This window comes from Dipodomys merriami, unplaced genomic scaffold (genome assembly GCF_024711535.1).
Source record: "Dipodomys merriami isolate MVZ:Mamm:240054 unplaced genomic scaffold, mDipMer1.0.p SCAF_8, whole genome shotgun sequence".
NCBI lineage: Eukaryota > Metazoa > Chordata > Mammalia > Rodentia > Heteromyidae > Dipodomys > Dipodomys merriami.
This window is the reverse complement of record NW_027206401.1, coordinates 9,104,766-9,236,218: the sequence shown is the minus strand read 5'-3', so window position 1 is coordinate 9,236,218 and position 131,453 is coordinate 9,104,766. Positions and strand designations below refer to the sequence as shown.

Genomic DNA, 131,453 nt, shown 5'->3' with positions numbered 1-131,453 from the left:
AAGATTCTATTTGTATAAATTCCCTAAGAGGGGAAGTTCAATTATATTAAGCAGACTCTTGTCCATATAGTACTTTCCTCCTTCACAATAGAAATGGTTACAGAATTGTTCTGGTTTCGTCTGTAGCTTTGAGCTGAATGTAACCTCCACAATCAAGGCTTCTACCCATTAGTCTCTGGCATGCATGCAGGGAAGGGAAGAAGGGTGGAATTCATCACTTCCCTTCAGTCAGGAATGACAAGAAGGCTGAGGTCCTGCAGAGAGGCGGCTTGACCAGAGATTCTGGGGCAGTGGCAGGGTCATGTCTTCATTTACAGTTGTCTGCCTAGCTGAAGACAATGTGGAAATGTCAGCTGTTACATGAAAAGTGTCTAAATACCTTAACCAATTTTGTGTACAAGTAGATGAAAATTCATCTTTCAAAATAGTATGAAATCCATAAATATAACAGCAATCACAGCTTGCTTCTAGAGTTTATTAAGAATTGCTCCCGCATCTACCTTTCAAAAATATTTCTCTGGAAATCCACATTTCACCACTATGCCCCTGCCAGAAAAACAAACAAATACATGAATTCTTTGTTAGGCTCGTGCACAAGGAAGAATGTTTACAAATCTACAACATTCTTTTCATTTTGATGACCTGGATGTTTCCTTTAAATATTTTAGTTTTGTGTGTTCACTATAATGGCTATCATAAAGGCTTCTTCTTACTAGAGAAAAAAAAAAAACACCTGTGTTCACTTGTAGTTGAGACTACGCTCTCATTTCATACATTTTTAAGCTTCTCATTTCCTACCTTATACACATTCCATGTAGAACAACATGGCCAAAATAATCTCCTATTCATCTACTTATGATCTCATATGTGGATCAAAATATTAACCAGTCTGTCAAACAGCAAGCCCATTCCTAAATTATTTTTGCATTATTCCTCTTTGACTATTTAAGATAGCTGAATGTAAATATATATGTATATAAATTTTTTCAGTGTATTACTCCTGATGTGCCAGAATCTACAAACATTTTGTGCTGTATTGTGATGTTTTGCATGTAAGATTGTATGTGTGTGTATATATATATGATTAATAAAGCAAGCTTAATAGTGATGCAAAGCTAATTTCACTTGTCTTTATTTCTCTCACCTAATAACTGATTGTAGATCAAGAGCCCGAGGATTATGAGGACTTTAATCCTGAAAAAGAACTTCAGTGCAATTAAAAGAAGTAGACTTTTTACCTTTGTGAGTTACATATAAATTTGCTACCCTTATCCCTGGACAACTATGACTTCTTAAGCTAGACTACCAAACAAACCAGGCAGAGGGGGGAAAAATCAGTGGCTATACACTACCCAGTTGAAAAATATGGATATCTGCATTCATGACTAGCCTACTTTTCAAAAGTAAACATGCTACTGACATTTTAAGCAATAAAATTGTAAGAAACAAAGGAGTTCAGTGGGGAGAGATTTAGATCAAACTCGAACAATTTTTTCTTAATGTGTCAGCAGTCTGAACATGAAAATACTTTATTATAAGAAAAGAATTCTTTCAAAGTAACTAGACAACTCCAGATTACTTACTAAATAGAGTTTAGTTAATATGGATGATTTGGGAAGAAAAAAAACCTGTGTGCTGATATGTGAAAAATGTACAGAGAATATTACCAAATGCAACTTCTTAATGCACACTCTTATTGCCATCTGCTGCTGCTCAAAACGTTTGAATGGTTTTTCTCTAATGATGTCGGGTCCCTTCTCACCACACCCAGGAGTCTTTTTTTTTTTTGTCGGTCATGGGGCTTGAACTCTGAGCCTGCATGCTGTTCCTCAGTTCTTCAGCTCAAGACAAGCACTCTACCACTTGAGCCACAGAGCCACTTTGGTTTTCTAGGGGTTTATTGGAGATAAGAGTCTCCCGGACTTTCCTGCCTGGGCTGGCTTTAAATCATGATCCTCAGATCTCAGCCTCCTGAGTAGCTAGGATTACAGGCATGAGCCACCGGCACCCAGCTAAGAGCCTTCCTTCTTGGAGTGACTATACCACTAATGTGCCTTCTGTCCTCTTCTATGCTATAGTTTATTGGCTTAGAAATTCTTTGTGAATCTTACAGACACAAAACCTTCAAGTATCTTTTCTCACTCTCAGAACTGACCTGGTGGGTGTTGATTGGAAAGTATATTTCTCCTTACTTTGATGTGACCTATACACACTCTCACCCAGGAACCCTATGTGGAGTGATCTTTTTCTGCTTTGTATGCCCCACAGCTCTCTAGACATTGCTTCCGATCCTATAGCGTTAGAGTCCGTCTGCACTCACTAGCACTATGAGACCTCCAATTTCTTTGTCTTCAAGATTGATTTCACTGTCCTTGGACCTTTGCATCTCCATGTAAATTTTGCCTTGCATTAGCTTATTAATTTCTGCAGGAAAGAAAGACCACAGGGGTAATGATTAAAATAAAATGGTGAATGAGGTAGGGGAGGAATGGCCAATAGTTTGGTTGACTTTAGGTGTATTAGCCAAACTCGGCATCCTCAAGGGAGGATGGATATATTTTTGGCCTCATGGTTTCAGAGATTTCAGTCCCTGAGACTTGAGCTGCAGTGACCCTGGGTTCTTGAGGAACTAAACTCGGAAATAGCTCCGGAGTGGCTCTGTGAAAGAACGGAACCCTTGTGACTCCCGCCAGGGAGAATCATGAAACGAACTCCTAATTCTTCACCCTAGAGCCTGTGCTGGCTGGGGTCTGGTCAATTTCTGAGCTGTCCTTGAGGCGTCCTCTGATTCATAGCTGGCTGTCATAAAAGCATGGGAGGCTGTGTCACATCAAAAATAAAACATGGTGGAGTTGGAAGCCCTGACACTTCCCTGAAGTCCCAGCTACTCAGGAGGCAGAGGTACAAGGAGAACACTTTGAGGCCAGCCCAAGTCAAAAGTTGGTGAAACCCCCAATTTTCTTTCTTTGTTTTTTTTTGTCAGTCGTGGGGCCTGAATTCTGGGCCTGGGCGCTGTCCCTCAGCTCTTCAGCAGAAGGCTAGCGCTCTACCATTTGAGCGACAGCCCCACTTCCGTATTTTTCTGCTTATGTGGTGCTGAGGAATCGAAGCCAGGGCCTCACGCATGTAAGGCAAGCACTCCACCACTGAGCCACCTTCCCAGCCCTGAAACCCCCAATTTTCAAAACACACAGGGGTGTGGTGGCACAGCCCTATGATCCCAGCCACTCAGGAAGCAGAGATAAGAAGATCATAGTCAGGCTAGCCAGGCAAAATTCCAGCATACTATCTGAGAAAAATGAGTGGAGGGGCGGGATCCGTCCAAGTGTATTACACGCCTGTATAGAAACGTCACAATGAAATTCCTTTGTGTGATTAATTGATATGAATAAAAATCAAATAATAATTTAAAACAAATAAAAAGACAACTAAAGGCCATGCTTCCACCGGTGGAGGTTATGAGTTCTACCCTCAGAATCACTGAAGAAGAAAAAAATCTTTCAGAGTATTTGATGTGCTTGTTCTTAGAAGCGAACAGAAGTGAATCTCATTCTGGTCATGCTTTAGGTTTCCCTGATTGTGTATAATAAAAAAAGTGCCAATGCTTGGGTCCTGCTCCGCTTGGGTCCAGGCGCTGTGTGTTCAGAGCCGAGCCTTGGCTGGAACAAGTAGCGCTGTTTATGGAGGACAGAGAGCCTTCTAGAAAGAGCGGGTCTTCTAGACTCCTGTCGCTGGTGTAAGAGTCCAGCGAGCACACAGAGATGGGAGGAGGAGGGGACATGTACCCAGTGGTGGAGAGATCAGGAGCAGGTTAGCTCTTCCCAAATAGTTTCCCATTGCAATTCGTCTCAAGCTCTTTGAGATGTGACCGTCTCCTGCTTATAAAATTTCTTCAGCATGCTGCACATGGCGATCCGGAGAAAGTACCTTAGAAGAGCTACAGTGTCACCAGCACGGGGCAGCCAGCTTTTGAGCAGCGCTCTGTTTGCAGCTCCATCCATACCCGAATCACTGACAAGTCAGGAAGACACCTCTGAACTGTGATCCATCCGTCGGATTCTCCTTCAGTAAAGAAACAGCGTTGCAATGTCTGGAGCTGGTCTAGCATTCGGTCATATGAGTGTGTGATCTAGCTAACGCACTTGCAGAAAAACCATCACAGTGAAAGACATTTCAGAACCCTGGCAAGGGTGACCCTAGCCTGCACGTCACTTGGTAGAAATTCCAACTGATGCCTTTCATCTGTTCCCCTGTTCACCAAAAGGGAGATAGGATCTGCAGGCCAAAATGGACAGAAGCAGGAATGGGGAGCCAGCTGTCGCAGTTTAAATTTCCGAGGGAAATCACACTCGAAGCAGTCTAAGCTGAAGGCAGCGGAGGAAGCCAGGGTGCAGGTTGCTGACGCTATGTTCCCTGCCCTGGAGATAAAACCAGCTCCTAGGCCCGGAACATTGATATGCAAGGCGCTCTCAGCCTATGAGTCAGTTTTCTTCTAGATGCAATTAGCAATTACCAGCTTTTATTCAGTGAATGGGAGTCAGGCAAACAGACAGACACTGACAGTCTGTCATTACTGCACAAAAGAACTGCAGCTTTTATCCTTCCCAGAGGAAGTTCGACTTTAAGAACTCCTCAACTTTCAAGCTCACACACTTCCCAGACCTATGATTTATTTCATCGCCAACCTTAAAAATAATATAAAGCTCATCCATTTCTATTTGAGGAGCGGGTGCAGGTGTGGCTTCTGAAGTCTCTTGTGCCACCCGCCTGAGAATGCAGGAGAAGACCGTGGAAGATTCGAGAATCTGATCGGCTCGAAGAGGGCACCAGCATCTGCTCCCTGCCCTTTGACCCCCTTCTCAGAGGTGGGAGCCCCTTCTGCAAAATGATTTACTTTGATGTTGCTAACTGTACAGATGCTTCCCTCCTGTGGTCAAACCAACTGGATAATGACTCATCACATGCTAGTTTATGCCAGCTTTAGACACTGGTAGAGGCAAGATTGAACCCATGGCCCAACACTCAGCCTCCACTCTCCAGTACTAAGAGTTTGTTCAAGCCAGAGGAATGAAGGCAAAGATATCCTTAACACGCCTTGGTGGTCTGTCTAGTGGTTAGGATTCAGTGCTCCCCAACTGGAATTAAATTCACTTCCAACATTCCTGGATACATGATTGGGGCCAAAGCATGTAACTACTCCGAGCTTTGGTTTTGTTTTCTCATTTAGAGGACAAGAGCTAATTCATGTAAACTAATGCGTCTAGAATGTGCACTCTTGCACACAGAACATCGGCACTCTACATGAGAAGACACTCATCCGATGGCAAGAACAAATATTGCCGTGAGTTGCCTTACACCCACTTGTGTCCAAAAGTCCAGTCCTTCCCAGACTTCTCTACTGAGTCCTTGCCTCTTAGAGTCCTTGATGGGGCTGGGGGGGGGGGGGGCGGGGGGGACACCAGTCAGTCTCGATCTGACATTATCCTGGGGCATCAACGACCATCCCAGCCCAGAGACCTTGCTGGTGGCCTGGCTTAGGACCAGATTTCACAGGAGGCTTGTGGGCAGACCCATGGCGCCCAAGGAATCATGAGATTTCTCATCACTCCCTAGGTTCTCGGGCACTTGAAAAGCACAGAACCTGCAAATCTCTTCCACTCTGGACCTGTAATCACTCCACCAATCTTTGACCCTCTCCAGAAACCTCTAGCCTTTGGATGTCTAAGCTCTGTTACTTCCCTCAATCTCAGCTGAGAGCCTCCAATGAAAAGAAATGGTCACACCTGTGCAAGACGAAAAAAGGAAAAAGGAGAGAAGATATATGTTGGCAATAGCAGAAATAGCATTATAATTATTATAACAACATCAAGAGTCATCAGTGCAGACCCCACAGACATTGAAAGGATGAGAAGTCCACATAACAAAATCACAAACTGCCGCAACTCACCCAATATGAAACAGATAAGGCAAATATCCCCTTAAGAAAACCAATTATCTTCATGCCCGAAAAAATACTATTAGAAAATTCTACTGCCTATTTAAAGATGAGTTAACACCAATTCCACACAATCTCTCCCAGAGAATAAGAGAAAACTACTTTCTATAATTTCTGTTACACTCATAACAAAACCAGCTAAAGATTAGCAAAAAGTAAGTTTACGGACCAGTAACCCTCATGGATATAGAAATGTACATTCTTAGCAAAATATTAACAAAAGGAATTCAGCTGTATGTGAAAAGCATTACTCCACAATGATGAACAGGAGCTTATTCCAGAAATGCAAAGTTTGTTTGCTATTCAAGACTAAACCAGGGCTGGGAAGGTGGCTCAGTGGTAGAGCGCTTGCCTTGCATGCCTGAGGCCCTGGGTTCGATTCCTCAGCACCACATAAGCAAAAAGAAAAAAGCTGGAAGTGGCGCTGTGGCTCAAGTGGTAGACCACTAGCTTTGAGCTGAAGAGCCAAGGGACAGTGCCCAGGCCCAGAGTTCAGGCCCCAGGGCCAGACCCTCCCCCCAAAAAATAAATAAATAAACCAAAAGCCATTGTGTCAGAGAAGAAAACATATTGACTCTATTAATCAACGCAAAAAAAATCCACTTGACAAAATGTAACTCCCATTCACCCTACACACGCTGACAAAGGACAAGTCAATTTGGTAACAGATATTCTTCAACTTGATAATAAACATCCACTGAAAAACAACACAAGTTGCTGAACAGCTGAATGTTTTTGCAAAGGCTGAGGATGAGGATGAGCGCAAGGAGTGGTACTCTACACAGCAAAATAAAAAGTCATACAGCTCAGAGAAGAAGAAAAAAAAAAAACCCTGATCCATTTTCAGATGACATGATTGTGTAGAAAATCCCAAGAAATCTTTATTTAAAAAATAAAAGAAACCCATTTTTGGACAAGAAAATCACAGGAGTCAAAATAAGCATGCACAAAAATCAACCATATTTATTTCTATATACTTGTAATGGACCTGGGGACATCAAAATTAAAAATGCAATACCATTTATAATCGCTGAAATATGAAATACTTACAGGTTAACCTAACAGACATGTACAGCACTCATTCGTGGTAAATTGAGGAATACCGGTGTGGGAGCTCAAGAGATCTACCTAAGTGGAAAGGAGTCATCTTCCTCCTGGTCCACACGTTCTGGGCTCTCCTTGGCCCCCACCACCACTCTCTCAGACCAAGACCCCCATCTCTGAGTCATCTGAGTCCCTGGTTATTGTGAACTTAGCAGCCAAGTTTCTATAATCCACTTTTTCTTTTCTTTTCTTTTCTTCTTTTGGTCATGGGGCTTGAACTCTGGGCCTGGGCGCTATCCCTCAGCTTTTCAGCTCAAGGTCAGTGCTCTACCACTTGAGCCACAGCCCCACTTCTGGTTTTCTGAGTGGCTTATTGGAGCTAAGAATCTCCCAGACTTTCCTGTCCAGGCTGGCTGAAAACTGTGATCCTTAGATCTCAGCCTCCTGAGTAGCTAGGATTACAGGTGTGAGCCACTAGAGCCTGGCTTCCACTTTTTCTTTTTTGGGGGAGGGAGGGGTTGTGAGGCCTGGCCTGGGCACTGTCCCTCAGCTCTTCAGCTCAAGGCTAGTGCTCTACCACTTGAGCCACTGCGCCACTTCCGGCTTTTTTTTTTTCTGCTTATGTGGTGCTGAGGAATCAAATCCAGGGCCTCATGCATGCAAGGCAAGTGCTCTACCACTGAGCCACCTTCCCAGACCTCCACTTTTTCTTAGTTATACTTTTATGATCTTTATGAAGTTGTACAAAGGGGTTACCATGACACCTTTGACTGGGCAGGTTGTTCTAGGCATGGGATTACCGAGTAATGCCACAGGGTTTGTAGGTTGAACTATTCAACACTTAAAACATGTTAGTCCTCCCGATGCAAATCCTGTTAGATTCACAGCAAGGATTTTTCTAAGATATAATACATAGACGAGATTATTCTAAATTTTACGCAAAAGGGCAAGGAATAAAAATAGCTAAGGCACTCTGAAAAAGAGGAAGAAAGTGGGAGGAAGCAATCTGCCCTATTTCAATACTTATTTATAATCAGACTGTGGTACAAAGGGACATAGATAGAGATCAAATGTACAGAACAGAGAACCAGAAATAGACAGACAAATAAACCAGACATACTTATGACAAAGGTTGAAATCAATTCAATGGAAGGAAATAATTTTCAACAAATAGTACTAAAGCATCCATAGATAAGAAGGAAAAAAGAACCTTGATTCATAAGATCTACAAACATCATACCAGAAAGAAAGCATATGGCATTTTCCTTGGTAAAATGGCCTAGTGATCAGGGAATATTTCAGTGGGCCTCTCTGCAAAGCACTGTCTTACTAGAGAGAAAGATATTGCCCTAATTTGGACATCTAAATAAAGAAGGTGGGAGAGGAGATTTCATACAGTCGACTCCAGTTACTCATCTGTGACGCTAAGGTAAACACTTCCATTCCCACCAGTTTTTCAGGTTGCAATGACACCTTTAATGCATAAGACATAAAATCAGTGCACCGGATGTGCTTTGTGAGCTGATATTTCATAGTAGATTAGGTCCTAAGTTAACATGACACATGAAGCAACAAAAGGCAATTTGCATTCTGGTTTCATTGTCAGAGCTTACAGACTATTGACCAGGAGAAATATATCACCTTCAATGTGCCATTCTTACTGGGCATATTGAACTTATCCTCCCATAACACAGGACCAAAAGGACTCCATATATGAAAGAGACACATGCAGCCGTGACAACAGTCTCAGGTCAGGCGACCTATAAAGAGCTAGGGAGAAGAAGCTTTGTTGAAATGGTGCATTGAACGGGGCTGAGAACATGATGGCCTGTAGCTTAACAGATCCTTGTGGGAAATCGCCTCTTCTTATGGCTGAGGTCTAGAGACTAATCATGGGATTGTAGACTCTCTCTTGAAGAAGCTGACTTCGGTTTTCTGCATGTCCTACTCTGAAAACTTTCTGGGAGATCCCAAGAATATCGTGTAATGTTTCTTGGCTCCCAGGTGTCTTATCTCTAGAAGATCATGAGCTCTTATCATTTCCCAAAAGCTGAATGGCCGGCACCCTTGCCATTCAAACCTTACCCGAGACAGCGATTCTCTGTCCACCACCTGACTTCTGACTCTCTAAGTGCTGCCCCTGGCCGCTAGTGTGCCAGAAGTCCTTCATCCCCCTTGCTGGGAGTTTCTCTTCGTTCGTGGTGTCTTCCTCTTGCATGCACAGCCTCCAGAGAACAGCCCCGGAAGCCTCCAATGAGGCTGGCCACCGCCTCACCCTCCTATTCCCATTGCCTTGATGGCATCTTGGGGGAGTACTACAACGCATCTTCAACTGGTGCGCTTCTGATTCTCCTTTGAGGAGTCTTTTGCCTACTTCTCTCAGCCTGTGGATCCCTCCTCCATAGCATCCCTTGTCAGTTCTCACATCTCTACTTTGTAGAATGTGAGCCCATGCTTTTTTGCCAGGCTCCAAAGGAGCGCCATCTTGGGAGCATTTTAGGTCTGTCTTTCAGGACTCCTGATAGGACATCCGTATCTGAAGCATGGTGTGGTGTGTTCTACCTAGCCTGGTATTCTGCTCATACTCCTTGGTCAACCTGTTCCTTCGGGATCTCCCTCCAGGGAGATCCTGGCTTCCTGTCAGCTGGCCAATTCCATTTTGCAAGTGTGTGCCAATGCTTCTCTCTTTCAGCCAAACTGCCACTTCCCCAGTTACATCATGCTGAGACTGACCTTATTAACCCTAGCGCTGAAGCTGACCATACTGGCAGGTTAGGCAGCAAGGAGAGCAAGTGAGGAAAGAAACTTGCAGGATATCATCACGGCCTCTGAAAAGTGCCATCAGGGAAACTTACAGGCCTAAGACAAAAAGGGTGGCTTTTTAAAAAGAAAGAAAGAAGGAAGGAAGGAAAGAGAGGGGAGAAAGAGAGAGAGAGAGAGAGAGAGAGAGAGAGAGAGAGAGAGAGAGAGAGAGAGAGAGATACTTGGTAGAGGCCAGATAAAGGAGAAAAAGAAGATGGAGCTCAGCTGGTAGGAGAAAAACTGGGAGAGAAGTAGGAAAAAATTCTTCATTTCTGTACATCACAGGGAGGCCTGGAAACAATCTACTCCTCTATTTGTATATTTTCTCTGTTCATTTTTCTTAAAAATATTGTAGGTGTTTTAATAAATGTATGTGTCATTGGTTGTATCTTTCATCAGAAACAATTCTTTTAAATTCTTTTAACGTCTCTCAATAAAATGAATGGGGTTAGCCCATAAGGATAAGAGGTACTAAGAGCTATAAATTAAATTTTGTGGACCACTGGGAAATTTTGAAAAAAATCCAAATATAATACTAAATAAATAAACCCAAATAAATCTAAATAAACCTGTAAGCCAAGAGACGCTGAAGACCACCGCTGCTGTTGCTGCCATTGATGCCCCCAACATAATTAGGTGTTTTATCTTCAATTAAGTTTCTGGAATCAATTATTCTCAAGATAGCCACCAGAGGGCGCAAGAACCCTTGTAGAAGATCAAAGTGCAGCCATTAAGCACCTCCCGGCTACAGAATTTTGTTTTATTTTGTTTTTCTTTAAGGAAGAAACTGTGCAAGGCAGACAATTGAACACCAGTAATATGTTTCCATTTTTTTCCCCACGTTACTGTACTACATACATTTTCATTTGTTTTTATTCCTTACAAGTCAATCACAAAACCATAAAGCAGGAGAAATGAACCATGCCTTTTTTTAAAAAATCAGTTTAGTTAGCCAAAAAGAGTCGACGACCACGACAATGAAGAACAAAAGCACAATGAGACTTAAGGTATTCGTTTCACATGTACATCTTGCCCCCAGACACCATGCAGTGTTACAAGTCAAATCCCTGTCATGCTCAGAGATTGCAATATGTGGTGCTTGCAAATGCTAGTTTTTATTATAGGGTGTTCAATATCTCCATGGTACATGCTTCCCTTTTGGGTTCAAGGTAAAGAAATGTCAATGCAGAGCAATGAAGTTCTGAAATATCAAGAGAAATGTGAACTTTTTTTTCAGGTTGAACTCTGTGATGCTTTCTGTGTGGTATTGTGGTCGTATGGGAAAGAGTTCAAGATGTCTGTAAGAGGCAAAGAAATCATTTCCTGTCTCAACACAGAAATGCTTGTGGCTGTTCGAGCTCTCATCCTAGGAGGTCTATTATAATCACTACCACTTCATGTGGTTTGCAAAATACCTAGTTTAAAGGGCTTTTCTTGTCAATTATGGGGGATAAAACCTTAGGCAAGTACTTGCTTCCTATTTCTAGGACTTGATTTCTCGTGTGGGTAAGTATACAAAAATATCACAAGGGAAAGACATTGGAAAATCTGTCATGTGACACATTCTGTTACACCAAAGAAGACAGACATCCTACAACTTTCCCTTGTCACAGCAGCTTTCAAGATAAAATGACATTTGGCTCTCACCTAACTGACTCACTAAAGCCGTTGGTGTCAGGAGAGCAAAATACAGTCACTCTTCCTTACCAAGAATCTGACTGAAATTTAAATATGGCTTTCATCGGCATAGCACCTCTCTGTAAAAAACTTACAAAATATTTTTCCTTTCAGTCAGTTTCAGGTCCATTATAGTTTGAGATTTGAACCCCCCCCCCCAGGAGACTGAGAAAGGAAGATCAGAGCACTGACCCTTAATCACTAACCTGAGTCTCTGATTTATGACTTGATGTGCTTCGGGAGTGGGGGGGGGGGGACGGGGGGGAGGAATGGGCACTTTCCATTTGTCTAAATCTGTCACCATTCATAGATGGTCATTCATCCGAAGGCTTCACAGTACTAACCAGTGGTACAATTTACAGAGGGAAAAAGACCAGGTCAGGTCTTAATTCCCAGAAAACCCAGAAGCTCCCTCCGATTTCCCATGGAAGGCTGAGCAGACAGCCACCAAGGCCAGCAGGGTCCTGGTCAGTCCTTTCCCTGGACACAGAGCGCAGCACCCAGCTTAGACCAACTGTCACCTCAGGACTGGGGCAGCGGGGATTCTGCCAAAAAAGAGGCAAGGCTGCAAGGGTCCGAGAGGCCTGAGGTTCCCCCTTAAACCCGGCTCTCTGAGGTGAGGCCTTGGCCAAAGTACTTGATAGAAGCCTCAGTGCTGACCCCGGTCACCCACCGTCATGGGGCAACGGGCAGGGTCAGGGCTGGGCTGCAAAGGACAAAGTGCTGTGCGTGCAAAGCGTGTGTGCATTCACCCTGAAATCTAACTCCAGTCGTAATCCTCGGGTGGAGTGTGTGAGTTAGGATTCTCTCCAGGACTTGGATTCTGAGCTTTGAGCCACTGCAGCCATTCCTCAAAGGGACAGAAGCACCTCAAATGCAAGAAAGATGTGGGATTCTGCGTTTGTTTTCAGGGCAGCAGGGGGCGGGTCTCCTAGGAGGCTCCCTCTGGGTCTACAGGCTTGGGCAGCCAGAGAGGTCGCTTCCACAAACCCAGAGTCCAAGGCCACAGTTGTGATGGCTGTAGCGAGTGCTGGAAGTCTGGAGGGACTGAAGCACAGTGATCCTCGGCTGCTTACTGAGCAGCCTGGCTCTGGGTCTTCACAGGACACCTTCCTCCAGTACAGGAGTCTCTCCTTTGACCCCAACATCCATTTCGGGGACACACATGACAGCACAATATCTATCGCTTTTCCCCACTTTTCTCAGACCAGAAAAGTGACTTGAGACCAAGACAGAAATCGCCAGGGCTCCTACGTGCCATCTGCTCTTCCTGTCACTTTCCTCCTTCCCCTTCTGCCCCTGAGCATGGCGACAGGTCAGCAATCCCTGCTTCCTAGCTCAATCCCTGCTTCCTAGCTCAATGAAAGCATTTATTTACAAAGGAGGAAAAAGGACCCAGTAGGTGTTTTTCACATTAAATTTGAATTGTAATGAGGGTGGTAAAAGGTCAATTAAATACGTATTAATAAAAAAAAAAAAAACAGGCCAAAGTAAATATACCAGTAAATTCCCGATGAAAAATGTTTGGAGCTCCTTCAACCTACCTTCTGGATTTTCTATTGTGTTCTTTCTTAACCCTTGTTTACAGAGACTGAAGACATTTTAGGCTGGAGAAAACACTCAGCCACTATTTCCGCTGCATGCACAGATGCAAACGGGGTGGTTATTTCCACATGAATGGCAAGCCACAACTGCAGAGTTATGACATAGTGAGGTGTGTCATGTCAACAACTTTCCTAGGGCAGGGAGGGCCCGTGGCCCTGGTGGGTCATGGTTCTTCTCATGATGAGAAAGCTTCATTGTGCTAAGCTATGAAGACAAACAGAGTTGGTTTTCTTTGAGCAAGCTTTAATAACAAACCCCAAACCCATACTCTTTAGCAAGGAGATTGTATTAAATTTTGTGTTTCATTTGGTCTAGAGTTTATGGATGTAAGTGTCGTAAAGCTTTAGGTTTAGTTAAGAGGCTGGCTTAGGATAGAAAAACTTAAGAGCAAGATCGGGAGAGATAGAGAGGGAGAAGAGGAAAGTGAGAGAGAAAAAGAGAAAGAGAGAGAAAGAGCAAGCAAGCGAGAGAGACGAAATGATCAACACATGCTCCATGTTTTCCCCACAGGATTTCCTGAGCATTCCTGACATCATATAGTGCAACATAATTCTCATACATCAATACTATGCTTATTTCTCTCAGGCAAAAAGTATATATACTTCCAGAATTTATATTACCAAACCAACCATATAATAGTATATCATCTCTGAGAACACTATAATTGGAACTTCTATAAATATATTTAAATAAGAAACATAGATTGCTATCCACATAACACACGGTGGAACACATAAACATACAAAAATAAAACAATCCTCTTTAACTCCTTTGTTGACGTTGTTTGGTTCATTTGTGTGCATCCCCTCTCCTCCCCCTTCCCCAGGTAGAAACAGCGATGAAGCCAGAATCATCTCTCCATGTTGATCCCAGGAAAACTGGGTATGAATTCATATCGTGTGACAGGCGCCAGAGCCCAAGACAACATCAGCCTGGTCTTCCTGGTTGGGCTGAGTGCCAGCTATTTGCAGAAGTTAGCCGGGAGTAGAGGCCTTCAACTATAATAAGATTCTTTGTTCTCGGTTGCTCTGAAGAAAAGCAACATTACTCACAGTCTTCCACCTGGGGAAAGGGGAAATATCAACATGACTCTTGAGTTGCGTCTACAGCATGCCCCGGCCTGAGCCTCCATAAAGAATTTCTCCACTGACAAAGGATCCATACTTTACTCACACAAGAGGTGAGACATTTCTAGTCCATGATGCAACATGTATCTTGTTCCAACTACTACTATGGAGAACATTCCTGCACCGGAAATGTCCCTTGGAGAACAGCACTGTCATCAGAGTGAGGGCCCACCAGCATGCTTCTTTTGGACCATGGTGTGTCTGTGAGTCATGATCACCCGCGACACCAGATCTCTTGTCCGTGGTAAGTTGTCATTTTCTCAAAAGCCAGGACAGAAGACACATTGCTCAGGGGCCATCAGGCGTCCCCCTCAATGTGAGCTCCGGGTAGAACACAGAAACCGGTCTAGTCAACTGACCACCAACAACCCAGTCTTGATCGTGGTGACATACTTGGGACAAGAAGCCCTGCTGTCTTCGGGGATGGTCTTCACCGAAGGGGCAGCTCCGAAGGGGGAGGGGGGGGCTGGTGAGGGACAGACTGGGTTTCATCTAGGAGGAAATGCAGCATCTTGTAGAGCTGTTTGCCGGACGAGGTAAGAGGTAAGAGGGGGAGAATCCTGGCTTCGTCTCAGATAGAATTTTCCACACAGGTGGAAGGCGGCTCCTGGAGCTCCTCAGAGGTGTTGTCCGAGGCGGACAGGGTCTGCTGCTGCTGATAGATGTCCTGGATCAGCAAGGTGTTCATCACCTTCCATTCTCTGTATTTCCTGGCTGTCAATTTGGGATCGTCCAGCAGCTGGTTAATCATGGCCAGATCGTGTTCTTTACACTGCCCACGTGGAAAAGAGAGAGGAGAGGGCCGTGAGTGTCTTCATTTGCATAACCCCACCGTTATCCACCCTGTCACAAACGCGCGCATACATACAGTCATTACGAAAGCATCGAAATGGTTCTGCACATTCGTACCCCGAGCCTAAGAGACGAGGTAGGCCATTCCTACACATGAGCTATTCGTCAGGAAGCCACATTCTATGCCCAAGAATTAGTGGAGAGCTGGCCAGAGAGTCAGCCTCTATGCTGTTCTTCCCGAATCTGCCCACTGTGCCACACCAAGGTGAACACAAAAGGCACACTCCTGCGGTAGAGAAGGGACCAAAGCCCCGCTGACACCCTAGTCCCTCCTCCACGGGAGACCTAGAGGCACGAGACTCACACAGACAGAAACGGAAACAATGCCTGTCTCTTCTCTTACGTCGGTTCCGGGTTACTTAGTGGTAGATAACTGTATAAAAGTCGCTGAATTCATCCACTATATGAGCACCACAATGGAGAATAACAGGGCCTAGGAACCCGTGAGCCTGGAAAGCCTTTGCTTCCACAGTCAGGTCACTGTTCTGTTGAGGTCTGGGTGTTTGGTCTGCTTGCTCTGTGGTGAGTCTGGGGCCATATTCTTTCTCTGACAAATGGATGAGGCTGTGCAGGCTCCTACATGTTGGCCTCCCAGAGTCGTAGCCTCTGGAGGATATCTTCTTCCCTGAGGGCCAGTATTTTCCCTTCCTCATGTGTCCATGTCTTTCCCATTGGTGCCTGGCAAACGCCTCTGGGCTGTTTTAACAGGAATGGCCACAGGTAGTCAGTTCAATCCCATGCTGCCGCCACCAGTCTCCCCCTGGCCTGAGCTGAGCTTGTATTCCTCATCATTGTCACTATTCCAGTATCCAGGGTGGCCCACACAGGGGGTCCAGGGACCCACAACAGTGCCTGGCCCCAGTGCAACTCAGGAATCAGCGGTTTGACGTTAAACACCATTTCACCACTATCAGCTCTCAGAAACAAGCAAGACAGCAAAACCCTCACATACACTGACAAACTTACACTGGATAAGCCCACCTCCTAACCAGCCCTGCACACACTGTGGGCTGGAAATTCGTGACATCTTTTCACCATCAAACGCGAGGGAAGTTCTTGTATTTGGAATATCTTGGTATAATTAAAAGATACTTTTCCTTTTTCCTTCTTGGCTTTCTTGTTGCAGCCTTCCAGTGTGCATCCCTGCCTTCTATTCACCAACTGGGACATCTGACTAACAAGAGCCGCTCATCATCTCTTTGTGCCCTCATCCTTTCAGATTGCTGACATTTTCCAGATTCCTGGAAAATGACTCCAGTTCTTATTGCAAAAGGACATGCACACAACAGAACTAAATAGCTAGACCGATCGAGGCTTTTCAGAATGTATAAATCTTCTGCTAATTTGGGACTATGTTACAAAGCATCCTGGCCTGCCCTTGGTAATGTTAGAATCTAACTGTGAACCAGGATACTTTTGTCCCAAAGAACCATTTCAGTGACGGGAGGCCCTGAAAATAGCTCCAGTACATCCTGTACGCCGTCCCTTCTTTCCATTGTGAAAGCATCTGCTAGTCTATTACCACAATGTATGCTTCCCGCCCCCTCCCCCCCATCCCCCGCCTGCCTCTCATGGTGTTCCTTGGCTGTGGTATCTACAGTTGGCAATCTAGACATTCTCTCCTGAATGCAGCACAGAGGAATAAATGAACCAGCTGAAAACTCAAGGTTTTATTTGTTTTACCACCTTTTATCACTGATTGATGATCTCTGTGTCTAATCAACACACTGAGCCAGAACAAGCCCGACACAAACAAAAGGCACATGGGCCTTGCCACCCAGGAGCTTTCCATTTGAGATTTTATATGGGTATGAAGGTCAAACCAAGGCTAACCGAGGAAAAACTGCCTCTGGTGCTTCTGTGGGGATGTTAGTGCTTCAGAAATGCCAGGGTCATCTCACCTGTACTGTATTTGTGTTCTCTGCCCTCCCCTCCACCCACCGATGATCACTGCGATTGGCAGAACCAACCTTTCTTTTCCTCGCGTGCACAGAGTCCAACCATACTCTGCAGTCATCTTACCTTTAACGTGCTATTCAGGGTGCGGATTTTGTGCAGTTTCTCATTTATGGATGGATTTTTGCAGCGTTTAACAAAGGACTTTCTCAACTCCTTTTTGGTGGAAGGTCGCCGGTCGCCAAGAGGAGATAGACTAGCCTGCTCTAATGACTTGTAGAGCTTCTCCATCTCATCGTCTTCACATGCTTTTGTTTCTTCTATTAGAAAGACACACGGTGTAACAACAAACAGAGTTAATATGAAGGAGAGAACACTAGATACCGTGATCCTAAAGGGCAGCCTTGCCCACAATACTATCTCAGACTTCTCATCTCCAGAAGCCATACCATTTTGTTGACAATAATATTCCCTTGTCTAACTCACCCACTGGTGATGGTACTTTACGTTGCTTTTACAGTTACGAAGAGGTAGTGCTGATCTATTAATGGGGTCACAACATAGATACAAAATAATAATGGAGACAAGTGATAATTAGAATCATAGGACAGAGAGAACTCAAAGCCACAAATACACAGCAACCTATGTCTTGAACCTGACTCAACGAAAAGGTAAAAAAGTCCTTCCAGATTGTTGAACCAAAATCAGTGCTGCCAGGAAACCCTCTCTGGTGAATCTTGTGCCATGAATAAAACATATTGTCAAAACTTCCCTTCTGTTTTTATGTAAACACTTTGCTGAATTATAATGTCACGCGAAAGACAACTGCATTATTGTTACTTATCTTACCAAACTGTAAAAAGCAAGAAAAAAAAGAAAGAAAAAAAACACAGATTGGCAGAGACCACTTGTCTCCTTCCCTTTGGAAACAGAAGCCAAGTTAATTATTCACACCTCCCTTATCTCCTGAAGCAAAATTAATGAATTCTGTCTGATAATAGAGTGTTTCCAATGCAATTGTTATCCTTCTTTTCAAATGCCTGCTTTCAGTGTGGACCTTGATCCACATTGACACAAATGGCATTTTACGGTCTATGTCTTCTCAACTCACCAGTGTTTGGTCAAAGACGATAACAAGTATTATTTTATGGAGGAGACAAAGGGAAGATTCTTGGAAACCAAGCAGGATGTGAGTTACAGATAAAAGCTCAGCTATCCTGTCGAGGCCCATGTGTTTTTGGACGGATGTACCTGCTTGAACGTTAACAAGCTTACCATCTCCTCAGGCACTTCTTACAATGCAGGCTCTGAGTCTGTCTGGAATGTCACTGATCTTACATTTTTGACAAGCTCCCAGATGAGGCTACAAATGCCAAATCATAGACCAGACTTCGGGGGCAACAGAGCTGAGCTAATCTTGGAGCAATTGTTCATGTAACTCCAACCTCAACGCATTGGAAGGGATAGGGACAGGGACCATGCCTGGCATGTGTAAGGTCTTGAGTTTAATCCCTAGTACTATATATAATTAATATGTATACGAATTCTATGTGTATATAATAAGATACATGTGTTAGCAAGATCTTTTTATGTGATATTAACAAATGAGGCAAAACAACACATTTAACTAATGGTTAGAAGTTCTCTCCTTTCCAAGAGTACGTCAAGTGAAGTTGGGACGCCCGCTCATCCTCCTACATACCCAGCCTATTGTCTGCTTCTGGCAGGCCAGGATCACGTCTGCAGGCCCAGCATTTGCCTGTCAAGAACACTGTATGCAGATTATCTCTTGAAATGCTGTATTTTCAACTTCGCCTCCCCCACTAGCTTATTTTTGGTCTTCCTTGTGATTTCTAGAATGTGACTGTTTACTTTCTATTTAGAACATAAAAGCTGGCTTCAGAAAACAGGAGAGAGGTTGGTATGCCAAATTTCATCTCAGGATTTTAAAAGAAACCTTTAGAGACTGGGGGGGGGGGGGGGTGGTGAGGAACAACCTATGTGATGTCCAAGAAGAGAACTCGAATCATGTGAAACATTTGGAAAGTCCTTGGTAGAGAAAACTATCTTGTCTTTGTGTTCTAAATATCAGAGGGGGAAAAGGATCATAGAAGGTACCTGTCACTGACAGAAGAAGGAACTGTACACTCATTTGAACATTCTGGACACCTTTTATGAGTTTATAAATGTGAATTTAACACCTGATGCATACAGATCAGAAGACTTTAACGCTCTTAATGATTTTGACAACTGCAACACAGCAAGACTTGAAATCACAAAGACTGACATTTGAATTAGTCAACTGAGAACAAATCCCAAGAATTCAGTTAATAGTAAGAGCATCACTGACCAGTATAAAGTTTTGAGGGAGCATTTCTCTATTCCCCTACATCAAGAAGAGATAACTATCCTGCACTGAGCTTTTTACCAGATGGCAGGCATTGTGTTCCTTGTAATGCCAACATTATCTCAGTATCTTTCAATGATCCTATGAGAACAGATCATTAACCCTGCTATAAAAGAGGGTTTAACACATAGATTCAAGATCTTGACCAAAGTCAGGCACCCATGGCTCACACCTAGCTACTTGGGAGGCTGAGATCTGAGGATCATGGTTCAAAGCCACTCCAGACAGGAATGTCTATGAAACTCTCATCTCCAATAAAACACTCAGAAAACTGGAAGTGGCATTCTGGCTCAATTGGTAGAGCACTAGCCTTGAGCTGAAGAGCCACAGCACGTAGGCCCATGGTTTAGACCCACAACTGACCAAAACAAACAAACAAAAAACACAAAATCTTGACCAAAGTTATAATGAAACACAAACCTCAGTTAGGATCCCAAAGCTAATTTTCTTAAATATTACGATATACTCTGAATGTATCCGAGGCAGTTTCTTTTCATAAACCTCAGTAAAGATAATATACTTCAAATCAGACAATCTATAGTCACTGGCTGGACCAGAGTCCAGGACTCAGATCCCTGAACACATTACTCTGCCTCTAATGAAGTTAACACACATTCAGAGCCTCAGCTGCAAACGTACCCAATCTCTGTTCCTCACAGAGGGGAATCTCTGTGTTTCCCACAGGGCACTAAATCCCAGGCCTGGAAATTCAAAAGCTATATAGCAACCAACGGAGATCAGGCCATCAGATTTGAACAAGACAGCTGGAAATAATGAATAATGAATCCATTCTAATCAGGAGCAGGAGAATCATGAATACCACATGTGTTCATATTCACACACAACAAAAATATGAGTGCTTAGGAAATGAGAAGCCAAAGGAGAGAGAGCACTAGTTGTAAAATAGGGGACTGGGAAGGCATAGTAGGCAAAAGGAATCCTATAAGAAACCCAATATGTTACAAGGAAGTCATAGAGAATGCTCAAGTGTACAGGATATTTCCTTGGTTCTTGTGATTCTTAGAGAGAAAAAGAAATTGACACTTTGATTGCCTTCACTTTTCTCTACTTGTCTTATATTCTCTGCTGGAATATTGTACCCATCTTCCCTTGTGTGTTTAATCTTTCTGTTATTAAGACAGTCATTAGCAGAAATACTCTTCTATAACATTATTGCTTTCATTGATCAGAAGATCAAATCAGTCTGTCCAGTGATTTTTAATATTCTTCTTTTTATGTCCGGTGATGATATAATCTTAGGCCGTGCCACTGTGCAATCATATGATAAGAGCTTTATGTTCTTGGAACAAATATTCCATTTATTTTAAAAGAATTATTCTTCCAAATATATATCTAGAATTGAGTGCAATATTTAAAGAAGACAAAATTTCTGTCTGAAGCTGGACACTGGTGGCTCACACCTATAATCCTAGCTTTTCAGGAGGCTGAGATCTGAGGATCATGGTTCAGAGCCAGCCTAAGCAAGAAAGTCTATGAGACTCTTATCTCCAATTATCTACCAGAAAATCAGAAGTGGGACTGTGGCTCAAAGTGGTAGAGCAAAAGAGCTCAGGGACAGCACTCAGGCCCTTGAGTTCAAGCCCCATGACCAACAACAACAACAAAAATTTCTCTGCTCACATCTCAATGAAACAATAACAGTAACAAAACAAAACAAAAACCTGAAAGGTAGACACAGAAAATACAAGGTTTTTAAAAAATGAGGAGATGTGAATTTAATGGAAATGAACAGGAAGAAGAGATAAAAACCAACTACACTGAGGAATGCAAATCTAATACACTATAGATAAATATAGCGGCTATGGACTCATAAGCTGGGAATTCCACCAACCCTGTACATCCAGGATGGGGAAAAGTGAGCAAAAAGATACAAATGAAGATTCAAAAGGAAGAAAAGGGTGGTGTGTATAGCATATCAAGTGTAGATCAGCGAAGCAATAAGAAAGAAGTTACTCTAACTCAATTTTACAAGCAGAAAGCAATGACTTAAAAGCAGACAAACCCCCTAATCGTATTAAGATGAAGTTCTCTTTTCTTGTGTCTGTGACTGCAATATAGTATGATCCATGATTACATATGTAGCATTACCTAAATATGTGGATTTCGGTATTCACAGGTACAATGCTTTAAAAACAGTATCTCTGAAATGGAGCCTTGTGTGTACACTTGTAATCCCAGCACTCAGGAGGCTGAGGCAAGAGGATCATGAATTCCAGGTCAGCCAGGGACACATGAACAATCATTGTTTGAAAGGAAAAAAAATAGTCTTTCTTGACAAATTAATCTACACATTCAAGGAACTTTTACTTAAGTCCAAATGTGGGATGATAAATAAAACTTGAAGAGCAAACTAAAAAATTAACTGAAACAGTACAAAGAAGAGCAGTATTCTCTGGAAAATGAAAACATACTATAAAAGTAGAATCTGATGACTGTACGGACAAAGCAATAAAAAAAACAGCGGATAAATAAAAAGGCTGAAGTAACAGATCATGCATATGTAGAAACTTCCATATTATAAAGATGACAATACAAATGGAGGGGAATGAGTCTGTGAAACAAGAAATTGAACATTCACTTCAAATCAATTACATACTTGTAATTATTAACAAAAAAGCCATTAATTTTTAATATTTATTTGTAATTTAATATTTAATTAATTTTGATTTTTATTTAATATTTAGAATGCATTAATAGAAAATATGAGTGAATATTATAAACAGATGTCTTCCTAGCCTGGTATCAGTGGCTCATGCCTGTAATTCTAGCTACTCACAAGGCTGAGATCTGAAGATTATGGTCCAGAGCTAGCCCAGGCAGGAAAGCAAAAGCCAAAAAGCTAGAAGTGAAGCTGTGACTCTAGTGGTACAGTGCCAAATGTGAGTGAAAAAATGCAGGGGTATATATACATACACATATACATGTAGCATATATACATATATAGTGCACACAGTGTATCTCTGTACAGCTATATATTTCATATTTTCCTATTTTTAGTTGAATGAGCAAAAGTTAAAGCCTGGTCTTGATATGAAAATAGAAGCATTGTAACTCTTGATGAGAGAACACTGATACAATTTCTTTTTTTTCTAGTTTTTGTTTTCTTTGTACTTTTATAGAGCTATAATTGACAAAATTATATGATTCTTAAAGTATACAGAACCATGAACACACATATGTACATATATGTTGTGTGTATATGTATAGTGAGATGATTACCAGAATCAACTTAATCCACACATACAGCCTAGTGACATTTTTTAAATAACTTGTTTTGTGATCGCCACACATAAACAAATTTTAAGTATGCTGTTAAGTGCTGCTAACTATAGTCACCATGTTGTACATTAGTTTCCCTAAACTCATTCAACTTATAACTGAGGCTGAAAACAAACTTTCTGTGTATCTCAACATTTTAAGTGTTATAGTCTAAGCAAGATGATGTCATCAAAACTACCTCAAAAGAAATAATAGCACTAATGCATAATGTGATACATATAAGAAAGTTCTGTAGTATTCTTTATAATGGTGACAAATTAACATCTTAAATTCCTATCAACTGAAGAATAGCTGGCAAGACTGAATTGGTAAAAGCACTATAACACAGAAAACTGTGCTATTATAAAAACAGTAGTGAGACAGATCTGTTTGTACTAACAAGGAAGGTTTTTATGAGGGGAAAATCAAACTATAAATAACTATGCATAATGTTTGTATTTAATATAAAACCTTGCCAGGCATCAGTGGCTCACACCAGCAGGAAAGTCCATGAGATTCTTATCTCCAATAAACTATTCAAAAAAGCCAGAAGTAGCACTGTGACTCAAGTGGTGGAGCAAAGCTCAGAGCCAGTGCCCAGGTCCAGAGTTCAAGTCCCACGACCAGCAAAATAAATAAATAAATAAAACCTTGAGTATTGTATCTATATATCTGTATTAGTACATAGAAAAATAGACTCAGATCTGGCAGCACATATTTATAACATCAGCTCTTAGAAGGTAGATGCAGGAAAATCTTGAGTTTGAGATATACTTGGGTTGCAAAACAAGACATTGCCTTAAACAGAGAATAAAGAGATTGAAAAGCTCAAAATATCAAAGAAATAAATACCGTTGAAAGCATTTCTCACATAGTAGAGAAAATGGAAGATAATTTTAGTGCTGGAAGACAAGATAAACACTATAGACAAACCAGGAGAGGACAAAAAGAATTTGGTACCCTGGGTACCAATTTATCTGAATTAGTAAAGGGAAGGGGAAACAACAAAATGGTGAGACAAAGGACAAAGGGGGACCCAATGCAACAGTGATACTCTCAAGAGAATATGTTGGAAATGATCTGTACAACTTGGGAAGGAGGGAGGAGGAAGGAGGAGAGGGAAAATGGGAGAACAATGAGGGAAGGGGTAACAAGTTGACAAGAAATGTACTCACTACCTTACCTACATTACTGTAACCCCTTTGTACAACAATAAAAGAAAAGAAAGTATGATGTAAGAACTCTAGGAATCCATTTTTAAAGACCAAACCTATGAATCACAGGCATAGGAGAAGTACTAGCCTAAGGCATGGGAAATATATTTAACCAAAGAATAACAGAGTTCTAAAAATCTTTAAAAAGAGATGTTTATCCAAGTTCAGGAAGTCTTTAGAACTGCAGAACCCCACACTCCCAAAAAAGGAAATAAAAGAATAGAGACCCCTCCCACGGTATATAATAATTAAGGCATTAGGGACAAGAACAAGAATACTGAAAGACAGCTGCAAGAGAGATGTGCCAAGTCAACTGTAACTCAAGTCCATCACAACAAGAGTAGATCTCTCCACGAAAACCAAAATCAAGAAGATTATGGAATTATATATTTAAGTATCAGCAGAACACAACGATTATCTAGATTACGCCATCCAGTATCGCTATCATTCATAACTAAGGACCAACAAAATATTCCCATGATAAACAACAACTAAAGCATGATCTCTGTTCTTGAAGTGCTGTGTTGAAAGCTAGGACAGAATCCCTAGAGTTCGGGAAGTCTGAAACTCTCAGTGTAGAAAAGAAAAAGGATGCAATTAACACCCTTTTGTGGTTTTTTTAATAGCTTATACTACAGGAAGAAATGTCTAAGACGTTTAAAAGGATATTTAAATTCAGTATAAAATTCTAGCAACCACAATTTTAATTGTATACTAACTGAAAAATATTTCTCTCCTTGTCTAAATAAAAGAAAGGCTATAATACATGCTGTCTGCTTGTCTCGGGACTCAGTTATTAACCTTTAAGAATCTTCCCTGGGATAAATGCGTGTTCCTCCAGCAAATGCCTCTGGTGACTAGGACTTAAATCTTCTCAAATTTTAACTCCTACCTTGGATCTTATTGAAAACTTCAATCCCTGATTGAAAAAGACCCTGAAAAATGGTTCACACCCAAGAATCTTAGGGCTTTTTAATTACATTGACAATTAAGTGAATTATTATTTTTAGAAGTCACAAAAATGAAAAGCTACCTTCTTCTCCAACACACAATGACACATTAAAAAAGAAAAAAAAAAAGCTCAATGTGCAACTTGATTACTCAACAGCAACTCATCACAAACCCAGGCAACAATTGGGTTGCTGTTTCCATGGAGACAACTTTATGTGGTTCATCTCTTTTGGGAATTTAACCAAATCCCTGGCAGCAGGGGAAAATCATCACCAGAAATCTGTAACATATGGCAGCTGCCAACAAATCAGTGAGGAGGGAAAAGTCGTTTCATTTTCCCTTCATCTCTGTCCAGGGAAATACCTTCACTCCAAGCTGTCTGAAGACACATGCAGAATTTGCTGGTCACTCCACATGTAACTCAAACTTAAGTAATATCAGGTTTCCTCGTTCTTAGACTGAGAGAGACTGGTCCCCAGCCAGGCTTTCAGCCCATTTAGTTCCTGAACCACGTTTATACACAGCCAACAACTGCAGGCATCTTCTCATGACTCTCACATTAATCCTAAAGGATAAATCTCAGCCTCCAGGGTGTTCTCTCAGGACAGAATGTAAATGGAACTTCAGTATCTCTGAGGCTTTTGGAGCTTTGCTTATCAAGGAAGGTGTGGCTATATCTTTGTGCCCATGGAAACCTTTTTTACCTCTATTTCTAGTCTGATTATGAATATGAGTTCTTAATAGGAAAATAATGGATGTCACACTTTTATTATTTTATTAAGTTCAAATAATCCTATGTCTGAAGAGATCTTCTAAGCATTAAGCTAGAAGGAATCTAGATCAAGATGCCTGGATTCTCTCTTTGGTAAATCTTCCCAAGAACAAAAACTTGCAATGTGTAATCAGCGTTTGAGGAAAGCAGTCATTTCCATATGAACAAACAACTCTGAGGATGGAGATGTGTGAACTTTTCAAGGAGCTTACTCTATCTGAACAGCTCAGAATGTTTCTTAACATTTCTCAAGCAGAACCTGAACCTGAATCTACACCTTTTCACTTGTACCACTGACCAGTTTCCTACTCTCAAGGAACCACAGCTGACTCCACTACTCTGCACCAAAGCACCTCACAAACACAAAGCCAGCCCAGATCTATCTAGTCAGTCTTCACAGTCCAATTTCCATTCCTTTATTTTCTTCAGTGATGTTGTCTCCTTTTGCTTTTCTATCCTACTCTACCACTATCCCCTTCTAGAAATGACTTCCTCCACTGAAGTTTTTTCTGATGTACAATAGAAAGTAGTACTAGATTGGGGGTATAGAACAAAAGTGGTCAGGCAGGTAACTCAAGTACCTTAGGGAATAATGACAGCTGGGGTGACCTGGAGAAGATATTACCAACCTGATTGCTCTAATTCATGCTCACATACTTGGAGGCACTACACACACACACACACACACACACACACACACACACACACACACACACACACACGTACATACACACTGCATACTCACAGTGAGAGAGAGAGACAGAGACAAATCAATCTGCAGTTGTAACCCTTGACCCTCTGATTTTAAGCGAGGTGAGCATATCCATTTATGTCATTAGAGAACCCTGGATAGTTATTACAGCAATGCCACACAGCCACTTTCTATCGATAGTACAGTAAGAAAACACAACCCAAGTTCATTATTCTCTCACTGATCTGCACCTTACATCAGATAAGCCTATTTTACCCACAAATGAAGACTCAACATTCAGAAAAGGCACATGACCGCATAATACTACAAGGAGGCTAGACCTGAACAAAAGAAAAGGAATAACTATCATATATTTTTAAATTCACATGATTAATTTCTGCATACCCTTACTCCTTTGTTTTTTGTTAAGACTTAAAATGTTTTCCAAAAAGAGAAACTGCGCTTTCTTTTGGGTTTTGTTGGTTGGCTGGCTGTTTTGCTTTCTCCTTTGGTGTGGTTTTGCCCATGGTAGATGAGAACTGTCACTCCCTATCTTCCATCTCTCTCCTTCACACTTGAGATATAAACTATTTAAGGTTCCTACTTAAGATATATAACCTTCTCCTTGGTGAAAGATTAGCTGGAGCTCTACCACTTGAACCACTCCTCCTGCCCTTTGTTAATATATTGGCACAGATATGAAATTCTTGAGTGAATTGGAAACTGGCTACCTTAAATAATCCGGACCATTTAACAACTTAAAGATCAATGATCTATAACTCACTAAATAACGTCTTACTTATCTGGAAGAGGGGGTGAAGAACTTGTCCAAACAAAATCCAGGAGAAATTTACCTAAGATGAGGGTCTACAAAATAAATATTTGCAAAATAAATATTTTTTAAAAATTATGCTTGTACAAGACGCTATGTTGAAAATGAACTTTACAATTTACAACCTAAAGGGGTTGGCATGCCATGTAGATCCATCCTTCCACTGATCACACAGGTGAACTCAGGAGCCAATGGCCAGGACTAATACCATCTCTGAGTATCTAGGAGGGTGGTTGTTCTCAACATATTTAGAGCCATCAAAGAGAAATTATGAATCTTAGACTATAGATTTAATCACCATATGTTGCAGAGAAAAGGACATGATGAAGAAAAAGAGTTCATCTTTTTCTCGAATTGATGGAGAAGTATCATTAACGATCAAATGTCTTATGGCCCTAGAGCATTTGGTAAGTCACATTCAACAGCCAGCAATTATTGACCCGGCATATATCTTTGTCACAGGCAAGTTCTACAAAAGCAACCCCAGGCCCAGTCCCAAGAGCTGTTTAACGATTGAGTCACCATTGATGAGTTGAAACATTCTGGTTACAGACTCACATAATAAACCTACCAATATTCAATCTACAGACAAGTAGATACATTTTTGGTTTACCTCTATCTGTCATCCTTGATCCAGTAGATTTGTCCGGGATGGTCAGATGGTCTTGATTGCTACTCAATGAAGATGTGTCATCACTAGACAAAGAGTTCAAAAACCCACTTTCTGAGACAATCGAGCTGTTTTCGGAGGCCCTGTGACTGTGTGCCTCTGAGGTCCGCGCCGGCTCATGGACCTGCACAGCAAACATCTGGGGCTGCCCCACATCTTCGGCCGCAGGTGAGCTGTTAACGATGTCAAGCCAGGACTGCCTTTCTTTAGATGCCAAGGAAGAAAAGCTGCTGGGTGTCTTTATTTTACTCTCCAAAGAGGAACAGCTAGAGGCCGCACCCAGCTTGGGTGAGGATGAAGATGCTTGCCGGGCAGTCTGTGTTCCACAAACAAAACAAAACAAAAGAGAATACAAGAAAATGGTGATTAAGCCATCCCTCTCCTCTGCTCCTGTCTAACAAGAGCCCCTCAGTGTTGCTTCAAGAGGAGAGCAAGCAGGAATAGACGTTTACAAAGATGAAGGTGTAATGTTTATTTTGGTACGACAACTCCCAGGTGTCATTCTCTGGAGAAGATTTGTGTAACTTTGAATTCACCATTCTAAGTTCTGAAAAGTCTCCACATCACAATTTACCATACTCTTCAATCCTCTCTAGATATTTAAAAGGCTTTTTTGAGGCATTCTTTAGAATTTTTTTTTGTCTGTCATGGGGCCTGAACTCTGGGCCTGGGCACTGTACCTCAGTTCTTCAGTTTAAGGCTAGCGCTCTACCACTTGAGCCATAGTGCCACTTCTGGCTTTTTCTGCTTATATGGTGCTGAGGAATTGAACCTAGGTCCTCATGCATGCAAGGCAAGCACTCTACCACTGAGCTACCTTCCCAGCCCTTCTTTAGAATATTAAGATGTGCCTTGAGCAAACAAAATAAAGTGTAACATATCAATGAATTCATACTGATAGAACAAAAACCTTTTATAAACATGATAAGGAAGGAAGAAAAGCAGGAAGGAAGGAAGGAAGGAAGGAAGGAAGGAAGGAAGGAAGGAAGGAAGGAAGGAAGGAAGGAAGGAAGGAAGGAAGGAAGGAAGGAAGGGAGGGAGGGAGGGAGGGAGGGAGGGAGGGAGGTAGAGAAATAGAGAGAAAGAGAAAAGGGAAAAGAGAGAGGAGGGGGCTGAAGTGTGGCTCGCTGGTAGAACATCTGTCTACCATCCAAGTAGACCCTGGATTTGAGTCCTAGCGCTACCAGAAAATAAGTAAATAAAAAGGGAAAGAGAAAAAGTCAAAGCTGGAGCCAGACAGGAAGCAAAATCCTATTAAGTTAGTGGAGATCTGTGAGGTGAGCAAAACACCCACATTTTAACTACATATTTCTCAGCACTGGCCAAGGTCACCTCATAATACTCAAGCTAAGTGAGATGTCAACCCTAATTCTCTCTTTGATCATTTTAAAACTTGGACAAAAATCTCACAACAAAATACCTTTATAGCCTCTTAATTCATTAGAGGGAAAACCAAGAGCTGCAGCACCGTCAAAGGAACAGGTACAACACGGGGCCCTGACTTCAGGCCCTAAGGCACACTCCACAGGAAAAAGGCCACTCCTGGCAACACAGTGACAGGGAAACCACAAATACCGTGTCACTAGGAACTCTCTTGGAACAGACTCCATTTACTCTGAGATTTTACCCTTGCTATGCTGGGTTTTTTGTTTGTTTGGTTTTTGGTTTGGGGTTTGTTTTTTTGGTTTTTGTGGTTTTCTTTTGTTTGGGTTTTTTTTTCGGTTTGGTTTGGGTTTTTTCGCTAGTCCTGGGGCTTGAACTCAGAGCCTGGGCACTATCCCTGAGCTTCTTTGTACTCACAGCTAGCTTTCTGCCACTTGAACCATCGTGCCACTTGTGGCTATTTCTGAGTAGAGTCTCATGGACTTTTCTGCCTGGGCTGTCTTTAAACCCCAATCCTCAGATCTCAGCTTCCTGAATAGCTAGGATTACAGGCATAAAGCACTGGTGCCTAGTTCCTTGCTTCATTTTGACTCTGAAACAGATGTCTTTGTTAAAAAAAAATGGGGGAAGGGGCAGAGGGTGGTACTATACATAACGTTTGTCATTAGGAAGTTTCCGATTTTAATAGCCAAAGAAAGAGAGCAGTTCTCATGGGCCACCTAGAGAGTCTAGCCTGACTTCATAGCAATAAATAAACAACAACAAAGACAAAAAGATAGCAACTCTATGCCATTCTTCCATTTTTAATCTTATTTGAGCAATAGAATTAAGTATCTAGACTCCAGTGTGCTCTGATTGCCCTCCATCTCCCGCAGCAGAAGGCAAAGAACGTCATGCTTCTGTTCCATGACAGCACTATTATCCCATTACCATCTAGCTGTCACGCTCTCTCCTCAGTTTCAAGCAGGCAAAGCTCGGAGGAAGTGGCAGAATGGCACTAACGAGAGAGACCGAAGTGCAAACTTCCAACACCTGAGAGCCACTGCAACTAACTCAGAACAGTCAACTCTTCTACAAATCAGTGTAGTCCTATGAATCTTGTAGGTCTGAAGCTCTGACTTGTATTGGGGGGAAAACGGTAAATAATTAACCATTGTGTGTCCATTAGACTATGTGGGCAAAATAATCCATACATCTACTTAAGTATTGTGACATTAAAATGACTACTTGAGATATAAACTATTTAAGGTTCCTACTTAAGATATATAACCTTCTCCTTGGTGAAAGATTAGCTGGAGCTCTACCACTTGAACCACTCCTCCTGCCCTTTGTTAATATATTGGCACAGATATGAAATTCTTGAGTGAATTGGAAACTGGCTACCTTAAATAATCCGGACCATTTAACAACTTAAAGATCAATGATCTATAACTCACTAAATAACGTCTTACTTATCTGGAAGAGGGGGTGAAGAACTTGTCCAAACAAAATCCAGGAGAAATTTACCTAAGATGAGGGTCTACAAAATAAATATTTGCAAAATAAATATTATAAAAAAAAAACATGTATGCTTGTACAAGATGCTATGTTGAAAATGAACTTTACAATTTAGGTGGGGGGGAGTGTAGTTGTGGAGATGAGAGAGAAGGGATGGTAGGGGAAAAACAAAGGAGGAAGTAACCATGCTTGATAAGAAATGCACTCATTACCTTGCTCATGTGATTGTAACCCCTTTGTACAGCATTTTCACAATAAAAAACTTATTTAAAAACAAAAAACAAAACACATCTATGCTGGCTTAGTCCTGACACCTTGTCCTATTATGGCTTTTGGGGTAAAATTAAGCTTCAATGTGACCCACTTCCTGTTTTAAAAAAGAGACAGAGCCTGAGCTTTCCCCATTGCTCCTTCTGTTTTTGCTTTAATTGGATTAGAGCAAAACAGGAGAAAGGTTCAGTGCTCAGTGATTACATTGTTTCCTCAAGATTTTCTAAATCTCAGAATTGTACTTAAAGTCAGGTGCCAGTGGCTCACACCTGTAATCCCAGCTACTCAGGAGGCTGAGATTTGAGGCTCATGATTTGAAGCCAGCTGGGACAGGAAGGTCCATGAGTCGCTTAACTCCAATTAATCACCAGAAAACTAGAAGTAGCAGTGTGGCTCAAAGTGGTAGAGCAGTAGCCTTGAGTGAAAAAGCTCAGGGACAGCACCCATCCCTGAGTTCAAGCCCCATGACTGACAAAAAAGAAAAAAAGAATTGCACTTAAAGGCTAAAAAAACCCAGCTATATTGAGTGAGAATCAGAACTTTCCATGAAGTGTTATTCAATTAAAAAAATTTTTTTACCACGCACCAGGTAATATTTGTAGATTAGATTTTAAAGTGAGAAAAGAAGAGTGAGCAACAAAATAAAAAGAATGGAGCTGCAAGGAAGAAGAGAGTCTTAGAGGAAGGAAAAAGAAATTCAGAAAAACTGTATTTGTTAAGAGGATTTTCATTGCTTAAGAGATTAACAATGCAAAAATCAAAATGAACCAGGTCGTCATTCTACAAGGTTCAATAATGGTATGGGAACATGCCTTATAGAAAGTACAGTGTTAAAGCATGATTGATTGGGTCTGAGTTTTTATAGCTGCTAATCATCAATGCCAAGCACAGAACTCAGCTGTCCATGTAATATACTCATAAACCTCCCCAGCAAATGAAATAAAGGTAGAGATGATCAACAGTCTTGGTTCTCCACTCTCTGTCTGCTTTAACTAATATGAGTCTAACTTTCATGGTCAGAACTATGCCTTCTATGCAGGCAGCCTGCTCTAATAGCTCTTTCTATCAGGGTCTCCCTTCCATCCAGGTAGCTACACTTGGTGCTCTTAGTCTTCTATCCCAACAGGTGGAACATCATTTTATTTGTCAGCTTCTATTGTGATTGCTGATTGACTTAAATTTTTTTGTGAGTTACTTGAGAACAGGCTGTTTTTAGAGTCATTTTTACACTTCCATTTTTGCCTCTGTGCCTGACACACAGTTGGTAATGAACTGCTGCCAGCAAAGAATGGAACAGAAAGCCAGTTATGTGGACAAAAGTGCCTCAGAGTACTTAAATATCTTCTTGAGGAGCTCTCAGAAGTCATCCATAAAACTGTTAAATGTTTTTTATCTTAATTCCAGCATCAATTAGGTTACAGTCCCACAAATGTTCACACAATCTTTTTTTATGCCCTTTCTAGTTATCCAGCAACAGCTGAAAAGTTCTTTGATGGGATTTTTTTTCAGTTGTAGGCTTGAACTCTGGGCCTGGGCGCTGTCCCTGAGCTCTTCAGCTCAAGGCTAGCACCCCACTTGAGCTACATCACCACTCCCCGTTTTCTAGTGGTTTATTGGAGATAAGAGTCTCACAGACTTTCCTGCCCAGGCTGGCTTTGAACTGTGATCCTTGGAGCTCAGCCTCTTGAGTGACTAGGATTACAGGCATGAGCGACGGGTTTCACACAATCTTAAACAGAATGATTTTTATCTAATTAGAGGAATGATGATTTTATGTGGTATGCTTCATTTAGAAATATTTGAGTTTGAAATATTTTATTTTTATTGCAAAAAAACCCCACCTCCTAGACATTTTAAAGGATCTTAATTTTAACTCAGAGATTGCATGATGAAATGAAGACATTAAACTTGATTTTCAAATTCTCTCTATAAGAGATTTTTGTTTATTGGAGACACTTAATTCAAATGGTTATTAGTTCTTAACGCCTTTTTTCTTTGCATTGTTTCAAACTACGAGTTTGCCCCTGGTGAAAAATAGTTTAAAATAACACCCAAAGCCTGTAATTAAGAAGTGATTCAGACGATAAATCCTAAACATTCATGGAAGAACACAAAGAAAGAAAAGAAAGAAAGAAAGGAAGGGAGGGAGGGAGGGAGGGAGGGAGGGAGGGAGGGAGGGAGGGAGGGAAGGACAGAGGGAGGGAGGGAGGGAGGGAGGAAGGAAGGAAGGAAGGAAGGAAGGAAGGAAGGAAGGAAGGAAGGAAGGAAGGAAGGAAGGGAAAGGCAAATAAATTATTTAGCAAAAGAGAAATATTTTAGAACTCTGTATCATAAGACTAAACAAGAAGAAAAGGAAGGAACATACACAGACTTTCTTTCCTTCTATTGTCATATTAATAATAGCAAACCAGTCCATTGCTTTTTCCCACTCCGAGGCAATGTACCTGTATCTCTCCCCTCGGCTCTCTCCCCTAGGCCTCTATAGCAGACTCCTTCTGTCGCTGACTTTGTACTTGACCTTGGGTGGTGCACGGACAGCAGAGCCATGCATCACTCCATGCTCTTGAATCCAAGTGATGTTGGAGATGTCCCCTTACCTCCCAGTCCTGCACCTCCTTCATTGTGAATCCCCTTGGCCCAGGCATCCTCCAGTCGACACCAAGAATATATCTCAAGTATAAAACAGGTGGTAATATTTCTCTGCCTCACGTCCTCTACTAAGTGCCCATCAGAAGCAGAACACTCTCCATTAGTGCTGAGAATGTCTGCCTCAAGCCCTGTCTACCCCTGGAAGTACAATGACTCCCTCATTGTACTTCTATCTGCTCAGCCACCTTGGCCTTCTCTCTCTGCCCCTGAAGGGCTATGATTCCTTCTTCACAGGCCTTCCCCGTGGGTTCTCTTAACTGTCTCCTTCCTGCCCACTTTTACCTCAAATCAAATAGTCTCCCCTAACAGGAATAAACAAAGTAATATCCCCTCCACTCTCTTCTTCACAGTACTTCTCAGTGTTGGCAATCATTTGTTTGAATTATCAATGTATTGTCCCTCTTCAACTCAGAACCTAAACAATGGGACACCCTAGCCCATCTTACCATTCCCATATCTTCAACAGCGCCTGCTAACCAACAACTGCACAAAATAGGTAGCAGCTGTCTGATCAACAGGCAGGAGCCAAGTATGGAACCTAAAAGAACATTCCTTGGTGTGGTTTGGTTTGGTCTTACTATGTCGCTCAAGCTGGTCTCCAACTGAAGATCTTTCTGCCTCATCCTCCAGAGTGCTGGAATTACAAGTATGCAACATCATGTGCAGCATAAGAGAATATTCTTACTATATCTTAAGCAACTTGCAAACGTTACTTACAGCAGAAGATTTACTTCTTTGGAATGTGGCTTCCTCATTTCTCAGACTAATCCAGGATTTGTTTGGAAGTGAACTGCCATCATCATTTGTAAAGCTATAGGAAAGCACTTTACAAGTATAAAGTATTGTCTTTCCAATTCCCATATGGAAATATTTCTAGGGTTAGAGACTTGTGCATAGTATGGCAAAGATTGCTATAATCATCCACTCATCCATCTTTCAATGTGGCTAATGTTCATTTTATTGCAAAAGTGTGTAATAAATATTGTGAATAAGCAAAAATAAATGTATTGGCTCCTGCTTCTGATTTTAAAGATTTAATAATTAAATTGGATTCATGAAAATCTAAAATACAATGCAGTTTATGATAACAACATGAAGAATGCATAAAAACCAACTATTACAGAAAAATGCAGTTCTGAAGAAAACAGAATTGAGGAAGCCAAGAAGCTTATGTGAAGGAAACCACACCCCAGAAGCTGACTTGCATGATACTTAGAAGATGGACTTGGGGCCAAGGGTTGGGGGCAAATGCGCCGGCAGGCTGAGAAATTTTCTCATTGCAGGTGCAGGAGGCGGAAAGAGTGGAAAAGCTCTTGGGGAAGTGCAGAGAGTTCCGGGGCTGATGGCTAAGAAGGACTGGTAACGAGATTGTCACAGCTGTGCAAACAAAATCTCAATGGCCTGAAATACCAAGTCACAGAGCGGAATTCATAGGAGAAGCAATGAGGACTCACTGAAAGGTTTGGGGCAGTGAATCTGTATATGAGAACTGTGTTTTAGGAAGATCAACTTGGAGGTGGTTTTTAAGAGGAAAAGGAGATCAGAGACAGGGAAACAACTACTACAAACAACAGGGAAACTACTACTACTAACTCAGACAAGAGTCACAATAACCGGGCCTCAACCATGGCAGCAGGGACAGTAGGCAGGAAGAGGGGCTGGACAGCTCTCAGGTTCCATGACTACATGAAGGCAGGGTGAGCACAGGCTGCAAAGGCATAGCCCTGAAACAGAAGGCCAACACACACAGGTGCATTTTATTTGGGTTTGTTTGTTTGTTTGTTTTTGTTTTTGCTCTTTTTTCAGTCATAGGGCTTTAACTCTGGGCTTGGGCACTGTCCTTGCACTCTTCAGCTCAAGGCAAGTGCTCTACCGCTTGAGCCACAGTGCCACTTCTGGTTTTCTAGTGGTTTATTGGAGATAAGAGTCTCATGGACTTTCCTGCCCCAGTTGGCTTTGAACCGTGATCCTCAGATCTCAGCCGCTTAAGTAGCTAGGATTACAGGCGTGAGCCACCGGTGCCCGGCAACAGGTGTATTTTAGGAAAGTCTTAAAATCAATCCCATATTCAACCCTAGAGTTTAGGATGATTTTTGCATCCAATGCAGAAAGGGTGAATTTTCCTTTCATCTCTTTTATTGCATATGTGTGTGTTTATGTATATATATGCAAGAAAACTCTGTGTGTGTATGTGTATATATATATATATATATATATATATATATATATATATATAATTTCCTGTTGATTTTCCACTCAATTACTCATTTGGAGACATTTCTATCACTTTGTATAGTATGGATTTTAAATTATTAAGTGACCTTTGATATACACAGTTATTCAAGATACATCATGTTAAAATTAAATCTGGATTTCTAAAATTAATTATATCCTCTTCTGCTTTTAATCTTCAATTTCCTCTTCAGTTACTGGCTAGGGAGCCTGTTTGCAGGGTTTATTTTTACTTATTGCTTCTTTCTAAATGAATTATACTTCTGAAAGTCATGGAAGTATGAACACTGCTAAGATATTCTTCATGAGAGCACAAAATCAACAGACAAACTTCAGTAGCTTTCCTATATTCTAACAACAAACAGGCTAAGAGAAGTCAGGAAAACAATCTCATTCATAATAGCCTGATAATAATTTAAATGCCTAGAAAGTAGAAGATTAAGGAAGAGAAAGACTTCTGCAATGAAAACTATAAAACCTTGAAGAATGAAATTTAAAATACACAAGAAGATGATCCATGAAAAATGGCTACCCAAAGAAAAGCAAGTTACAGATCTGATGCAATCTCCATCAAAATTCTAATGTCATTCTTCATAGAAATATAAAACTCTATCCTAAAATTCATAAGGAAGCAGAAAAGACCCCAATAAGCCAAAGCAATCCTGAGCAAAAAGAGTGACACATGAAATAGCATAGTATTTTATTTCAAATTATACTAGAGGGTCCATGGTCACAAGGACAGTATGGTGTAGGCCCCAAATCAGACAAAATAGACCAATGGAACACGATAGAAGACCAGAAAGAAACCCATCCAGCTACACTCATCTGATTATTGACAAAGGTACCAAAACCATACTTGGTATAAAGACAACTTCTTTAAACTAACACTTTTGGGCTTAACTAGATATCTACATGCAGGAGATTGAAACCAGGAACCTATTTTTTCTACCTTTACAAAACACAATTTTGAATGGATCTAGTACCTTAATAAAACTTCTGAAATTTGAAACTTCTGCAGGAAAGCAGGAATACCACATGAAGTTTTCAGTTTTACTTTCCAAAGGATTCCAATCGCTCAGGAAGTCAGAGCAAGAACTGACAAATCGAGCCAGTGCCTGTAATCCTAGCTCCTCAGGAGGCTGAGAACTGAGGATCTCAGTCTGAAATCAGCTGAGGCAAGAGAGTCCATGAGACTATCTCCTGTTAATCACCAAAGAGCTAGACATGGAGCTGTGGAAGACCACTAGCTGTGAACTAGTTCAGGGACAGTGTGCCCAGGCCCTGAATTCAAACCTCAACACAGGCACAAAAGGAGGAGGAGGAGGAGGAGGTGGGAGAGGAGGAGTGGGAGGAGGAGAGGGGGAGGAGGAGGGGGGAGGAGGAGGAGGAAGGGGGGAGGAGGAGGAGGAAGAGGAGAAGGAGGGGGAAGAGAAGAGGGGCAGGAGGAGGAGGAGGTGGAAGAGGAGGAGGGGGGAGGAGGAGAGGGAGGAGGAGGGGGAGGAGGAGGGGGAGAGGAGGAGGAGGAGGCGGAAGAGGAGGAAGGGGGAGGAGGAGAAGGAGGAGGAGGGGGAGGAGGAGGGGGAGAGGAGGAGAAGGGGGAGGAGGAGGAGAAGGAGGAGAACTGGCAAATGGGATTACATTAAAGTAAAAAAAAATGTTTTCACATCAAAGGAAACAATTCTCAAAATAAAGAATTCTCAAAATAAAAAGCCTACAGAAGAGGAGAAACTCTTTGCCAACTATTCATTAGATAACAAGTTTATATCCAGAATCATGCACTGGGTAAAGGTACTAAGATTTATTTTTTAACTTCATTTATTAAATAAAAATCCTGAATGTTATTTTACCAAGTACTTTAGACGTCTGTTTTTCTGCAAAGAGAGAAAACAAAAACAAAATCTGCCCACAAATATGTGAACAGAAAGAACATATTCTGTTGCTAAGGAATTTTTTTTTAAAAAACCTATTCAACATTTATTTGACTGTTTTCCAACATATTGCTTAAGAAAAATGCTAGCTCTAGTAGCCTGTCCAAAAACTGATCAACTTAGAAAATTTTAAACATTTGACTAATAACTCAGTTTAAACTCGAGGTTTTTTATTTATTTTGATTTTTCTTAGGTACTGAGGTTTTTTGGCTTTTTGTTTGTCTGTTTGTTTGTCAGTCGTGGGGCCTGAACTGTGGGCTTGGGCACTGTCCCTCAGTTCTCCACCTCAAAGCTAGCATTCTACCACCTGAACCACAGCACCACTTCCTTTTTCTGCTTATGTGATGCTGAGGAATCAAACCCAGGCCCTCCTGTATGCAAGGCAAGCACTCTACCACTGAGTCACCTTCCCAGCCCCAGGTACTAGGGTTTCAATTAGGGGTCTCGTGTTGCTATCACTTGAGCCATGTCTCCAGTCCTTTATTGTTTTATATATTATTTGATAGGGTATTGTGTATATTCCCAGGGCTGACCTGGACAAAGATCCTCCTATTTACACATCCTGTGTAGCTGGGATAACAAGCATGTGCCATAACCAGTTTATTATCGATTGAGATGTGATCTGGCAAGCTTTTTGCACAGGCTGATCTTGAACCATAATCCTCTTGGTCTCTACCTCCCAAGTAGCTAAGAGGACAGGCAAGAGTCATTGTGTCCAGCCAAATCATAGGTCTTATAGATACCCATCCCTTCTGCATGTTGGTATTCAAACTATTATCCTTGAGCTTTGGGTATCTGGATAAGCAAGTGCCCTGGTACAATGGAATGAATAATTACTATAAAGCCAGACCACAGAGATTCTTGCCTCAAGTGTTTGGTTTACTAAATGTCTGACTGTGCTGTTCAACCTTCCCAAACTTGGTTCCTCAATCATGAACATAGTATCTTCTCTATGATCTTAAGATAGGGAACATTTTTAAACCAGAAAAAAAAAAGATACTAACTAGCTCTGGAGGTATTTATAACCTGTTTGGTGAGGTGGGGTGTGGGGGGGGGGGGAACAGGAATGGGTTTTTTTTTCGTTGGTTGCTGACCCCACAGATTAACTAAAACCAGGAGGAAAGCTTAGCATAACTGTCTCGGTTTTATGTGTTTCTATTCTAAGCCATTCTCTCCATAGCCACTCTACAATGACCTTGGATTCAGGGAAGGACATTCTGATGCATAGTATCTTTATGAAAAGAGATGGAAACCACTCCTACAGAACAGTAGAGCCTTCTGAGGACAGGTTACCTACCAGCCAGTGAGGACTTGCTTATTCTGACCAGAAATGACAGACTTAGCAACTTCTCTAGAACTCTTCTAAAAGACTAAAATAATGATCAACCAAGACTATTAAATCATCATGACTACCTCTCACCTTTCACTTCCTCATATTTATATCACAAAGATGGCTAAAGGGGTACTGAAGTGTTGTCTCCCTCGGATGCCATGTAAAAAGTCTTCCTTCTTGGCCCTTTATTGTGCTTTTTTATCTGCCATAGAGAAGTTAACTGGCCAGACCTGCTGGGTGGAACTTGTGGACTTTGAGCCTGGGGTCAACTGGTTTCAGAGCCCCACAGAAGCAATGGATAAAACTGACACGTTCAAATCAAGAATATAGGCTTACAAGAAGAAATTGTGAAATGATTTTTTTAAAAATAAGAAGTGATATTTGCTTGTATTTAGCTAGCAGTTATATATTATCCTTGGGTATCGAATAATAAATTAAGAAATCTTATTAATCAGAAAAAAGGAGAAGAAAAACAAGAGGCCACAGGTATAAATGTACTTTCAATAAAGAGACAATACAAGTAGCTAATGAACCTGTAAAGATGTTTAGCCTTATTAGTAGTTAGTAAAATGCAAATTAAGTAATACAACTTCTCAAGGTTATTTGAAGATTAAATGATGACACCTTTAAAGCATTTGTGTAAATTCTAGTACATGATAATCCACAAATCTGGCTGAGATTATAGCTCAGAGGTAGAGTGCATGTTTACAGTGTGTACTCGGCATGACGGGACAAGTTCAATACCGCCACCAAAAAAATAAGTAGCTAAGTTAAGCAAAATCTATAACTATAGGCCAGGCATGGTGGAGGTGTTATTCAGGAGGTTGAAGAAGAAAGATCCCAAGTTCAAGTCAGCCTGGACTCTATATAGAGAGCTCAGGCCAACCTAGAACAACAAAAACAAAAAACATCTAAGTCCACATTGTCAGTGATAACTTACTCACCCTTTGTAGAGTTTTTAAGAAAAAAAGGAAATCATAATACCCAGTAATAACCTAAACTACTAAAGCTTAGAATGAAATTTAGATTTATCCCTAGTGAATAAAAAAATCATCCCCACTTATAACATTAATGAATTAATCCCACTCCTGGCTTCCCATCTTTCTGACTTTTCTTTTTATGCTATATTTGTCCCTTTCACCTACTCTAGGAAATTTACAGAATACACAGCCAGGCAAAGAAGTTTAAACCTTTCTGAAGCCAGATGCCGGGAGCTACTGGGAATCATCCTAAGAACACTGAGGTCCAGAGGAGCACAGTTAGAAGCCAGCCCTGGCAGAAAATCCCAAGACTCCATCTAAAAAATAACCAGAAAAAAACTGGACTGGAGGCATGGCTCAAATAGAGAGATGACTAGCCAAGGGAGCAAGTCAAGCAAGCCGAGGCCCTGAGTTCAAGTCTCAATCTTGACAAAATTCTAACTTTGAAGTCCTCTCTGAGAACAGGTAGGGTCTAAATTAACACTGGCCTACCATTTAGAATCCTTTTGCATTTCCATGAATCCTCTAAGCAGGATCCATGACTAGGTCAGGCGCCAGATCCTGAACCTTTACCACGGTTCCATGTGGAGGAGGGACAAAATCAGCACCTCAGGAACGGCAGCTGCTCTTAGACAGGTCCCCAAAGAGCAATTTAGAGTCGTCTTAAAAATAACTTAGATTAATTTGAAATTTCATCAATTGAGGCAGTCCCTGTCTAATTGGAAAGAATGAGCTTGACTCATGTGATCACCGACCAGTAGACTGCGCGTGTCCGTACATACCACAGGCGATGAGGTCTGGGAAGCATAAGGAGGTGGGGGTGTCTCCCCAGCTAGTTCAGACTCTTCCTGCTCACTCTCACTATAGCATTCTACAGCAAAAAGAAAAAAAGGGAAAAAGGAAAGAAAAAAGAAAAGAAAAAGAAAATGCTTAGCATGTTAACACTTGCAGTTATCCCATAATTTATGAGCGAAGGTTTTTCTCCATCTGGATTTCTTCCTGCAATTTTCCTGCAATTTCAACCCAATTTCCACAACACCAATCTAGTGAATCTGGTACAAAGGAATTAAATAGCAGGGAGATACAAGTAGCCTCAGTATGCAGGAAGAGGACCTATTGCAGCTGAGGGACAGTGAAATGATTCCTCAGAGAGGGAAGGCATGTGCTCAGGGGTGAAGAAAATCAGTAGTGATTGGGTACAAACTACAATGAGCTGAGAAAGTGGCATCTGCCTGTAACTAAACAATTCGTGGTGTATCAAAAAAAAAAGTAAGGAGTGCTAAGCCGAGCCAGGTATTTGGGGGGCCCCTGAGAACTGACAGAAGCAGCAGCAGAAGGGTTTGGGACCGTGCATGGAAGATCATCAAAACCAGGAGAGCTTTTTGTTTGTTTGTTTGGTGCTCCCCCTCCCCCCAATCTACACCCATTGGGCAGTTATTTTAAAGAAAAGAAGGCCAAGAAGATGACTAGGAAACTAATTTCACCCTATTACATTCCCTTGTTTGAAATCCACTTGTCACATTTCAATTTTAAATTTAAGACTATATGGTTTTGTTATTAAAAGATGTGACTCCTTTCTTCTAATCCCCAAGTCTTCTGTGGTCCGAGTTTATCAACAGTGGCTCTGCTATGCAGCCCCAGCTACAGCCTTGCTGGTCTCCACATTGAGCAATCGCATCACTGGGTAGAAGGAGAATGCTGTAGCTTTTGAACACTGAAAGCCACAGATGGCACTAAAAATACAGTGTGTGTCCCCATGTGACCTTCAGATTCCTCATGCAACTTCAGGGAAATTAGTTTCAGCACACCTGGCAGAAATGTTAAAAACTATCAGAGAGGAAATAGGGGGATGAAAATCATCTGACTTGCTCATGACAAGTTCATGCCTATGTAAGTAAGTAGAGTAATGAAACATTTGCAGTGGCATTTGTTTGAGATATCAGTGAAGCCCCGGCTTCTCATGTGTGGGTGAAGTGCAAAAATCCCTCAGGGCTGGCACAGGAGGCCCCGTTTCATGTGGATAAATCTGTATGACTATGCCTGTCTCTATATTTCAAATCATTTAAAATGCCAAATCCTGTTTCATCAAGATCCGACTACACATAGACTTTAATTTTTTCGCCTTTCTAAAAAAATTATTCATGTTAAATTTTCAGAAATATGAAATAAAACAAACCTTCATCCTTTGTAGTTGTTTCTTGATGGGTTACAGCTAGTCCAAGCTTACTTAACCACCTAAGATTTAAATAGAAAGTAGATGTTTGACCATCAAGATTGGACCCCATGTCAGACTTGGTCTTGAAGTTAAGTCTTAATTCCACTGTTCATATAAATATTTCCATGCATAGTATAAGTTCTGGGACTCTGGCCTTATAGTACTTGGCTACTATCTTTACTTGAGGTATGCTTTGGAAGATAAACGAGGAAGGCCATTGTGCTATCTAACTTAACTGGAAAGCTAAATTAAATATCCTATATATATGAACAACCATCTTCTTACGCGATCATGCATCAGGAACTTGTTGAAACCATTAAAACATTTATCATTGAATTTAATCACTTGACCATTAAAAATATGTATACATCATTCTTAATAATGTTGATGTATTTCAGAGACCATCCATTTTTGCACCAGAAAGATTCTTATCACTCAGCAGAAGATCTACAGCTAGAGTTTAACAGAGGTTTCTAAATTGGGGAAATTTTTAATTCCTTAAAAATATGTATGGTAAAAAATTGACAAGGTTCTCTTCTCTACTGATTTATCATTTCATTGATAATTGATTCCAATTAAACACCAAACCAAAAATAGAATTAGGTATATCTTAAGAAACTCAAACTCGGCTTGTAATTTCAAACCACTGTAGTTTCGTCTCAAGTTTTTCATCAGAAACACATCTGAAAACAATTTTTTTCAAAGGTATGAAACAAAATGTGTCTCTCTCATAGATTCCTACTTATATAATCTTGTTCTGAAAGGAAAAATGTTGCTTTGAGGCAGTCAATATCTAGGAGAACTGTTTCCTACTTATTTCTAGTTTTTTTTTATATTTTTAAATACTCCATATTGTGTATTCATTCTTTCCTTTAAAAAATAGAGCAGTCAGTAATTGCCTAAGTCAACAAATACAGACTTACCATTTATCAATTCATTTAAAGTTTTCATTTCTCTTAGTTGTGCAATGCACCATGAATTATTTATTTAGCAGGTATAAACATAAACATTCTACATTTCCAAATTTATAGTTGTAAACCATTTAGAAATTCTTACCCAAGTTTCAGCTAACCATGATTTTGCTGTGCTCATTTTTGAGAGGAAAAAATATAATAAATTTGCTCTTAAATTAGAAAACTCCACACACAAAAAAGAAGATGACATCTTTTAAAAAGTTGCCTTCAGCACCACAATAGGCCTGAGTTCTCTAATTGCCACTTAAGACTAGACCAGTCCCAGGGCTCAGATCATGCCATAGCAACCAGGAAATGCTCATCTCAGCCAACAGAATAGCAGAACAAAGGAACAACAACAAACAAAAAAATATATATATCACAGGGTTGGGAAGGTGGCTCAGTGGTAGAGGGCTTGCCTCATGTGCATGAGGTTCTAGGTTCAATTCCTCAACACCACATAAGCAGAAAAGGCCAGACGTGGCACTGGCTCAAGTGGTAGAGTGCTCGCCTTGAGCTGAAGAGCTGAGGGCAGTGTTCAAGTCCAGAGTTCAGGCTCCAAGACCATCAAAAAAAAATCACAGTACTTTGGAGAATGTTCATCTAAGCACAGGAAAAATTTCTGCCAATCAGTAGATTTGGCAAAGATTGTCAGAGATTAAAAATATCATTGATTTCTAAGGAGAAAATTGCTGAGTTAACCATAGCCGATTTTGAGCAGGGATTTAGATATTATTCAAAATTTAAATTCCATTCTCTTTGCCCAATAGCTATTCTACAAAAAGACATTTAGGGGCACACAAATTTGGGGAAGTGCTGTTAATGGGAAATGGATACATATAGTATCACGTGGATTCCATCAATGCCATATTAAAAGGAAGCTAATAAAATGATGAAGGGAGAAGTAATGACTTGAAAACTTCTAATACACTGGTTATTGAAAGGCACAAATTTAGAGCAATACAGTTAGCCTACCCTAGTGTGCTGTACAATGATGCATCTGTGTGTACAATTATCTATCTGTATATCTGCATACAGAAAAGCATCAGGGGAAAGACATACAACTTACTCTCAGAAGTGGTTAGCCCCACAGGGAGAAGTTGAATTAGTTGGAAAGGGCTTGGGCAGTCTCTCACTTTTTCTTTTATAGTATCTCATTTTTATAAGAATGTTTTGTGCTTTCCTTAACTGAAACACTTAAAAGTACATTTTTAAAACGTGACCAGGCAAAACAATAAATTCTATCACTCCCGTTTAAGAATATCATTTTAGTAGTGTTTGGCTTACACTTGATGCCATACTTGCATGAGCTCCCATTTGAAAAAGTATTTAAAAGCGAAAGAGGCAAGTTTAAAAGCAAGGACAAAAAATGCATATATTTTTGAATTGAGGGTACCGGCAGCTCTAAGATCCTTTCTAGAGACATGAAAACATGGCAAAGTAAAGAGTTTTGACAAAAAAAGAAAAACTGCTTCAACCCTTACCCCAAACCCAGTTGCATGTTCTTGTCACCATTAGCTCCTTGCTGTAATAAAGCAGTACCTGTCTAGACTCCCATTTGACCATTCTCTTTCTAGAACTCACCTCTTAGAGCCCCTCAACAGCTGAGAACTTTTTTCGGTCTCCTGGCAGTACATAAACTTGTATTGGTGGCTAAGTAGATAGATGCACACAAGGCTGATATTTACATAAGGGGAATGACAGATGTTTGCTGGGAGTTTGTTGTATATTCATGTAATGTGAATGTGTGTGTTGGAGATGCACAAGTATTAGGAAACGGATGTAGAAAACAAGACTGTTCTTCCCACAAACACTGTCTGAGGAAAGGCAGAAATTCCCAGCTCTGCTTAGAAACCAACTCTTTCGTCGCCCTTATTACTCATCCTGTGCTTGTAAATTGAGGATCCCTGCAGAACACCAAAGCTTCCACTCATCGTCCATGGGGGAAATGTCACCATCCAGAAAGGCAGTTACCCAAGGAGATGGATGTCCAAAAAGAACCACGTCCTTACCCTTTAACTCCTGCATCTCACCAAGTCCCTCCCCATCCACCACATACTGGCCTACCCAGGCTCATCATAAGAGAGAAAGGCATTTCAGTGTTATTGTGAAACAAATCTCCACATCTAATCTGGGTACTCTGGTCAGAGAAAGACTTCTGCCTATGGCTACTGGGGGGAAAAGTCTTCAGGATAATAAAATGGGAACTGGCTTAAGCTCCAGCATTACTTCTTCATATCAGATTTTGAACCACTGGCACAATAAAATTCAGTAACAGTAATACTAATAGAAAAAAATAGTGAAATATTCAAGCACTACATGATGGGCCATTTATCCATGAAGAGCCAGATAAGCAATTTTAAAATGATGCTTGAAATAGCGATTCAAGGCCAGCCAGTGAGTCTGCTTACCTAACTGAGTTTATGTAGAGATTTAAACAGTCATTAATAGAGCCGTAAGTATAAGCAAAGTCATTAAGGTCCCTAAGAAGGTCTACAAAAAAATTTAATGTTAGGAAGCGTTTTTGTAAGACCTCACTACAATAAATAATGTTAAGAATTTAAATGATGCTTCAAAATGTTAACACATTGCATGTAGCCTTTTTTGAAGAAAACAAAATGGATGCTTAAAATCATTTCTCTGTGAAACAGGAATCCAGGCACTTTAAGTCCAAAACCTAATCTATGTCTTGATTTCAAGTTGGAAAAAGAAACACCCACAGAATTTCAAGTAAATTACCAACTCTTTAGAACATAGATAATACGTTCTTGACCTTGATAATTGTGACAAATACTGATTTAAATCTAATAAGGTGGAGTCTAAGTCATAGCTACAGCTAATACCCATACAACACCATCTGTTGTTACATAAGAACCTGCCAGTGTGGAGAATATAGCACCTGAAGATAAACAGGCTGAACGTGGCAGGTTAGGGTGGTTATATCAGGCAGCTACGTAACTCCCATGTGAGACTCAGAGAGGAAACCCATCAGAAATACACTGAATTCAGACAGCCAGGAAAGGAGCTCACAATTTCTTGGTTGAAAAATGTATCTGACTACACAGGAGAACATTTTCACTCCAATGGGATTGCTTCATTGGAAGAGGAGGGACAATGGGCAGCACTGTCTCTCTGTCCTGAAAGGCCCTAAAGAACCAGGTGGACTTCATTTGTGTCTGAGTGGCACCACAGGCTGTAAGGACCTGTGGGCGGGGCCTCTCCACACACCACTTAGCACCAAGGCTGGGAATGTGGCTTAGTGGTAGAGTGCTTGCCTAGCATGCATGAAGCCCTGGGTTCAATTCCTCAGTACCACCTACACAGAAAAAGCTGAAAACGGTGCTGTGGCTCAAGTGGTAGAGTGCTAGCCTTGAGCAAAAAGAAGCTCAGGGACAGTGCCTAGGCCCTGAGTTCAAGCCCCAGGACTGGCAAAAAAAAAAAAAATCAGTTAGCAGTAAAAGATGGAGCAAGATGGTTGATGCGGGCTGAAGTTTTGTCTTCTTGTGACAGATCTATGCCGTTTCCTTTCTCGGCCATATTTCTCTTCTGATAAATATTCCTATCACTTTCACTTATAAAAAATCGTGTTATGAAGTTGTAAAAATCCTACCCTTTTGTGTATCTGTTCTTAACGTTTATGTCAGATGTTTGAAAAGACCAACGGAGGAAAAGCTAAACTCAGAACTAGGACAAAAGCAGCTTCTCTCTTTGCAGGAGTAAATGAGGCTTATTTAGAAGACTCCATTGTCTATTCCTTGCATTGCACAGCTAACCCAGTTTCCCAACTTCCTGTGAGGTATTCTACCCTCCTCTGTAGGGACATGGTAGAGGCAGACGAGAGGTGCTGTGGAAGAGGGTTGAAAGGTTAGGTGAAATGCTCCTACCCATATGGGGCTTCTCAGGGAAGAGGAAGCTGTGTGTGTGTGCGTGTGTGTGTGTGTGTGTGTGTGTGTGTGTGTGTGTGTATGTGTGTGTGTATGTGGGTGGGTGCTTGCATGTGATAAAAGGCAGCTTCTATTTTCTTTAATTTCCTAAAGCAAGAAGACAAAGAAAAATGATGAAGGGCAAATAAGCGGAGGAAATGAATTATTGTGTCCAAATAAATAAGGCACATCTCAACGTAGTCTGCCTTGATGGAGGAGTATTGTGTAGGTGGATGGGTGGATGCGTGAATGTTTACCGCCATCACCCAGCATCTGCTGCAGTGGCACACACAGGAGAGATTCCATAAATGACATATTTTAACCAGTTGTGTGAAGGGAAAAAGAGACACTGGGAATTCTAGCTAGTGCCCCCCGGATGATACAAATCACATACAGCGGCTCTCAAAAGAACAGCCGTTGTGATGTGCCTTAGTCTGCCCCAGAGGGGAAGCAGGAAGGGAGAGACGCTAGGGATGTAAGTTGCAAGTGGAATTGGCTCTAAGCAAGAGCATTTTACACGTGTTCTGAATGGCAATCACACACACAGCTAAGCCCTGCACATGGGAGCTGAAAAATCACAATGCTTGTAAACTATCAGTTCCACAAGACTTTCAAATCTTTCTCCTTGTGACACCAATTCACAAGGAAATTTTTTCTTATAAGGAATTCTGTCTACTTCTTATTCCACTTAGTGGTTTCCTTCAGAAGAATACCAGAGGAGAAAGGAAGAACTCTTGTCTTTTCTTGCCTGGACTGGCCTCAAACCTTGATCCCCCCACTTTAAGCCTCCTGAGTAGCAGGGATTATAGATAAGCTCAGAAGGGTCTTCTGAAATACAACAGTCAAACGTGTACATCCGATTACTCAGCTGTACGCAGATGTGAAATGTAAATGGCCTCCCACAATTTATAGTAGCGATGAGCAAAAATAAGTCTTTAGACTTTAAGGGACAGAAGATCTCTTCTTTCTTTCTCTCTCTCTCACTCCCTTTTTCTTTTTTCTTTTTGACTTGAGTGTGATTATCTTATTGCTAGAACTTGAAGTAGGAGTGTAATGAGCGTCGGGATACTACCCCTGGAGCAGAGGATGACGTCACTGTTGGCTGTGTTTTGACTATAACTACAGATATTGTGGTCATTCCACCACTGCTAGGTCCATTTTTTTTTCAATGCTGTTCAGGTGGAACCAGAAGATCCTTGAGACCAAAAAATGAAGTGAAGAACTGAACCTAACTCAAGAGGCTCAGAAGAGGACCATTGCAAACACTGTGAGGAAACAGAACAAACACAAAGGTACCAATGCCCATAGGGTGATCTCAGTCTTCTTCTGGAGTGGTTGCTCCAGAAAGGAATCTCTAAAGTGGCAGAAATAAAGCAGATAGTAATTTAACAGGAACTGGCTTAAAATTCCCATGCCCAACCAAAGTAAATTTGCTCTCAGCAATATTGCATTTGACATTTTCCTCTACTTACACGTTCATTTCCTGTAAATTCTCAGCTGCAAAATAAAAGGTCTTGATCTGAGGATGATTGATCTTAAATGCACTACAAGGAGAAAGGCAAGAAAACACAAGAGTTAAAGTTTGTCACCAACAGTGGGCCTGAAAGTGTATCAGTCAAATATCGACACTGCAAGCTTATCTGCTTTCTTTATACACTTACAAGAATAACTATCACATTAAATATCTACTGCTTGGTTTTGATTGTCTGGTTTTTATTGACCCCCTTACCTAAAGGTCAATCTAGCACATCAAGACAGTCATAGCTATTCAATAGCTTCCACTAAAACGTATCAGCACAATTGCTTTACTACAAAGATACAATCATCTAAAACAGCATCATGAAGACGCCATTTCAAAATACTCAGACCAGTTCCACCAAGCAAAGTAATCAAGTTCATTAACAGAACCTTATTTATGGGAAAGCAATGAGGCACAGTACTTCTATACGGCAACAACTTATCAGAAGCCATATCTAAGGCACTCCATTTGGGTAAAGAAAATCTAAAGTGGATTTTTGTTTAAAGGAAAAATACAAAGCATTAAAAAATACCAGACACAGAAAGTGTTTCCACTTTGCCATTTACACTGGAAGTCCTGCAAGTCAAAACCACAAGAACCAACCCAAGCCAGGCTGTATACTAGAGGGGCAAAGAATTAAAGCTAATACCAGCTTAACTGTTCTTACTGGAAAACAATTCACTAGTAACAATAAGGAAGTATCCTTTTCTGAGAAAGCTGGTTAAAGCTATTAAGGGTGGAAGAAAGACTAAGAAAAAGGTGACAGAGGGCACGAATACAAAACACAGCACAACGGACTCCTGGGAAGAGCTGTTGGCAGCTCTGGAGCTGTTGGAGATCTGGGGTGTGGAGCGCAGCACCAGCCCTCTACTGGGCTCTGGGGCTGGGCACAGATGTTCCTGGGTTTTTTCTCCATAGATAGAACAATTAGCTGGAGTCTTCTAGTTCTCAAGTCTTTGGGGCTTAAACTCTATCTTAGTCCCAAACTTAAGACTTAGAGAATTCATTCCCAAGAAAGCTGTTGACAGTACCGTGATGAGCTAGGAGGAACTGGTCTCTTCTCACACAGCTGTGTCTGGTGAGTCCATTTAAAGACTGGTTCTCTTTATCGTGTCAAAACCTTTCCATGCGGACCCCCCCCTTCCCCACCCCCGCACCATTCTGGGCAGGAGCACTGTCCTTTGCTCCATCCCCGACACAGTCATCGGGATTGGAAAGCTGCACCACAGAATGGCATTCCAGGAAATTCAAAACTAAACGCATGTATGAGTGTGTAATGTTGCCACCCTGCAACACTCAAAGCTCTCCAGCAGTGAGCATTTTCTCTGCTCCATTCCAGGTGGCCACATCCCGGGATAAACCTGACAGATGAATAGGAACCAGACTCAGGGTTCTGGGAAAGGTAAGAGACAACTTACTGTTTCTTCTTGCACTCGGATGCTCTTTCCACACAGAAATCAGACAGACTGACGAATCCATCCGCTCTCTCTGCCTGAAACACACACAGACCGCAGACAGGAATAAATGGACAACCTGTGACCAACTTATTGAGATCAATTACACACGATCATGATAGAGGTCACCTCACACACTTTGCTGGGTCAGCCCTGACTAATGCCTCGTTGATGAGAAAGGTTAATATTCTCCTCGTAAGTCACCAAATCTTTTCCGGGGAATGATGTGACACGGCTCAGGGAAAGTCACCCTGTGGCAGGCTCTGGCCCCCTCTCCATCTCAGTCTCCTGGAAACCCCACAAAGCCGACCCATCGGAGTCCTGACTCCTGCTAAGCTCAGCTGGGGGGTAGGCCACACGCTGCTAGCCACAAGCATAGACCTTCAAAGCTTCACAAGCATTCTTGCTATAGTGGACCGGACCCCGACTTTAGGGCCAGCAGGTCTTCCTTCCTATCTTGGGTCTACCTTCTGCCCTTTCTTTTCTTAATTATTAATTTATTTTATTCTTATGTCAAAAGTGACTTACAGAGGGATTACAAGTACAGGAATCAGGTAATGAGTACATCTCTTTGCATAGTGTCTTCTGTGTCCTCATTCTCTCCCAGTCCCTCCCTCCCATTTCCACCCATGAGTTGTACAGTTCACTTTCATCCGTGTCCAGTGAGCTCCACTGCTGAACTTTTTCACCCTTTTCCCCTTGAGTTTGGTGCCCTCCCCCACACTCTCCCTAAGATATACACTTGAGTGCACTGTACAACAAGAAGACAGAATCAAAAAAAGGTTAAGAGAGATAGGTTGTGTCTATATCTTGGAGTTTATTTTGATACATATTAATTTATATAAATATGAAGACGCATGTAGGCATTGCACTTTTTTATTTCTTTCCTAAGACTATCCTCCTGTGGTCTCAGTATCCAGAATCCTGTATAATTTATCCTATCCTGGTGTCTTTCTTCTCGTGGTTTATGTGACTTAAACGAGCCCAAATAAACAAAACCCTTAATAGATATTCAATAAAAACTCTCTCTTTGTCCAAGTCTGTAGGCGGTTTGAGGAATTATACCACAGAACCACATCTTATAAAAATTTTAGCTCCATAGTTTATTCCTATAGAGGAAAGACTTGGGCAGAAAAAAATGACAGTTAAGAATATAGAGTGAATGTTTCTTTAGATCACCCAAAATTCCATAAGGAATGCAAACATGAACCTGTTAATGTACTGTTTATGATATAGTTCATGGGATCTAGAAAGAAGCTAGAATGTCATTCATGGAGCTCAAATCTCTTTCCAGCCACACATGTCCCTGAGAAATAGAATCCAAAAGAGGTAACATAAAGGAGTCATTGATTCTCAGGAGAAGATAAAAGTTGATTTTGAAAATACGGTCATCATTTTACATGCAAAATAGCTGTTAAGTGAGTGCCAGTGGGTGCTACCAGTTCATTTCATCACCATCACATGCTCTCATTGCCAAGCTACAGAGTAACTGGCTTTCTTTTCTTCAAAAACATTAACTGTGGGCTGGAAAGGTGGCTCAGCAGTAGAGTGCTTGCCTCGCATGCATGAGGCTCTGGGTTCAATTCCTCAGTACCACATAAGCAGAAAAAGCTGGAAGTGGCACTGTGGCTCAAGTGGTAGAGCACTAGCCTTGAGCTGAAGAGGTGAGGACAGCACCCAAGCCCAGGGTTCAGGCCCCACGACCAACAAAACAACAACAACAACAAACCATCTTCAGCCCTCTATGTGGTGCAGTCTATCCAATTCTTCATCTGTAGGCCTTATTCTTAGAAGAATCTATCCCAGTTGGTGCTTCTCTCCTTAAAAATCCACATACACCTGTATATATACTGTTTTCTTATTTCTTGCTGGGATAATTAACTAATACATAGTAACTTCCTCATCAATCCTCTCTCAGACAGCACATAAACTATTGAAATAATATAAATGCATAAGTCAACATTTTTATTGTAAAGGTGATGTACAGATTTGTACAGATACATAAGTAAGGAAACAAGTACAATTCTTGTCAAATATCATCCATTTTTGAGCTAATATACAATATTTCCTGTGGATATTTCCATTTGTGATATATTTAGCTTTAGGAGCTGTTGGGTTCCACCTCTAGAGGTGTTCCCAGGGGAATGGAAAAAAGATAATCAAATACATGTATGCATATGCAGTGGCCACGCCAACAGTACACCTTACAGCCAAATATGCAGCCATAATATGGAACAAGAAAACTGTGGTAAACCCACCCAATGGAATATTATTCAGTCTTTAACTACCTATTAGTTAAATGAATAAATAATAAATAAAGTGTCTCTACTAGGTGCTGAACCTTAAAAACATTCAGTAAATGAAATCAGACATAAAAGGTTTAATGTTATGTAATTCTATTTATATGAAGCATACAGACTAGGAAATTCCTAAAGACAGAACACAGAGTTTCCATGCACGGGGAAAATGAGAATTAGACAATGACTGCTCAAAGGGTCTGGGCTTTCCTTTTGGGATGACAAAAATATACTGGAAATAAAACTAACTTATATATGTACAAGCAAACACATAAGGGATTATATGCAGGTGCACACAAATATATTAACTCAAGTTTGGTATTTGTAGGGCAGAATTCAGATGGTGTAATTCCTTAGAAAACTAACTTATAGTCCAATACAATGAATACCAGGAAATAGGCACTTGAAGTATGGAGAGGCCACCCACAGGAAGGGGTAGAGGAATAAAGAGAAATGACAGAGAGAATGCAGTCATGATATTTAATGCATATCCTATGAAATTAAGAACATTGAGGGAGGGTGAGGGGTGGGAGAGATGGGAGAGAATGAGGAGAGGGTCACATTGCTCAAGAGGCAGTGTACTTATAAAACGGTGTGCTGTAGGGTAACTCCCTTGTGCAACTACTTAAAATAATAAACATTAACTTTAAAAAATATACTAGAAACAGAGGGCGTGGCTGCACAACACTGTGGCTATACTGAATTGCCATTGAATTGTTTGTTTTATACGGTTTATCTAGGGTTAAATGATTTCAATCTCAATCAAAATAAAATCAGCGTGGTACAAAAATCTCATAACTTACTAAGAAAGGAAGTTGCTGGGCACAGTGGCTCACGCCTCTAATCCTAGCTACTCAGGAGGCTGAGATGTGAGGCTTGTGGTTCAAAGCCAGCCTGGGAAGCAAAGGCTTTGAGACTCTATATCTCTAATAAACTACTGAGAAAAAGCCAGAAGTGGTGTTGTGGCTTAAGTGGTAGGGTGCTAGCCTTGAGCACAGAAAAGCTCAGGGACAGAGCCTAGGCCCTGAGTTCAAGGCTCAGGACCAGAAAAACAAAAATATCACTTATACTCACCATTTGTTTCTACCTCCTCCTCTATTCACTTCTCTGCCCACTCTGGGAGATCAACCAAAGACACCATGAGTCCCAGTGACTCCCATCTGCCCTCTCTGCCTTTCCTTGCTTGAACTCTAGGAAGAGAGTGACCTCCTAGCTTGGCTTTTCCAAGTGCTGCTCCCTATTCCCCTCCCTCATGCATCTCATCCTGCCTGTTTCTTAAACAGGTTCCCTGGCTTGCCCAGCTGTGCACATTTCATGGCAGGACTCTGATGGGTGACCAGACACTCCTGTGCCATGGCTTCATGCAGCATTGCTGTACACATGCAATTGGGGTTCAGCCCTGGACCTCCAGACTTCTGATGGCCTCCTTTACCTATTCACCTGGGTCATTCCTGGCTTCTCTCAAGAGTCATCATCCAAACCTGAACTCACAACTCTATTCCGTGCCATGCCTGTTCCTCATTCTCCTGTGTTCTCTGCATCCGTGGCAATATCTCTTTCTACCCAGAGGCCAAGAAAAGGAGAGACAGGAGTCACCCCTGACTCTTTTAGCCCCGCTATAGTTTGGTTATTCTTTACCCTCACCAAGACTCATGATGAGGTGTAGTGTCCAATGTGGCAGTATGGAAATCTTTGAAAGGAAAGTAGGTCATTAAGAGAAAGTGGTGTCATTCTTATGAGCGACTCTCTTCCCTCAGGACTGGACAGTTGGTGCTGAGACTGGGCTGTTACAAAGCAAAGGTGCCCTCGGTGCTTGGCCCTTTTCTCACATAACCAACACCCTTCCAGTTCTTGCCATTGAACTGAGCAGCACGCGGAGCTACAGGTGTCATGTTCCGGACCTCCAGAATTCTGAGCTCAAAAAGCATCCTTGTTCCCTATAATAATTAAGGTTCTGGTATTTTGTTATAAACAAGCTCCTTATCAGAATGCATGCAATTAAATGCACTCATCATCGTCTTATTGGTCATGGATTCTTAATTCATATATTACCTCTCACCACCTTCACAGCACCACTTTTTCTTGAGTTGCTGCAAATTGCTGCAAATGGCTGTTTTCCTTTTCTAAAAAATTCCCTCTATCTATCCAAATCATAGGCACAGTATAAACGTTTACATCATGAGCCTTTTGAATGCCACTTCTCTAATTAAGAACTCTGTATAATTCCTAAATGCTCTTGGATAAAAAGCTAAGGGCCTTACCAGTAAGATCTTATGATAAAATCCAAATTCAACAATGTCATCCTAGCCCTCTACTTTACTGAAAATAAACAGAAAAAAAAATAAAACAAAGACAAAAATAATATTCCTATGGAACTGAAAAAGAATTGATACCCAAATTTGTGTCTTGATGAATCTCTAAACAATTTGTTTTCAGGGTAAGAAGCCCATTTCAAGTGACAATGACACAAAAAACAATCCAATATTGAAAACATATATTACCTATTACAGATACTTTTACTACCATTTGCATCTGTGTCCATATGAATCTGTGTTAAAGGCAAATTTTAACTCTGTATTGAGAAAGATTCCTTTCCATAACTGAAACGGCTGATATTCCTTCACAAAGCATCTCAAATACATCTGAAGGAAGCAACTTCAGCATTTACCCAGCAAGTCCTCCCTTAAAGCTGAGGCGTATTTTTCATTATTCAGAAGACATTCAAGCTGTACTCAGAGTCACAGACAATTGTGTCAAAAACGGTCCTTGCTTATTTGATTTGCAAAAAAAAAAGCCTCGAAAATGACACTGACAGTGGGCAAATCCTGAGGAAATGACAGCTTCCTTCTCCTCCTCCTCCTTCGTTCCCTCCTCCTCCGCCTTTTGGATCCCTTGCTGCTTGTTCCATCAACTAAAATAACTTCTTCTAATGATGCCTGTCCCCTTCCAGGACTCCTAACAGTCAAGAATGTTGCTCGACACTTATGCATTGGTAGCTGAAAGCTTCCCTCTGAATCCTGATGTCAGGAAAGTTCTTGCTGTCCTGCCAGGGGCATCAAATTAGCCTTTTGCTATTGTGTAAATTCACCCCCAAACCTCATCTTACTGAAGCACATACTATTCCCTCTACGGAGGACGTTGTGTGATCAGATGAGGATTTCTCAGCTCTTCCTCCTCCCAAGCCGGCCCACAGACTCTCTCCAGAATCTCATTTCCTTCATCCCAGTGAAGCATCATATGTAGGGACTGTCATTCGGCCATACTAATATCCTTTAAATATAGCTCCTAGTCACCTGCCGGAATTTACACACTTGTGTATTTTATTAATATTGACAGCATCCTCTTTGCAACAGGCACTGTTCGAGACACGTGTGATCATCCTTAAACAAACCAGAGATTTTTGCCCTGTGGAGAAAAGAGACAAGGACTGCAACATGAAAACACATAGAACCTAGAAGATAGATGGTAACAGTGGGGGAAAGTGGAGGTGATTCCTTGTAGAGCTGTAGATTTCCCTCTGTTCCCTGGGTGACTGTACCTCTCAGAGCTCATCCACTTATACAAATATCCAGGATTCAAAGGAGCTGAGAACCTCCTCTGAAACACTGTCATTGTTTTTAGCATGTGTTGGTCCTTTGCTTATTTCTGTTATTAAATATTATCCTATTATACATGCAGATCATCACAATTGCCAGTCGATGGACATTTAAGTTGTTCCCAGCAGCTATGAATAACTCTGAATAATGCTGCCAATCTTTGCGTGAGCATGAGCTTTCGTTTCTCTGGGGTAGACACCCGGGAGTGGAATTGTTGGGTCATACAGCAATTATATGTTTATGTGTTATAGAAACTATTGGATTCTTTTCCAAAATGGCTCCTGCATCTCATGGGAACACCCCTTCGTTGACAGAGGGAAGGGAACAAGGGGCTACCAGGCAGTCATTCATAAACCGCATGCCTTTATTTCAGATGTGCTGACTTCTCTCCATGGGCTACACTACCCAGCACATCTGACTAAGAAAAGCTGTATGATACACAATACTGAGGCTGTTTTTAAAATCATGAGATGCAGGGAAAGATTAGGAAATTAAAACATGTGAATGAAATCCTCCTTGCCTGACTATTTGTGAAAGTTGGAAAGAAAGGTATCAGATCTTTGACAGTCCTACATATGACTAAAGATAATTGGCTCCATTTCACATACAATTAGGTCCATGCTTTTAATATTTAAAAGTAACTAGACCAGGACATCAGATTTTAATATTTAAATGCAAACATAAGCTGCCATGATATAGTTTGGCTTTTTGATGCACGTGTCTTGAAAAATAGACCAAGTTCCTGCTTTCTGGTAGTAGGGCTGGAACTCAGTGCCCTACACTTTTGCTCACAGATGGCATTCTATCACTTAAGTCACACCTACAGTCTAGCTTTTTGCTGGTTAATTGGAGATGAAGTCTCATACTTTTCTTTTCCCTGACTGCTTTCAAACTGCGATCCCACAGGTCTTAGCTTACTGAGTAGCTAAGATTGAGGGTGGATGTCAGTGGTGCCTGCAAAGACTTACTTTATTAAAGAATCTGCATATGTCAGAAAAAAGAAGGACCTACAGGAAGACATACAATAACAGTGATACACATTCTAAAGATTACATATGCAGGACCATATCTAAAAAATAAAATACAATGAACTGTAATAGAGGACATGGATCTGCATTTCATGGTGATAAAGACAATTCCATTGTCTGTTTTTAAACAAAACATTTCCTCAATTCTATGAAATCTAATGTTTTATACTTCAATAATTCTGAAATCAAAGGCCCCTTCCAATTTATTTTCATTGCAGTGTTTCCCCCTCCAATCTGTTGCTAAATAAATTTTAGGTCTGAAGTGGAATCTTAAATGTGAAGAAAGTAATTTGAGTAAACTAAATATTTCTTTGTAACATACTTCAGTGTTTATAAGTGAATATGAATTAATATTCCTGGAATCACTTAAAGCAAAGTGAAGTGAAGTTACCCAAGAAATATCAGAATCAGCAGAAGCATAAAACTACCCATTTCTCTAAATAAAATTCCCACACACTGGAAACAAAGTAAACTCTAAGCACAGACACCCATTCTTGTAGCATCATGGACAGTTGTAACTAAATTTTTATAGTATACATGAATGCATGACCACTAGAAAAACATCTGAATTCCATTTTCTAAAATGTAAAATAAGAGTAAACTGATATTGAAGAAGAGAAAGATAAAACCCACTGTTACATCTATTTCCCACACAGTGCTAGTGGTCAGACAATATGAAATCCAGTGGAAGGAAAGTGGGAAGGAACTAGCAGAATATATTTACCTTCCACCCAGAATCTATGCTTAATATATCTTTGAGAAAGTATGCAATGACATGTTTGACAGCATTATTTGTACCTATGAAAGATTTTAAGCAATGTCTATGCCTACCATCAAGAAATAGTTGACTAACCCAGAAATGTACACAAAAATCCTCAGAAAGTAGTGTGTATACATACAGACTAGAGTAAGAGAAGAAGTAGAATATGCATCAGATGTGAAACACATGAAGAAGGGAGGGAGAGAAAAAAAGAGTAAAGGAGGGAGTGCGGAAGGAAGGAAGAAAGGAAGGAAGGAGGGAGGGAGGGAGGGAGGAAAAAAGGGAAGCAGGGAGGAAGGGAGGGAAGGAAGGAAGAGAAAAAGGTGAGGGAGGGAGCAAGGGAATGAGGGAGGAACAAGGGAGGAAGGAAGGGAGAGAAAAGAGAGAGAGAAAACAAAAGAAAAGGAAGAAGATTAAAAAAATAGTGAAAAAATAAATCCAAAACAAATTGAAAAAGAGAGATGAAAGTAAAACGTCTGTGACTATAACTTGTCACCAAGTTTTGATTTGGAAATTGGATACCCGACTGACATTTTTTAATTTTAAAAAAATCCCCCAAATTGAAAGGAAATGTAAACAAATGAAGAAGATTTAAGGTAAATTTGGTGACACACCGTTCAAACAACAGTGACCCTGTGGGACTTGAGGGCACAGAATTTTGATCACTAAGAACTTCCAGTTGTGACATCGCTATCATTTTGGCCTCTCTCCTTCTCTTTCTAGAATAAAGTCCAGCACATTGCCCTGTTCAGATAAGCAACTCTGAGAAAGGAAATAGGAAGACTGGCACACCAGTCTTCTCCATGCAGGAAGGATTATATGGTCCTCAGACAGCAGACTGAGCTCACTAGTACTAGGCTGCTACAAGTACTACAGAATACAAGAAAAAGTCCTTTAGGTTCATTTGGATTCTTTTCTTCTGGATATTAGAAACAGGCCTGGCCGAATGAAGGTCTGATTGCAATCCTTTGAAGACATGGAGTACTGTTGAACATCCTCAGATAAATGTTAAATTGTATCGAGTGCTCCTCATAAACCAGTAAGGCACTATTCACAGCTTTTAGAGAAAAAAAATAATCCTGTACTGAGTATTAGAACTCCAAATTAATGTAGTTGTAAAATAGCAAGATTGAAAATTCTTAGTAGAATGACAGAAATCAAACTAGGACCCAGCAGTTAGTTAAGCAGCTCTCGACAGAAGAAGAAAAACACATCAAAACCAAGAGCTGAAGTGGCAGAATAGGAGCAGCTTTAAGTCTATGCATGGCATGGAAGAAAGAACCTTAGATCTGAGATTTGAGTATCTCATCGCAGGCCACTGGCTGTGTGATCTCGGGCAGAACAAGGAATCTCTCTGAGCAAATGTCTCACGGTGAGAAGGCAAGTATATAAGATAACCAGATTCTTTGGGTTAAACAGAATCAGCAAGCCATAGAAAACTTAAGAAATGGCTGCCATTAATAACTAGAAAATAAGACATAAGAAGAAAAAGGATGACTTAGGAAAAGGTCCTGGAAAATATGCTTTTAACTCAATCTGCTGCTAGAGTGCTTTGAACAGTTGTTTCTGTGTCTCAGCTCTCTCAAGCCATCTGAACACTGAATTACCAGTTATAAAAAAAGTCAAAATTAGTTGCAGTAAAACAATGCATGCAAGCTTATTTAGTTCTTCATACATTCTTTGGGTGTGTTTTATTATTTTTTTTAAATGTGGCATTTGAGTTTTCTCACTTTATCCTAAGAATATCATTAGATATCAACCCCATGATACTTTATTCTGTTGAATGTCAGAAATCAATATTCTGCATAGAAAACATTTGGTAAATGTTTGGCTAATAAACAAAAAGGCATCATTTCCTATAGAACAGTAGAGATTATTGGCATTAACTATAACAAATGGACCCAAAGTGCTAATGCTGATCATTTCAGTTGTTCTGAGGATATTGAGGGAGAAAGAGAAGATCTCAGAAGCAAGCAGATCACGGGTCAGACCCTGCCAGAGACCCAGCAGGACCCCTGAGCCTTTGCCACCCAGGGCATCCTGGGTAGACTTGCCTTGGCAAGCAGCTGCATTTTGGGGGAAGAGCATCTCTGGCTCGAATCTGTGCCCCAGGGTGAGCTTTTCACTAATGCCAGCTGTGGTTTGAGGGATAATACTCCAGCCCCCTTGCCCCTTGATATAAAACTCCAGGTTATGTGTTTTCACAAGCATAGCCAAGCTTCCATTATCCACCATCACCATCGCTCAAATCTTCATTCCTTTTCCAAGAACAGTTGGTCTTCTCTACTCATAGGTACCACATGCATAAGTAAACACATCAGAGATTAAGAATATTTAAGGGCTGGGGCTGGGAAGGTGGCTCAGTGGTAGAGCGCTTGCCTTGCATGCCTGAGGCCCTGGGTTCGATTCCTCAGCACCACATAAGCAAAAAGAAAAAAGCCGGAAGTGGCGCTGTGGCTCAAGTGGTAGAGCGCTAGCCTTGAGCTGAAGAGCTGAGGGACAGTGCCCAGGCCCAGAGTTCAGGCCCCACGACCGGACCCCCCCCCAAAAAAAGAATATTTAAGGGAAACCCCTATATCTTCACTGAACATGCACAAACCTTTGTTCTTATCATTATCCCCTAAAAGATACGGAGCAATGACTATTTTCAAATCATTTGCATTGCATGAGGTATTATAAGTCATCAAGAGAACACACAGGATACTTGTAGATTGTCTGCCAATACGATACTTGTTTGAGCGTGAGCAGTCAAAGATTTGGGTACCCACGGGGTACCCTAAAACCAATCCTCCCCTCACACCGTGGGACAACTCTATTTCCTGTATCACTTCCCCAAAATCTCCTTGCACGTAAATCACCTTGGAAGGATCTACTTGTGAGGAACTTCAGTCAAAATGCTCTCCCCTCAAAGGGAAAAGATGCTGTTAGCTAGGGCAATCATAAACAGCACAAGTCGGGGCTGGGAAGGTGGCTCAGTGGTAGAGCGCTTGGCTTGCATGCATGAGGCCCTGGGTTCGATTCCTCAGCACCACATAAGCAGAAAAAGCTGGAAGTGGTGCTGTGGCTCAAGTGGTAGAGTGCTCGCCTTGCACTGAAGAGCTGGGGGACAGCGCCCAGGCCCAGAGTTCAGGCCCCACAACCAACCAAAAAAAAAAAACAAAAAACACTTGGGACAGAAGCCTCACAATTTAAAAGACTGTGGGTGGCTGTTCTCTGTCATATAAAAAAAGCAGCCCTGTGTCTTTACATAGATAATCTGCCTCAAACCAGCCTCATCTCCCACTGTTCTAGAAGCTTCTAATCCCAAGGTACTTGATGCCCATCTACAAAGGTTATTGGTCTCTAGAGCCACATAGTTTAAATGAAAGGGAAGAAAGCAACAAATAGGAAGGGAGCATTTTGAAGAAATTAAAAGAAATCTGGCTAAATCACATTATTACAAAATAAGTTTTATCTCTTGCTATGTAATAAATTGCATGTACCAACCAAGCAAGAATGAGGGAAGAATATATAAAAGAATGCTAGCTAGGAAAACTTTAAATAATATGTTGTCTTTCTATATTAGAGATTAAAGAGTAATAAAAATATCAATAAAATATCAAGGTCAGTTGTTTTCAACCACAGTTAGTATTATCACATAATCTTACTTTCACATTTAATCTTCCAATACTTAAGGGGCTTTAAAATCCCCTTGAAATCTTTTTCATGAGTTTCTCAAACATTATTAAAATATTACACAAGAGCAAAGACAAATCTCAACAGCAAATATGACTGGAAAATATGGAATAGGTATTTCTCCAGAGAGGATATTCGAATGTCCAGTGTACGGAAGGAAAAAGTGTAATCTTGCTCAGTAGTCTCTAAGGGAAACACAAACCCAAACCAATATGGGATACCACCAGGATGGCTACTCTCAAAATAAAGCAAACAACTAGAACACAAAAAGCAAACCAACAGTATTTGTACATGAGCATGTGAGGAAATCAGAACACTTGTCTATGAATATAAAGCAAAGTAGCTACTAGGAAAAAGAGTATGCTATTTCCTCCAAATGTTAAAAATAGACTCATTGTATGATTCTATCATTTCACTTCTGAGTATATTATTCCCAGGTCTCTCCTATTTGTATTGCAGATTCATAGTCACGATAGCCAAGAGATAAAAGGCTTTCAAACACTGATGCCCATTGAGAGTTATAGACAAATGGCAGGATGGGAATATAATGGAACACCACTTGGTCTTGAAAGAGGAAGGATAAAGACTTCATAATCATGCTTACATGAGAGATCTAAAATAATCAACCTCTCACGGAAACAGAGTAGAATAATGGATGTCAGAGAGGGGTGGGGAGGGGAGAGGCATGATTGTTTAAGTGGACAGAGTTTCAGTTTTGCAAGATGAGAAGTATTCTGGAGATGGACATTAGAGACGGTTGCAAAACAATATGAAGGTCCTTACACCCAGTTAACAGTACCCTTAAGAGGGTCTAAGAGGGTAAACTACATTCTGTGCGTTTCATCCCATCTTTAAACAATCGTCGTGGTTGTTTTGATTTACATCTGACACTCCAGCAGTCAGTAAAGGGTGAGAATTGTGCCACAGCTGAGTTGTGTGAGATTTGGCTGGCACCATCTCTCTCCCAGGTGACAGCCATCTGTCCGTGCATGATTGTGTCCGGCTGAGGAGGAAGCAGAAGCCAAGGTGGGTGGTTTGCTTAGGCTATCAGGTGACCCTGGCATCAAGCTTGACCCTGACTTCCTGATTCTTCTACCTAGTGTGTATTCAAAATACTGTTTCAAATGTGTTGCCCTAAATTCAGACCCCTTAAGTATATCTACTTGCTTTAAAAAAAAAAAAAAAAAGAAATCACTGCGTATTTTCCTTTAGAAATGTTTTGAAACATGCCATCTGGGGGACTGAACACAGCCACAAGATGAAGGATGCAATCCTCAGCTAGCGTGGCTGTGGAAGCCGCCGGCTCTCACGTTGGAAAGAGTGCACTCCAGAGGGATGCTCCATCGCCAAATAAAGACTTCTCAGGAAAATCCTCAGGTCGAAAGCAAAGTTCAACTCATCTCCTGGGCCTCTTCTCCTTCTATTGCTTGGGGAAAAAATGTGTGTACACACTCATCACTAACAGCTGTACTCTCTGACCTTTTCCTCCAGGGCAGGAAGCACTGTGCTGAAGAATACCTACTGTCTTTCTGTCCGCTCCCTGTTGCGTGGCTTCAGATCATCCATTGCCTGAGGTCAGAAGGCATCTTTTCAGCATCCCCCGTGCAGAACAGGCTGTGGCCTGCAAATCCTTCGCACTGTTCTTCTGCATCTTAGAAATCACAAGCTTCACATAAGCACATTGCTTTCTAAAACACACATAAAACTGATCTTTGTATATATGCCTTTGATATTTTAGTGTCATTTCTATCATCATTTGATATTCTCAAAGTAGCTCAACATGATGTAGAGATAGTGTGTGTGGTCCAAGTTTCCTTGTAAGATGCAGAGAGAGTTATGTCAGTGATCTTCGTGTCAACAAATATTATATGCATAACATAATATATTATATAATATATAAATAATATGTAATATATATAAAACTTCATATTTAACTTTGTGTATTCCATTTTATGTTAGTCCTTCTAAAGAATTTTAGAGTAGGAGGCATTCTGATTTGTAAATTGGATTCACAAATGAAGTCACCATCTTGAGGTCAACTGATGACTTGTAGCTACTGAAAAACATACTCTGCTTTTCCCCATGTAGACAAATTCCTGGCTGGCAAAAGTTTGCCAATTTCATCTGAATTTTCTTCACTGAAGAACCATTTTTAAACCTGGGAATTATACTTAAGAGGTGATGTTTTTGCTAAGAAAATTAATAAGGAGATCACATGAATTCGAATCTAATATTTCTCATTTTTAAGAGAACATTGTCAGGGAGAAAATGAGATACTAAGTAATGCTTAGATTGGATGACTTACATAATAATTGATAATTAAACTAGTGTAAAAACTAAGTTATTTCCTCCAAAAATATGGTGTTGACTCTATACTACTTCTATGGTCTAGAAACACAGTTTAAGTCAAACAGGAAAAGACTACGTCATCAGGTGCTAACATTGTGTTTGATGAAATTTTAAAAAGTATTTTTTCCAATCTATAGCAAATTCACTCAGACATTTTCACAAAACTTATGCAAATAAACACTGATAAAATTGCAGAAAACTAAATGCCTCTTTCCTAGGAAAAATTAACTCATGCTTTATTTTTCTTAAGCTGAAAAAAAGACATCCTATTTCACTGAAACATCTACGACAGTCATCTTACAAATAGAGAAAGTGTGGTTCTTAAATAACCGTTATTTATAAGGGTTAATGTCACACAATCCAAAACTGATTCTTTTTTATCTAGACTTATCAAACTGATTCCAAGAAGGAGAAAAAAAAAAGGCCTTTTCAAGTCCAAGACCCCTCTGGAATTCACATGACGTAAACAGGAAGCTAGCCATTGAAGAGGATCTGTATCTTCACAACTACCTGAATGTGCAGACATGTTGGGTCATTCAGACAATCAGAGGGAAACACAATCACATTTACACTGGCCAACTGGACCCTTAAAGAACTGAAATGTCTGCATATAACCAGTTATTAACCTCATCAGTCTGCCTAAATTTTCTTACTATTAACACACCCGTTAATCACCATTGTCAAGTAAGGTAGGATACATAATTATATCTGCTCTGTTTTTGTAGGACTCAGCAGTGAGGAGGTTTGTTTAGACCAGCAGTTTACCACAAACACATGAGAACTGTGCCTCCGACTTTATGAAAGCCACAGGACAATAGGAAGTTTCCAGCACAGCTGTGGTCACCTGTGCCATTACGTGGACGCACCACCCGGGTCCCTTGGTAACTGAATGTCATTATGACCACACATCACAATACCACGTCTTTCTTTCCTGGTAGTTGACCTACATTACTGCTGCTGCAAATTGTATATGAAATAAAAACAGCTGGTGTTTTGATTCATCCAGGAGCCCCGAGGCTCCCTTGAACTGATGATACAGCAGAACGGATGACATCCACAAGCAGCTACTTCACCCAGACTACCAGGATCCCGTCATTTCACAAATAGAAAGAATGGACAGAGCAAAACTCAACCCACCAAGTAAATGATACTGAATTAAAATGCTACATGTCAGCCACGGCTCTTTGGCCCTCCGTTTTCATGGTTGGTTGGTTGGTTGGTTTCCCGATCTCCCAGGCTGCAAACTTGGAATCACTCTCATTTTAGCCTCAATTTTGTGTGTGATATCCAAGCCTTCTCTAGTCACTGCTCTTTCTATCAGCCTAGTGTGTCCTCATTTTCACTGTCTGTCAGCACTCTGACCCAGGGAACCTACAGCTGAAGGTCTGCATTTTTGTACATCTCCTAACTCGCCTTCAGGCAGGCCGCTCATTCTCGATTGATTGCTGCTACCTTCTTTTGTTGTTGGTGGTGATTTCATACTTCACTTCCAGCTCAAGCATACGCATCAGCTCCCTACTGCCTTCTGGATCACCTCCTCCCCGCCCTGTGTGTCTCAGGTTCCTGTATATTGGCTCTTGATCCCCTCTTTATGGTGAACCCAACTTTGAGGCTAGAGGACTTTGGTGTTCATCGCAGCTCTGCCGTTGACTTCTTATGAAGTTTTGAGCAATTTCCCTTAGTTCCCCAAGCTTCAACAGACTCCATGGGAATAACAAAATATATCTTTCTTGACTATAGTGAAAATTCAATAGAATACTTCTCTCATTTACATTTACATTTCCTTCGCTCACATTAGTACTTAGTCTGGAATGGCTATTCCTTCCCTCTGCTCCTCAAATACCTCTAGTTAAGGTAGTAGCCAGATGGAGACCACTGGGTGGAAGGTGTCTGGAGCCATGGAACCTTTCTAGTGAGCCCCAAATTTCACCTTGTCCTGAGTTTGATTTTAAGAATCGAAATAGAAATTCTCCTACAAAATAATTTCCTGTCAAGAGCAGTCCTTCTCCATGATCCCATTTCTCAAACTGCCCAGAGGCCTGGTAAATGCTAATAATTCTCAATTCTCATTCACTTCTGAAATCAACAAATATTAGTCACCTACTTATTCACTGCCAGACCCGGAGTATGGTACTCAAGATATGCCCAAGGCTTTGCCCAAGAGAGATGACTATCAATGATGCTAAGAGGAATTTGACCAACACATACGAGAAAGATGATGAGTAGGATGATAAAAAAAAAAAAATACAATACTCAGGAAACACAGGTGGCCAAACTTAGGTCAAGGATTAGGTAAGTCTGTGTGAAAGAAGGGTGCTAACCAAAAACTCTCTATGAGGAGGAAGAAGCTTGATAGACTGGGCAGGAGAAAAACTCGAAGCCACAGAGACAGAGTCCCCTGAGCCAAGGCACAGCATGTTCAAAAGCACCAGCAAGCAAGACAGCAGGATCCAGAGGGTCCATAGCTGAAGTGTGGGTTGGGGTGGGGAAAGTAAGAAAGGTATTCGTTGGGCTAGGAAGGTGGCTCAGTGGCAGAGTGCTTGCCTAGCATGCATGAAGTCCTGGGTTCCATTCCTCAGTATCACATACATGAAAAAGCTGAAGTGGTACTGTGGCTCAAATGGTAGAGTGCTAACCTTGAGCAAGAGATGCTCAGGGACAGTGCCCAAGCCCTAAGTTCAAGCCCAGGGACACCCAAGACCAGGACGTGACTTTGTACTTCATTCTAAGGGAAAGCAAGAGTGTGGGGTTTAATGCTAGGATTTCAACCACTGGGCTGTTTGCTGCTATTAAACTTACATATGGCTTTGTAAGACTTGCCATGCAACCATGTATGCTGTGATACATTCTACCGATGATGTGACAGATGGCGGGTGACCCTTCTCAAGGAAGTCTGGGTAGCAGAGTTGAGAGGCTGTGAGGAAGGAAGAAGGCACTGCTGCATCACAGTAACAACCTAAACCCAACAGAAAGAAAAGGATGGCATACTCTCACCAGGCAATATGGAAAAGCCAGAGAACCAAGCGAAGGAGCCCCGGGACTTACTTATAACTTCACAGAATTGTCCCGGATCGCCATTCTATTGCTGCCCTTTCAGAACCCTGCTGAAGAGGGGAAGCAGGGTGGGCTTCTGGGTGTCATTGATCCTGGTCACCATTGACCCCAGAATCAAGAAGGAGATCAACTGGCATGAAGCAGCTCTCGTGGACTTAGCAATCAGAGTGTGTTGGATACGAAGCTTTCCTAGTACTTATTCCTTCTAACTTGGGCAACTGCCACAACCTGAGTCTCAGTCTTCCCACCCTTCACATGGTGGTAATTATTGCCTCTGAGCATGTCTGACAGGGCACTAGAGCATCACACAGGGGAGCTTCTGCTATGCAAGTCTCTCACACTGCTCAGCATCAGACTACCTGAGTTCTACACCAAGCACATCCCTCCCGCAAGATCAAGAAATACAGAAGGGAGAATTAAGAAACCTGCTCATAGCTGGGCCCCGGTGGCTCACGCCTGTAATCCTAGCTAATCAGGAGGCTGAGATCTGAGGATCATGGTTCAAAGCCAACCCTGGTAGAAAAGGCCATGAGATTCTCCAATAAACCACCAGAAAACCAGAAGTGGCACTGTGGCTCAAAGTGGTAGAGTACTAGTCTTGAGTGAAAAACCTGAAGGACAGCACCCAGGCCCTGAGTTCAAGCCTCACAACCAAAAAAGAAAAATAAAGCCTGCTCATCAGGTGTAGGTGCTCTAGAAGTGACTGCTCATTTTCTTGGGGGGTAGGGTGTTCTGGGGGTCTGAAGTTGTGGCCTTGGAATTACTAGGCAGACAATCTATCACTTGAGCCACACCGCAGCCCATTTTTGTTTTACTTGTGTTTTAGATTGGACTAGTCCTGGACTGCAGTCCCTCTACCTTGGCTACTCACAGAGTGAGGACTGCAGAAGTATGTCACCCCCTGTGTCTGTGGCTTAAGATGTGGAACTCACTCACATTTTGCCAGAGTTGGTCTTGAACCATGGTCTTCCAGATCTCCACCAGCTCAGTAGGTAGGATTCTAAACATGAAGCCACCTCTGTGTCTCTGAATATGCACTCTTGAAGTGGCAGAAAGTAGCTGTTTTAACTTGAGAGTGTGTGCTTGGTTCTTATCTGTGTGGATATTCACACACATAGTAGGAATATGCTGCTAATTAAGTATTTTTCCCCAAAACAAATATATAATTAAGATGTCAGGGTATGCATGTGTGAATGTGTGTATGTGTGCGCCAGAGAAGAAGAGAGACAGAAACAGAGAGGGAAAGACAGACACAGAGACAGATGAGAGAAACAGAAAAACAGAAAGAGTCCCTTCTATTATATACCATTATACGTCTGGTATATACAGTTTGTGACTTTCCTGAAATCACAACAGCAAATGTATTCCCAATTTGACACTGGTTATCTTCAAGTACAAGGTTGGAAACCTAAACAATGCTTTGTCCATTTGCATGAAACACATCAGGACAGGCTGCCTGTGTGTGTCCTTTTCCTCTCTCTAGCTGAAGCTGCTGTTCCTTGAGGAAGACTGGTGTCCTGATGCCTAAAATAGGAAAGGCTTGGTGCTCAGATCACCATTCCTCTCACAAAAGAAAAGGCAAGCTGGGTGCTGGCAGTTCACACCTGCAATCCTAGCTACTCAGGAGGTTGAGATCTGAGGATCATGCTTTGAAGCCAGCCTAGACAGAGACTCCATGAGACTCTTCCTTCCACTTACCTACCAAAATATCCAGAAGTGAAGGTGTGGCTCAAGAGACAGAGCACCAGTCTTGAGCAAAAATAAGTAAATAAATAAGACAAGCAAGAGCACAAGTCCCTGAGTTCAAACCCTAATACTGTCATGAAAGAGAAACATAAGCCCCAAAAGCTGATGGGGACAAGTGAGCCAAATTGGTAGAAATGGGGTTCAGAGGGCTTCCTTTACAATTCTGTAAGGACAGGGACCGTCCTTACAATTCTGTAAGCTCAGGAGAAATCTGACAAATTATTTGACTGGGAAACTGGATTGTCCCATTAAATCCAAGCTATATTACTTCCCATGATACACCCTGCTCTATCAACACCACTCTCTTCATGGGCTCTAGAAACTTCTCCAAGCTGTCGGAAGTTAACCTCACATCACATCTTTTAAAAAAAAGATGTTAGGTGAAGATCACTTGCCACAACCACCCAAAGGCTAGAAGCTGACACAACAGGAAATAGGGGAGAGATCTACATTCACCTTTGTTCCTCTCATGAAAGAAGAGGAAACATCCTTCTAACAGGAGGGATGACCCTAGCCATAGGTTACTTAACTTTGGTACAACGATCTGTGCTGGACAAGGTGAAGATGTATCCAGGAGAGGGAGAGAAGAAAAGAGAGGAGGAGAACTCAGAGGGAGACTGTGGACTCTACAAGGTGACTTTTTCCTGGTAAACACCTCAAATCTTCCAGGAAGTTGTTCAGACTCACCAGCATGCTTGCAGGAATGTTGCTCAAGGTCCTTGGTGAGGAGCTGTGGTGTACTGCTGTGTTACAGGGGTGAAAGCAAGGCAGTAGGTTTGGCTTAGGGAATGGCTGTGTGGAGATCACTCCAGGGCATTGCTGACTTCCTATATCCTGAACAGGTTCAAGCTCTCTGAGATCAAGGATTGCTCCCCAGGGAACGAACCCAAGTCATTCCTAGAAAACTACTGAACGATCGCCAATTTCATCCTGTGCCCAATGCTGGAAAATGCACCTGCCAGTGGGGTCTTCCTCTCCAGCCCTTCCAACAGCAAACCAGCCGGGGAAACCCACCACAAATCTGTGCCCATTAAAGAATACATTCAGCAAGTGTCCTAGGGCATCATTAGCCACACACCAGTGGCTTAATGCCATCACGCAAAAGGGACACAAGTTAGCCCTTCCAAACGACCTACCACATAAAGAAGATCAGAGGGAAAGAAGAGGAAGAAGGCAGCAAAGGAGGGACACGGAAAGAGCTTTGCAGAATGGAATCAACTTATACCTTGAGTAGGGGGCGCTGCCAGCTCCCTTTCAGCAGCCACCTGAGCAATGTAAGGTTTCCTTATTGATGGACACAGAAATCATGGAGCTACTAGAATCTGGCAGGAAACCGTAACATTACTAGAACTCAAAAACCCCTCCTTTCGCAAGAATATACATCTCAACCTCTCTTTCCTTCCATTTCAGTCAGAGACTAGTCAAACAGCACAGTTTTCTCCTCCATAAAACACAACAAAATCACCTACATATCTATTGGACCAGAAACAGTTTCTATAACAAATGTGTGTATTTGCTCTGCTCCAAGTCCCCAAAATTAATTAAGTTTCCCACAAGGGATCCATGCTGTGCAGCCCACCGTTAGCTACGGAGGCTGGGGCAAAGGGAGGCTGGGGAGAGGGGGAGGCTGGACAGGGGAGGAAGGAGACAGTGGAGAACTCACCATTTGATTGCTATACCAGTACAGCGATGACCCCTTCAGCACCACCCAGAACTTTTTCCATTTGTTACTCAGGAAAGTTCCCTTCTCCTTTTTCTTATACAGCCACCCCTGGCAGTCAGCATGTCCCAGATCTTTACATGATATTCTTCTCCGACTCATCGTGAAAAAACCTGCAACAGTTACATGAAGAGGTACACATCACTCCGTGTATGTGACGGGGGGGGGGGGGTGGGGAGGGAGGGAACTTTTAATTGTTTACCTCCCAGGAGTTAGATTTTCACTAAGATTTATGCATAGCAAATGCAAAAAAGGAAAAAGAAAAAGAAAAGAAGAAAATCTCATGTATCTGATTTATTTTTAAATTACAGTCCCTGTCTAGAAGATATAAAATCTGGGCAAAAAAAGCAACGATGCTGACTGGCAAGTATTGGTCTGAGAATATTATTTGCCAAGAAGAAGTTGGAAATATTAACATCTCCAGGCTGGCAGACACACTACTGCAGTCACACAGCGCCTTCTGACAATAATAGCACGGTTATGCAATAGACAGGGAAGGGTTAAAGCCCACCTGAAAACACAGCCCCTTGCCCGGCAGCACCAGCTCTTCTAAGCTCCAGTGACAGACATCCCACCACACCACAAGGGACTAAGCCACATGAACAGCGTGGCGTCATTTCTTAAAACCAATCCAAAAATAACTGTAAATTAATCTGACATCCACCTCCTGATAGTACCATTCAAACAGACAAGAACCTGATTCTCAAGAAAGCATCCAGGAGAAAATTCACACACACACACACACACACACACACACACACACACACACACACACACACACACACACACACACACACACACACACACACACACACACACACACACACACACACACACACACACACACACACACACACACACACACACGGTCAAGGAAACAACGGAGGAGATATAATTACCTTGAGTTTTCTTCCTCGGCTTCTGACGCAAAGGGACCTGCTGAAAATGCAGGAAGGAAAGAAAAGAGGAAATTTCTGATTGTGTTGTAACATTTGTAAAGAGAGAAGGAGGGAGGAGGTGGCAGTGTTTATCAGCAGGGTGGATTCTAAAAAAAAAAAAAAAAACTCTCCAAGCCGAGCTTATGGGGAGCTACGGGCTGAGACACTAAGGATGCTCATTGGAATCAATATATATGGAGTGAACCTAAAAACAACAACAAAAACAAGTAGAGAACATTTACCACTAATCTTTCCCGTTTGCACTTCTCAGCAGCGCTCACTGCTACCTGGTGATGCTAGCACCACGTTCAGGGAAGCTGCCAAAAATCACAAATATTTCCCGCTTGGCATCTTTGTAAAAAGCCCAGGTTCTTGTTTTATAATTTCTAAATAATGATGATTTTAAAAAATAAGCCTGAAGATAGGTTTAGAACCTCACAATATTCTAAGTTCTCATTGGACTAAGTTCACGGTCCTGCTACTACCCAGAGCTGTACCCAAAGTCTATGAACTGAGTAGCTCAAGGAAAGATATTCTGTTATCTATCTCGTGTCAGGTGATCCCAGCTCACTGTATTAAGAAATGGTTAGATTGGCCAAAGTTATACTTCTTATTCTATCTTTATCTCTGAATTTCTCACATGTTTTATGGAAGAGAAACTTGTTATTATAGAAACTTGTTATCAGACGACTCCATTCCAGCTCTCCAAACATTCAAGTCAGACATATGACAACATAACTAAAATATACCATAATCCATATGAGCTCTTCAAATATTCAAGTCAGCCCTAAGACAATATATCTAAGACATACATAATCCATACTGACTTTTCGAATATTCAAACCAGACGTCTGACAACATTCCTGAAATATACATACTTTTTCACAGGACATGTTTAATGTAATTTTGTTGTTATGATTAAGGTGTTACTCAGAGAGGTTATCATTTCATAAGTTAGGTAATGAGTACAATTCTTTCTGGTCAACGTCACCCTTCCTTCCTTTCCCCTGGTATCTCCTTCCCATCCCTGCCCACAATGATGACACACGACACAATTTGTATAAAGTCAGACTAGCTGCAAAACTAGGAAACAAGAAACAAAATTCTTTCAAATTTCTATGTGCGCACATGCACGCAGATGTGTGCAAAGGGAATTTTAGCTTAGACAAGTTTCGCGTTTCTTCAGCAATATCTAACTGATTTTCCTCAGGTTTAAATAACTTGTCTTTATATTAGCAAGTAGAGAATTCAAGAAAGAATTAAAAAGCATAAAATTGGTAGCTCTAAAAGTAATCTTAAGCAATTGTGTGGCATTCATGATTCATGATGCATCGGGCTGTATTCTATATAACTATTGTCCTAACAGCTACTCATGGGGTTCTACCATATGTTTAAAGGGACGCTATGATGCAAATGTAATCCTAGCTACTCAGAAGGATAAAATCTGAGGATCAGGGTTGGAAGCCAGTGTGGGCAGGAAAGTCCATGAGACTCTTATCTCCAATTAACTACTAAAAACAAAAGCCAGAAATGGAACTGTGGTTCTAGTGGTAGAATACTTGTCTTGAGCAAGAGATGTCCAGGGATGGTGACCAAGTCCTCAGTTCAAGCTCCAGGACTGGCACACACACACACATACACCTGATATTTTTTTATAGGCCAAATATCAAAAACAAAATCGATATAAACCATACTATGTATATACAAGATTTTTCCCCAAATATGCATAACATTTAGATCAGTAAAATTTAGCTATGAGCCAGAGTCAAAGGCAAAGAGCATACACAGATTTAATGAGAAGCAAGCTTTGGGAAAGTTGGGATTGAAGAATTCCCAGGGATCAGAGTGAGAGAGAGAGAGAGAGAGAGAGAGAGAGAGAGAGAGAGAGAGAGAGAGAGAGAGAGAGAGAGAGAGTGTGTGTGTGTGTGTGTGTGTGTGTGTGAAGAAAGAGGAGTTTCCATAGGTATTCTCAGAGTGCTCCAGACCCAGACCCATGACAACATGGTACCTCAGTAGAGTGAGACTGTCTGCTTGTTTTTGAAGGAGAGCAGCAGCATGGCTCTGCTCTGTTGGTACTTCTCCTGAAACAAGTCACTGACTGTCAGCTGTTTTCCCTGGCCAGAAACAACTGCATTCTCTAGAAGTAATAAACTACGAGGAGTTTTGGTTTCACTTAAGAGATGTGACTTTGAAACCTTAACTGGTTCCTGTATGAGATACATTTTCCTCCTCGCCACAGGAAGTAGAACCCACAAGCCAGTCAGTTTAAAGACCATAATGTGCATTATTTTTTCACTAGGTAGGTAAAAATAGTCAGCAGCCAGTAGAACATTTTATGAGGCAGTTTGAAAGGGGGGATTAAAACTTGGATCACAATGCTGAGATCTAATACATTCATACATTAGTAAGACTCCTAATACATTCTCCCTTCTGTTTTCTTTCAGTTGGGTGTTAGAGACAAGCTTAAATTCTGAAGAATTTAACTTTCCCTAACTCAGATCTAAAATTTGGGGACTATTGAAAATACCTATTATATTTTTTATTGAAGATGTACACTTTTACTTTTTTAAAAGTGGTGACATTAGCTATATACACAGAGGTATGGGAAGGAACCTTCTTTGATGTGTAACGATAGAGTTCAGGAGATACAGGTGATACTGACTTCTAGATAGACTACTGTTAACTCTTGCATCCACTATTTAACCTAAGGTGTATTAAAATTCAGAATCAAACAGTTTGTCACTAAACATTACTCTTCTTGTACAAGAAGAGGTTATCACTTAGGATAGTAATTTTTTAGGGGTTAGAGGAAGGCATTCTGTCAGGGAACTATTACCTATAAACAAAGATGATCTTGGTTTGATCCAAAAAGGAAAACCATTCTCAAACTACTATGGAAAAATAAAATGGCTATTGTTTTAAAAAGTGATAGAAATAGCTGGGCGCTGGTGGATCACGCCTGTAATCCTAGCAACTCAGGAGGCTGAGATCTAAGGATCGCAGTTCAAAGCCAGCCCAGGCAGCAAAGTCTGTGAGACTCTTATCTCCAATAAAAACCACCAGAAAACCAGAAGTGGTGCTGTGGTTCAAGTGGTAGAGTGCTCGCCTTGAGCTGAAGAGCTCAGGGACAGTGCCCAGGCCCAGAGTTCAAGCCCCATGACCGACAAAAAAAAAAGTGATATAAATATATTGCTGATAGGGTGTGAGTTAAGTTTATTTTCTACAACTACACTTGATGAAGACATGGATAAAACCTTCATGTCTCTGCGAAGTCATCTGTACATGGAGGGAGAAGATCATAAAAATTATTTCTAACCAAAAACAAAAAAAATTACACTTCATAGTGACTGGTCTTCACCAAAAATTATGGAGTGATATGCTGGTAAGTGAGCACTCTGGTTAAAGGAGCTCTTATTGTGTCATTTGCTATTTCCCATGGTGCAATTCTTCACCTTGAAGGCATTTTATTTTTCTTCAAATCTGTTGTTCATTTTAAAGTAACAATGCTTAAACAAGCCAAGAAAACAAGAAACCTGAACCCGTAGACACATTTCATGATCTGTCTTCTCTATAAACAACTGTTCTTATTCCTTGAAAACTAAGCTCAGCTTTTAAGAGAAAATTATAAACATTTTGATTAGTTAAACGTTGCCTATGATTATCCATTTTTAACCCTTGCAGGATTAGACATGTAGCTCAGCAGTAGAGTACCCAACAGGCCCTGGGTTCCACATCCAGCACCACAAGAAAAAAAAAATACTTAGTTTAATTCTTAGATGACAACCTAACACATTAATAGGGAATGAAAAATATCTCCACAGGTGAACAGTGAAGATGGATGATAGACATTTTGAGCTTGGATAAGGCCATCTAGAATATGGACAGAATGACCGTAGAGTCACTGTGAAGTAAAATGGAGCAAAAGAAAAGAAACCCCATATGAAGGCTGAGCAAAAACATAACCAAAGTCAAAAGCAGAGCAAGGAGTAGCATGGAAGTGATGGAGAGAGTCTGAGAAAGGTGGGTCCGAACCACATACTTCTACTAGTATAAAAAATAAAGGACTCAGCCTGGCACCGGTGGCTCATGCCTATAATCCTTGCTATTCAAGAGGCTGAGATCTAAGGATCACAGTTCAAAACCATCCCAGACAGGAAAATCCGTGAGACTCATCTCCAATTAATCACCAAAAGCCAGAAATGGAGCTATGGCTCAAGTGGTAGAATGCTAGTCTTGAGGGAAAAAAAACTCAGGGATAATGCCCAGGCCCTGAGTTCAAGCTCCAGGGCAGGCACACATAATGATGATGATGATGATGATGATGATGATGATGATGATGATGATGATGATGATTAGGATTAGGATGATGATGATTAGGATTAGGATGATGATGATGATGATGATGATGATGATGATGATGATGATGATGATGATGATGATAAATAAAAGATTCATTAAAGATCTTGGCAAAAACAATTACTGTGTGGGGTTATAAAACAAATTCCAGTGAGGTGAGAGATGACCAGGAATTGGGGAAATAAACACAGGATAGCAGATAACTCTTTCAAGAATTCTCACTGGAAAGAGGAGACATGGAGTTTAGGAGGGCTTTGTACCAAGCAGGAAGAATGCTACATGCTCCCTTCAAACAATCCTTCTGTGCATGAAGTCATGACTACAGTGAGAAGAGATCCAAGTGATTCAGCAGGACAACACTGAAAGTGCCCAATAGACTCACATCTGACGTACTAAATGCCCATTTACTTCTAACATCAGCCAAGTTTCGAGACTGAACGTTATTCCAAGATGTTTCTCACTCCAAAATTGTTACACCCATAGAGGGGAAAAATCCCTTCGATGAACTGACTTTACACTTGAACCCATACAAAGAGATGCCTTGAAGGTAAAATGGCCTCTGTTGAGTTAATCTCTAGGTCAACCTAAACTACTGTTTCCCTTAAAACCACAGTATTTTCTGCAGCCTCCTGTCTCGACTTTGCCTTCCAAATAACAGAATTTGGAACACAAGAAGCAGCAGAGCTGAGGCGGGGCATCATGGGAACAGAGGTAGCTAATGAGACCCTCCAGCCCTTACCCATAGTGGATTCCCCTAGCAGATCCCACCCGAAGTCCACATGAGCAGTTTGCTTGTTTGTTTGTTCATTTATTTCTGCCCTAAGACCACCTCTCAAGGGGGACCTTTAGGAGTTTTGGATACAAGATTTGTGAGCAAGAGTAAAAGACTCCTACGTGAGTGTGACTCACGTGTCACACCCCGAACACTTTTACTACAGCGATGCCAACGCAGGGCTATGCTGATCCCACCTAAACACCAACTCACAAAGTGTTGGCTCTTTTCAATTAATCAGATAAGTGAAAAGCTAAGCCCCCACTCCATCCCTGACCATTATCTCAGTGCCAAGACAGAGTGAGGGGAAGGTGGGTCCTCGGTGGGCAGAACTCATGCCGGAGATGATAGCTGCTCAGGGTTGCCACAGAAAGACCAAGTTATAAATGCTTCCTGAGCTGCGAATTCAGGTCTTTCCTGTGCAGAAAACACAGGAAGTACCAGCCCCCGACTTGCACACCACTCTCCTCCCACAGACAAGCCCAGATTACAGCAAACAACCCCACCACACGGCCAGCCACGAACAACCACACGTTTGCTGAACTTTTCCTCTTGGGCATAAAAAAACAGACCCAGGAAAGACAACATATGTAGGAAGTTGTTTCAGGGAAAAGTTTTCCCATGTTATTTTTGTCTTATGATGTTATGTAACGAAGGAATTTTATTTAGAAGATTTCTTCGGAAAACACTATAATAAAGGTTTGATCTGAGATAATTTTAGCATTTTTTCCTCCACTCAGACCACCTCTAAAAAACAACAGCATTTAGGCGCTTTGTTTGGTAGGACAGTTGTGGATAACAGTCGAAGAGAGATCATCTGTCTCATTCTCTTGTCCTGAATGTTCTTAAATTGTTTTATTTGTAAGCTATCAAGCTTAGAATTTTTCTGTACTTCTTATCTCCTTTCCCTGTCTTCTGGATTTACTTGGTTTCATTGTTTATTTCAGATAACTATTTTCGTCCTATCTTTCTGAACCTATAATATACCTTTTGAAGGAAAAACAATAGGTTGTTTTTTATTCATTAGGTAAAATGTTGTTACTAACACTTATCTAAGACCAGAAAACATTTCTCTTGGTGGTACTGGGATTTGTACTCAAGGGCCTGTAATTACTAGGTAGGCATTTTACCACTGAGCTATGCCTACAGCCCACTTTGGTACTGTTTGTTTATGCCAGTCCTGGGGCTTGAACTCCGGGCCTGGGCACTGTCCCTGAGCTTCTTTTGCTCAAGGCTAGAGCTTTGCTACTGGAGCCACAGCACCACTTCTGGCTGTTTCAGAGTAGTTTATTGGTGATCAGAGTGGCACATACTTTTCTTCCCCAGCAGGCTTTGAAAAAGGATGCTCAGATGTCAGCCTCCTGAGTAGCTAGGATTACAAGTGTGAGCCACTGGCTCCCAGCTTGGTTGTCTTTGATATAGCATCTCACTTCCTACCGGAGCAGATACCTGGACTGCAATCCTCCTATTTTTTTCCATTTCCTTGATAGCTAGCATGACATGTGTGTGCCAGCACACCCACTTTTCTCCAGAGAGGGAATCTCATGGACTTTTCTGCTCAAGTTTGTGATCTTCCAGGTCTCAGCCTCCTACATAGCTGGGATAATAGGTATGTATTCTGCCACTGGGCCCTGCTTGTAAGACTAGAGAATATTTAAGACTTAGAAGTGGAAGAAGCTGGTAAATTCATCACTTTTGGTTCTCTATGCAGGTTTACCTTTATAATTCTGCTGCTTCCTTTAGAAGACATCAAAACAAGACTATCCAGAAACAAACAACTCAGCCTAACAACAGCGGAAATGGGGCAGTGTTAACACATATAAAAATTTCAAATTCTGAAGGGCTTAGTATTTAAACCTAGAGCACGATTCACCATACAAACCTCAATGCTCAACTACAAAGCCATCAAACATCAACAGCAAACAACAAACTGGCCTTAACTGTGTCCTCCATCTCCGAGGAGTCTGAGCTGCTCATCTTCCTACTCCAGCACCAAGCAGAGCACCCGACACAAGTAGGTCTGTTCAATGTTAGCTTGGTGGAAATGAAGGGCAGTTGGGTGTGATTAGGCCAAAGGTGTCAAACCCACTGAAACTACCAACACAAAAATAGGTCCTCTATGCTGCGTTTTATTTAGGCAACAGATGACAGCAGAAAATTGAACTAATTTCCTAAATGGAAAGATAAAATAGAGTAACCACCGCAAAGGCAGCTGGAAGAAATGTTCTGAGAGATGCTAATGCACCACATAAGCACTGATGGGTGTACGAGAAATAACAGGTAATTGCCAAGCCAGGGAGCTAGGCTGATGGAGTCTATAGGGTAGAGGATGGCTCGTGAAATGAGAAAAATCCAGAAATAGCCAGTTTCCACTAAAGAACAAAGTGCATTTGTGCCTTGATCGATGGAAACAAGTTCCATGTTATAGATGTAAGAGCTCTAGATGTGGGAGTGTGTGGATCATAATATTGTCCCTTGATTATCTTATCTGTGTTTATTTTGTCTAGTGCATGAGTTATATATTTTTTTGCCATCAATAGAAGGAGCTGGGAGGTAGCTCAGTGGCAAAGTGCTTGCCTAGCATAGTGCAACTTTGTGGGTTCATTCCCTAGTACCAAAAAGGGGAAGACCAAAAAAAAGAGATTTTTAACTTGACTAAAGTCAATTAAAGATCCAATTCTTCTCTACTACAGTTCCAGAAGGATATAAGAAGTGTGGATATTAAAAGCATATTTCAACACATGAATGAATTAGTTAAAGTGCTTAAATTGTTAAATGCTCTCTACTATCTTAACTTCATTTCTTTTTAAACACATGAGATGAGTGATTTCCTGTTGGAAGATGGCATCCACTTAGTGGGAAAGGTAAAACAATGCAAGAATTGAACACATCCCAAGTGCCTAACAACCCTAACGATTTCTTTCACTTCTGTGCTCTATGTCCCCTATACAGGTATGCTTGTGTGACACATACACATGGTAAGAACAAGCGTTGTAACATTTCTCAAAAATTTCAGTTACCCTGATTTTTATTCTTCCTGACCTCCTTGTCTCAGGTCTGTGATATCTATTTGCTTTCACTCCAGACTGTATAACCTTCTTTTAATACCATGTATTTACATTTTTTATCTCCTGTCAGCCTCATGTATTCCCCTACTTCCTCTTATTTGTCTTCATCAGGGTGATTCATATTTCTATTACCAAAAACGTCCATCCATTAGTGTCTAAGTACCCATCATTCCTTTTCTCATTGTTTTAGATGGAAATTTTCCTACACTATAACTGGCTATAATCTATGGTTGTTTTATTTTGTCCTGTCTCCCACAAAGTTCCCACTATTTTTTTTATCACTAACAAGCATTGCTTCCTTGCAAAGTATTACTCATTGATCTCTCTTTCTATTGTGGGGTTTGAAATTGTCAGCAAACCAACCTGATTCTTGCTATTCTATTGAATATTGGAATACTGAATATTGGAAGCCATCATCCGCCCTCTTGATTCAGCCGGAAGCCTGTATACTCCTCTCTTGACACTTCACTTCAGATTCTGCTTTTAGCTCTACTCCAAAGCTCTGTATCATCATGAAGTCCTGTGATTGCCAAAAGATGTATACTCTCCAGTCCCACACCAACCCTCATCTCCTTCTATGAGAAACACGACATTGCTCACATAAACTTGTTCATTCTTCCTGTATCAATCCCCCCCCATCAAACTCAGATACCACACTGGCTCAATTACTTACCTGTCTAAGGCAAATGTATGACCATATACTTGTTTCCCCAAAAGCACCTTCAAGAGCAATAAAATCAATGTGCTTTTTCCTTGGAGGTTACCTTAGAGATTGCACTACTACTATATTTTTATATATTTACTTTTTATATATTTACTATATATTTAGCATCTTCTTGAACTGGGTAATTTGGTTCAATAGATGGTTATATTTCTTCACTTTTCACCACATCTTATATTGGTACCGGATCATAAGACCTTTGAAATTGACAATAGGGTTATGGGCTCCATTGTAGCTAATAGAGGACAATAAAGGAAGCCAAAGTTAACAATCAACTTGTATATTATTTTACTTATTCATCATACCAGCATGTTTAAATGCTGGCGTGTTCTGAGAAGTACTTACAAGAGTGCTGCCATCAGTAGCCATGTACAGACCTCCGACTGGTAGGAGCAAGAGCTAGGAGAGAAGAAATACTTCCAATTACCTATGGGTACAAATCTTTATAAAGTTACACATTACATTAACTCGAAGGATAGGGTATTTGTAGTGTGACTAGTGAGTTTCAGAATAAAGAAAACTCATCCAATCACTTCTTATTACAGAACCCAATAAACCAACTCTTTAAAAGAAAATACAGGGGCTGGAAAGGTGGCTCAGTGGTAGAGTGCTTGCCTTGCATGCATGAGGCCCTGGGTTTGATTCCTCAGCACCACGCTGAGGCTCAAGTGGTAGAGCACTAGCGTTGAGCTGAAGAGCTGAGGGACAGCGCCCAGGCCCAGAGTTCCGGCCCCATGACAGACAAAAAAAGAAAAGAAAAGAAAACAGAGTTTCATCTGAACATTTGTCAATGTTTTTCAAATCAAGAAACAAATCCAAGTATAGGATTAATACACTTAACTTCACATTATTTTTGAGAAGTGAATACATTTTTTGCCCTTTGTGATGAACAAGTGCAGAAGATACAGACTTATTTTGGCCATTGCTATTATCTACTTTCCGAAATGTAACCAATCCCCTCCATCCTCAGAGGTCCCAGCTGCTCATCCAGATGAGCCTTTGTGATCCACTCAGTGGATACAGAAAAACAAATGAGAAAACAAAGCAAAGAACCCTCCTATTTTCGTCTTTAACAAGCAGGAACCTTGTTAAAGATCCACAAGCCACTGAAACTCCTGAAATCACAGAACTGCTTAAACTCCCAGTGCCACAAGTTCAGTCCACATAAATGGTACTGGATTTCTTAACTCCAGCCGTCTCCAAATTTGAAGAATAGACATGATCTTTTAGTGCCAAAAATACTTTATTTACATTACATAGATATGAATAAGACATCTTGTAAAATGCAAATAAAAGAGAAACCACAACATCTTTTAAAAGACTGAAACTTTAGTTACTTAATTTTTTAGTTACTTAAATTTTTTAAAAAATCAAACTCATACTAGAGGAGTAGTTGTAAAATGACCTTAAAATATAATAAAATCACAATCTAAAAAATCATTTCACAACAGTAAAAATAAGCAAATTAATAAGCATGAAAGAAAACTAAAAAAGTAAACATCGAAAATGCTTAAACATTTGTAGTAAAAATAAGTACAAATAAGACAGTAAGATGGCTAGGAAAAAATAAGCACTGAAATTCATATTTGTGGAAGTGGAAAGAATAGATTCACCTGTTGCTGGGATGTCAAATCATTACAGCCTAGCTGGAGGGCAATTTGTCCTGGCAACAATTATAATTAGTACACACTTGAGTTTCTACTACGTGCCATGATCTGGGCTTATGTTGACCACGCTGAATATGAGAAGAGTACTGTAATATGTCACTAGTCTTTAAATTTGTATTCCATCAGAAAACATGATATTATGTCATTTGCAGGAAACATGAATAGACCTAGATAAAATGATGGTAAGTGAAGTAAGTCAGGCCCATCTGCAGAAGGGAACACTAAATCCTACAGACATATGTAAACATGCACAGGGCCATATGCATTTCTGCACAAATATACCAACTAAAGTATGGTATATGCAGGGAAGAGTCTTAACTCCTTTGAACAAGTGCCAGTCTAATGAAAGGGGGAAATTGAGGTGTGTTGGAGTGGAGGTAGAGTAGACAAAGGTAGAACAGAGAAAGGTTGAGCGAACACAATATAATACTCAGTGTATACTTTGTGAAAGTGGAACCAAGTAAATCAGGGGTAGCTGGGGTTGGAAGAGACAGAGGGAAAAGAAGGAATGGCACTGATCAAGATGCATTGCACCATAAATTGACATATTGAATTGAAACCACTTTTGACAACTACCCAAAGATAATTATTTTTTTCATCTGTACTGAATGATCCCATGCATTTATGTGATAAAACCATAACTTTTCACAAATCCACCTTCATACATCAAAGTATTTAAGGTAAAAGTTGAAATATATTTGCAGGGGTGAAAAAAAATCTATAGTAATTATCTTTGGAAATTAAAATAACCAGTAATTCATTTTTATTCCCCTATGTGTTATTTCCTATGGTAGGCTTTTATTTATAAAATAATATTACTGAGATACTATTATAAATATTTTATCAACTCTTTATACCAATGTATTTTTAGCACCTATTGATTGGGGGAATATATTATTAGCAAAAGCTAGATGAAATTCAGCAGTCCTTTTAGGTAAAGATAGAGATGTAATGAAAAAGTTAACAGTATGCACTGTTAATTGAAATAGAATAGGCTTGGATTTCAGTCTGGTGACATAGTAAGTGAATGAAACCTTATGCGAGTAATTGATACTTTCATTCCTCAGATAACCACCCATGAAATGGGATGACAGTCTTTCTTAAGTTTGATGAAATGTTCAAGAAGGCAAATCTTCATAGCACCCATAGCAAGATCTCAGACAGAACCAATTCTCAAGAAATTATTTCATTATTGTAAAATACATTGAATCCTTTAGCACTTATTAAAGATGAATCACCTATAAAGAATCCCTATAGAACCCTTTCTCCCACAGATGACCAGTTATCTTTCTAATAATAATGCAATGGCTGATTTTATTCAATCAAACCCACTGAAGACTTTGTTGTACCATGCCATATAATTGTCAGTCACCTTAAGAAAATATATGATTAGGAGCCCCACTTCTTTTTTTCCTTTTTATTAACTATACAAAAGATATTAGCCTGACTTCTTAGAAGAGACAGTGTGGACAATTTAGATAAAGAAGTTGGTCAATTTAGATAAGGAAGTTAGTGAATGCTCTTGCTTTCATCCTCTCTCTTACAGTGTCCACTCTACCTGAGCTTCCTACTGGAGGCACCAGCTCTCTTTGTCCTGGACCCCAGCAAGAGCATCTAAGCCAATATCCCTGCTTTGCCTCTGGCCCGGGGTGACGTTCATTTCAATGGACTTTTCATCTCTTTCCTTAAACCCCTACAGTGGCCACAAGCTTTGAAACAAGGATGAAAAATCCTGAAAATTTGTTCCAAGATAAGTTTAGTACCATCTCTTCTTAGAAAGTTTCAGTGCTTCTTTCTCTTTATTTCCCTGCCTAGTTAGCCTTTTTAAAGAATCCTTAAATGTATTTCTTTTAGAAGTGGTGCTGTGGCTCAAATGGTAGAGTGCTAGCCCTGAACACAAAAAGGCTCAGGGACAGCACCTAAGCCCCGAGTTCAAGACCCAGGACTGGCAAAAAAAAAAAAAAGTACTTCTCCTAATCTCAGTACTTGAATATACAATTTTCCCCAATAGTCCCTTCCCCAAAGGACTTACACCATCTGATCTGTGTGTCACTTAGTCAAGAAAACCTTCCTTGATCACAGTGAGAAGAAGCACCTTTTATATGCTATCACCGTACTTTCCTTTATCCATAGATGTGCTTATCATTGTAGTGACTTATTAGTTTGCAATTGGTTCTTTACCAGTTGATTTCCGACTGTAATATAATCTCCTGTGTCCTATTACATCCATATGTATATTGCTACGTCCCTAGTCTTTGTACACAAGGTAATTCAATAAATATTTGCTAAAAACAAATTAAAAATCACCAAATTATGAGTTTCCATATAGAAACCTATAACTTCCCAAATTACATTTTCTAGACTATTACAACAATAAAACTCAGCTTCCCAATCTATAGGATATGAAAATGAAACTACATGAGACTTCCTTCAGTCAAAGAGTAAATGGACAGAAACACAAGGCAGTGGCTGACCTGTGGGAGTGAGGCTAGATTCAGAGGGCCAGGGAGAGAGCAGGAATAGATGTCCTTTACACAGCGGCCTCTGAGCATTTCATTCATGGTATTGGCCTTCCACTTCGTATTTTGAAGTAGTTGACACAGCCGTAATCAGGAAGAACTGAGATGAGCAGTACAAATGCATGTGCTCCTTGCCAACACGATGAAAACCAGCTTGGATATGCAGGTTACATGGTACATGGCAGCATATTACCATGACCTGAATATTTAATATTTTATAAATAGCAATTTGTGTTTTTAAAAAAAAGAAGATGCTAGAAAGTGTTTTGAACATTGCTATTTTGGGGACTCCCCAATCTTTTCTGAAAGCATCAGTTAAAACAAGATGCATACAGGTCAAAGGTAATGGAAAACAATAATATGCATTTGGTATGGGTTGAGAAAGACTTTTTGTGTTTTGTTTGTTTGTTTGTTTGTTTTTTAGGTCAGGTCATGGGGCCTGAACTCTGGGCCTGGGCGCTGTCCCTCAGCTCTTCAGCTCAAGGCTAAGGCTAGCGCTCTACCACTTGAGCCACAGCACCACTTCCGACTTTTTTCTTTTTGCTTATGTGGTGCTGAGGAATTGAGCCCAGGGCCTCATGCATGCAAGGCAAGCGCTCTACCACTGAGCCACCTTCCCAGCCCTGAGAAAGACTTTTTGTATTCCTAGGAACTTAAAATTGAATAAGAGCAGTGAAAAAAAAAAACCACAATAAAAGAGATTTCCAATTCTTTGCCTTCCACAAAATTAAAGAAAAATCTTCATGAACTTCCTGTTGCCCATTAAAAGTAACTGTGATAAATTACTAAGTGATATTTGTCAGATGGCAGATTTCAAAAGCATTCATAAGGTATGCTTTGTCTATGTAGTAGGTAATATATAGTCTATTAAAATACCTTTCTCTTTCACCTAACAGTACTAGTCAAAATATGCAACACATTTATGTTTGTTGAATTATATATCAATAATTATGATTACAACTCCAAGTAATTTTGGCTTGCTTAAATAATTATACTATAACAAAACTTAATTGCCATTTAACTTGTATGCTTGACAGAATTATCAATAGAAGACTTTTTAAGGCATAAATGTATGCAATGGACTAAAAATCCAACTGAGACTGGAATAAGTCTCAGCAGGAGAAAAGAGAATAATGTAAAATTTATAATCCCTAAAGATTACTTTTCTTACAAAAATTATGGAACATATTAATTTTCATGGTATTTTTTCTGCATAGTTAATGATCAAGATTTATGATGTACCACAAACCTTGACTTTTCCAGCTATATGTAAGATGGAAACCTTAGGTGAGAAATAGAATGCATAAAGGGATGTAGGTGAGTTTATGAGTTTGCCACCTAAAATTACGCTTTAGGACTGCTGCCCTAAAGCATGTGGAGGGCAGACAAAGAGATTCATGCTTGAATTTCAACTGTGCTACTTGCTAAATGTGGCAGCTTATGAAATGCACTTAATTTCTCTGACTAGCACGTATCTCCTCTATTAAACAGAAATCATTATAACCAACTCATAGAAACCATAGTGTTGGTTTGCTTTGGGGTTTTTTTGTTTTGTTTTTGGGGTTTTTTTTAAGAAAACTAAGTGAAATATCACATGGAAAACACCCAGGGCACAGTGCCTGCTCAATAAGTGGTAGCAATTACCTAGAATGGGAGCAATTACCTCCAAATAGCTTTGTTATACAAAACTATTCTTCCAAGTGGAATTAGTACACAGCTAAGAGGTTTTAAGCAAGTATGATAACAGGCTTCATCTAATAAAACAGCTTTCACGCTTCAACATGGATGAAACTCCCTAGCTGGCTCTCACAGTGACATTTAGATTTTAAGGAAATAGTTTTCTCATCCATATTTATGGCAGCAACCTTCTTTAAAGATCAATTTCACATCAATATGAGATATCGGCAAGCCAATGAAGTCACCACATGACATGACAAGTTTATGACATGAAATACGTGCATGGGGGGAGGTTGGGGGAGGGGGGCGGGGAGATGGGAAGGGATGGGAAGGGATGGGAAGGGGAAACAAAGGAGGAGGCAACAATGCTTGATAAGAAATGTACTCATTACCTTGCCCATGTAATTGTAACCCCTCTGTATGGTATTTTCACAATAAAAAAAAAAATACGTGCATTACTGATAGTCTCTACAGTTGAAAAATAGAAAACATATTTCATTACCTAATGAATAAAATACTTCACTTCCAAGAGATTTCTCTTCACAGAAATGAATGGTCATTCCAGTTTGAGGCACAAACAAAATATTTTCTTCTTAGCCAGGTGACAGTGGCTCACACCTCTAATCCTAGCTATTCAGGAGGCTTAGATCTGAATATTGAGGTTCAAAGCCAGCCCAGGCAGAAAAGTCCATGAGACTGTTATCTCCAATCAATGACCAAAAAGCTTGAAATAGAACTGTGGCTCAAGTGATAGAGCACGAGTATGGAGCTAAAAATCAAGGGAACTCACCCAGGCCATGAGTTCAAACCCCCATACCCACACTAAAATAAATAACAACATAAATAATACTATTAATGCCCACAGATTAAATAAGAATCTGCTTATTCTCTTAAATCTCAATGCTAACAGTTGACAGAACCATAACAGAGTAAAAAGTGGTTTTATAGAAAGTCTACTAACATAGAAAAATGATGTGCATTGTTGGTAATCCAAAAATCAAAGCTGCAGGAGGCATAGAAACCTCTGAGCTTTCATGGGGTCATCATCCACAATCATAGAATGCTCAGGGCAGTAGCAAATATGCACCTTAAGTGACAAGAGCTGCTTGTAAGCAAGCACCAGCCACTACATAATTACCCATCATGCCATGCCATGGAAAGCAGGAGAGAAAATCCATCTCAGTTCATGTCTAAAAGCATGGGACCTGAAACAATCCATTCGTTTTGCCAATTAGCAAGAGATTCCTCTGGTCACGCAGAGCAGACTAGAAGGAAGCGAACATTGGATGCCCTCCCCACCAGTAGGTGGGTGCACAGGGATTGGGGGAGGGGAAGAGTCTGTGAATCTCTCCAGGGAATTTACAGAGGGGGAGGGGGACAATGGCTTTAGCCAAATTATTTCAAGGTTGGTTTTCATGTTCATTTAACTCTCTCGTCCTAATTTCAATCCATTTTTTTCTACTTAAGAAAATTCTCCCTTTTTTAAAAATTATCTTCCCCATTCATTTTGTCCCATTTCTTCCCTGCTTTCTCCACTTTGACAGTGAACTGACAGATGGTTTTTAAGAACCACAGCTTCTTTTTAAAAAATTTTAGAAAAAGGAAAAACTGTGATGCTTAAATTACTCTCTTTTCAACACCATTAAAATCCTGGAATCCATCATCTAAGATGATTGGCAGGCTTTTCCTTTCCTTCTCCTTCACAGAACCCAGAGAAGCTGTCAGTCCTGACAATCAAGGCTCAGACATACAAATTCCACAAATCTAAGGGTGGTAAAGCTGCCTTTCACTCAGTGTCAATCTTTGCCCCAAAAGACCATTCTACCATAGTAACAACCAGGAGGCAAATTGCAAGAAATCTCCAACAATATGCCAGACACAGGTGGCTATTGGTCACATTGTATGGGCTACTCTTCTTAGCTGCTCAGATACAAGGGTCTATTGCTCTTCTGTAGGCTTCCAGAACCCCAGATTTTTAAGACCCCCAATCTACGTTCACACCATACTCTTAGGCTGAGGCAAATGAGGACCTTCCACAGGCTGCAGCTCAGCAGATGCTTTTCCAAGCAGTCATTTCCTTTGCCAATGAGTAGGGTTGACCAGATGTCTGGAAGTGCACTGGTAGCCATTCTTTATGGAATTGATTTTGTTTTATAATGTCTTAAGTCCTGTGATACTAGTTTGATGAGCCATGATTCCTACTGGTCCTCCAGAATGGGACTAGTACTTATTTATTTAGGCAAGAATTCCCCTAAAACATATTCCCCAAACACACACATACACACACACTCACACACACACACGGGGCAGCCCTTTTTCACCAATGCATATAAACCTCTACTCTCTCCTACAAGAGCTCTAGATCCCAGAAAATTGGAGGAGTCAGTTATTCTCAGGTCCAAACTGTGTGCTTAGGTCCAGTCAGGGGTTTGTGATGAATTAAAGGTTTATCTTCAAAGGTGCATACTGGTCCTGAACTCCAGATCAAATAAGGGAGAGTCAGCAGGTGCATGATGAGCTGACAGGAGAGACTGTTAACTCAATCCTCAACTATAAGCCCCACACAGTCTTCTCCATGAGCACACCCTGGTCCCCACTGAGTCTTTACCAGAATGGACCCTCAGTATCAAGCTCTAATCTCTGAGTTCACCTCACTGCAGCCTCTTAGGTCAAGACCAGACACCATGATCTAAGATAGGCTAAATGTGGTGAACAGCCCTTAGCTTCCTGAAATTTGTCTCCCTCCCTTACTTCCACATCCATGGTGATCATGTTTTCTCTTGGCAGATGACAGTGTGTTTCTTCTTGATGAAACTTGGGCAGTGTGTGCACTGCTCTGAGGCCTCCAGTCATTTTAATTCTGCCTTTTATCAAGCTACATTTGGCTCAATGCTCTTTCCACAAAAGTGAATCAATATCCATGCCCTGCTCTCCTCCCCATGACCAGGGATTCTGCAATAGAAACATCACTGGCTAGAAGGAAGCCAAAACAAGGAAAACATTTACAATATCTACTGATGATTTGTCCATATTGCTACGAGTTGAGACCAAAATTCTTTCTCTGGCTAGTTCTTTTTATAGGAAACAACACTTTCACAGACATTATGATTTTCTAAGCTAGTAAGACAATAAAAGTAGTGACAATCTGGAGCTAAACTACTTGCATGATCATGGGAAAGGCTGCCTTTGTTAAGACTAGTTTCTTCTCCTGGAAGCTTCTAGAACCCCAGATTCCTGAGACTATCAGAATGACAGCTGTCAGTTTTCAGTCTTCACAGCAACTCTCTAAAATAATATCATCTATGGCTTCATACTAGATATATGTATGTGTGTCTATGTGTCTATGTGTTTGTGCTATTACCAGAGCCTGAACTCAGGGCCTGGGCACTGTCTCCTGGCTTTTTTACTCGAGCTGATACTCTGCCACATGAACCATAGCTCTACTTCCAGCCTTTTGATGGTTAATTGGAGATAAGAAAGTCTCATGGACTTCTCTGCCTTGAGTGGCTTCAAACCATAGTCCCTACATCTCAGTCTCCTGGGTAGGTAGGTTTACAGCCATGGATTGCCAGTGTCCATATGTCCTAGCAAGTTATACAGCTAGAATTTGCATTCTGGCCTTCAACTTTGAGGCTCAGTTCCTTTCTTCACCAGCAGCTCAACCAGTTAATAATCTTGGCCTTTCCTACATCTCTTGAGCAGCATACTAAATTTTTCTGCAAATAGTATAGCTTTAAAAAAAATATATCTTCTGACTTACGTTGACCTCACCTCAACTCTGGGACAAGTTAGAGTGGGCAGACTATTTGCCAAATATAGACAAGTGAGAAGGTCCCTAATGAAGTCTCATGTGGCTGCCCAGAGGGCTGATATGTGGGCTGGAATGCCAGCTGTCCCTGGGTGTCAAGAAAGGGTACCAGGCTGGCCATCAGGGTGCTCTGCCTCTAGAAAGAGGCACTGAGGAGCCCCATATGGCTTGCTCTGCAAGTTCACAGCCCTGCTGAGGCTTCATTCAGAACTAATATGGGGCTGACTTTCCAGCTGGAACACTGAACAGCAGGATATTAAGGCTCTCACCCTGCGAGAAGCACAGGCACAGGATCTGAATTTCCATTCACTCACAATTGAGTGTTGTTCCTCCTACATTTCTAAAGCAAGAATGAGACACATGACCAAGACACCCCTTTTCATTCTTCAAGAAGAAGCATTCTGTTAACGTACAGTCATTCTTAACTACCTCTAAAAAGTGAGATGTTTTCTAATACAATCCACATGATCTAATGCTTTCTGGAAGAGATTAGCTTTCCCTGAAATCTTAACATGTATGCGAAGAGACACCTAGTGGAAACACCTGTAAGTACAGCATTTTGCTTGAGACTATAGATCACAAGCATCATTCCGATTCCACAATTATACATCTGTATGATTGCAGTGAGCATTTCTTGAACTGCTAGAATCATGAACCCAGAAGTTATGGTGTGATATTTCTCAGGGAAGTGTTTGTTCATCCAAATAGGCCTTGGATGGAGTGCAGAAATGACAGAGCTGAAATGACAATGTCTGTCATTGGTCAACCACATCCCTTCATCTTGCCCTGAACGCATGTGCTTCTCACTGTGTGTGTGAGAGAGAGAGAGAGAGACAGAGAGAGAGACAGAGAGAGAGAGAGAGAGAGAGAGAGAGAGAGAGAGAGAGAGAGAGAGAGAGAGACAGAGAGAGAAATATTTTCCATTTGTCGATGGGTTGTTTTATTCACGCATTTAAATTAGGTAAAGCCAAAGACATTTCTTTTCCAGCGGGCTTCCTGTGGTCTGCCCACTCCCTTCCCATCACCTGCTCCTCCCCTCACCCACTCTGTGCTTTTCTTTACCTTCAGCTTTATCTGCCTGTCAGTTTCTGCCCTGGATCACTTCCTCTAACCTCAGAAGTGAAAGTCTACTGGCACAAAATGTAAGGAGTTGGGTTTTTTTGTTTCCTTATCCCAATGGCTGAAATAGGGTTATTTCAAAATTTAGATTAGGAATTGGAGGGGTTTTTTGGTAGTTTTTAAATGTTCTATATTTTTAATACATTTTTGTTGTAAAAATACAGTACAGAGGGGTTCCTTACATGAGCAAGGTCATGAGTCCATTTCCTATCAAGCATTATTGCCTCCTCCTTTGTTTTTCCCCTACCCTCCCTTCCCTCCCACCTCTACAACTCCACTCCCCTCCCCCTTCTACCCTCTCCCTACCCAAATTGTAAAGTTCGTTTTTCAACATAGTGTCTTGTACATCTCATTGTTACAATAGGTCAACCTGTATCCCTATTTAAGCATTTTGTTTTTTCCCTTCCCCTCCCCAAGCTAGAGAAGTGTGTATACACGTACTTATAATGTACCATGTGAATTTTTTGTTTCTTTGAATGTTCCTCCCCCCACGGTATAACCCCTGTTTTCACTGTATTTGATGTCGGTGCCCTGTATCTTGTATATACAGGAATTGTTTTTTAATGAAGTAGATATTTAATTATAACTTCATCATAATTAAATGAGGCTCAAGCTCAGTAAGATATTATTTGCTTGGTTTTGAGAAAAAGACCTGAATGCTTCAGGATGCTTCAGAACTCATAGTTTCAAGAGATCCTTTGACTTCTGCCCCCTGAGCAGCTGGAACTGCAGGTCATGTCACCATGCCCGACTTAGCTCATATGACTGGATTGGGTTGGGTTGGGTAGAACTGGATGACTTTGTTTTTTCTTGGTGAGATAGTTATTGGTGTTTACTGTCCATGCTAGGTGAGCACTCCTGCTGAGCAACCTCTCCAGCCCTGCTCATAGGACTTCAGATCTGAAAGAGGGCATGTGTTTTTAGTACAGGCAGACTGATATTTAAAAGTCTAAGTATTATGAGACAGACAAGGCCAAGTCTTTGGGTTGGACCCAGGAAATGCAAAGGCTTGTAGAGAAGCTCTGGAACCCCAAGTTTGCAGATATGCAAATGACAACGTGATCTTGGATATCAAACTTCCAGTTCCCACCTCCTCAGTCAAAGTCATGTAGACCAAAGATGAACTGTCAAACCTCATATTCTAATTATTTTCATTTTCATTTCTCATATTCTTGAAGGTTCTCACTTAGTTTATTGACAATTAATAAAATTAACAAAAATTAATAAAATTATTACATTATAAAGTTTAAACTTTATATGTTATTATATATTAATATTCAATATTAATGTTCAACTTTCTATATTATATATTATATTATTCAACATTATATTAAAATGACTAAAAAAAGATATGCAACACTTCTATGAGGAAATCTATAAAGCATTACTGGAAGAAAACTGAACTAAATGAAAGAATATGTCATATTCCTTAACTGGAAAACAGTATTTTTAAGATATTACAGTTTCTTTAGTGTTAGTTTTATTATCCCATGGCCAAAACCATAATCTGCCTTTTCTTCTAGAGCTTTTTTGTTTAGCCCACCATGGTAGATTAACCATCTATCTAAATTGGTTTGATTACAGATTCAAACCAGAGTCACATACTGGGTTTTACTTCATTTATTAGTTGTCTTACTAAGAAAAATTATTATTGCATCATGCTGAGTAACAATGCCTGTAATCCTAGCTACTCAGGAAGCTGAGATCTAAGAACCCAGTTCAAAGCCAGCTCAAGCAAAAAAGTCCTTGAGACTCTTATCTCCAATTAACCACCAAAAAGCCAGAAGTGGTGCTGTTGCTCAGTGGTAGATTGTTAGCCCTGAGCAAAAAAGCTCAGGGATAGCACCCAGGGCCTGAGTTCAATCCCCAGGACTGGCGCGCGCACACACACACACACACACACACACACACACACACACACACACACACAGAGTCATTTTTTCCAAAGGATATCACCATAAATGAAAGCTTGATAAAAATCATTAATTGCCTGTTCAACCACTTTGGAAAGCAGTATGGAGGTTCCTCAAAAGACTTCACATAGATCTCCCCTATGATCCAGCAATCCCACTTTTGGGCATTTACCCAAATGTTTACAAACAAGACCACACTAAAGCTACCAGCACAACTATGTTTATTGCAGCATTATTTACCATAGCTAAGATATGGAACCAACCCAGATGCCCCTCAGTAGATGAATGGATCAAGAAAATGTGGTATATATACACAATGGAATTCTCCATCAGAAAGAATGACATTGCCCCATTTGTTAGGAAATGGAAAAACTTGGAAAAAATTATATTAAGTGAAGTAAGCCAGGCCCAAAGAAACATAGGTCCCATAGTTTCCCTTATTTGTAATATCTAGTATATGTATGAGTCAAGCGGAAAAGGTCAGATAATGTGATGTCAGGAAAATGAACTCTTAGATGTGTATTTTAATGTTTTTTTTCTTTCATGCATGTGTTTCTAACGCATTTATAAGATTATCTCTTTGTTGCTTTGTATGTCCCTCCCCCACAGTATAACCCCTGCTTTCACTATATTTGATGTCAGTATAACTTGTGGAGGAGATGGGGAAAAACCAGTTGTTTAAGGATACAGGTGGACCTGTTGCAACAATGAGAAGTACAAGTTGTCATGTCCAAAACGAGCTTTACAACGTCGGTGCGGGGGGGGGGGGGAAGGGGGGGGGAAGGAGAAGGATTGGGATTGGGGGGAGGGGGGAGGCTGGGAAGGGATGTGAAGGGTAAACAAAGGAGGAGGCTGCAATGCTTGGTAAGAAATGTACGCATTATCCTGCCCATGTAATTGTAACTCCTCTGTACAGTATGTTCACAAATAAAATTAAATTAAATTAAAAAAAATCATTAATTGCCATTCACCAAAGACAATATTCAGAACTGAGAAAACAAGTAAATGCATAATATATAAAGAACTCCTATAAATCAATCAAAATAGGCAGAAGAGATAGAAAAAGTATTACAATAGAATCAAAGAAGGTATCACTATATGTGTGTGTGTGCCAATACATATATGAAAAAGTGCTCAAACTCATCAACAATCAGAGAAATGCAATGAAAACTCAAATGAAATAGCATTCAACACCTACCCGAAAAGTGAAATTTTAAATATTCACAGTACCAAGTGTCGGCAAGGTTATAGAATCAATTAAAAATGTCAAACACTGCTGAGGGAGGAAATTATTTGGGGAAACTTTGTCAATATGTGCTAAGGTTGATCAAATACATATTCTGTGACCTATAAACATCACTCTTAGGTATGTGAGCACCATATTGCCATGTGTGTGAACACTGAATACAAGTGCAAGATGTTTTCTAACTGCTTTGTTAATACAAGCCAGAATGTTAAGAACAACCCAATGTCTATCAGTAGAAAAGGAAATAGACAAGTTGTGGTCTTAGTGCAACAAACTAGTTTGCAATAAAAACTTTTAACAAGTTAAAAATAAATTTGTATCTATAGTGATACAGCATTGATACAAAAAAGTCAGACCCAAAGAATATGAGCTATAGGATTCCCTTTCTCTACAAGAAGAAAATAGGCACAACAAAATCCTGTGGATGTGAGTCAAAAAATTACAGACATAAAAGTGCGACATGATTACAACTGGCAGGGGCAGTTTTTAGGAGGGGCCAAGAAGGGACTCTGAGGTTCCAATATCATTCTATCTCTTTACTCAAGTAGCAATCATACAAGTTAAGTTCCACAATAAATTATAAGCTATCCAAATTTGTTTCCTGTGCTCCTCTGTCTGTAAGTTATGTATCATAGCAAACTTTTTTTTTAATATGAAAACTGCCAGGCACTGGTGGCTCAGGTCTGTGATCCCAGCTACTCAGGAGGCTGAGATCTGAGGATTGTGGTTCAAAGCCAGCCCAGGCAGGAAAAGCCATGAAACTCTTATCTCCAATAAACCACCAGAAAAAAACAGAAGTAGAGCTATAGCTCAAGTGGTAGAGTACTCACCTTGAACTGAAGAGCTGAGGGACAGCACTCAAGCACAGAGTTCAAGCCCCATGATGACGAGAGAGAGAGAGAGAGAGAGAGAGAGAGAGAGAGAGAGAGAGAGAGAGAGAGAGAGAGAGAGAGAGAGAACTGACGATGTTATCTAAAAGAAACAGGAAACAGAGAAAACCAAAAGAGATGAAAAGATGGAAATATACTCGGGCAAACATAAAAAGAAAGCTGTGATAGCAACTTTAATATCTGAAAATATAACATTTTTGGCAAAAAAATATACACAATGGAAAAAGAAAGATGTCATTGATTTCTGTGTGTATGTGCCAGTACTGAGATTGAGCTCAGGGCATAGGTGCTGTCCCTAATCTTTTTCACTCAAGTCTAGCACTCTACCACTTGAGCCATAGCTCCATTTCCAGATTTATTTTTTTTTGCTGGTTGGAGATAAGAGTCTCTTGGATTTTCCTGACCAAGCTGGCTTCAAACTGTGAGCTTCAGATTTTAGCTTCCTACATAACTAGGATCACAGGCACAGGCCACCAGTGCCTGGCTGTCATAAATTTTTAAAAAATAATTAGAAAATAGGCTTTTTATAAATGTGTATTATGTTGCCTTAAAATATACTAAGCATTTAAGATTCATAGAACTAGAACAATAAAGAACTTACTCAGCAGTTATAATACAAGTCTCAGAAATCAACACTTTAAGTAGGACAGGCGACACAGAACTTTAGATGACCTGAATGATACAAATTAGTAAATTCACATTACAAGATTCAGAGAACTCTGAAATTGAAAAACAGAATACAATTCTCATTTCTAACACACATGAAATGTGTTGTTTTTTTTTAATTGACCAAGTACCATATTTCAAAGGAAGTCTTGGTAATTTCAGAGTCAGCTTAACAGAATTTATGTTTGATGGTTATAATGCACTATTTATAGGAACTAGGAATCAAGACTAATTATGCAATGTCTGTATGTCTGGGGGGGGGGGGAATCTCACACTACCAAAAGTTTTGGATTAAAAAATACATTAAATGTACCCAGACACTGGTGGCTCATGCTTATAATCCTAGTAATCAAGAGGCTCAGGTGAGAATTGTGGTTCAAAGCCAGCCCAGAGAAACAAATCTTATCTCCAAATAACCAGCAAAAAGCCAGAAGTAATGCTGTGGCTCAAGCAGTATAGTTTAGCCAGGAGTAAAAAAAGCTGAGAGCATAAGGCCCAGAATTCAAAACCTAGCACCAGCGCATGCACACACACACACACACACACACACACACACACACACACACACACACACACACACACACACACACACACAGAGTAATATTTACAATCTACATGATTAAAAGTACATGTGAAAATATTTAGAGACATGACGAAAGCATATTTAGAGAAAAATTTAGACTTTAAATATGCTTATAATAAATCAAGAAATAGAGGCTGGGGTGTGGCTGAGTGGTAGAGCACTTATCTAGAGCACTTGGCCTATCCTATGTAAGGCCCTAAACTGAATCCCCAGCACCAGAAAAACAAAAGAGAAGCAATAATAAAAATAAATAAGCAAAGAGTCCAACACATGAAATTAGAATGATTTTTTTTTAAAAAAACAGCAAACCTAAAGATGAAAATAATAAAAGTAAAAGCAAATATCAATGAAAACTCTCTGGAGAAGAGCAATAAAACCAAAGGCTAGTTCTGTAAAGAAATTTTTAATAAAACAGAACTCCAACAAAACTAATGAAAGTTTTGCTCTCGGATACAAATTAGATACAATTTTTTAATCAGATCAAATTAAAAGTTTTCAGCACTTAAATTGCCAATTAGTCCTTCTGCAATTTTTAACTTCAAAAACTTCATGTGGATACAGGTAAATAAGTCAGAAATAAATTTAAAAATAGAGTATCTATAATTTGTCCTGTAATCTTCCTTTTAAAAAATATTCTTTATCCAAATCTAACGTATTTTTTCATATATTGGAAATAGAAAATCATAAAATTACCCCAGAATTTTTCTAGGTATAATTACCTAACATTTAAATGCTATTACAACATATGAGGACAATTACATACACTCAAGATTCAAAAATCAAGCAAATAGGATGAAAATACTGTTTTTAGAGCTTGCCGCATTCTTATCCTTCAAACACAAACCCCAGCTATCTCAGTACTCAGAAAGGACTTTCATTTGGGCATGTACTAGTGTCTGACTTGCACCTTTTACTTCAAAAAACGTCCCTATTTCTTTCTTTATGGTACTTTCAATTGCAAGCCCATTTGCCCCAAACAAGAGCATACATAGGTCTTAGATTGGCCCAACCATCCACCCTCCCACTCACCCATCCATCCATCCATTCATTTATTAATTCATCCATCCATCAGATATGCATGGCTGGCTATGCCAGGCACAATTTAGAGGCTTGAAAGTACAATACTAAACACCACATACTAAACCTCCTTCCTGCCTTCATTGAGTTTATAGTCCATGAGGTGAGATTTCACACCATGTTAGACAAACAATTATGGACATGAACAGAGAAAAATACAGTATGGAGGAGTGTTTTAGAAATACATCATTATAAACAGTTGTAAAGGCAGGAATGATCTCACAGAACAGCATTTGAGCATAGACATGCAAGGGAGGAGAAGATGGTAGACATGGAAGTACTGATCTAGGTCCAGCTCACAAGGCCGAGGTCCCAAACTGCGATCCGAGTACATGTAGTATATGTGAGGCAAAGCTAGGCAGTGGGAGGGGAGTGGAAGGGGAGCAGGAGGGGACATGGCTGGGGCCTAGGAGGTCAGATCACACAAGTCATGGGTGGTCTCGTGTTATTGCAGAAGACCTCTGTCTTCCTCGAAGTGAAGCAAGAAATATTTATTCCGATCTGACAAACATAGTAACAACTCTGGCTCCAGCAGTAGACCAGACTGAAATCAAGAAAGGGCATATTCCAAGAAACCAGATAAGGCGGGGAGGGGGGTGTGTGAAATGGCTAGGAAGCAGATGGATCAAATGATCATCATTGTCACCATGAGCAGTTCAGAAGATTACATGGCCCAAAACACCATGCGCTCAGAATTTTATCAGGACAGTGGGACTGGAATATTAAGAATGAGACTTATCCCCTGCTCCCCCCCCCCACCTCCACATGGACCCTGGAAGTGTAAATGTGCAGACCTGGAGATGACAGTGGCCATCTTGGTTGTGGGGCAAGAACATAGGGAGGATGGAAAGAAAACAGCGTGAAGCAGACTGGATGTGGGGACTGGGAAGCCATCTGCCCGTGCCACAAAGCTCCTGAGAAATCGATTTAAAATATGTACAATTGATATTCTGTGAACTTTCAAAGACATAAAGAGAATTCTAAAAGTTCGCGGACAAGATGAAAAATCAATTATTTACAAATAAACAAGAGCCCATATAGCATCATTTTTTTTTTCATTTGTAATATGGAATGCTAGAAGACTTTGGAACAAAGCCTTTGAAGGACGAGAGAAAAGAATTATTTTGTTGGTGGTGGTGGTGGTCATGGGGCTTGAACTCTGGGCCTGGACACCATCCCTCAGCTCTTCAACTCAAGGCTAGTGCTCTGCCAGTTGAGCCACAGCGCCACTTCCCATTTTCTAGTGGTTTATTGGAAGTAAGAGTCTCATGGACTTTCCTGCCCGGGGTGGCTTTGAACAGCCATCCTCAGATCTCAGCCTCCTGAATAGCTACAATTACAGGCATGAGCCACCGGCACCCAACAAGAGAAAATAATTCTATACCTGCACATCCATTCCAACCCACCATCAAGTACTAGAGACATTCTTAGACACTGTGTTTATTCCTCAGGTCCCTAGAGGAAAGTATTGCTCAACGAAATACACCAATAAACGAAATTTAAGAAGAAAAGCATGAGACACAGGAAAGAACATGAAACTGAGATGCAGAAAAGCTGAGCATGTAATAAAAAAATTAAAGAACAGAATAAATTAATCTATTGAACCTGTTGAAGTATAGTTGTGATTTTTTTTAATTTTGTTTGAGGTGATTTTACAACCCTCATTGTTTTGAAGTTACACAAAATGTTTATAGTTGTAAAAGGAAAAGGAAACTACTAATAATCCAAATGAAGTCTAGGGAGTAAACATGTGGTTCAAGTATTAGAATGCCAGCCTTTGAAAAAGCCAAGTGAGAATACCAAGCCCTGAGTTCAAGCCTACATACCAGCATAAGAACAACCAAACCAAAACAAAAATCTTTTTAGAAATCCAAATCAAGTAAAAACAAATATAGACAAAAAGATGTGTAAAAGGATGAAAATATTACTAGACATTTTACCCATTGTTGAATACATCTGTCCCTTTACCAACAATTCATTTTATTTGTTCTTATATAAAGTTAGTAAGAAAATGTGAAACTACTTTTACAGTATAAAAACAACTTACCTACCAAGGAAAAACACAAGGAATTTTTATCTGTCACTGTTTTGGAAAGGAAAGCTATAGATAGATAAGAAACACGAGACTCTTACATGAAATGCCATCAAGGAAGCAACTGCTGCTGCTCTCTGCATGCAAACCCCTCTTTCTTAGCTACTCAGGCACCTAGGGCAGACCGGGAGATGAGGACATGGGACCGGGAGACCGTGGGACGGGGGATGGTGCGATGGGGGGACCAGAGGATGGGGGGACAGTAGCATGAGGAGACCATGGAACAGCTCTGGCTGGGGGTCTGGTAGTGAATCCCTTCCATTTGGCATGAACGCTCTATACTAACCTTGATGATGGCCAACCTTGAAACTACCTATTGGCAGTATGGCAGAACATGTACCAAGAGGCATTCCTGTGGAGATACAAAGGTGCTGGCTGTGGAGAGAAGGGGATCCCTGCCCTCTTCGCAGCTAGCATGGAACGGACAGTGGAGAGAAGAAGAAAAAAAGATTGTGGTGATACACTCGTGAGATACTAAGGCTAATTTAACATGCTTTCACAGAGTTTAAACAAGGGCTGCTTGTACCTCATTAATCATTCATGAGTCTTTTCTAGATTTCTTTAAGGCCTGGTTCAAGTTTTCCTGTACAAACTTGGATAAACCCAAGATACTTAGTTTAAAAAAAAAAAAAAGAACTTTAGGTGGAAGGTGATTTTTAATCAAGTAACTGATTCCTGCAAAGGATACCAAACTAAATAAAAATGGAAAGTACAGGCAAGAAGAAATCATTCTTCCTGAGAAGCTTGTTCCCTTTCTCTGCATTTTCTCACTCTTTACACACAGCAAGTACAGAACTTTTTGTGGGAAACCTGCCATGTTCAACTGTGAAAATAACTTGAAAAGATTTCTGAGCTGCCTCGGAATTCTTGGCATTGGATTCTGCCCCTTAGAAAGCGCTATGCATATTTTTGAACCAAAATACAAGACAGCTCAAATTTTTCTCACTAGAAAAAAATTTTTAGCTCATATGTTGACTTGCCCTCTCTGTCATTTTTAAAACTTCAGATTTTGTTTTCGAAAAGCAGTATCTCTATAAATATGCCTTCAGCTAGCCAAGTGCTTCTTTGTCCCCATTCCTCTGTACATTATTAGTTATATGAGAAAAAAATTAATCACCCTCAAATATATATACATATATATGGTCTCTTTTTCCTTCATGCGATATTTTAACACAAAGCTTTATTTAACTTCACTGACACCCTGAATCACTTAGTAACATAAATCACAATTAAGTGGATCTTAGGACTTAACTTCCTTAAACACAGCAAGGAAAAAAAGAGTTGTTTTTTTAAAATCAACATAACTTTGTGTTCAAAATGCATTCATATTAAATACTTCACAACATTCACTGCCCAGCAGGAATGTGTCAAAATAATTAGACAAGCATACTGTATTTAAGAATACTGTAAAGAACTCAAAATAATTACAAGGCCAAGAAATGTAGGTACATGGGAATGTGAACTAAATAGGAATTATTTGCTTCCACTATACAAATTGAGACAGGAAACTATGGCTCTAGTATATGAAGTAACCACCAGATCAGCAAGAGTCCTTCAACGTATTCCTTAAGAACATAGTAAAGATAGATACAGGCTTTGGGACCTGCAAAGACATTTACAACCCCAGTAGCTGCTTCAAGACTTCCTCTTGGTAAGCCCATGACTTTGCCAATAAGAATCGCACACTATAAAATTACTCAATGAGATCTCAAGGTGTGTGCGGGAGGCCAGGAGAGGAAGACAGGAGGTGGAATCTATAGGAGGAGGAATGCGGAAGGGCAGAAGTGGAAAGCACAGTACTTGTTCAAGTAGAAAGCAGTGAATTCTGAGCCTTGTCTTCCTGTTGGCTCCAGGCTGGCGTGCCTAACCACATCTGGGTATAGAAATATGTGAGGATGCAGAGAAATGATAACATTGCTCACTTCACTCTAAAAAGCCAGAAACCCAAGCACTTTATTCAATATAACTCTTTTCTTAATGATTGTTAAATTTAGATTAGTAAATACCTAATTTCTATGGCATAGAATTTATATCTCAGAATCTAAATAACAGAATCTAAATAATCATGAAATAGATTAACTAATTAGGTTTCTATGGTACATTGAGTGTTATGGTATGCCCCCTAGCCTGAGGAAAAAATAAAATAAAATAATAAATTCCATAAACAAATAAATTGCTTTCTAAACAATTCTCCCAATTAAAAAACTATACCAAGAAATGTTTTTCTGAAGGGAAATCCAAATAACAAAACAGGGTTGCTAATTTACAATACTATTAGCTTTCCTCTGAATAATCCTAGCCTAGGGATAAACATACTTTGCCTATCCTTATTTGTCTCATAAGTTAAAACAACAGATTTCCAGGTTCTAAATTTGACCAAAAGAAAGAAGCACCTTCAAAGAGTTTTCAATTACATACAAAAAGTTACCAACTTCTGGGGTCCCGTTCTGTTATCTCTGATCTACACAAGAGAAAGACAATAAGGGTTTTCATGAGATGTCTGCCTATGTTTAGCCACCTATGATGAAATCAGAGCCCTTCTCCATCAATCCCCAAAGCAGGGAACAAAGTAGGAAATTGATCATCACGGTCACTGACAAAGAATGAGCTAAAGTTCTGTCTTACAACTAAAGGAAATACAACGGTAGAATACAGACATCCTTCAACTGAGATCCCAAATCGAAGGCTCTCTGAACAGTAAAGTGAAAATCATGTTCTAACACCTTGGCACACACCCCAGCCACACACTTTGCTTCCAAGCACTTTCAAAGATCTGCACATAAATTTAGAACTCCTATTGGTATTCTTGGAACTTTGCCAGTGGGGAAAATATTTCAAATTACAAAAATAATCCCACTTATTACTTAAACCATATCTTTTTTAAAAATGCAAAAATTGTTTTAAAGAAAATCTATCCATTGGAATAAGACAGTAGGAGAGCATGACCTGTACAGAGCATATTTCAAGATCAGTGGTTTGTAACTCTGTTTTTAGTCTGTGTTTGAGTATTTAACTTTTTAAAATTTTTTTCTCCAACTTGCTGCTTTGAAAATGGACATGGATATAACATAGTAATACGCTCAGTGGAATATGAACACCAAGAGTCTCACCAGGACTCTCAAATTATTGATACTAGCGACACTTGCATTACCAAAATGTGTACTCAGAGTAGACATGTAAGCCCCTGTGTTCTTTCAGCCATGCATATGTTGCTAAAACATGTTAGGATTGTTGTGAACATAAAGATATTCCACTCCTTAATACTTCAACATGTACTTCCTAAGCCCCATTATTGTAATGAAACATAGTTACATAATAATGATCAATCAGGAAATTCCAACTTGAGACAACTTTACTAATATATCTTTTCCAATCTGAAGAAAAAAAGAAATATATAATATGTAATACATATTATACATTATGTATTATATAATACATATAGACATATAATTAATATATAGTTATATATTCAAATATATTTATATAATTATATATACTTAAATATCGTTATGTAAATATATTTAAATATATAATTATATGTATATTTAAATATTACCACTTTAGGTATAGTACTTCTTTGATAGCCACAGAGAATTGGTTCCAGGACCCCCAAAATACCAAGGAGACTCAAGTCCTTTATATAAAATGAAATAGACTTGCAAAGAACATTTTTCTGTTTTAAGACACCACTTCTATTGCACCTAGTACCAATGCTGTAGAAAGAGACATTATACCATACTGTTTAGGGGATAATGACAAGGAAGAATGTTTCTGTATGTCCAAGTAAGTTGCAGTTCTTTTTTCTTTTTTTTTGTCGGTCATGGGGCTTGAACTCTGGGCCTGGGTGCTGTCCCTCAGCTCTTCAACTCAAGGCTAGCGCTCTACCACTTGAGCTACAACACCACTTCTGGTTTTCTGGTGGTTTATTGGAGATAAATAAGAATTTCACAGACTTTCCTGCTTGGGCTGGCTTTGAACCACAATCCTCAGATCTCAGCCTCCTGAGTAGCTAGGATTACAGGCGTGAGCCACCAGTACCCAGCTAAGTTGCAGTTCTTTACAGAACTATTTTTGATGCAAGGTTGGTTGAATCCTGGGATCTGGGACCAATGATCATAGAGGGGCCAACTGCACTGTTAAGTGTGCTTCCTCCCTCCCTTTTGTTTAAATGATTATCCACATTGCTGTAGAGTTCAGATCAGTTCCTTTGCCTGGTGTTCTCATTTTGGACTTGCCTAGCCTGTTCACTCACAGATCTAGATTAAACATTTTTGGCTCACAGCTTTCAATATTTCCTTTCCCTTTTTTACATTAGAAAAGGCATATAATTGATCACATTAATATTTTATTTCCATCACCTAACAACACTAAGTAATTGCCTTCAATAAACCAACTTAGAGTCACAGTTCATAATTTATCTGCTTTTGACAAGGGTGGATATTATCTCCTGAGGCAGACATTTCCAAATTATCTTTTCTTTTTGACTAAAAATATATCCAAGGTCATGAACCAGAAAGACTACTTCCACGGCCAGAGTTTATCTATTGAAATAACATAAATATCCTCCTAAGTAAGAAGCCTCTTTGTGTCAAATAAACCTAGATATTTTCTGTCTTCTGCAAACTATTCTCCTTGTTGTCTTGAATCGTGACACACCATTCTTATCTGTGTTAAATTACCAGATGGGGAGAATAGTGTGATTTCCTACACATTTCTCAATGGCAATAATTTTAAATTATAATGATTAAACCAGAAGCAATGGAAAAGTAAAGAGTGAGTGTATGCTGTTGAATGCCAAGCAATTGGCTTTCCTTCATTTCTGTCTTTGCATCTCCTGCAACTATTAATACCTCAGCTCTTCCTCTCTCTCTAGAACTTCCTTTTCCTTCTAAAAACAGTGAAAACTGCATTTTAGGATGAACTAATCCCTACTGTTGATAAGACTTTAATAACTTAATTTTCCCCCTTTGGGCTTTAAAATCTTACTGTTGTTTGAGGTAGGCCCAAGTCAGTATAAGTTTGGAAAGTAGTTTGCAAGCTGAGTCACAACCATTGCTGTGCATATTCCAGCTAGAAGGAATGTGACAGGCTTCTTCATTCTATAGGTCTAGGTACTGAAGGCAACATCGTCAGTAACACTGACATTTAGAAAGCAATACCTCCGAGGCACAGGGAAGGGTAACTGCAGATTCTTAGCAGTGTGCAATTCGACTCAGATATAGTACCTAAATCATTTTGAGTTTAGGAAAACCTTTAAAAAAAAAAGAGGGTGTTGTATTCCCCTTATTTAAAACAACAACAAAAACAAAAAACCACTTCACGGCTGGGCATCGGTGTCTCACACCTGTAATCCTAGCTATTCAGGAGGCTGAGATCTGAGCATCAGTGTTCAAAGCCAGCCCAGGCAGAAAAGTCTGTGAGACTCTTATCTCCAACTAACCACCAGAAAACCAGAAGTGGTGCTGTGACTCAAACTGGTAGAGTGCTAGCCTTGAGCAAAAAAGCTCAGGGACAGCACCCAGGCCCTCATTTCTAGCCCCTCTACCAACCAAAAAAACCATTTTACTGTCTCCCAAAAGCCATAGCTCAGATGAAAGATAATGATCCACTTATTTTTTCATTCACATGCAATTGCCTTAACACTGGGAGATTTCAATAGCTCATTTTAGAGTGAAAGAGTAATTTACAAAGCTTGAGAAGTTGAGCATGACATTACTGTCTTTGTCCAGTGCTCAATGTCACAGAGCAGGAAGGGACAGAATCCTCAATAACATCCAAAGAACAAACTGAACTCTCTTTTCAACATCCACAAGGATCATGGGGTATAACATTATTAGGCACCCCACTAAAAGAAGAGCTATGCTTTAATCCTAAGAAAAGCGTGATTTCTATCCCTCATTTCAAGTAGGTTTTAGTCTAAACACATTGCAGAACTATGCATTCGTGGTTACACCTTGAATATACAAATGGTGGTAAGCCAGAAAGAGGTAAGACATGGTTTTCACTGTGAAGTTTTTAAAAGAGCATGTATCATTCATCTTATCCCATGAATCTCAACAGACTCCCATTATCTTCAAATAAGAAGAGATGCTGCCTGAAGCTAATTTAATCATTATAATTTTCTGAGAAATAAAGACTGATGTCTCTTGAAAACTGTTGCAATTATACCCTTGACTGTGAGTTCAAAACTGTTAAAATTACTACTTTCAATAATACATTAACCTCCCCAAGGGTGATTAGTTATTCTCACAATCTTCCTTAAGAAAAGAACGCTATCAGTGCCCAATTTTTTTATTCGAGAAAAATTGAACTTTTAGACACAATTATTTATAAAACTTTGCTCAGGTTCAATTCACTTCAGCTTTCATCTAACCCTTTTCAAATACATCCCAAAAAGCAATGGGTCGATCTCCAGACAAAAGCAACTCCATTGCATCCTCTCCTGTAAAACGAAGCCAGGGGAAGATAAGTAGCTACAACTAGAGAGATGGAACCTCACAAAAGCAGAAAAGCTAAGAGAAATCACCAATGATGGGTATTTGCTCTGCCCTTCGATTTATATAACGTGATCAGTGCTGGTTAGGCATGAATCCTTCCATTTTCATAAAAACACAATGAAATCAGCCAGGCGTTGGTGGCTCACGCCTGTAATCCTAGCTACTCAGGAGGCTGAGATCTGAGGATCGCGGTTCAAAGCCAGCCAGGGCAGGAAAGACCGTGAGACTCCTATCTCCAATAAACCACCAGAAAACCGGAAGTGGCGCTGTAGCTCAAGTGGTAGAGCGCTCGCCTTGAGCTGAAGAGCTGAGGGACAGCGTCCAGGCCCAAAGGTCAAGCCCCACGGCCGACAAAAAAAAACACAATGAAATCATTGTTATCTGTGTCTTATCTGAAAGCTGAAGACTTGGCCCAGGAGTCTGCTACTCTGGCTGCTTGCTCCAAGGACAGCTCATGAATGTCTGTCTGTGTCATCTCCAACTTCCTTTAGCTGCCCCACCTTCATTCTCTCTCTGTCTCTCTGTCTCTCTGTCTCTCTGTCTCTCTCACTCTCTCTCTCTCTCTCTCTCTCTCTCTCTCTCTCTCTCTCTCTCACACACACACACACACACACACACACACACACCTCTTTCTGATCAATACTTGGTGAGGAATTTTCACAGTAACACACGCCATCCTTGAAGGCCACCCTGATGAACAGAATGCACAGAGGAGAGAGAGTCTGGGCTGGGGTGCTTTGCCTCCCCAAGCCAGTTCTCTTTGTTCACTTTGGCTTTGACTGGGAGCCTCTTGGTCCCCCCCCCCAGCCAAGCCTCTTGGGGTGGGAGTGGAGGGAGCAGGCTTTAATCCATCAGTCATGCGGGTGCATACCTAAACCACAGCTGTAGAAGAGTTGAACCCCTCTCCCAGAGCTCTTGGATTCTGCTCAGTGAAACTGGTCAGGCCTCTGAGCCCCTCTCTCAGCTGGTCCAGCAGTTCACTGAATGTTGCCGGCCGGCCGGGAAGTGATTTCACCTGTGTGTTGCACATTTACACTCAGCAGTCGGTTGGCTGCAGCCAAGGTCAGGAGGTTGTGTTTCAGACCTCGTGTCCTGGCACTGGTCAGAGTGCTATGTTCCAAATGATTAAATCCATAAAGGAGCCAAAATTCACGATTCTCCATCTTTCCAGTGTTTTGAGTCTTGATGTTTGTTGAAGCAGAGCACAGGGAGGGACAGAAAGGAGAGAGAAGGAAGGGGAAAGAGCCCTTTGGAGTGAGAGGAGTGTTATTATGAGCTTCTGACCAGCCCCAGGACAGAGACACAGGAGGAAGTGAGAAGTGGGAGGCGTGGCTGTAAGTACAGCACAAGAAGAAGGGAGCGTGGAGAAACAATTTCACCTCTGGGGTTTGCCTTTCCCTTCTCTGCTTCTCCTTCACATCTTGGGGCCTCCCTGGAAGCCTGGCACTCTCTCCAGAACCTCCTAAAGATTCAGTTACCAGCATCCATTAAAAACTTCTCCCCAGCCACTCCCTAAACAAGATGTGTGCGGCAGTGTAAGACCATGAACACTAACATCAGCACCAAGGAACGAGGTGACAGGCTCTAGGCTGCCTGGGTGGAAGGGGCCAGGAGGGCAAACTCAACAATGGAAAAAAATCATAAAAGAAAAACAAAGGCCAGGCATGGTGGCACAGATCAATAACCCCAAACTATGTGGGAGGCCTTAGAAAGGAGGATCACAGTCCGAGTCACCATCGGAGGCAATCTGAGATAAAAATGTGAAACCCTATCTGAAAAACAACTAAAGCAAATTTTTTTAAAAAGGTGGGGGGGGGGGGCGGCTAGGGCATGTCTCAAGTGCTAAGGTACTTGCCTAGAAAACATCAGACCCTGAATTCAAATCTTAGTTATCACACACACACACACACACACACACACACACACACACACACACACACACACATATCAGCCATCATCCAATATTCTCCGATACTCACTCTGTCCTTGTGTATTTCCTGTTCCATTCTCTTCTATTCATTTTGCAAACAGGGGACATAGCAAGAGGTGTTCCATGTGTACAGGCTTTTGTCTGCAGGGCCCAATTTCAGAGCTCTGCATGGACAGGGATTCGAGCTAACAGTGGAGCCACTTGACGGGTTACATGCCGATCCTTTCATGGCGGCAGAGAGCTGACATTCCACGGCTCTATTGAGTGTGTGTGAGGTTTGGACAGCACTGTAAGCAGCACTGCTTACTCGGAAGAGCATCTTTCCTTATCTCAGCTGTCAAGCCCAGGTCCCAGGATGCAGGATTATGTCAAAATACCCACCATGTACAGGGGTTGGGAATGTGGCTTAGTGGTAGAGTGCTTGCCTAGCACGCATGAGGCCCCGGGCTCGATTCCACAATAGCATATGAACAGAAAAAGGCAGAAGTGGCACTGTGGTTCAAGAGGTAGAGCATTATCCTTAAGCAAAAGAAGCTCAGGGACAGTGTCCAGGCCCTGAGTTCAAGCCCCAGGACTGGCAAAAATAAAAATAAAAAATACCCATGTACATTTTCAGTGTTTGAAAACCAACACAGAAGACCCAAAAACACTTTAAGGAGAGCAACCTGTAACCTTTTTTGAGGCACAATGAATGGGATGTCATTTGACATTTCTACATTCTTTTAGGGAAAAAGCTCCCAATGTGGCAAAGATTCTTTGAAATAAAAACTCACTGTGAGTGGGAAAATATAAGATTTAGCATCCTTATCAATGACTATAAAGAAGTTCTAAAAAAGAAAAACATTTGGGGGTATGTCATAGAATATATTATAATGAGTTTTCACATATGCAATACTTTGATTTATCCATTTTCTATGGTGTCCTCAAAATATATTCTAGGAGTCCCTTTATAGAGAATTTCTTAAAAGTTCAAACTTAATTTAACCCAGCAGCTTAACTTTAACTTTCCAGTTTTTGAGTTATTACAGTCAATTATATAATTGCAAATCAAGAGGACAGTTTTATTTGTTCATAGAAGAAACAGACTGTGCCCAACTAATTCAGCTGAACAAAAAAATTACTCTATCAAAGATGGGAAGGAAATGGAATGCAATCTTCCTGAAAAAGAAGAAGGATTGATGAGGTTCTCTGCTTTCAACAGAGAATGAGTCATTTCTGGTAGTTACCAACATCAGTATTGCGCATGGGTACGTATGCATGCAGTCAAATGAGGAACGAAGCCCGTGCTCCTATTTATCACGCTGTACCCCACCCAGCACCCTCTCCAAAAAACTCATAGAGCAGACATACTGCTGTTCCTTTCACAGAGAGTTTGTGAATTATCCATGCCTTAATATTGTCACAGGTAGCCTCCTAAAATCGCTGCTTACCCATCCTCCAGGACTGCTTTACTATCTCGCAGACCCACTGTACGTTCACTGCCATGCAGGGCAGGAGATGAAATTGGGAAGGCCACTTACAGCCTGCTGACATGAGCACTGTGTTCATGCTCACTTCACTTTATACTACTTTCACTCAGAGAAATGATTCTATGACTTTGTCGTGCTTTTTCTTTTGTAAAAGGTAAATCTACTCTTCTAACTGATGTTCCTTCCCCCGTCCAAAAAAGAAAATCAAATTTTGTGTCTCAATAGTTTGTAAAATTATCAGTTGGCTTATGGCTTAAAACCTCGCTGGCCATGGTGGTGCATGACTATAATCCCAGCTACTCCGAAGTAGAAGGATTGCAAGTTCCAAGCTAGCCAAGGCAAAATCAAGAGACCCTATCTCACACACAAAAGAAAAACCAAGCTGCTGAGGATATGGCTCAAGTGATACTCGTGTTGCTTGGCATGCTTAAAACACCGAGTGTAATCCCTAGTACTGTGAAACATAAAATAAAATTTAAAAAATGTTAAGCCATGTCTACAATTATTACCAACAACAAAAAACAAAAGGGACCTTTTGACCTCTTGCCTCATTCCTAGCTCTCCCTGCTTGGAGAAGGGCATGTCCCCCAAAACTATGCAGAGTGCTTTGTAATCCTTCCAAAAAAAGGAGAAATATGCTCCATCTTCACTAGCAAGAAAGTACACATTTTCACCAATAAGCAAAATGGAGCTCAAAAAATATAATGCTGAGCACAAAAATCTCAGCTTGAATGACACACGTGGTTCATGCACTCCAGCGACTTACTCTTCTCTTGGAATGCAGTCAACAAATGTTCTTACTTTTATAGGTTAAAAAAGACTTATATTTGAAAACATTCACTTTTGTTGTTATGAGCTGGGAGAGGCTTTAATGGAGAAGTGACCTTACCCACAGAAAAGAGGAACTACAAAGCCATCTCCTAAACCCAAAGGAAGCTTCCTCGTCAGATCCACATTTAAGCGTCTTGCAATCAATAAATCCATCAGTGAATTCAGCCATGGACAAGCTTTGTGTATTTTGCAGTCAATAATCATCTTGGGGCCTACACGAGGTGGTTACATAAATTACAATTAAAATAGCCAGTTCTTTGCTATACGGAGAGTCTTATAGCCAAAAATTATCATATTGTTCTAGCTGTGTAAATTTTACCAGGTTAAAGTAATGATAGTCATGTGAATGGATATTCTTTGCATCTTGGTCTCCTCTTAGCTGCTATAACAAAGCCACAGCTTGGGTAATTTATAAGCAATACAACTTACTTTGGCTTCTGGCTCCAGCAGCTGGGAAGTATACCAGCATGGTGCTGGCATACCATGCCAAAGAGCAAGCGAGGACACTGGAGATGGAGAAAACCAGGCTGAACTCATCCTTTTATCAGGAACACACTTGTGGGACAACTAACCCATTCCTGAGATGATGGCATTAACTCACTCTTTAGGGCAAAGTGCCCTAGACCCAATCAACCCTTAGGAATATCATCTCCTTCTTTTTGGTGGTACTGGGATTTAAACTCTTGCTTGGCAGGCAGGTGCTCCACCTCTGAGCCATGCCTCCATCCCTTGGTGTCCATTATTTTTACAAGCTGATTTGGACTATCATCCTCCCATTTATGTTTTCCACTGAAGCCGAGCTATCAGGATAAAATGCGACATTTGGCTATTTTTTTCTGGTAAGATGGGAGTCCTCCCTTGGGTCCAGCAGTAACAGCCAGAGATCTGTGAAGTTCCCCAAAGGGGAGAGAACCTTATGTACAAAGGTAGAGGTCCCATGGTCCAGGCACCCCTCCAACCTTGATGTTCCATCATACAGGCCTGTGGACTTCATGTTCTGCGAACTCTGAAGCCATCGGCTTCACATGCAGGCATAGGATAGCCGCATCCCACACTTGTCAAGGACAGTCAGTCCACCGGCTCCTCCTCCCCCCATGCCAGCTGCTTAGCTACAGTAAGCAATATGTACACAGGTTTAAAGGCACATCTATTCGTCTGTAGCTCAAAGTTAATTAACTGACACGTGGAGCCTGGGGATGTTTGTGATCTCTGAAATCCTGTTCAGTACCTAAGGTGTTATACATTTAGAGCTTGCATCCTGGTCCCAAATGAGTCCATATCATATAGAAAGTAGTCCATATCACATAGAAAGTAAGAGTGAGCCCAGGCCCAGAGTTCATGCCCCACCCCACAACTGACAAAAAAAAAAAAAAAAGCCAGTAGAGCTGTGGCTCAAGTGGAAGAGTTCCAATCTTTTTTTAAAAAGCTAAAAGGGCACTGCCTAGGCCCTGAGTTCAAGCTGCAGGACAGCACCATTAATAATAATAATAATAATAATAATGGGGAAGAGTCCAGAGCCTTCTTCAAACTGCCTGGGGTGAAAAAAAGTTAAGATCCTGGCAAACACATCAATTTAGGTAGCATTTTTAGAGAGTGTTTGCAGGCTCTTGGTGGAATCTGTATATTGATTATGGATTGATATTTCCTTCCACTTAGAGAGCAGCAAGATTCTCTTAAATAAAATCAGTATGGAAACTGCAGGAATGTTCTGGTCCCTTCCATGACCAAAGATCATAACCAGCACACACACAAGAAAACTTCTATTTCTTAATTTGCATTTGCAATTTTTGAAAAGGCATTGAACATCCCTGTGAAACTCCAATCAACATTTCTATTACTGAGAGAGAGAAAGCACATTTAATTAACATTTAAAATCTCTATTATGAAGCAGTACGTGTGACTCCATCATTTTAAGACTCTGTCTTACAAATCATTCAAGCCCCTTCCTTTCGATTTTTTTTTAAACCTCTTCGGTGTTGTCAAGCTTCTTTTGCATTTGTATCAGACATTCTGACACTTTCAGTACTGGTGGAAAAGAGCAAAAACAAGGAAGAAAGACAAAAGCCTGTTTCCATGATGACTTGCCACATATTTCTATAGTATTTTAGTAACCGTACTAACAGCTTCACTTGGGACCTGTGCTGTGGCACGGCTGCTGGTGTGAAGGTGTTAGGGACAGGGGCAGTTGAAAGACTGTGCACATGGTAAAACCACCTCAAGAAGACCATGGGCAAGACACGTCTTCTCAATGAATACCTGAGGTAAAACTAGAGGAAGGAGAAGGCCTGGCTGGGAGATTTTTCTCTCCCCACCTCCATCCCACACTGTGGTAGCAACAGAAATGGGCAAATCCACAGGAATAGCCTCACACAGGCCCTTGATCCTCTTCACGTGACAGGTGAGAAGTTGATGTGTGGAAAGAGCACACATTTCCCTCAAACAGAATCCCAGGTAGTTGTACCCTCTCTGTTGTTTCCTCTCGGTTCTTCAAGTCACTGTGAAAGCCTCATCACCAGGCCGCCTCTCCCGTTCCAAGGAAAGTTACGATTAGAAGTTAGAGTTCATAGTTAAATAAAAACACATCCAATTATCTAAAAGCTTCTGAGTATGCACTGCTTTGCATAACTAATGAGTTTTCCAGATGGCTGAATACCTTCCCCTGTAAGAAATGCCGTTTTCACATGGGTTATTTTGAACCACTCAATGTGTGATAATGTACTCTCAGATCTCCTAGCAAGCTGGAAAAGTAGCTTGAAATTCATTTCATCTTCCAATGCTGACTGTGCTTCAACAGTATGACCGACACTTCCTTGCTTGGGCATTTTATAAATCGATCGCTAGGATCAGTGGGGGTGACCTTTGATTGTAATCCGAATACTCTGGGTATTTTGACATTTACTTTTTCTATTTTCTGTCTAATCGTTTCCTGACAGGCATCACTTTTCACACTTCCAGTAATCCCAGTGAAGAGCTGCTTTTACCCTCCCAGAGATTTGTAAATCAGATAAGCATTAAGAGTGAGAACTATACCACATCTTGAATGGAATTTAAGATGTGGGATATGAGATCTCTAATTTTCTTATTTCTGATATCTTGTGTGTTCACAGGGTTTTGCTGAGTTTCCGATTCCCTGCTATGTCGTATGTGTGTGCATTTATAAATATAGATGATTTCCCAAACTAAACTTGCTTTTCTGTGGCAGTCATCTGACAAAGGCCTCCTTGCTCCCACAGCCAGACATCCATCGGCTCAAAAAAGTGCTTCCTCGTTATTATATTATTATTATTATTATTATTATTATTATTATTATTGCCTATTCTTGAGTTGCCAGCACCTTCTGTTATTGACTTAAAGCTTCCTGAAACCAGTAACTGCAACATTTCTAGACTTCACAACCACCATATCCTGCTGTCCAGGCCCTGTGAGTCAGACCCTCATTTTGAGAGAGGCAGAAAACCCACCTTTCCCCACATCCTCTCTTATTGCACTCTGTTTGTGTGGTTAGTTGTAGCTCCATGCTATGGCAGATTCACGGTAGACTTACTGAAAGCCTCCTTCCTGCCTTGACTGGCTTCAGGGACTTTGGGGAAATAAAGGTTCTCCCCGATCTTAGCCTTTTTGTCTTTAACGTGAATATATTAAAATAGCAGGCAGAGTGTGTGTAAGGATGATGTGACATCATTTTCATGAATCTACCCAGCTGCAATGTAGTCCCAAGTGGAATCTGTTCACTTAGGTGGTTATTTATTTCCTTTTCCATCTTCTTTTCTTGCATAGGACAATACCTAGATCACCTGCAAAATACATAGCTATCCTTTTTCCTGAATTATTGTTCATCAACAGCCCAATAGCTTTAGGAAATCTTCCTAATTACTCATCCAAATATGGATGCAGGTGTTTGGCAACTCTTTTTACATTGCTGTGTGATTACATATATATATTTCTGGGAGCCCTTTACACCATGAATTTCTACTTTCTTTTTTTCCCTGCTAAGTCACTCCAAAATGACAAGAATGTCACTTTGTTTCTGCTTTCTCCCCTCATTTGCTTACAAAAAAAAAAACACACACACACACACAACAAAAGCATGATTCTCGTGCATTCTTCTGTTAAAAGAACTATCCTATTCTAAAATGAGACCCTCAACCGGGTGCTGGTGGTTCACACCTGTAACCCTAGCTACTCAGGAGGGTGAGATCTGAGGACCACCAGCCAGGGCAGAAAGTCCATGAGACTCTTATCTCCATTGAACCACCAGAAAACCAGAAATGGTGCTGTGGCTCAAGTGGTAGAGTGCTTGCCTTGAGCTGAAGAGCTGAGGGACAGTGCCCAGGCCCAGAGTTCAAGCCCCACGACCGACCAATCAATCCATAAAATGAGACCCTCAACTAACAAATAATAGATGAACAGTCAGCATCAAAGCATGGTTCTCCTTAAGGAATATTGTAATTCCGGTCATTTTTTTTCTGTCTTTGCTCAGATTGAGGCTCCTTCCTGGAAGCACCCTAGCTAGGATTTTTGTGTGATGTAATCTGATACACACTGAAACAGCATGAGTCATTGAGAGAAATCGATACCTTGTGCATCTTTTTTGTTCCCAAAATTTGGCCCACTCCCAAAGACAAATAACACATGAATAGGATATATGAATAATACGCAACAAAAGAATGAATTACCATTCAGATATTCTGAATGTAGGATTACCATTATAAGGAGATTCTTAATATAGAATAGGAACTATAAGCACTAGAAGCCAGCAATCCTCAGACACAAGAGACAGTAAAACAACAATGAGGCCCCACTCTATGTCTGACATAATGGCGAAAGTTGGAAAGGTGTTGGGAAGACATGGAACAGCCAGAACTCCCCCTATTTTTGATGAGCATGTTTAGCTATAACCATTTTTAATGGGTGATGATTTCTTATAAACAGTGCTTATCCTATGACCTCGGTTCCCTTTAGTTTTGGCTCTACGGCAAGTACATGTGTGAATATTCATAGCCTCACACAATCCAATGCCCATTAATGAAAACAAACAGAAATACAATCCTATGAAAGGGCATACAGCAGTAAGCAGGCAGGACCTAAGCGACAACTTAACCTTATTCACATTATGCTGACCAAAAGAAATCACACGTAGGAGCACAGGTAGTGTGGTGCTGGCATGAAATTCTGCAACAGACAAGATGAACCTATGGAGAAGAAACCAGAAGTAGAGGAGTAACTGCAAGGGGCACACAGAGGGCCCCAGGTGTCCTGGTGGCCAGTGGTGGTATACGTGCCTCCAATCCGCTCTCGCCACAACACCACAGCCCTCATGACAGGTGCATTTCACCAGGCCTGTCATCCTAGCTGCTCAGGAGGCTGACACCTGGAACATCCCATTTGGAAGCCAGCCCAGGCAGAAATGTCCACAGGACTCTCTCCAAAATAACCACCAAAAAGCTGAGCCAGAGGCACAGCTCAAGTGTGAGAGGGCCAGCTGCGAACAAAGCCAAGCAAGAGCACAAGGCTCTGAGTTAAAAAAAAAAATCAGACCTCAGTAAAGTGAGTTCAATGCAGAAACATAATTACAGCCTATTCTTTTTTTTTATTTTATTTTATTTGTGAACATACTGTACAGAGGAGTTACAATTACATGGGCAGGATAATGCGTACATTTCTTACCAAGCATTGCAGCCTCCTCCTTTTGTTTACCCTTCACGTCCCTTCCCAGCCTCCCCCCTCCCCCCCAATACCAATCCTTCTCCTTCCCCCCTCCCCCCCCCCCCCGCACCGATGTTGTAAAGCTCGTTTTGGACATGACAACTTGTACTTCTCATTGTTGCAACAGGTCCACCTGTATCCTTAAACAACTGGTTTTTCCCCATCTCCTCCTCAAGTTATACTGACAATTACAGCCTATTCTGATAACATCAAAATCAAACTTGAAAACAACAGCGCAGAAGGGAGTAGGCATTCTCCTCTTCCCCTCTAGCCCACTATACCACAGATTCTGGGAGGCCCAAAAGCGTTTTTCTTTCCAGCTACAGTCTCTATGATTGTAGGTCCAATCCAATGATTGTATTGTTTCCCGTAGACCCTATATGCGGTGCCTCCACCAACCCTACACCCAAAGCAACCCAACCCATAATCAAAGTTGAGGATCCACTCCACACTCCAACACAGCACGTCAGCAGATGTGTGTTGTCTGTCTCAAACTGGTCGCCTCTCATTCTCCAGGGAAAATCTGAGCAGATGTGATTTGGGCCTTATGAGCTAACTTTAGGATTGAATTCATGGTAAACTTTGGATGCCACCGTCATTGCGCCTAGATGAGCCGACCACTCATCTACCTGAAATGTAAATGTGTGCCTCCAGCCCAATCACACTCTTCTTAGTGCTCTGATGATAATTAAAGACACCCACTAAGAAAGCATGCTAACTCTCTCCCTAATCCTTTCCCTTTCTTCTCCCTACCAACAAACATGAGCTATTTATAACCATTTACTCTTTTCATTTGAATCTACTTCTCCAGACTCCTAAGCCTGCCATAGATGGTAAATTTCAGACCTGTAATTTGTGGCTTCCTGCTTGCATGAACCCTCCAGGGTAGTTCTCACGTGATTATTCTAGTTAAATATTTACACACATAGCCGGGGTACACAGGCAGTTCGGGTCTGACGTGATTTCACAAGCATCTGTTTCTCATCATCACAGGACTGAAAAATGTGCCGACTAAACATTTTTTTAAATGTATTTATCCAAAACATCATTTCCATTCTCAGCCTGAGATGTTTGCTATGTAAAGAAAACAGAAAACCACCCCACCTCTACCCCCTCCCCACACCCTTTTCCCTTCCTGTGGCTTCAGGGTCTATCTTGCCAGCCATGGTGACTTTCCAAGCATAAGTGAAGCATGTGTCATGTGTTATTTTCACCCAAGTATGAAAAGCAAAACATTCAATGATGAGATGAAGCGGGGGTGGGGAGACATCCCATCTAAATTGTAAAATGCCTCTAAGAGCAAGAATGCCTCCAGGGTATGAATCTTCAAGTGCTGCAGAATTGCGCTTGAATGCTGACCTGCCACATCCATGGCCCTAAAGTCTGTGTCGGGCTCCTAAGTACACAGTTCAAACATGGGAGCTTTCCAAATATTAAGGAGAAAAAGAGACACAGAGAGAGTGAGACAGAGAAAGAAAGTCCTTGACTTTGAACAGGTCCAGTAAAGCATTATGGTGTCTCCAGAATTTCAAATTACAGCATAAATATCTATTTGAATTCTCCCCTAATAAAAGATGACAATTATCTTGTAAAAACACTTTTTACCAGAAACGAAAAGCCTAATTTAACCATGTGGCTATGCTCCTGAGAACACACATGCAGAATACATTGGCCTTGTCTGACCTTCAACTCTCTTGTTTTGGGTTTCAATCTACAAATCTGCTCTCTCATGTTTATTCAAATGGGGTAATCTAATCATTAATTTTTTAAGGCAGAAACAATAAACATAAAAATCAACAAAACTCCTGAGTGAATTACAATTCTGACAAGCTGATTATAGTTCATATGCATCAATGAAGCAAAAATAAAGTCAAAGGAATGGCTTTTCAGCTGTTTAAAGATGTGTTTTCCCAATGTGTATCTAACTTGAAGTCTTGCTGTTTTCTTTCCTCTTCCTGTTTATCTTTAACCACTCACAGCTCATTAGATTCTAGAAACTGCTTAGATAACATAAAAGAGATGAGATTCAAATGACTGTAATTGCCTCAACAGCCCTAAGGAAAGCTTTCCTTTCAAGAAGTCTAGGGAAAATATCAGCTCTAATAAAGATTTGGGTGTATCTGATCATTTAAATAATCTTTCATATTCTTAATTCTTGTCATCCTGCTGCAAGAAATGCCACACTGATGACATAGAGGGAGAACTTCTATACCTCATTGCTAGGAAGGCAAATTAGTATGACCATTACGGAAGTCAGTATGGAGGTTCCTCAAAAAACTGGGAATAGAATGACCACAAGATCCTACTATACTACCGCTGGGCATCAATCTGAAGGAGTCAGTCAGCACACAATGGAGAAACCTGCTTACCCATAATTGTTGCAATACAATCTACAATAGTCCACATATGGAATCAAACTAGGTAGCCATACACCAAGGAATAGATCATTTTTAAGATGTGATATAGATAAATAGATAGGTAGGTAGGTAGATAGACAGATACACACACAATGGAGTATTATGCAGCCAAAAAGAAGATTAAAATTATGTCATTTGTAGGAAAAAATGAATGGAACTGGAAACCATCCCATTAAGGGGAAAAAGTTAGACAGAGAAAGGCAAATAGCACAGGTGCAGAGTGGCAAGTACAATATGTATTCCCTTATAAGTGAAATCTAGACTCACAAATTCAAACAAACCAGAAACAAGGACTTAAAGAATCAAGACCCACAATTACAAACAAGCACGGGACAGCAAGCAGTGGTACAACAACTTGGAAGGAGCAGTAAGTAGGAGCCAGGGACAGGAATAAGAGAGGGTGATGGTGGAGTGAATGGGATTATATGTGATGTGTATGTGTGGAAGTGTCATAATAAAACCTACTATTTCTACAACAAATTGGCTTTTCAAATATTACCTATCATGAAAAGTTCAGAACATTGAAACAATGGAAAGAAGAAAAGGATGCTACATTTTTAAACAATGTCTTTGTGGACACCCTAGATGATGGAATAATATGAAAAGGACTTTGACTCACTGAATGCTCAGAAAACCACTGCGCATGAATACATGTTGCCTTCACTTCCTGCTCTGATGCCTCAAGTATCTACGCTAGCTTTAGGAGAAGGGAAGTAAGTCCAGTGCGTGCTGGATAAAGCCAGCAGGTGAGGTCAAGTACACTGTGCCATATACTATTGCATTGCAGACAAACATTTCTGGAAACAATTCAGGATGGTTTACATATCCAAATTTCATCTTCAATCACTGAAGAAGTAACACACAATGAACGGTAAAAGAACCCAAGGAACTATTAAATCTTTTTAAAAATAGGGGAGGATATTATTTCCTTTTTTAAAATTAAAGACAAGAACTTGATACCAAAACTTGACATGGATAGTGTGAGAAAATTACAGACCAGTATCTCTCACGAGCTTAAATCAAAACATGCGTTCAAATTCTCTAGTAGTAAGTTCCATTCCAAGCTTAAGGTATGAAAAAAAAAATCAATCACTAGAAATCCCTATACTAATAGAAAAACTGGAAGTAATCATATGTTCAACTCAATATATGTGAAAAACACATTTTCCAAAATTCACAGCACGTTCATGATTAAAACCAAATATCCAGACACTAGTGGTTTATGCTAGCAATCCCAGATACCCACGAGGCTGAAATCTGAGGATGCAGGTTCAAAGCCAGCCCAGGCAGAAAAGGTTGTAAGACTCTTACCTCCAATTAACCAACAAAAAACTGGAAGTAGTAGTGTGGCCCAAATGGTAGGCACCTTGAGCGCAAAAAACCAAGGACCACACAAGGCCCTCAGTTTGAGCCCCAGTACCAGCACCAAAATAATAATAATAGTAACAATAAATTCAACATTTCTAGGCTTGCAAGTAATAGAAAAATACAATGGTATTTCTTTGCAGTATCCAAAGATTTGGGATAGCTTTAAGTGAATCTATATGCTGAAAATTACTAATGAGAGGAGAAATAATGCTGAGCATCCATGGTTCTATTCTCTAATCTTATCTATGCAGAAGGCTGAGATCCAGGGGATCACAGTTCGAGATCATCCCAGACAAAAACTGTTATTAGATTCCATCTTCAAAATAAGCAACCAAAAGCAGGCTGGAGAAATGGCTCCAGCTGAACAAGCAAGCAGAGTGAATATAAGGCCCTGTGTTCAAACCCCACCATCAATATTCATACATACATACATACTAATTTAAAAAGACTATGTCAAAGGCACATAGAAAGACCACGAAAGGACCGAATGTGAAAGTTGAAACAATTTGAACAACAAAATAAATAACAGAGTATTATAGCCCAAGGTACCAGATAAATATCCATGAATCCATACTGGGGCAAATAAAAGATCAAATAGTCAATGGGGAAAAAGAGATAAATTCTTCCAGAAGAATGCCAGACCATCTGTATACATGTTTCCTCTCCAGGGTCTGAACCATAACTTGCTATCCCAAAATAAAGTTTAGAAAAGATGTCATGGAAAATCCACTGGAAAACTCAAACTTAGGTATGAATCACAATTAGTTGACAAACAAATGATTTTCCTGAAATATGAGCTCCTTAAAGACATTCTGGGCTCTGTCTCATAGCTTAGAGCCTAGAACTACCCAAATTATCTTTGGTGCAAGGGTCAGGTTTTCTATAAAGCCTAGATAGAATTGACATGAATGCATTCTCCTGATAACTAGTTTCAAAGTGTGTCCCTCACATTCACTACTTCCCTCATTTGGGGTCCTTTAAAATCTTCTGAACTTCCCTTGGTCCCCAGACCACATTTTGAGTCCTTATGATAGAATTTACAATGTCAGATGCACTGGGATTCAGCCATTCGTTCAACTGCCTGCTGAATCTACATCAAACAGGAGAACAGGGCCCCAAGAGGGAAAATAACTTACATGGTCCATGGTCTCTGAAGCTTTATAATAAAGTGAGAAAAGGCTTTGTTTTAAGTAAGCTTGCAGCTAAATTATCCAGAAAATACTAAAACCACAGAGATTAAGTGACTACCCTGGATCATGTGTCAAGGTAAAGTCCTCCTCGTGAAGTCTCCAAGCTCAAATAGCTGAGACCTAAGGACGAGACCGACGGCCAGGCCAGGCCAGGTTAGGCCAGGCATCACAGGCCCAGGGGACAGGTTGTACAGAAGCCCAAATATGGCCTTGTGGGGCCTTTCAAAATTCAACACCAGGAGTAGGATTTACTCTCCTTCCCAAAACAATAGCAGAAGTCAAAATACATGAAACACGGGCTCCCATGATGCTGGACTAGGTCAGGAAAGAAAAAGCAAGAAAAGAGGAGAGCCACTGGACTGGGCACAGGTGGCTCACGCCTGTAATCCTAGCTGCTTAGGAGGCTGAGATCTGAGGATCACCGTTCAAAGCCAGCCTGGGCAGGAAAAGTCTGTGAGACTCTTATCTCCAATAAACCACTCAGAAAACTGGAAGTGGTGCTATGGCTCAAGTGGTAGAGTGCTCACCTTGAGCTGAAGATCTCAGGGACAGAGCCTAGGCCCAGAGTTCAAGCCCCACAACTGACAAAAAAAAAGAGGAGAGCCATAAGATTGACCTCTTGGTGCATGGAGGAGTTTCCAGGTGTCCTCAGAGAAGGGAGGGGGCCTCGTGGAGAAGACATTAGAAGTGTTACAGAAGCAGAGTTCACAAGCAGAGTAACAGACGACATAGCTACCCAGACAGGCTACCTGTGGAAGGTGTTCCTCACTATCACAAGGAGCAATAAACCAACAAAAGAGATGCAATTAGACTATTCTTAAAATACCCCATTAACTACAAATAAAGCAGTCAATAGGATGTAAATGGGAGGAAAAGAGAAGACCAATAGAAAGCCAGTTGCCACAATTTCACAGGTTAAAAACCAACCACATTATCACCTCTACCACCGAGGTCCATTCATCACAATCCATCATTCTACTTGTACATGCTGTTATCCACATTCCATAATCAATGTTACAGTTCACTTTGGGGTTCCAAAGTCAGAAATTGGGGAAGAGCAGCATTTTACCTCCTTTTTTATCATTACTTTATTATCTTGCAAATATGTGCATCCATGTTCTTAAAACATATCCATAAAAAGCAATAGGGAGGGCTGGGAAGTTGGCTCAGTGGTAGAGCGCTTGCCTTGCATGCCTGAGGCCCTGGGTTCAATTCCTCAGCACCACATAAGCAAAAAGAAAAAAGCCGGAAGTGGAGCTGTGGCTCAAGTGGTAGAGCACTGGCCTTGAGCTGAAGGGCTGAGGGACAGTGCTCAGGCCCAGAGTTCAGGCCCCACAACCGGACCAAAAAAAATTAAAAAAAAAAAAAAAAAAAAAAAGCAATAGGGAAAGCCAGGCACTTGCTGGTGGCTCATGCCGGTAATTCTAGCTACTCAGGAGGTTGACATCTTAGGAGCACAGTTTGAAGCCAGCTAGGGCAGGAAAGTCCATGTAACTCTTATCTGCAATTAAATACCAGAAAACCAGAGGAGTAGAGCTGTGGCTCAAAATGGTAGAGCACTAGCCTTGTGCAGAAAGGCTCAGGGACAGCACCCAGGCCCTGAGTTCAAGCCCCACAACTGACCAAAAGGAAAAAGATAAATCAATAGGGAGCCAGGTGTAGTGGCACATATTTGTAAGCCCAGCACTCGGGAGGCAGAGGCAAGAGGACCACAAATCTGAGGTTATGAACAAAACACTGTTTCAACCAAAGAGGGGTATGCAGGAGAACAAGAGAAGGGGTGACACTGAAGCATTGTACCAAGCATTGTGAGTAAGAAGCACTGTACTTATAAACCCTACTCATAGAATGTCACCTCTTTGTATAATTACATAATCATAATTATTATTATAATTATAATGAGAAAAGGAGACACACAGAAATAGGAAACCTCTCATTTAAAAGCATATTAATAAATATACTACATGAACTGTACTCCAATTCCAACTTACTAAAAAACAAAGCAGCACAAATGCTGGAACCACTTAGGGATTCTGAGCAGGGACTATTTTTGACATTACTGGGGCACTTTTCGGATGTGAGAACTGTACTGTGGTATGCTGGCAGAGTTTCTCATTTCTGCATTCACAGGCCCTTGGTTCCTCCAATAGTTCTGATGCCTACCACACTTCCAGCTCCCACTACCAACGCCCTTCATCTCCTCCGGCCCAGTGTGTGCCCATCGATAGAAGATGGAGGATCCACACAGCTGTGCATGCCATCTCTCCTCCCTCCCCTGCAGGAGGCGGGGAGTAGATACACAGCCTGATTCCCTTGCTCTTGGAGATCAGAGGAGGACCCCTGGGCACGTGTCCTCTACTGCACCAGAGGGTCTCTGACAGGAGTAAGCCAAAGTTAGGGGAAATACAATTACTATGTCCTTTGCCCTATTTTCCCACTCACTAATGGGCATGTCCAAATGAATGGTTTGCATTATTGCTTGCTAAAACATACACTGGAATACTAAAAATCAAAGCGTCACAAGGACTGTGATTTCTTCAAATTAAAGTTGACCAGATGGTGGTAAAGAGCAACAAGAGTATGTTGAGTCTGGAGCCAGTGGCTCACACCTGTAACCCTTGCTATTTATGAAGCTGAGATGTGAAGACAGTCGTTCAATTGGAGCCCAGGCAGAAAAGTCCATGACATTCTTCTTTCCAATTAGCCACCAAAAAAACAGAAGTGGAGCTGTGACTCATGTGGCAGAGTATCAGCCTTGAGTGAAAATGCTAAGAAACAGCACCCGAGCCTTGTGTTCAAGCACAAAAGTAAGATGAAATAAAATAAAATAAAAAACATGTGGAAAGATCTGAAACTAAGTGATAGATAACATTAGGACTCGATTTGTATTTTTCTACTTTTATCATTGTAATTTTTCATAATAATGAAAACGTTAAAGAATGCTTAAATACATCAAAATTTAGAATACAAAATAGTTGGCATTTCAAATCCAAAGAAGCACGGAACATGTTCAATTGAATAGTGTTTTGGAAAATATCTAATAAAGTCACCTTTCACTGAAATAAATTGCAGAGAACTCAAATGTTTGAAAAACTAAAACAAAATCATAAAATTATTAAAAGTACATGTAGGAAAATTTATTTCATTTTGTAGTTGAGAAGGCTTTTCTGAACAATACAAGACCTAAAATTCCCAAAAGATTAGTAACATAATCTGCATGAAAAGTTTTGTTTTGTTTTTCTGCACAGAACATATAATACCATACAAAGTCAAAAGACAAATGATCAACTAGGAAAAGTATTTCAACCCATTTGACAATGAGCTCATTTCCTTAATATATAAAGACCTCTTAGAAATCAGCTAGAAAAGACCATTAAACCAATAGAAAAGCTGACAAAGAACTTAAGAGGCAGTTCATAGAAAAGAAACACAAATGGCTCATAAACATATGAAAAGATGACCAATCTCAAGCACAAAGAATGAACAGGAAAAATATCAACGAGATACAATTTTTCATTTATTGAATGCAATGTTCAAAATACACTTGTAAGACAGTTATTAAATGCAAAAGTCAGATACAAAATAGTAGAGTTCCTTCACTAGCCATATATATGTATATATATGTATACATACATATATATGTATGTGTGTGTGTATATATATATATATATATATATATATATATATTTGTAACATGGTCATCCCTTGTTACCCATGGAGGTTTGGCTCCAGGGACTCCATCAGATGCTAAATGTCATATAGTCACATCCTTATATAAAGGCAAAGTATGAAACTGGTTCCCTTGGCTCATGCCTATAATCTTAGCTACTCAGGAGGCTGAGATCTAAGGATCAAAGTTCAAAGCTGGCCCAGACAGGAAAATCATCAGAGTCTTATCTCCAAAAATCATCAAAAAAGCCAGAAATGGAGCTATGGTTCAAGTGGTAAAGTGCTAGCCTTGAGAAAGAAAAAAAAAAAAAACTCAGGGATAGCATCCAGGCCCAGAGTTCAAGCCACATGACTGATACAACCAACCAATCAATCAATCAATCAATATAAAGTATGTCAGATAAACTTCCACACCATCCATACAGGCCTTACATTATAAGTTCTGCTACATAAGCCATTGTTACACTACTTTGCTTAGTCAATGATCCTCAAAAACAGTCTATACATACTCAGTAGACACATTTAAAAACTATTTTCTCTCCTGGGATGGTTGAATCCCTGGATGTAGAACCCGTGCATATGGAGAGCCAACTGTATACACATACATATGAGTCATATCTACACGCACACTTAGATGTGTACATGCATTTCCACACACACCCAACAGGCTGGTAGCTTAAATATTCATAGACCCTTGTAGAAGAAAACTGTGCAAAGCAGTTGCAGCTGTTGCTGCTTGGAGACCTGTGTATGGGAGCCCAGAAGTCTCACGTGCAAATATACCTTTGTAGTGCATTCTTTTATAATGTTTAGCCTTTTAAATGTATGTATTACTTTTCCAATTAAAAAATGTTACTAAAATAAACTAGATTTCTTTAGTCAACAAATATTATTTACTGAGCATCTATTTTATGCCAATAACAAAATTAAATGCTGGCAATACAGACAAAGGCTGACCAATGTAAGCCTTTTCCTTCATCACTGTAGTGTTTTTCTGGGATTCGAATAACAGCATTTTTACTAAATTCTGTCCTGTCAGGTTAATGTACTGCCACTTAGATATTTTCTTTAGATGAACCTTTTTTAACATAAGTGAATATCTATCTATACATACACATACATATTTTCTTATGTTAAGTGAGTATATATTGATATAACTAGTTCTATCACTTTATTTTTAGGTCACTATTCACATGAGCGACTTCATGACTTCCTAGATTAGTCACGTGAGAGAGAAAGGAGATGGCTTTGTCACAGATCCTTTGCTCAACTGACTAGCAAAGCGTTCCACACACCTCCGGACTAAGGAAGAAGCAAATACAACCGGAAAGGGCCGAGGAAATTATCCTCTTATTTCTCAAGTCAACACAATTCCAGTTTTGAATTTTTGTTTTCCTTCCACAAACTCATTCCTGACCTGACTCAGGACTCTAAGCTGTCAAAACTCCTTTATCCACTCACAGGGAACCTAAATGTTTTTAAAAACACAGAACCACATACCTTGGTCCCAAGAAGCACACTCTCAGACCCCTGGCAAGAAGAGGTGGAAAGATTAAGTCCCTCCTTAGTCCCTGTGGTGTTACAATTGAAGTTCTTGGTATTTCCCACCAGATTACTTCCTCCTGGGAATAATCCTGATAGACCACAGCTGTAGCCAACAACAACACATGCAGAATCCAGTTAAAATAAAAGCAAACCAATCAGACAAAAGGGATCCAATTCCTGCCACTCCCCTCTCCAAAATATGGTGAGCAAAACAACCTTTCTTTCAACAGAACACCAGCAGGACTTATAAAGTGACAGCCTGTGTTTCAACTGACACACTACCTAAGGAAGTTTTGTTGCAATGTTACATTAAAACCAATCCTAGGACTTTGTCTTCCAGTAACCTCTTGTATGTGTGTTCATCCACAGAACTGAGCCTTCAGAAACTTCTATTTCCTCTTGACTTCATCACAACCCCCTTACTTCTCATCCTTGGCGAGGAAAAAGCAAAAAACAAAAACAAAAAAGTCCTGGTGGTTGGCAAAGCACTTTCTATAGCCTACTGGCTGAAGGCCAACCTTCACAAAGAAACCTTTGTTTCCAGATTTAAAGCTGTAGTTGCTAACCAAGACAACTCTGCTACAATTTTCATTAAATCATATCAGGACAGGTGCAGATGAATGATCAGGAAAGGTAGTATTTTGTCCTTCCCTCCCTGTACAGCATCCAATCTGGCCAACTACTTTAAAATTTTCTTTTCTGATGATATTGGGTTTGAACTGAGGGCCTCACACTAACTAGGTTGGCACTCTACTACTTGAACCACACCTCCAGCCCTGTTTTCACTGGTTATCTCGCAGCAACATGCCTGAGCTGTAATCCTGTCCTTGCCTGTCCCAGGCAGGTACTATGATCATAGAGTCTCACTGTCTTTTCCATCCAATCCAGGGTGGATTGGAACTGTGATCCTCTCAATCCTGGCCTCCCTTGCAGTTTGGGATGACAAGCATGCACCACTCTGACCAGCTATGGGCTGAGAAGGCATCTGGGAGAACTGGCCTTGAATCACAATCCTCCCTTTCTCAGCCTCCCACAGATTTGGATTACAGGTATAAACACTGGTCCTTGGCTCAATCTTGTGATAACTTTTTTTTTAATGACAAATTCATCTTGGATTGAAATGTATGAAGGACAAATCTTTATCTGGATGGCTAAGCCGGCTATACCAAAAAGCTCCCGTGAGCCACTTAGTCTGATTGTGCATTTAAAATTTTTCTGACTAAAATGTTTTGAAAAAAAAAACAACAAAAAACTTGAAGAGCTTCTCTCCTTCAGTAAATCAAACTGGAGACTCGTGTATTTTTCAGAGGTTCTGTTTGAATTCCCACATTTTCTATGCAGATTTCTAATCACTGACCTGCCGATTAACGCCCTCCCTGACAGATCAGAGTTGCCAACCAGCAGACAGAAGCACAAGAAAGCCAGGAAACCGGCCAGGCCTCTATTGTAAAAGAGGAATATCACCAGGTGAGGAAAAGCTGTCGATAGAAATGTGTGACCCAGAGCTCTCAAGATGGCTGACGTGTAAGTCATCTGGTCTCAAAGCTGTCGGGCTGCAGTTCTGGTGGGGAGAATAGGAGGGAAGGTGATCAAATGGCAAACCAAGTATTTAACCCCAAATAACTCCTTCCAGCCTTCTGGAAATACAAGGAGCCAACGCTAGATCTTTCATTTCCTGGTGCAATTCTGAACCTTCCTGAAGCAGATGCTCAAACGAGCCAGCTCATTTGCATTTTCCCTCAACCCTAATATCTTGTGCTAACAAAACCTTGATGAACAAAGTATTGAGGGAGAGAAGGTGGGGGATGAAGTAAATCTACCATCTTTGAGTGCAAAGGAGAGCACTTCATTACAAAGAGAGGCATTTAAATAAGGAAAGCTTAAAGAATCTGCAGTACAAAATGATGCAGTCATTTCAAGGGGCTAGGCCAAGCATTTATTCATCGTGGGCCAAATGGCTTGGCAATCTTAATAAGCTCTTTCTTAGATTGAAGGATCTGACTGGCTCCTTCACTTGTTGATATTAGTAACCCCTCATGCCTTGAAAGACCACTCACCTCGAAGAATATACTGATTTTAACTCAGATTTAACTCTGATGTCTGATATCCATGAGAAACAACTCTAGCTTATGAACTGAACTGGTTATTTACCACTAACGAATAGGACACATTTGGGAAATCACAAAAATTCTTTGGACCTCCGTTCCCTAGCCAGCAAATGGCAAGTCAGAGTAAACACAATCAGCAATCTCTCCCACCTAAACTGTGCTTGGTGTCTGCGACTCTGTCTACTGAATCATTAGCACTGGACATCAAAAACCAGTGAGTAAGGGCCTCCCTATCCTTGAAAGGTTAGGGATACCCCCCTGGAAGATCCAGACTGAGAAACACTGAGGAGTAGAAGACAGACTTGAACTCAAACTTTACCTGGATGGTAGATCTACAGACACAAGCTATGCATGAAGACCAGGTGATAGAACCTTATGCAAGAGACAATAAATAGAGCTGGACCCTGAGCTCAACTTCTTACTAGTTGCCTGGTCTAGGAGGTCACTTGACCTGCATACGGTTCAGCGTTGTCCACAGGTGCATTACTATCTGCTTTGCCATAGGCAAAATGAAGTCCTTGTGTCAATATGAGAGAATGTGCTAGAACACACCCCATCGGTTGTAAAGCAGCCGGAACTTGGAGTTGGCATGAGAACAGGCATTTCAGATTTAGAAGAAGGTCTCCTTTTCAAAGACTTGAACAAGAACAAAAATGAAACAACTTACCAAAAAAAAGAAAGAAAAAGAAAAATGGGAAAGTTTCTTCCTCACCAGCTTTTAAGATAGACTGTCTAACGAGCACAAAACCCTGAATTGGTGCCAAAATATAAAAGATACAAACACTGAATGTGAATACAAAACATTTCTCTAGATTTTCCAACATGAAAGAGAGCAAATAGATTTTTTTTTGCCAATGCCAGTGCCTGAACTCAGAGCCTCATGCTTAGTCTGCTTGTTTGGATGGTGCTCTATCACTCGAATCACCTCCAGCCTGGCTTTTTGCTGTTATTTTGGAGATGGAACCTCTCAAGTTTTTCTTCCTGAGCTGGCCTCAAATCTCAGACCCCTGAGTCTCAGCCTCCTGAATAGCTCAGTGGGAGCCACTGGTGGCTGGTTGAATAAGTTATTTCTATGCCATAACAAAAAAACTTTCTAAGCTTAGATCATCATCTTTATTCAAAGTCTCAGATGATAAAATGACATTTGAATGAGCAATAGAATGTCAGGCTGTCCTTTGTACCAGAAGACAGGACACAAAGTAGAGAGCAGGCAAAGCCGGGGCTTAGCAGCAGGAACAGTCTGACATGGCTGAGTAGTCAAGGAGCAAAGGGGCAGCCAGCCCAGCCTCTGGACAAACACTGGCTCCAACCAGGATTCCCTGGAGTCATTGATGGAGGCAAGAAGTAGAAGAATGAGGAAGGTTAATCTTACCTGAAGGAGCAGGTTGGCTAAGAAAGAGGATTAGGCCACAAAGCTGCCTTAGAACAAAAAGAGTTAAGAGACCAATGGAGATTGCAAGAAGCACTTTTAGGCAATGTTAACCCCTAAATAAGGGAAGAAAAGAGACTCTATCTATCTATCTATCTACCAATCTGTATCTACCTGTCTATCTATCTGTATCTATCATCTATCTATCTATCTGGCCACACCCTCATGGCTCACACCTATAATCTTAGCTACTCCGGAGGCTGAGATCTAGGGAATCACAGTTCAAAGCCATCCTAGGCAGGTAAAGTCCACTAGACTCATCTCCAATTGATCACCAAAAAGCTAGAAATGGAGCTGTGGCTCAAGTGACAGAGCATCATACTTGAGTAAAAAAGCTAAGGGACAGCACCCAGACCAATCAATCAATCAATCAATTTGGCTGATTGTATTTGCTTTCATCAACTCTCTATGTATGCTCCAATGAGTATAAGGAGAACAATCAGTCTTTTAAGCAATATATCTCTCTTCACACGTTTGGGCTAAAATAATGTCAATGATGGGGGTGGGGATGGGAATTATTAGCAAGAGGACACTTGAAATCTAGAGTTAAATCCACTAGAAGCTAGGTGTAGTGGTATATTCCCATAATCCCAGCACTAAGAGAACTGAAGTAGGAGGGTCATACGTTGGAGCCAGACAGAGCAAAACCCTGTCTCAATAAAGGGGGGAGGGGGAAGATTAGAAAAAGAATCATATTGTGAAATAACAGTTGACAATGATTGAAACTATAGAATTTCCCAAAACACATTCTCTAGGAACAGCAGCACAGGGAGCCAAGAATCAAACCAGACAGGATGCCATAGTTACAAGGCTCAAGGTGAAATCTGAGAGGAATGCAGCTCAGAGTCAGAAGTGGCAGAGAACCTGGGGTCTTGACGTGCGCAGAGGGGATAAGAGGATGTGATCAATACGGAGGGTAAGAAGGTGCTAGAGTGGACCCGGATGGAAACTTTGAGAGTGCTCTTGGCCCAGTATAAGGATGAAAACCAGGCAATTGCCTGTCTGTTCTGGAGCCTTTAATGGAGTATGTGAATTCAAGCTTTCTCATTTCCTTCTTCCTGAGAATGCCAGTGATTAAAGGACCAGAGAAGGAATAATGCAAGCACTGGTACTGAAACGTCTATTACCAATTCCTGCTCAGTCTGAATCTCATTCATGTCTCTTGTGTGCAGTATCTAGATGAAAAAGCAGAAAGGAAAAGCATGAAGAAAAATAGGAGGGTGATATTCAGTAGAAGGGAAACTAACTGGGAAAAGAGGAGCAGGACCAGAAAGAGGGGAACGAGAAAAGAATATGTTGGAAGTCTCTTATAACATATATGAAAGTGTCATAACGAAACATGTTTTATACAATTTTTAAAAAGTGTTAAAAAGAAGGATCACACAGGGCGCGGGTGGCTCACACCTGTGAAGAGGCTGAGATCTGAGGATCGCAGTTCAAAGCCAGCCCAGGCAGGAAAATCCATGAGACTTATCTCCAATAAACCACTAGAAAACCAGAAGTGGCTCTGTGGCTCAAGTGGTAGAGCACTTGCCTTGAGATGAAGAGCTCAGGACAGCGCCCAGGCCCAGAGTTCAAGCCCCAGATGGTAACCCTGAAACCTGCTGGAATCCTGCTGACTCCAGCTTTTAAGTCTTTGAGTTAAATGTTTCATGAGTATGTTCCAGCAATCCCAATAAATTAGGAAGATACTGAAGATATTTTAATCATTATTTCATATTTTCCACAACAAAACTTTCCTGAATTGAGATGATTCTGGGGACACAGGAGAATGTCTGTAATTACTTCTCCCTCAATACTCCTTATA

The 131,453-nt window shown here is 40.7% G+C and overlaps 1 protein-coding gene across 5 annotated transcripts; it reads right to left on the bottom strand.

The window, feature by feature from the left end:
• Positions 1-13,345: 13,345 nt before the first annotated feature.
• On the bottom strand, positions 13,346-126,103 carry Ipcef1 (interaction protein for cytohesin exchange factors 1). 5 transcript variants are annotated; one of them, XM_070010405.1, is made up of 11 exons: positions 126,065-126,103; positions 80,576-80,629; positions 71,275-71,314; positions 70,319-70,488; positions 50,115-50,188; positions 48,650-48,721; positions 42,263-42,321; positions 40,869-40,957; positions 27,758-28,130; positions 17,125-17,318; positions 13,346-15,022 (listed from the first exon to the last, which is right to left on the bottom strand). In XM_070010405.1, exons 2-11 carry the CDS (start codon positions 80,597-80,599, stop codon positions 14,822-14,824), a joined length of 1,296 nt encoding a protein of 431 aa, XP_069866506.1. In that variant the 5' UTR covers positions 80,600-80,629; positions 126,065-126,103; the 3' UTR covers positions 13,346-14,821. The 5 variants fall into 5 exon arrangements, with proteins under 5 accessions (XP_069866506.1, XP_069866509.1, XP_069866507.1 ...); XM_070010408.1 differs by lacking the exons at positions 80,576-80,629; positions 126,065-126,103 and adding an exon at positions 73,322-73,386; XM_070010406.1 differs by lacking the exons at positions 80,576-80,629; positions 126,065-126,103 and adding an exon at positions 71,556-71,804.
• Between the last annotated feature and the right edge of the window lie 5,350 nt (positions 126,104-131,453).

What these genes read in the sequence shown, in the direction of transcription:
- Ipcef1 (XM_070010404.1), bottom strand. Translation starts at nt 70,992, where the DNA reads ATGACGCCACGCTGTTCATGTGGCTTAGTCCCTTGTGGTGTGGTGGGA. An exon ending in GCAAGGGGCTGTGTTTTCAG is followed by an intron (nt 70,489 to 70,886) that starts GTGGGCTTTAAC and finishes TAACTGTTGCAG; the next exon opens with GTTTTTTCACGATGAGTCGG. An exon ending in ATCAAGGATGACAGATAGAG is followed by an intron (nt 17,319 to 27,757) that starts GTAAACCAAAAA and finishes TCTTTCTAATAG; the next exon opens with AAGAAACAAAAGCATGTGAA.